At 37.2% G+C, this 121,896-nt stretch overlaps 5 protein-coding genes across 11 annotated transcripts; 2 read left to right on the forward strand and 3 right to left on the reverse strand.

The window, feature by feature from the left end:
• The first annotated feature begins 38,209 nt into the window (after nucleotides 1-38,209).
• Nucleotides 38,210-43,223, forward strand: HEMK2 (HemK methyltransferase 2, ETF1 glutamine and histone H4 lysine). Of its 2 annotated transcripts, none has more exons than XM_026664133.2 (6): nucleotides 38,210-38,516; nucleotides 39,705-39,791; nucleotides 40,474-40,564; nucleotides 41,295-41,378; nucleotides 42,401-42,542; nucleotides 43,039-43,223. In XM_026664133.2, exons 1-6 carry the CDS (start codon nucleotides 38,386-38,388, stop codon nucleotides 43,143-43,145), a joined length of 642 nt encoding a protein of 213 aa, XP_026519918.2. In that variant the 5' UTR covers nucleotides 38,210-38,385; the 3' UTR covers nucleotides 43,146-43,223. The 2 variants fall into 2 exon arrangements, with proteins under 2 accessions (XP_026519918.2, XP_026519919.2); XM_026664134.2 differs by having other exon boundaries at nucleotides 38,260-38,516; nucleotides 42,401-42,437.
• Nucleotides 43,224-44,135: 912 nt separating this feature from the next.
• Nucleotides 44,136-79,552, reverse strand: LTN1 (listerin E3 ubiquitin protein ligase 1). The gene is made up of 30 exons (XM_026664132.2): nucleotides 79,373-79,552; nucleotides 75,476-75,679; nucleotides 73,864-73,962; nucleotides 73,304-73,534; nucleotides 72,402-72,454; nucleotides 71,561-71,741; nucleotides 68,641-68,814; nucleotides 66,869-67,059; nucleotides 66,256-66,403; nucleotides 64,686-65,441; nucleotides 62,468-62,509; nucleotides 60,581-60,773; nucleotides 60,108-60,347; nucleotides 59,041-59,194; nucleotides 57,986-58,136; nucleotides 57,322-57,523; nucleotides 55,844-56,003; nucleotides 55,532-55,636; nucleotides 54,817-54,959; nucleotides 54,444-54,579; nucleotides 53,464-53,605; nucleotides 52,660-52,873; nucleotides 52,223-52,460; nucleotides 51,296-51,370; nucleotides 50,128-50,314; nucleotides 49,212-49,383; nucleotides 47,501-47,721; nucleotides 45,271-45,465; nucleotides 44,758-44,925; nucleotides 44,136-44,298 (listed from the first exon to the last, which is right to left on the reverse strand). Exons 1-30 carry the CDS (start codon nucleotides 79,412-79,414, stop codon nucleotides 44,236-44,238), a joined length of 5,280 nt encoding a protein of 1,759 aa, XP_026519917.2. The 5' UTR covers nucleotides 79,415-79,552; the 3' UTR covers nucleotides 44,136-44,235.
• Nucleotides 79,553-82,797: 3,245 nt separating this feature from the next.
• On the reverse strand, nucleotides 82,798-87,519 carry RWDD2B (RWD domain containing 2B). Of its 5 annotated transcripts, none has more exons than XM_087966677.1 (6): nucleotides 87,034-87,519; nucleotides 85,311-85,410; nucleotides 84,846-85,074; nucleotides 84,685-84,752; nucleotides 83,719-84,081; nucleotides 82,798-83,159 (listed from the first exon to the last, which is right to left on the reverse strand). In XM_087966677.1, the coding sequence occupies exons 3-6, from the start codon at nucleotides 85,050-85,052 to the stop codon at nucleotides 82,925-82,927; spliced, it is 873 nt and encodes a 290-aa protein (XP_087822803.1). In that variant the 5' UTR covers nucleotides 85,053-85,074; nucleotides 85,311-85,410; nucleotides 87,034-87,519; the 3' UTR covers nucleotides 82,798-82,924. The 5 variants fall into 5 exon arrangements, with proteins under 5 accessions (XP_087822803.1, XP_087822802.1, XP_026519927.1 ...); XM_087966676.1 differs by having other exon boundaries at nucleotides 87,013-87,079; XM_026664142.2 differs by having other exon boundaries at nucleotides 86,876-87,045.
• USP16 (ubiquitin specific peptidase 16) lies at nucleotides 87,151-106,704 on the forward strand. The gene is made up of 18 exons (XM_026664135.2): nucleotides 87,151-87,287; nucleotides 88,287-88,379; nucleotides 90,445-90,626; nucleotides 92,361-92,464; nucleotides 92,884-92,987; nucleotides 94,299-94,483; nucleotides 95,391-95,486; nucleotides 97,112-97,242; nucleotides 98,243-98,330; nucleotides 99,252-99,327; nucleotides 100,720-100,811; nucleotides 101,469-101,525; nucleotides 102,183-102,344; nucleotides 102,798-103,473; nucleotides 104,146-104,240; nucleotides 104,594-104,680; nucleotides 105,390-105,540; nucleotides 105,639-106,704. Exons 2-18 carry the CDS (start codon nucleotides 88,319-88,321, stop codon nucleotides 105,761-105,763), a joined length of 2,472 nt encoding a protein of 823 aa, XP_026519920.1. The 5' UTR covers nucleotides 87,151-87,287; nucleotides 88,287-88,318; the 3' UTR covers nucleotides 105,764-106,704.
• A 385-nt stretch (nucleotides 106,705-107,089) lies between these two features.
• CCT8 (chaperonin containing TCP1 subunit 8) lies at nucleotides 107,090-120,167 on the reverse strand. Of its 2 annotated transcripts, XM_026664139.2 has the most exons (16): nucleotides 119,963-120,167; nucleotides 118,365-118,455; nucleotides 117,987-118,066; nucleotides 117,442-117,591; nucleotides 117,116-117,296; nucleotides 116,684-116,745; nucleotides 115,992-116,129; nucleotides 112,482-112,660; nucleotides 111,817-111,883; nucleotides 111,650-111,737; nucleotides 111,093-111,208; nucleotides 110,564-110,635; nucleotides 110,320-110,484; nucleotides 108,367-108,486; nucleotides 108,028-108,126; nucleotides 107,090-107,298 (listed from the first exon to the last, which is right to left on the reverse strand). In XM_026664139.2, the coding sequence occupies exons 1-15, from the start codon at nucleotides 120,020-120,022 to the stop codon at nucleotides 108,034-108,036; spliced, it is 1,662 nt and encodes a 553-aa protein (XP_026519924.1). In that variant the 5' UTR covers nucleotides 120,023-120,167; the 3' UTR covers nucleotides 107,090-107,298; nucleotides 108,028-108,033. The 2 variants fall into 2 exon arrangements, with proteins under 2 accessions (XP_026519924.1, XP_026519925.1); XM_026664140.2 differs by lacking the exon at nucleotides 108,028-108,126.
• Nucleotides 120,168-121,896: the final 1,729 nt, after the last annotated feature.

Below are 121,896 nucleotides of genomic sequence, written 5' to 3' on the forward strand. Positions count from 1 at the left end.
TATAGCCTAGAGGCACTAATTCTTGCAGATGGAAATAATTCCCAGCCAATGCAAATAGTCCAACTTGGTTAAATTTCAGTTATACCATTAAGCTCCATTAATTGCATATATTTAGTAGCATATTGAAATGCTGGTTTTAATTATTTTTAGTTCTGAAAATACTGTAGCCACATATTTATTTATCAAAATCAGTATGTTTTCACTGACCGTAGCTTTTCATAAATAATGCCAGACCACAAATCATAATTGTTTGGCATATATTAGTCAAACCATATATAATTTTCCATGAACTACTCTTAACATTTATAAATTCCATGGGCTCTTTTGAATTTGATAGCCAAATGAAATTTTGAAAATAGCAGGACTTTCCTCCTTTGACCAAACTTTTCTACCAGCCATGCATTACTAGATCATGTGAACCTAAATTTTTATTTTATTAAAAAATGTTAAAATACAAAAGTCCAAAGGATTAAAAAACAAACAAAAAACACATAGCAAAAAAGACATTTAAAAAGTGCAGTGAGAAAAAAAACCAAACACCTATATACATATTTTCATCCAATTCAATACTGACTGATACATTACTACAATATTAATTTCCCACCCCTTGTGAAACAAGCCCAAAAGATTTTTAAACTACTAACTCTATTTGCAAACTACTAGCCTGGCACCTATATACTATATTAATGACAAAATAGTTAACAGGAAGAAAATAATTATTTTAAAAAAGAGAAAGTTAAAGTTTTAAAACCCTCTGTTAATAAACTGTTACTGTAATCAACTTGTAGAAAATTTTCCACAGCATATTATCATCACAAATCATCACAAAAGTTAATAATAATTCATTCTGGAACAAATATCCAAGTTTGGGTTTTTAATCCCATCTCAACTCAATTGTTGTCTGATTAAATATAATAAATTCAATCTCCAAAATCGGTCTATCTTCCCAACAAAGGCCAGATGAAATTGTTTCCCAATTAAGTGTGATAAATCGATTCCCCCATTTTCTTTGAACCTTATTAGGGATGGCCAATTTGTCATTTCTCCACGCAGTATAATTCAAAGAGGTATATGCAATCAACTGAGTTAATTCTAAGTCTATACTTAGAATTTATTTGCAACAGATTAACTACTCCCAAATCATATTCATCTTGTCCATCTGATTTATTTAAATCCAGATTCATCTGAATATTTTCCACAGACATTATCATTTTATCAAACTTTTTAAAAAACTTTCAAGCAAAGGTTGGATATTAGTCTTTTCAGCCAGCACAGTTTATCTTTGTAACCATTGTTACACTGTTTGAGTTAGCCAGAGAACAAAGGACACTGAAGTACAGTGAAGAAATAAATTAAAGGTGCAGGGAAGGTATGGTCTGGATATTTTTGATCCAAAGTTAAAAGAAAAGAAAAAAAAATAAGCTCCAAATATTTTACAAATTAACAAAACGCAAAAACCCTGTAGTAAAAGTCCAGTATTGATGAAAATCAAATAAAAGCTGTGCTTCCATATGGAAAAGCAAAAGTTATCCAAGACAAAGAATCAAAGAAAAAAGAAAAAAGCAGATAAAGTTCAGCAGGTGGTTAGAGTAAATCAGCATTCAGCCAGCTTTTAAAGACAAAAATCAAAATAAAACTATAAATTCAAAAGTGATATTTGATGCATAGAAAGTGAACTACTGAAAAAGAGATGGATTTGCCCAATGACTTTCCGACTGCTCCTACAGGACCTGGAATCTTCAAGAATCTCCTTCCCAGATGGGTCATTCCTAAGAGCTCCCATTCAAATCCAGGGAGAAAACAAACTTCAGCATCAAAATCAGCAGATGATTGGCAGGAAAAGGAAAATTTCTTACCATTCAGCAGCTATCTTGGGGAGGTGTCCCCCTATATATAATTTGTAATATAGAAATTCCCCTATGTGTAAGTTGTAATTTTAATGAGATGTTTCAGGCAATTTTAGGTTAATAAAAGAAATTTTGCCACATTAGTTTGGCCATCTTTGCTAGAGGGCATCACTATATTAGAACCATGACAAAACTTTACATACTTAAATTATGACAGTATAGAATAGAATAGAATACTTTATTGGCCAAGTGTGATTGGACACACAAGGGATTTGTCTTGGTGTAAATAATCTCAATATACATAAAGAAAAGGTACATTCATTAAGAATCGAGAATCATAACATACAACACTTAATGATAGTCATAGGGTACAATCAACAATAAAATCATACTAGGAAACAGTAAATATAAATCGTACGGATACAAGCAACAAAGTTACAGTCCTACAATCACAAGTGGGAGGGGATGGGTGATAAGGAGGGATGAGAAGATTAACAATAATAGTGTATACTTTGTAAATAGTTGACCAGTGTTGAGGGAATTATTTGTTTAGCAGAGTGATGGCTTTCGGGGAAAATCTGTCCTTGTGTCTAGTTGTTCTGGTGTGCAGTGCTCTATAGCATCGTTTTGAGGGGAGGAGTTGAAACAGTTTATGTCCGGGATGTGAGGGTTCTGTAAATATTTTCACAGCCCTCTTTTTGACTCGTGCAGTATACAGGTCCTCAATTGAAGGCAGGTGGGTAGTAATTGTTTTTTCTGCAATCCTAATTATCCTCTGAAGTCTGTGTCTGTCCTGTTGGGTTGCAGAACCAAACCAGACAGTTATAGAGGTGCAGATGATAGACTCAATAATTCCTCTGTAGAACTGTATCAGCAGCTCCTTGGGCAGTTTGAGCTTTCTGAGTTGGCGCAGAAAGAATATTCTTTGTTGTGCTTTTTGATGATGTTTTTTATGTTAGGTGTCCATTTTAGGTCATGTGATATAGTAGAACCTAGAAATTTGAAGGTGTCTACTGTTCATACTGTGTTGTCTAGTATTGTAAGAGATGGTAGTATGGGAGGGTTTCTTCTAAAGTCTACCACCATTTCTACAGTTTTGAGTGTGTTCAGTTCCAGATTGTTCCGGTTACACCACGAGGCAAGTTACATAACCTCCTGTCTGTATGCAGATTCATCGTTGTCTCGAATGAGACCAATCACTGTTGTGTCATCAGCAAACTTCAGTATTTTAACAGATGGATCGTTTGAGATGCAGTCATTGGTATATAGGAAGAAGAGAAGTGGAGATAGCACATAGCCTTGGGGGGCCCCTGTGCTGATTATACAGGTATCGGATGTGATTCTGCCTAGCTTCACCTGCTGCTTCCTGTCTGTTAGGAAACTTATGATCCACTTACAAGTGTGTTCAGGTACTGCTAGTTGGTTTAATTTACTTAGAAGAATGTCTGGAATGATGGTATTGAATGCTGAACCGAAGTCTACAAAGAGACTTGCGTAGGTATTTGGAGATTCAAGGTGTTGTAGGATGTAATGCAGAGCCATGTTAACAGCATCATCTGTCAATCTATTTGCTCGGTATGCAAACTGCATGGGATCTAACAGCGGATCCATGATGGTTTTCAGGTGGGACAGCACAAGCCTTTCAAAGATTTTCATAACTACAAATGTTAGAGCAACTGGTCTGTAGCCATTCAGTTCCTTGATGGAGGGTTTCTTTGGCATTGGGGTGATGGTAGAATGTGTTTGAAGCAAGAAGGAACATAGCACATCTCTAGTGATCTATTGAAAATTCGGGTGAAGATGGGGGCCAATTGGTCAGCACAGACTTTTAAGCAAGAAGGAGTTTTCTTGTCTGGCCCTGGTGCTTTTCCTGGCTTCTGTCTGTGTAATAGATCTTGCACTTCTTTTTCTGTGATCACCAGAGGTTGTGAGCCCAATGGATTGGGGCCAGCTGTAGGAGGCTTGGCTGTTGTTGGTGTGTTTGAGATGTGGGTTGTGGAGATTTGTGGCTGTAGTTTGTTTTCAAACCTGCAGTAAAACACATTCAGGTCATCTGCTAGTTGTTGATTTCCTTCTGCCTGGGAAGGAGGTTTGCTGAAGCCAGTGATGTTTTTGAGAGTTTTCCACATGTTTGCTGGTTTATTTGTTGCGAATCAATTCTTTAACTTTTCAGAGTAGCTTCTTTTTGCTGCTCTGATCTTTCTTGTTAATATGTTTCTGGCCTGGTTGTATAGCATTCTGTCACCTTTTCTATAGGCTTTCTCTTTGGAATGACGTAGCTGCTTAAGTTTAGCTGTGAACCAAGGCTTATTGTTACTATATATTTGCAGGTTCCTTGTTGGTACACATAAGTCTTCGCAGAAGCTAACATATGATGTTCCAGTATCTGTAAGCTCATCCAAGTCTGCAAAAGCATCTTCAAAAACATTCCAATCAGTGCAATCGAGGCAGGCCTCGAGTTTCAGCTTTGCCTCATCCGACCAAGTCTTCATTGATTTAATTGTTGGTTTGATGGTTTTAAGTCTTTGTCTGTAGGCAGGTACAAGGTGAATCATGCAGTGGTCAGAGTATCCCACAGCTGCTCGTGGTAAAGACCTATAAGCATCTTTTACTGTTGTGTAACAGTGGTCTAAAGTATTTTTGCCTCTGGTGGGACAATTTACATGCTCTTTTCTTAAATTTGCTTGATTGAAATCTTCTAAAATGATGGGAAGGGAACCTGGGTGTGTGGCTTCAGCCTCCATAATTTGATCAGCAAGAGTTTGTAATGCCTTGTTTATACAGGCTTGTGGAGGAACATACACAGCTATTTATCCCTATATTACATTTACACCTTTTCATAATTTTCTATTATACTCTTTAGAGACCTCCAGGAAAGATGGTGGCAGATTAGTTGCTTCCAAATTAGAACCTAAATTAGGTCTGATTTTCTCCAAATTGCCAGAAGTGAAAAATTAATAAAACTATTAAATCAAGCTCAATCTTGGAAAAATAATAATTTAAAAAACCTGAAACTGGGTCAGTTTTGACATATGTAAATATCACTCCATGGAGCTATGCAGTCATTTTCAGATATTAACTTGATCTTATAGTGTCATTACAAGGAGAAAAGAAGAAGCGGCCATCATCCCAGATGTATGCATTGCAATCTCCGCAATGGCTGAAGGCGTCAGTCATCTATGTGAAAAAAGCAAATATGCTGAAAAAAAGACAGATCTTTAATACTAAATTATAACCATTCTAGAGGTGTTGAGTATGAGTTTTGCATGTGTCTGGCTCATGACTAAATGTTCATAGAGAGACATTGCTGCAGAAGTTCAAAGCATGCTCCAAAACTGATTTTCACATGAAGATCTGCCTGCAAGAATTTGCTTTTTATTTGCTATTTATTCATTTATTTGCTATTTATTCATATAATAGAATTTGCTATTTATTCATTCATTTATTATTTTAAAAAAAGGAATGAGTGTTGAGGAAGACATGTTTACATACTAAATTGCTATTTGTGTGTGAATTAAATGGCATTTTCAGCATTCTATTTAATGGTATTCACAGCTTTAAGATTTATGGCCCTATACAATTTATTTTATCATCTGTCAAGGAAAATGAGCTCCTACCCTTCTCTTATTAATCCAGTCCTATTGGTATGTTATTCCACAATATTTAAACCATATGCAGTTTGCCATTTCATTTTTCATTCCACTGTGCTTTCCCCCAAGAGCTGCTTTCAATAAGAACTGTTGCTTCAATGTCTTGAAAGATCAAATGTCACCCTATTGCAAGGTTTCATGTTACCTAGGGCATCAGTACAGTCTGTAAGTTTGGATCATAAAGGAAGGGTACAATTATGCATGCATTATTTTTTCAAAATAAAAAATAAAAATAAAAGTAGAATAAAACTAGATGGATGATTTCGTCAAGACATGCCAAACTTTTTTTTTCAGTCATGTTCAACTCCCAGACTTCGTTTCCAAGCTCTAGCTGTTATTTATGTAAGAACAGATATACTAAATCTGTGGATTAGTTTACTAAAATATATACGTGGAAAATTCTGTGGATTTGATTTTGTCCACTGATATTTTAGGTAATATAGTTATTCAAAGAAGCATAGCAATATGCATCACATCTAAAGGGTGTTTATAACCTGAGCATCACTGCTTGCAGACAGGAAATTCTGATTCATCAAAAAAACACTCCTGGCTGTCACCATGTAACAAACATAGATTAAACTGAATAGAGCAGGGATGTCAAACTCGATTTCACTGAGGGCTGCATCAGGGTTGTGTTTGACCTTTGGGGGGTTAGGATGGGCATGGTGAAAATGGAGCTCGGGTGGGCTGCCCGTGACCCTCACGAAGACCGTTTTCAGCTGTGATGGCCTCCTGAAACCCTCTACCAATGTGGCCCACTCGAGCTCCATTTTTGCTGCAGAGGCACTGTGGATCAGTCCACTATTTCCAGGTTGGCCCCACAGGCCAAACCTAAGCAGCCTGCAGGCCAGATCCAGCCTGCAGGCCTTGAGTTTGGCACCCCTGGAATACAGCATAATAACAGGATCAGTCTATTTAGGTGCAGGGATTTACAAGAATAGACCAGCTAGGTACTGAAATCAACTCCAGTGTTTAAATAACACAGAATGACATCATCGGGTGATTTTAATGTGTTCTTTTTGGCAGTTTCCCAAGGAGGTTATATGAAGTTACGGTATTCAGGGATGAATGCAGCAATGGTCCATAATAACTCATTAACAAATTATTGGAAACCTAGTGATATGATTTATTATTTCTGAAGTTGTTTGTTGTAGACAACAAAGTTGTTTGTTGTCTTTTATATAGGATCAGTGACTGAAAGAAAACTTGATTTGACTTTGAGTACTACTTTAACTAGAATACATGTAAGGATTTAAAGATCTGTAACTCGTTGGGGCATGCTAGCTATCATTGTTATCATTGTGATCTACATTTTTCAACCAAGGAAAATATCTTTGTCTGAACTTCTTGGATTATTGGAATTTCAGGAGAAAGAAGATTTACATTTACAATTTGAGTTATGGATTTCAGTATGCTTCGTATGCTTTGTTTCCTTCCCTGCAATTACTCGCATTTTAAGTAACACCCATTGTCGTATGTATCTGATGGAAAAGAGATACTCATATATTTGAAAGCCCTGTGCTTTTGATACTGCTGATTACAAGAATGAGGCTATCATATTTCAAATGAAAAACTACTAGAGGGCAGGAAAGAGGAAATACAAAACTCTTTTTGAAGCCCATATCTAGTAGTTCTTGTAGTTTAAGAATACTTCCTGTAGCAATAGTTATCTGAGTAGAATGCAATATGTCCTCAAACCATAAAAAATAAAATATTCTAGATAAAAAGCAAAATACTGAATTTTATTTGGATACATAATATCCAAATAAAGGGACAAAAGATCCCCAAATAACACCAGTGTTGGTACCAGCCTGATACCCATTATTTTAATACATTATTTTTATCCCATGTCTTACCATATTTATTCTGTATTACTACAGAGTGTCCAAAAGCAGAAATATAACAAATTTACTGCATACCATGCCATGTTTGCTTCCTCTGGGTAATTGGAAAAAATAAGGAAATGAAAAACAATGGTTGGAACAGCTTAAAATTCATTTTATTAATGAAAACAAACATATTAGCAAATGGCAGAGAGTCTTCATTCATTTTATAATTGTTTTTCCTTCTCTGGAGAATCATTCTTCAGATTATAAGCTTTTTCTTTGCTTTCTCTAAGATGCACTTTAGGTGGAACAGTAGTATTGACTAATCAGAGGCACCTAATCTTTCTTGATACTCTCAGCCGGTGGTCTGTTTCACTTCTGTTGTTAAGAGTAATTATAATAAGATTTCCCTCAGTTCTTTTAGTCATTCTTAACCATTAATATTTTAATAGTTTTGGCTAGTTTTAAAAGAAACAGTTACTCATTGAAATCATTGTTTATTTGGGGGAAGCCTGGTATCTACCTAGTTTATTAACTCTTGGTTCCTAAACAAACTGATATTAGCTTTAATGTATATTATAAAATGAAATAATATATATTACTAAACGATACATTGTTTTCCACATTCCTTCTGATTTTGATGTAAGTTATAATAAATGTCTAGCATAAAATTAGAGCACACAGCTTAATAATTTCTATTTTATTTTATTTCATCAGTGTACTTGCTGAAGAACGTAGTTCTTGTCCTCCACTTCCAAAATAAGTTTTTATTCTAACACTTCCAAAAAAAGAGAGAAACAATCGAGGAAGATGAAAGCTCAGCTACCAACCATCTTCCTGGAGATATCTCAAAGAATAATAGGTACAATGTATATCTTGTTGATGTAAGAATTATGTTAGAAGATAGAAATATTTATTCGGGGTCTTAGTCACTATATAGTAAACAAGGTATGCGCTTAATTTAAAAGAAAAAAGAAAACTGGGCTGAATTTACTGGGATACAAAGTGGGACTTCACAATAAAAGTTAAATAGGAAAGGGATTTCCCTTAATTATGGGGAGAACTTATTGTGTGTCCTTTTAGAGGTTACACTACTTTTCATTTCTTTCCAGTATATAATGAAGGCAACTGTGCTGCAATAAGGACAAAAAAAGGGGCCGCAAAGAAGCAGCTTGTGAAACTCAGTCTGCTAACAGATAACAGATAATCAGAGTCATCTAGTCCAACATCCCCCCCAAGTGGGAGACCCTATACCATTCCTGATAAATGGCAGTCCAATCTCTTCTTGAAAGTCTCAACTGACGCGCTCCCACAACTTCCGAGGGCAGGCTGTTCCATTGGTTGATTGTTCTCACTGATAGAAAGTTTCTCCTTATTTCCAGGTTAAATCTCTCCTTGTTCAGTTTCCATCCATTATTCCTTGTCTGGCCTATAGGTGCTTTAGAAAATAGCTTGACCCCTTCCTCCCTGTGGCAGCCCCTCAAATATTGGAAGACCTCTATCATGTCTCCCCTGGTCCTTGTCTTTACTAGACTAGCCAAGCCCAGTTCCTGCAACTGTTCATTGTATGTTTTAGCCTCCAGTCCTCTAATCATCCTGGTTGCTCTTCTCTGTACTTTTTCTGGAGTCTCATCATCTTTTTTATAATGGGGTGAACAAAACTGGATGCAGTACTCTAGGTGTGGTCTTACTAAGGCTTTATAGAGTGGTATTAGTACTTCCCTTGATCTTAATTGTATCCCTCTGTTGATACAATTTAGGATTGCATTAGCTTTTTTGGCGGTGGCTGCACACCGCTGGCTCATATTTAGATGGTTGTCCACTAAGACTCCAAGATCCCTCTCACAGTTACTGCAGGGGGGGCTCCCGTGCTAATTGTACCGCTATCTGATGTGATTTTTGCCTAGCTTCACCTGCTGCTTCCTGTCTGTTAGGAAGCTTATCATCCATTTAGAAGTGTGGTCAGGTACAACTAACTGATTTAGTTTAGTTAGAAAAATATCTGGAATGATGGTATTGAATACTGAGCTGAAGTCTACAAAGAGGACCCTTGCATAGGTCTTTGGAGATTCAAGATGTTGTAGGATGTAGTGCAGAGAACACATACAAAAAAATACATACAAAGGAACAACCAGCTTTTAACTCTTTTAACTCTTCCACTATTGAATAACCTCTGTTCTTCTTCCCTAAAGAGTTTGATTTTTGAATCAAGGAGCATAGCAGCCCAGTACAAAATGGCAATCAAAGGCAAATAGTAGTGACTGGAGAACCATACTCTTCACAACACCAAGTGATGGGGATGATGCATCTTTTGGGTTCAATGTGTCAAAAGTACTGAAAATGCCTAACTCTTCCTAGTGTGTCACATTACTCTGAACAAAAGAGAACTAATTCTTTACATATTCATTTATTTTAAAAGCACAGTCCAATAATATGTGTGATCTCCAGGGTTTGGTGCATGCTACTTACTTTCAGGCAGTGTTCTTTTTCTGCTGACAGGCCCTAGGGCAGAGGTGTCAAACTCACGTCATCATGGCAACGTCACGTGACATCTGAGGACTTTTTTTCCCCTTTGCTAAACTGGGCATGGCCAGCGCGTGACACATCCAGCCCACAGGCCAGGAGTTTGACAGCCCTGCCCTAGGATCTATTTGAGGCTTTACCAGGTCATATGTGATTGTTCTTGAAGTGGCTTCAGAAATGCTCTTCATGGCCTATGCAGCCTGTGAAAACCACTCCAAAGTACCACCTTGCACAATTTTCAGAGGGTCTGGAGGCTGCATGACATCACTCCCTATTCTCACACAGTCTCCACAAATCGTACATGAATGGGGTTTGTTTTCAAGAATAGTTGCTGTCAGGTATTAAAGAACGCTGACATGTCAGCTTTGACGCACATGTCATAGCTTCACCATTAACCGTCACCATTCCTGATCCTGCCTTTCTGCCACCAAGATGGCGGCATGTTCACATGCAGCAGCCCTGAACTCCCAGTATTCGTGTTTGATGTTTGGAATGATGTGTGTATGGATGTGTGTGCACAGTGTAGAGCAAAAAGCAAAATTTGCCTACACACGCATAGAGCTGCTAAACATCAGGCTTGCAAGTCAATCTGGGATACCAGTGATTTTCAGCAATCCCACAACATACTGAACTACATAGTGAGGCTTCCAGGATCTCCATGGATTGTTGTCAGGTTGGGGAAGTGCCGACAAAAGCGAAAGCGAAAGGAGTAGAAACAAAAGCGTGGTTGTAGAGCTAGTCTGTTGACTCAGCTCTGAAAGCAGCCCCATAGACTAGTGCTGCCAAGTGTCTTTTTGAGCAACACCAGATCTCTTGTCCACAAAATTGATGAATTAGAGTTGCAGATGGCAGCAAGCAGGCTTCTCCACAAAAGCTGTGTGATTATTGTTACAGAAACCTGGCTACCCAGCTGTACCTGATGCGGCAGTGGAGTTGACAAGCTGAGTCATTTGTAGCTCTGATGGAAATGGCGACTCCGGTAAGAACAAGGGAGGAGGACTTTGTATCTATATATACAGTGACTGGTGTGTTAACAGCAGAGTAGTTTATACGTATTGCTCCCCAGATGTGGAACTGATGACTATCACATATAGGCCATTTTATCTGCCTAGAGAAATCACTGTTATAATTGTTATAGCTGTTTATATTCCACCTGATGCCAATGTCAGCATGGTGTTTTCTAAGCTATATGACGTCATCTCCAGGCAGCAGCAAACTCGCCCAGAGGGCACTCTTGTCATGGCTGGGGACTTCAATCAAGCCTGTTTAAAGACAGTTCTCCCTAAGTTTGTGCAGTATGTGCAATTTTCCACCAAAGGGAAGGACACTTTAGACCATGTGTACTCTAACCTGAAACAGGCATATTGAGTAATCCCGCTCCTACACCTGGGTACATCCAACCATCTTTCACTTCTGTCATGCCCGAAGTATATCTCTCTCAGGAAAAGAACTCAGCCAGTCATGAAAATGGTTAAAATCTGGCCAGAGGGTGCTCTCAGTCAGCTTCAGGACTGTTTTGAAACCACTGAGTGGAGTGTATTTGAACATCAAGGCCTGCATCAATACACTGATGCCATACTCTCTTAGATCAAAGTGTGCACTGACAGTGTAACAATGGACAAGTGCTTCAGAGTCCATGGGAATTGTAAACCCTGGATGACTGCCAAGGTACGGGCACTTCTGAGAACCCGGGATTCTGCCTTTAAGGCAGGGGACAGGGATATATATAGAGAGGCCAGGGCAAATCTTAGAAGAGGCATTAAGATGACCAAACAACAATACAAATATAAGGTGGAGAGCCACCTAGCAGATAAAAACCTGAAGCAAGTGTGGCAGGAACTGCAGCATCTAACTAACTATAAGGGCAGCATGAGGAACACAGTCAATGCTGACGCCTCATTGTAGAGGAGTTGAACATCTTCACCTGCTACGAGGTGAAAAGACCAGACCCCATAGCCTCTGCCTGTCAGCCTTCTGATTCCCACTCACCCTATACAAACATCAAGTGAAAACTGCACTGAAGGCTGTGAATCCCAGTAAAGCTGCAGGTCCAGATGGGGTGCTGGGGATAGTGGTAAAGACTTGTGCTGATCAATTAGCAGGGGTCCTAACAAAGATCTTTAACAACAGCCTGTGTTCCATCATGTTTGAAAACAGCCACTATTGTCCCAGTCCCCAAGAAAACAGCAATTATCTGCCTAAATGACTACAGACCTATTGCGTTAACATCAGTAGTGATGAAATGCTTTGAAAGACTGGTTCTCCAACACCTTAGGACATGCCTTCAACCAGACTTTGACAAACATCAGTTTGCCTAAAGGGGGAACAGGTCAACAGATGAAGCCATAGCTACTGCCTTACATTCTGTAGTGAGCCATCTGGAGAAACCTGGAAACTATGTCAGGAAGCTTTTCATTGACTACAGCTCAGCCTTCAATACTATCCTGCCAAGCATCCTTATCGAAAAGCTGACTGACTTGGATTTTCCCTCTTCCATCTGCGACTGGATCAAAGACCACAAACAGTGAGGGCTGGGTCTGTCACATCCACCTCCCTGAATTCAGCACTAGCTCCCCACAGTGCTAAGCTTCAGTCCCTACCTGTACTCACTGTACACACATGGCTGTGTATCGTCTGACCCATCCACTGTGATCATTAAGTTCGCAGATGATACTACCGTATTGGGTCTCATTACAGGTGGAGATGAAACAGTGTACAGGAGGAAGGTTTAAAAATTATCCTTGTGGTGCCTAGAAAACAACCTGCACCTGAACATCAGCAAGACAAAGGAGACGGTGTTAGACTTCTGGAAGAAGAGAGAGGAACCCATCCCACTTTACATCAAGGGGGGCTGTGTGGAGAGAGTTTCGTCCTTTAAATTCCTGGGAGTCTACCTCTACCTGGAAAATCAACGCAACCCAGGTTGCCAGAAAGGCCCAACAGACTCCATTTCTTTTGGGTCTTGTGAAAGAATAAAGTGGAACAATGACTGATGACCTCCTTTTACCGGTCCACAATAGAAAGCATCCTCTTATATTGCTTTACGGTGTGGTATGCTGGCTTGACAGCCATGGATAGAAAGACATTACAGAGGGTGGTGAGCAGAGCACAAAACATCATGGACTGTTCCCTGATACCACCAGATGACATCGCTAGGGCTCGCTGCCTTAGAAGAGTGAGGAAAATTCTCAGGGACGACTCACATCCCAGTCAGTACTTCTTCACTCTCCTACCATCAGGTAGGAGATATAGAAGCATAGCCAGCCACACCAACAGGCTGAAGAACAGTTTCTTCCCATGGGATGTCAGACTTCTGAATGGAAAATAACTTCATGTCAACATAGTATGATAGACTTGCAGGGCCGGCACGTTGTGCAACAAGGTCACATAGTTAATAAGATTGGGACTGGGTTAGGGACTTCTGTCCTCACTGTGAGTTGTGTTGGGGGGAGGGTGCATGAAGGGAGGCTCAGCCAATCTCATTGTACACATGTTGTACTCTGACAATAAAGGTAATAATAATAAAGTAGCACTGAGTTTGTTTCTCAGTATGCTAGTAAAAAAAGAGAAAGGGGAAATCATAATAATGGAATATGATGCAACATTTGAGTAGAAGCAACATTTGTATGTGAAAAAGAGTGAAATCGAGGTATATGATATTAGAAATATCAAATGTTGACAAAATATCAATTGCCCTGCAACAGCAAAAAAAATCCCTCTGCATCTAGCCCACATATTCATGGGAAGCCTCCAGAAAATTTATCTGCAGTACTAATCTGTGTAACATCTGCTTTAGCAGGCAGAAAAGGACCTATGCAGAATTTGGCTTACACAATTTCTGCAGGGCATGATCCCATAGTCCTCCTGCCAGTTTCCTTTCCATAAGAAGTTGGAAAACTCTTTCTCTTCCCCAATATATTCAGTCATGCATTCAATGTTGCAATTATATGCATCAGTCGGGATAAAAATTGCACATTTGTTTATTTTGTTTTAGGTAAAATTATTAAGACATCTTTCTATATATCACTTTAAAAGCAAAAACAAAATAAAAGCAGTTAAGCAAAGATCCAGTCTTGTTACTGTCCAGCAAGATACAAGGTAACTACTAACCAGAGCATACAAAACATTTGCTAGACCAATACTCGAATACAGTTCATCAGTCTGGAACCCTCATTACGTATCTGATATTAGCACAATTGAGAAAGTCCAGAAATATTTCACAAGAAGAGTTCTCCATTCTTCTACTCGTTGTAGAATACCTTATGCCACCAGACTTGAAATTCTAGAACTAGAAAACCTTGAATTACGCCGTCTTCGGTCTGACTTAAGCATGGTATATAAAATCATACATTGCAATGTCCTACCTGTCAATGAATACTTCAGCTTCAACCATAACAACACAAGAGCACACAATAGATACAAACTCAAAGTAAACCGCACCAAACTTGATTGCAGGAAATACGACTTCAGCAATAGAGTGGTCAATGTCTGGAATACTCTACCCGACTCTGTAGTCTCTTCCCCAAACCCCAAAAACTTTAACCTTAGACTGTCTACTATTGACCTCACCCCTTTCCTAAGAGGTCTGTAGGGGGCGTGCATAAGCGCACCATCGTGCCTACTGTCCCTGTCCTATTGTTTCTCTTATTCTTTTATTTTTCTTATATGTACCCATTTCATGTATTCACAACTATGTATACACTTATACTTATTATCTTGTAAACAATTGGCAAATCAAATAAATAAAAATAAATAAATAAAATAAATAATTCTCAGCAAACACTTCTTGCTTCCTTACAGCCCCTTGTGATCTGCAACTTCTCTTGCTCTTTAGCATGGATTCTCTATCTAAATGAGTGACAGACAGCCTTTGAGCCAATAATGTCATTGTTAATTTCAAGTGAATATCTTGAATACTCTTGTAAAGTGACTGCCTGGTAGGGCTTCCCTCTTCTCAGGATGGAATTCTAATGGCTGAAAGAATAACTGACAGACATCAGGAAGAGCCACAACCTAGAGAATGATATATATCTTTCGATTTGGAAATCTGAATCCAAAGCTAGAATGGATGGGGTGGAGAAAATGTCCCAGAATTGACCCTTCCTAGTTTGCTGGGGAAGAGCTTTCATACTTGCAAGATTCTACCAATGGAACCTTATAATAAAGGTAATATAAGTACCCTTGCTTTGGTTTCCTAGTCTGAGCTACTTTGAAGAGCTGACAGGAACACTATCCAGGTGAGACCTTGAAAGAAAAGAAGGAAAAGTAGCAGTTAAAACCACAGCATCCCTCTGGTAAGACATGAGGCTCAAGCACAAATCAGAGCTGGTGGATGCTTTGGGCCTACAGGTGGCAATGGCTAAGCCTGCAGTCTTTTTTAAACAACAAGCTGATTTTCTGCGTGGATAATGGAAGGCCAGAAAGAAACCCAAGTATTTGCCAATGGTAGCACAATGTGTAGAGGTGGAGTAGCAGGCAAAAGCAGGTTCAGGACAAGTGCAATAGCAGTTAGGACTAGAGGGTTCAACTTACACCTCGCCTGATCTTCCACTGAGCCTAAATTAGATAGACTTCCTCTTTTTTAGAGCAAAGGCCACTATCCCTCACTGCTAAGAGCATCACTACCACTGTGTGGAAATATAATTAACAGAGCATTGCAGGCAAGTAAAACTGAAAGACCTTGATTAAGGGGAACCAATGGAGAAGTACTACAATGGAGGTGGCTACAAGCTTGATAGCAAACCCTTCCTCCCCCTCTCTCCCTGCTTTTCCACCCACCCATCTTTTATCCTCATATCCTTTGCTGTATTCTCATTGGTTTTTTTTTTCATTATTTAATCTATAGTTCCACTATTCTGCTAATATTGTGTTTTACACTTCTTTTCATTTCTCTGTTTTTATTGTTCCAAGCCCTACAGTAAGATAGGTAGCAAATAAATTAAACAAATAAAAGAATTTAAAATCAGAACAACATTCCAAGTGACAGGAATATGAAAGTAATGGACAGAAGTTCAGCAACTCCCTGTGGCAGAGGTGGTACTCAGCATGTTCTGACCAGTTCTGGAGAACCGGTAGCGGAAATTTCAAGTGGTTTGGAGAACCGGCAAATACCACCTCTGACTGGAGATTTTACAGTATCCTTCCCCTGCCACACCTACCAAGCCACTCCCACAGAACCAGTAGTAAAAAAAAATTGAATCCCACCACTGCCCTGTGGAACAGAGTATCAGAGATTCTACTTTCTCTTAACATCTTCAGAGAGAAAGGATGTTAAAAGGTAATGTGGCAGTTATGAACGCATAACTAAAGCTCCTATTATTTTTACCTGTGAATGTTGATGCATGTAGAAAACAGCACCAATCACAAAGTCACAACCATGTTGGCTATGATATATTTGTTTGCTTTGTTTCCCAGTTGCCAAATTGTGATTGTTTTGTACAGGTAGCCCTTGGCTTATGACTGGTTGTTTAACAATTGTTTGAAATTACAACAGGCCTGGAACAAGCGCTTTATGGCCTGTAAAGCACTTCTGACCATTGTAAAATGTCATGCCACACACATAAACACAACCCTGTGGTAAGGTGACCCCATTCTGGACATTTGACAGCCAGCTTGTCTTCATAACCAGTTGCAGCCTCCCCTGGTGACATAATTGTGATTTGCAAAGTTTTTTGCCAGTTTCTGTGGTTTTTTTTTTTTGCTGGTTTCAGAAGAATAGGTTTACACTTAAGACTGTGTGTTCTGCTTAACAACCACACAAAATAAATAAATGCAGGTCCAGTCATGTGGGTTCTTCAAACTACGACTATAGTAACCTATGACTGTAAATCCAATCCCAATTGCAATAATAAATTGAGAACTCCTTGTTAAATTAATCTTTTAAAAAGACAGAATATTCTATTTCCCCAAAGGGAGAAATGGAGAAACAATTTTAGAGGCAGAAAGCAGCCCCCACTTTCCTTAATAGCCCACAGCAGGTGTTGGTTAAGAGATAAAGAGCTTATTGAAAGAAGAAGACACGTATCTAGATAGCTCTATTCATAGGCAAGTAAATACTGCAGGCAGAGATCCATTCAAGACAAGATATTTTGAAATACCCTGCAGCAAAGTCTGAACAAAGGCAGAATAGTAGGATTAGAAGCAGCCCCTCACTCAAGATCCAAAACAGGACAAAAGCCATTAAGCCACAATAGGAATTGCCCAACACCCTTTCAGAACACAAGCCCCTTCATTGCACCATCACAGACCAGTCCAAGCTTCACTTGGGAGCTCAGATAAACAGTAAGCAAGAGGCTGACCAGATTAGCTCAGACAAACATCTAGGATTTGCATTTCCTCTTTTGCCTATAGAGCCAGCTATGACCCTACATAACCCCTATAGGACTACATAGGAATCTGATAACAGCTAATAGAATACATGTTTTTGCACAGGAACAGGAAGCTCAAGTGCAAAGCCCAAGAGAATGTATAAACCCTTCCCAACTCCATTTTATCAGTTGCCCAGAACCACAAACCCATGTGGTTCTGCTTCAACAATAAATGAACCCTCTTTCCAATCTGCCTTCAGCCTCCATTTTATTTCCAGTACCTTCCTCCCAGCTTGGAACTGAACCAGATGGATATTTCTTCCCAGAATTGGAAAAGATAATCTGGACTAAAAATTGAAACAAGCAGTTTACTCTGCAGCCCATGAGAAAGTAAGCATCTAAGATGCTTGCAGTTTAAAGCCATTTCAAAGTTATTTCCAGAATATATGATGTGTCCAAACCATAGACTGAATACTTTGCGTCCTGATCATGGATTAAATATGTCAGCCTCAGTCCAGTCAGTTTTTTCCCTTGCTCTCTCTTTAGCATTATCTTAACCGTTCACAGATCTGGGATTTGGAATAGCTGATTTAAATATACACAATTTAAGATAGGCATTATCACAAAAAGGCTAATGGAAGTAGAAATCAAAAGTAGATGACAGACAAACTTCCAGGGACCAAAATGAGGTCACTATAAATAAGTAAATAAATAAATAAAAACATTTTTATTGCTGCAAGGGAAGGTAATATGACCATAGAAGCAAAGATCAGAATCTACGCAAACAAAAGCTTGATAACACAGTAATGTTTCCATACGTGATGACGATGATAAAAATAATAATAAAAATAAGGTTCCAGGAAATTTAACAATGCCAAGGAAAAATGAATAAAACTAAAACAAAAGGTTGAAATAGAATATATTTTGCCTCCTCTCTTACAGAAATGCCCTGTCTTTCAGTCTTCTACTGCCATCTTCAGTTATACAGCAGATGGACATATTATGTAAACATAGTTTAAAAAATGTTTTGCATAAAAATGGGTAATGGGTATTCTACATATACAGTAAGATTTGTTTTGAGCACTATTTACCTTTCTCAATCCCCTTTTTTGAGCCCATTGGTGATATTGGGTGGAATAAGGCCAGAAAGCTTTGAACCAGTTATCTCTCATGTTTTTGCTCTTTGGCCCTCACTTATATTCCTTAGCAAAATTATGGAAAGAAATAGAAGTCAATATTGGTTAACCAGTAGTGAAATATTTTGAGGCATAAGCTATTGTTTAAATTTATTTATTTATTTTTTATTTATATTTCACATTTCTGAACCGCCCATCTCCCTTAGAGATTGTTTGCCGGTTTGCATATTTGTATTTTTTTTTAAATGGTATATGTTTCATACTGCTGATATCAGACATGGAAACAGTTGGCCCAGCCACAAACATACCTGCTAGTTCCATTAAATTTAACTTTTTTGACTACCCTGCATGAGATCAAGCTGCCCAACTGATAGCCATGAATACCACATATAGGAGCAGAGAAGTAGGAACTTCTTGAGCCTAGTGTTTTATTATTTTGCTTCTAAATCAGAACTCTGAATAAGAGATTATATAAGAATTGCATAATGTTTGGTTAGATCAGCCAACCATTGAAATAGCTATATATCCCAAAGCGTAAAAAATACATTGCTTCTTTTAAACAAATATCCATCAGTCTTATGCATGGCTGGAATCCTGAGGACATATTTACTTTAAAGTAAATTCTACTAGAAAGATAAACATAATTTCAAGCAAGCTTGTTTACAACTGGAGTGTTAAGTATTTAAAGAGCTTTTTTAAGTCAACAAAAGTAGTCCAGATGTGGTGCTGATATTTTGATACTCAAGTGTACTGTAAAAGATCCTGTCTCCTGTCATGGAAGAGTGGCAGTGGACCTGAATCAACATACTGTGAGACAATGTCACTGCAGATGAGGTATGTGTGGGCCAGTCTTTAAAATGTGTCAGCTATCCCTTTCACAACTAGAAAAAAATTAAAATACTGAAATAAAAGTCAAGGCTAGAAAAGAGTAAAACCCATCACTGAAAGAACACGATGAATTGTAGAATCCAGAATATTATTCCCCAGAGAAATGCCTTATTACTAAGTCAGTGACATTCCAGAAAAAGATTTAATATATGATGAATATATTTCTGGTTGCTAACAGGAATTGAAAAATCTTATTAAGAAAGAGAACCCAGTATAGTTTTCCTAAGCTCTTGGCTACATATTGATCATATGCAGTAAAGAGGATGACAATGAGTGTCACTATAAATAAAGAAGTGCTTTCTGTGTCTGCCTCTTTGTCTCAATATATTATCTTTACAATGCTCATGCAAAATGTTTTATAGAATTCTACACATATGTGCTGAAATATCACTGTTATAAACTATATTTTAGTGACAACCAGTGCATTAATTTTAGTAACTTAACCAGCCATTCAGGATATTTTAAGCACAAGTTAATAGATTTCACCTTCTTCACTCAAATAATATTTTCATTCAAATATTTTCGACTAATTTTTAGTGTGCAAGTTCCACACTTGCTCAGTTCAATTTTATTTATAAAGCAGTGAAAGATGCTAAGTTTCCATAAAGTTTGACTATTTTGAACTATCAAAGTTTATGGAAACTTAGCATCCTTCCCTACTTTATACAATAATATCAAACTGAGCAAAGCTGGAACTTGCACACTATTAAAAAAAACTAAAAAATATATAAAACTACTGATTTATTGCAGATAAATGTTTGTTTATTAACTGTGATCAGCTACAATGTGAACTCAAGATTCACTTGGTATTTTTCTATATGTATTGGCCTTTATGGGAACATTTATTTTAATGGAAAAAACTCACAGAAAATTTACATTGTTAGGATATAGAATAAATTAGAGAGAATAAGAACCATTTTCTAAAGTAACTTCTTTTTAAAGAAGTTATATTATTAAATTTTAATAGAAGTATACAAAGTATATATAGCATCTGCATTAACATACAACTCTAAAAGAGTCTCTAAAAATTGTGATTATAGATAAGTTTAAACAGTCATCATAAATGGCCCAGGATGTTAAAAGACTGAAGGCTTATCTACCACAGCATCTGTGCATGTCTTTGTAAATTTGGTCTTATTGCCTCTGCAGCATTTAACGGATGCCAAATTTTGAAGCAAGTTCCCATACTTGGTTGTCTTCAGCAATAAAATAATAGTATGAATTCCGTAATGTCTAGTCTTAACACACATTTAATGTCACATAGTTCAGTGAGAACCTTAGAATTTCAATGGAACTTACTACCTTATAAGTCTGTAAAGAGTTACTGAACTAGCAGCCTGAGAGATGTTAAATACCAGCATAGTCAATGCGTAATGTGTGCTATTGTAGGCTGCAGCTAACTTTAGCCTACGCATAAATAAATTAGCCTGTAATCTTAAGCCATTTAAACACAATAACAGAGCCAATGTTTCTCAGGGACTAGATACTGAAATAAATCCAAGAAATACTTCACTTTGATAAAATTCAGTATCTTGATTGTCTCTTAACCATAAGCCAGATATGAAAGTGATTAGTTCAGATTCATGTACCAATCAGAATCCAGAGACACAATACTAACGTTTGATTTATCTCTTAAACAGTCTGCAGGAAAAATGGGATAGTTCCTCAATACCCATGTTGCAAATGCTCTTGGAATAGGTAGTCTTACAACTGGAAAGTATTAAGTTACAGAAAGCTAGTAAGTCAGAACAGTAAACAGAAAGCCTAGATATTGCTGCACTTTCAAAACCTGTGACTTATCAACTCTGTAGATGCTACTAGACAATAATTTTGACTACCAATGCTTGATAATAACCCTGTTTTGACAGCTTCAGATGTTATTGGACATCTGATCATATCCTAACAGTTAAAATCAAACTTGCTTTGAATCAAAATGTTAACATCATATTCTACATCAATGTAGTGAGACTGCCATCAAGTGGCTTGTTCAGGAAATAACAGGTTTTCTTAGAGGAAACACTATTTTGCAAAGAAAGCATTTTGTGTAACATTTTTCCCCATGCCTATCACAAAATAATATCTTTGGTTAGCATTGAAATGGCTGGATCTCTGACTTTGGATGTGGATTTGGATTTTCTACTATAGTTTATCAAATTCAACTTGAATTGAATTTCAAGTTTCAACAGAATGCACTGTTTTATTTATTTATTTATTTTTATCTTAAATCTTTCCAATATTGTGACATAAGCTTAACAATACATCCATTTGTCTACAAAAGGATTTTAAAATGTGGCATAAATTGAAACAACAATGTTGTTTGTATTTAATGTGCCACAGAACCTATTGCTGATTTTGCCTGCCCATTTTGTAGGAGCAGTATTCAAATGGAAATCAGGATCAAGTTCAATAGGGAGAAACATGCTTTGTTTCACCAAAACAGTGTAATGTTCTAATGTTTCATTCTTGTAGGGAATTTACCTCAGTTTCCTTTTGAAACCACAGAAAAATCAGCAATCCAGCTCCAAATACTTTTATTTCCCAGCCATAATAAAATCTCCATCTGAGAATTGAAACCAGCAGCAAGTGTGCCACAAACAAAAAGGGCTGTGTTTCAGTTACATTTTTACAGTTGCCATATTTATAGTTTTAAACAAAGTGAGATATATACTATATATGCTGACTATTGGAACAACCTGATATCACTGCTGTATTTAATAGGCCCCAGTCTACGTGACTGCCAATTTATCCTGTATTCCATCTGAAAAGAAATCCGCTTCAGCATATTCTCTTTCCCTCCATAGCTGTTTTTCCCTTGGATCTATTCCAACTTTTTAAAATCGTGGATCTTTTCAAATTCTTGCACATTGTACTCTAAACTTTAATTGTCCTAATAAAGGTATTGTCTTAATAAAGATTTTGGATTTATCTCTTATTTCACTAATAAATATACTGTATGATGTTATCCAGCCTCATTTATTCCATGAAGGAAGTTAACAATATTTCCTTACGTACTTATAAATGATCTTACTTTGTTTTATTCATGTTTGAATAATGAGCATATGATAAAATGATTATATGGTTTAAAAAATAGTGTGAGTTCCTATAATTCTGACTTCCATGATCAAGTTTCACTTCAGCCTACAATCTCAGGTCCATACAGAGAAAATTCTACAGATGCACAAATGATTTCTTTTTCCAGATCATCAGTGGTTGTTCTTTCTAAGCTATTTTATAATTCTTTCTTGCTTACATTTCACAGATAAAATTATGATTATTACAAACAAGTTTAGCTGTATGAAAAATTGCATCAGAATATTCCATTCCTGAGATGCTGATGCATACTTACATCTATGCTCCATAATTTAATTACTGATATTTGGTTGTAATGAAAATTTATTTAATTATGGATATTCTCACCTTGTACATACTAAGAAATTCCAAATGAGCAATTATTTCAATGATCACACACTAGCATTTCAAGCATGTGACTTGTCATAAAATACACAAGGATACACATGGCTTTATTTCATGAAGAAGATAATCCTTACATAGCCAAAGGTTCATTTAATATTTGCTTTGTCTGTTTTAATCACACAGGAATCCAAGTAAGTTGAATCTGAATACCACTACATTATATGCAGGTAGCTGGAAATCAGGATATGTAAATCCTTTGAAAGAGGGGTTTTGGAACACCCAGGGGACATATGAAGCACCTCTTCTTGAATTGTTAAAGCATCTGTTTTCTAGGCTTGTTCTAGGCTTTATCTGTATAGATATGCATGCACAGCCATTTTCAATTATTTTTCCAACAAAGCAAAGTGGCTGTGCATACACACTGATGTGGAGATGGCGGAATAGCTTTCCATACATGTTTTCGTTGTTATCAGTGGAATGTCCCTCAGTAATTTAGATTTTTGAATATCCCATTCAAGTCTAATATTGGATCTTTCATTGTACACTTGCAAAATGTTAGCTTTGGGATTGATATATTAATACTTCCAGAGTGATATTACTCAGATCTCTGAAACCAGGCAATTATATTTTCCATAAAAATAACATATAACCCTATTTAACACTGAAAATATGAAAATTAAATCATCTAAAAAATTAGAAAAGGCAAAGGCAAAAACTGATACTCTTTCTTAACTATGTTGGAAAATACTTTTCTGTTTACAAGGCACTTCAGAATTTAAGAACTTGTTTTGTAAAACCTCAATGTAATGGCAAGTTTATATTCCAATTACATCAGCATACTACAACTTGGGAATATCCAGTTTCTGGCTATATTTATTTATTAGTAAAGAAGTTTTACTACTTGATGTTCTCCATATTTTGCTCTCAAATATACACAGATATAACAAAGTTAAAGTAAGATCAAAGATGTGGGGAGGCATTTTGCATTCCTATTTGCGAAGTACTATTGTCCTCATAACACACATATTATATGGCGTTAACACCCATTTATGATAAGTATGATATGAAATATTCTATTCAGAAATACTCAGAGCCAGAAGCTCATACTCTATTTAAAGGGCTGTCATTAAAGGTTAAATAACCAGGAGATATAAAAGTATTATTAGATGTGCATTTGAAAGCACAATGCCTAATCTTCTTCCTCTTCTTCCTAACATATTCCCGCAGTTACAGGGTCCATTTTTCAGATCATTGAACACCACTTAGCATGGTCAGCTGTGCCTCCAGGAAGCAGGCCCACGGCTTGCATATCTATTCATGTCTTGCCATCTCTGCTTGGACATCCACAAGGCCATTGACTTCCAGTTAGTAGGAAGTCTTGGTTATGGTGGAAGGTACTGCTCTCTGGACATGTCCATACCAGCAGAGTCGGCCTTCTCTCATCTTCTCTATAATTGGTGCCACATCAAAATGTTATCGAATTGTGTCACTTGTGATGTGGTCAAGAAGGGAGATGCCCAATATCCAACAGAGCATTCGCATTTCCATGGCATGGAGATAGCTTTCGGTCCCTGTTGTTGCTGCCCAGCATTCAGTGCCATACAGTGCAACAGGGCAGATGGTTGTCCTGTAAATCTTAGATTTCATCTGTCACATAACACACTGGTGAATTCTTGCCAATGCATCCAGGCTGCATTCACCCTTGCTTTCATCTTAACGCTGATGTTGCCATTGCCTTGGAGATGGGATTCCAGATACCAAAAAATGTCCATCTTTTTTAGGTTTTTTCGATTGATTTGAAGCATTCCAGGAGTGGTAACAGTCTCTAAGTACTCAGTTTTCCTGATATTGAGATGGAGACCAAAATGGTTGAGGAGATCATTCTATGTTTGAACTTGCTGCTGTAGTTCACCTCTGGTGGTAGAAGCAAGCAAGCCTAATCAATGCATTGTTTTAATTTGCTTTAGGTATTATGGCAGAAGAGGGCAAGGAAGTGCAAATGCCAACATTTTGCAAATGATGCTACTTAAGTACTTGCATCAAATATCATAACAATATTGGTACAAATCACACAACCATAATGTCATGATTTTATTATGACTTGTTATGGGCACTTATATTTGTAAGTAGGCATTCCTATTTCACATGTGATGAGCTTTCATTCTTCAGACATGGGAATTATTTAAAGGAAAACAGCAGCTGACCCATCACTGGGTCTAAAAACAAAAAAATTCATTACTTCCAAATTATAATTATAGTCTAATCCAATGAGTAATCTGAAATTTATGCAATGTTGTATTTTTTAAAAATGATGATGCTTTATACTAAAATTGGGTGAACTAAAAAATTTGTAGTATTTTTCTTAAATTCTTACAAAATACAATACAAAAACTGTAGTATAAACTTAAATGTGCAGTTTTCATAATTAACTTTTTGAGCAGCAAATCTTCCTGTTCTGTTTGAAACTGTTTGCAGATTTACTTTTGTTTCAAAATGGATGTTGTTAAGCAGTTCAAAGAACTCAGCTGATGCTCCTAATGAAATTGGTGCAATTATTTAAGCAAGTCCATAAATCTTGTATGTTTTTGAATTGTAAAATAATTAAAATAGGGATTTATTCACTATTCTCAGTCATGATATATTATTTGTTAGTACTATTTATATTACCAATGGGTGGGTGAAAACAGCTCTTAGTAAACCATAATATTGTACTGTACTTTAAGAAAGTTTAGTGATAAGTTTAAGTCCCATTAAGCATGAGATAAATTTAAGTAGAAGAAGACACTGTATGTATGAACCAGTTTTATATTTAGCAGCCAAACAAAAAAGCATTTAAGTATTATCAATGGTAAAATATTTATTTGAATGCAGGAACATTTCCAAAATTAACTGCCCAATAATTTATCTTAAGAGATAAAGTATTTAAATTGTCTACATTTGTTGCCCAACTTTTTAATGCAGTTTTCACTACAGGAAGTTTTGGTCAGTGCACATACTACCTCTTAAATTATTCTTTTGATAATAACTTGGCTAGTTTAGTTCTTTTGGGAACACTTTAGAAAGCCAAGATGACAAATATATTTTATAATGTTATTATCTCTGGTTTTTTACAGATAGCAACATATAACTCTGACACATGCCTTGTTAATCTATCTAAACCAGAGACAAGTACATATATTCTGTGGCTTGTTTAAATTTGGCTTAGTTTAGTGACAGATGGTTAAATACAGAAAAACCTCAACCAAACTGAGCCAGCATTTCCAAATCAACTAGCTTCCAGTAACCCAACAAAGAATGAAGTTTATTTATTTATTTAGCATATGGCAAATACATGGACTTATAGTAGTTCAAATGTTAATGTCCAGTCCACCCAGCCATTCAAGGACAGGGTGGTCTATGTTGAAAAAAATCAGACATATAAGTCTGATCATAACAAAATCATAACAAATATAAGTATGACCATAAACAAGAACAAAGGAAGTAAATACAGATAAATGGGGCCAGTAAGACAGGGACGATAGGCATGCTGGTATGCTTATGCATGCCCCCTTTGAGGACCTCTTAAGAATGGGGTGAGGTCCACGCTAGACAGTTTGAGGTTAAGCTGTGAGGGGTTGAGGCTGAAACAACGGAGTCAGGTAGGACATTCCAGGTGTTGACCACTCTGTTGCTGAAGTCATATTTTCTGCAATCAAATTTAGAGCGGTTTACCTTGAGTTTGTATCAGTTTTTTGCCTGTGTATTTTCATGACTGAATCTGAAGAAGTCATTGACAGGCAAGATGTTATAGCAGACAATTTTGTGAACTATGCTTAGATCAGACCGCAGGAGGTGCACTTCCAGATTGTCCAGGCCCAAAATTTCCAGCCTGGAGGTATAGGGAATTCTATTGTGAATGTGTCATGCCACTGTCAGAATCTGATTCCGGGGGACGACACAAGCAGCTGACAGGGAGTGGGATTGTCGCTCCATTGGCTGTGGAAGAAACTGGGAAGCTGGGCAGAGCAGGGGAGAGGTAGAGCAAGGCAGAGGGAATTCAGAGGAAGATCCAGGCTCACCCCCTCTTCATCCTAGGGCACGCAGGGAGGAACGGAGAAGGGAGCAACATGAGTTGTGTGGCTTACGGGGGAGGAAAGGGCCCTGATTCCCTTCATTAGCTGCAGCTGGGAACACAGTGTTTAAAAAGGGAGTTTGCACATAGCAACTTGGAAACAAATTGTGTATTATCTCATTTTGTCAAGACTTATCTGGGTTCCTGGAGTCTTCCCAACTGTGTGTATTTTGTTGGCCTTTGAAGTCTGCAATTCCTTATCCTGCCCTGTCCAGTTAATTGCTGCAGCGTGGTTTGTGTGGATTTTTATTTACAGTTTATATGTACTTTGTTTTCAGACTGAATTTCCTCCACTTAAAGACTGTTCTAGGGAGAGTTTTTTTTTCAGCTGAAGGAAACTGGACATTGGAGGTATTAAAGGCACTTTTCTAACTTATGTGACTGTGATGCCTTTGTGCCACGCCCCAGGTCATCACAGAACGGAGGAGTGGAGTACTTTTCTCGAGAAATACTTCTGAACCCGCTCAATTTGTTAATGTCTTATATACAGTGTGGGCTCCAGGCGGACGAGCTATATTCAAGAATTGTCTGGCAAAGGTTTTGTATGCCCTAATTAACAATTCAATGTTGCTTCACAAAATAAGGTTAACAATTCTTAAAGCCTTTTTGGCAATGCTGTTACAATGAGCTCAGATCATTTGAGATAAGTACTCCTAGGTCCTTGACAGAGTGAGGGTCTATGAGATTTCTTCTGCCTAATGTATTTGATGTTCTGATTTTTTTTGCCAATGTGTAGGACATAACATTTTTTGTTAGTTGAAATTTGGAGTTGCCAATTGCGCGACCATTCTGACACATCGTCAAGGTCATTGCAGGGTAGCAGCATTGTCAGTGGTGTTAAATAATTTTACATCATCGGCGAAGAGGATGCAGCTGCTTTTAATGCTGTCACATAGGTCATTGATGTAAAACAGAAAGAGTGTGGGTCCTAAGACACTGCCTTGGGGGACACCACTATTAACTGGTGCTGGATTTCATAGGGCTTCCCCTATTTTGACCATTTGTTGCCTGTTTGACAGAAACATAGCTATCCACATGTGCAGGGATCCGGATATGCCGTAAGAACTAAGTTTCAGCAGTAGTTTGTCACGCACCACTGAATCAAAAGCTTTGCAGAAGTGTGGTGGATATTTTGTCAAGGAGCACCACAGTCACACTGGAGGGTAGAGACAAGATCCCACATTGCTGCAGTAAGGTCAATGAACACAGCTGTGGTTTTTAAGCCTCGCTGGAAACCAGCCTCGATATGTCCTGTTAGGCTCATCCGTTGCCATGTATTTAGAGAGCCAGGAGTTCTACAAAGATGTCTGGCTGCCAACTGTCATTAACTGCCAATTCTTCAATGTAGTCTGGCTGCCACTTGTTGCTAGTCATTTGGTTTACACTGCCGTGCTATCCAGGGTGCACCACGAGGAGGCAAACTAGCATCACACCCAAAAGAATGAAGTAATTTTTTGCTTAACACGTATTAAGTCACAGTTTCAGTCACAAATTGACTTCCGTGGACTTCATACTTAAGTGGTCAGTAGATAAGGCATGCGCTAACTATTGCCTATTGTCCCTGTCATTGTATTTTTATTCTCTTATTCTTTTTCTCATTTTTGTTTGACAAATTCCAATAAATAAATAAAAATAAATACATAAATTAAAAACCTTTGGTATTTTCTTTTATCTCTGTCATGCTGTACCAAACATATGTCCATATTCAATAAAGCATTATAACAGTAAATAGGATCTTTTGCTCTCAAATTGCAATATTTTTGCAAATGTGCTAAAACCATGATTCCATATGATTATCAAGTAAATAAGTATGGTTTCCATGTGCAAATTCAAAGAGAAATTCTGCTTTGTAGTAATTCTGACAAGCAATGAATCATAATTTAACAGAAGGTATTGATAAACTCTAGGTTTTTAAATAAAGGTTTTTACAAGACAGTGTGTGTAGCTTTTTTATCCAGATCAGTTTCTGCTAACTGCTGAAGCTTCATAATAAAAAATAATTTGTAGATGTTTTAAATTAACAAATTAATTCAAGATTTATTGAATTAATTCAATAAGAGGGAGATTAGAATCAAAAACATGAAAAATAAATTGTTATATATATATAACAACCTGATACTACTATAGATGACTAAATTTCCCTAAAACTACTAATAGCAATAGCACTTATATTTATATATCACTTCACAGTGCTTTACAGCTCTCTCTAACCCAGGGGTCTCAAACTCACGGCCCGCGAGCCAATTGCGGCCCGCAGGACGATATCCTGTGGCCCCCACCGTGATATGAAAGTATAATATTAGTGCGGCCCACAGGGGGAATGGACCTCTGAAGGAAGTCCCGCCCGCCGTTCCTCGTCATGGCTTCTTCTCCACCCTGAACTTTAACAAGTCCAAGTACAGGTCCAGATTTACTGATGATCATCTTCAAGCCATACTGAGGGTCTCAAGTGCCTCCTCTCTCAAGCCAAATGTGGCTCAGATATGTGAGAGGAAGTGTTGTCCAGTCTCTGGCAGCAAGGAGTAAGCTGGAGAAGCCATGTTCTGAGGAACTGTTCATGACCTTCATTCAATGTTCCATTCATGTGTTCAGGACAGTTCATGTATTGGAGAAATCATTAACTGTTGATGACATTTGAGGATATTTTTTTAACAACGTTTTTTGTGGAATCCCTTATGCGGCCCAGCCTGACCCAGACTCTGCCTCCAGCGGCCCCCAGGTAAATTGAGTTTGAGACCCCTGCTCTAAGCACTTTACAGAGTCAGCATATTGCCCCCAACAATCTGGGTCCTCATTATAACAATCTCGAAAGGATGGAAGTCTGACTCAACCTTGAGATAATTAGAATCTAACTTCTGGAGTGAGCAGTGAGTTAGCCTGCAGTAACTAGATTATCAGATTATGAATCGGACTAAGAAACAGTTTAACTATTTTGCTAATAATATCAATTAAATTAGAAGTTGTGACTATTCTTTCATTCCTGTAATAAGAAAATATAATGGTTAAAACATAAATTATTCTGCTAAGACATATGAACCTGGCCACAGGTTCAAAGCAAACCTATCCACAGCCATTTTTCTGTTCCTCAGTTGCCACGCAGAGGGGGAAGGGGGGAAGGACTACTACACACAACAAAGAGCTTTCTCATAAGAACCAAGGTCATCTTTACTGGCAACAGATAAGTGCCTGAAGAGCCTGTCAATTAACCCACTTGGCCAGTGTGACCTGTGACACTTGGAGATGGGGTTATTTCCTAGTTTAATTATACTGAAATCATGAAAGATTTAGAATTGGTTTTCCATTGAAGCTGTGCCGATATGATGTACTCAATAAAGAGGATTGGCTCCTTTGTGAAGGAGCCAATCCTCAGAGTTCTGATTTGCTTGAGTTCTTTAGTTGGAAACTTGACATATAATTTATATACAAACATATTGTTTAATTTTTACACAGTTCAGATTTAAGTGCCTTATATGTATAACTATATTTTATTCATTTTTTTTATCCCATCTTTACTTCAAGAGTTTAAGAAATATGTGGTTTTCTCCTAGTTCTCACATTTTCTCCTCACAATTTTGTTATCTAGGTTTAGGGTATGAATTATTGATTGCTCAGAGGCCTTCATTATGAATGGGATCTGAACCCGTTTTTTTCCTAATCCTGATCATATCATATCATATCAAATGGTTCCCAAGCCCCAAATATATATCTTAACCACAAAAAAATCTTTGAAGATATATTAGAATCAAATTGGAAAGCAAATAAGTTTACTGGTAAGTTTTATTAGCTTTTCTATCCTCTTAAGCATTTATATATAATTCTGGAATGAAGGAAAAGGGGACTTGAATTAATCATGGATTAACTCAATTAATCATGGATTTTTATTTTATGAGAATGCTTATGTTCTGAACATATAATATCCAATGTCTCCCTTTAGAAAGGAGATCATATATTTTCCTAGCAACTGAAAATTATTTACAGCAATGGAAAATTATCCAAGCATATATGAAACATATTTGAAGCTCACTTAATAGTGTCTGACTTTCATGCCAGGAATGTTGTTTATTTGGAAGTAAAAAAAAAGAAATAAAGTAGGAAAATAAATGGTACACAAAGTTTTGTAGCATTCCACAAGCAATGGAATGTGCTGACTTAATAGGTAAATATTCAATGATTTTTAAAAGATAGACTTAAGATCATATATCCCTTGCAGAAAGTTGCTGACAATGCTGCAATAAAAAGTAGTTGCAAACGTCAAAAGTAAAATATGGCCCCTATATTTAATAAGCAACATTTGCTTCTCCTTAGTATAACTGTTGATGTGTAGACTATCTAGTGCAGTGGTGGGCAACTATGGCCCTTTTATGACCTGTGGACTTCAACACCCAGAATTCCTGAGGCTGGTTCAGGAATTCCTGAGGCTGGCTCAGGAATTCTGGGAATTGAAGTCCATAACTTGTAAAGGAGCCATTGTTGCCCACCCCTGATCTAGCGCATGAAGAGTATTGTCAATATCATCACGAAAGCAGGGGTGGGATTCTACCAGTTCGGACTGGTTCTATAGAAATGGTTGTTATGATTTTTGCGCAGTTCAGAGAACCGGCAAATTGTGCCTCTGGCTGGCCCTGCCCCTCTCTGCCCGGTCAGTCCTTATCACGCATGAGCACCATTGCGTGCATGCCAGACATTGCTGACTGCGTTCTCCCTCCGCCCAGTCACTCCTTAAGGTATTTCTTTCTTTTTTTCCCTCCCATCATCAGCTGTTCCAATGATCAGCTCTGCCAGCATCCCCGTCTTACTGCTTCACTGCCTCCTGGGCCTCAGGGAAGCCTCTTGTGGGATGTTTTTGCTCCCAGGAGGCTTCCCTGAGGCCAAGAAGGCCCAAAAACGGAGCATGGGGGAGGGAGCTGCATCCCCTCCCCAGGCTCCAATTTTTGCTTTCCTGGGCCCCAGGGAAGCTTCCTGAGAGCAAAAACATCCCACAAGAGGCCTCCCTGAGGCCCATGAGGCAAAAAATGGGGCGGGGGGGTTCTGCAAAAAAAAAAGAGAAGAAGCCACACCCACCCAGTCACATGGCCACACCCACCTAGCCACACCCACAGAACCAGTTGTTAAAAAATTTGAATTCCACTTCTGCATGAAAGCATGTTGGGTTAGTCAGTCTACATGAAGTTAGAGAACCATATTCAATTCTTGGATTCCATATATACAGTACTTTTCCCACCTGTTAAATTAATAGTTTTACTGTATATTAATTATTAATTTCCTATCTTATTTACTCTATATAGTATTCCAAATGGCAAAACTACCTTGAATTTAAATTGTTCTCCCAAAAAATAAAGATTGTAGAGATAATAAATCAATCAATGATACTGACATAATCCCTATGTTTTTTTCCCCACATAAATATGTCTATATGGAATATTTATATGTATGGGGGTGTGATGGTCCACAGATGTACATGCACATTGGCCAGATGTTTCTTTCCAAAAAAGACACGCTACAAGGTCAGAATAAAATTAAGTTAATGATAATTCAATTTATGAATTAAAGCTACTTCCTGTAAAATAATCCCCATATAATTTATTTCTTGCACACACAAAACAATATACAAGCAGGGAATAAAAAAAGAATTAAAGGCCTCTTACTCCCAAGTAATTAGCCATACACTGCTACTATACTGTATTTGTGTCTTAGTTCAGTTTATGTCATGTAAATTATAATACAAACTGGGGAAGAAAGTATTTTAAAATATTAAAGGTGTTGGGTTTTTTTTCATTTCTCTTTGCAAAACTGAAATAGACCCAAAGGTCTTTTTGTTTAATCACGTGATCACAAATGAATCAATTTTATACTCTAGTAAATTCAAATGAGTTTAATATCTTTTACTTCCAGAAATTCTGGTACTGTAACTGTACTGTATAGTGTACTAGCTCATTATTCTTTACATATAAAGGATGATTGTTTACAAAAAGAACAGCTCTATTCACAGGGATCTCTAGTAAATGAAGATCGTGAGGTTGCACAATCCTCACTCACTCAGAAAGCCTCCGCAGAGTTGCAGCTTCTGTAGCTGAAGATGAAAATTAACAAGAAGGAAGGAAGGTTTTATAATTATATCATTTCCCATTCAATCACTTCATTATTTTCTGCTTTTGCACATATGCACACCTCCAACAGTATTGTTTACTATTAAATTCACAATCACTATAAAATAATCTCATCTTCCAATTCACAGCTAATAATCTAACAAAAAAAGTACTGAGTGTGAATTATTTTGCTGGTGAATATTTTTTCTTTGTTTGCAATTCATGATTTATACATTTAAAAATATTTTTCCCCACAAGTGGACCAGGATCACATAAAAGAATTTAACTCGTGAGTTAATTTAGCTATGATTTTAATCTAATTGGAATCCATTTTACGTATTTAGTCTTGGGGACAGGTGAAAATTTATTAAGTATACTTATCACCACATGTAAACTGTACCTCTATTAAAGGAACTCAAGCAAGTTTATTAAAAATGAACTGAAATAAACTGTTATATATGTTGACATTTTTAGCTGTATCCTTTAAAGTACAATGTTATGGCAACTTCACATAACATAATACAGTAGTTTATATTTAACTTTTTACTTTAAACAAAAGTATGTAGGAACTCTGGATATAATTTTAAAAACATTTGCAGATTATTTTAAGAGAGAGAACAATTGAATATATATTACCCAAAATAAGCCACTTCATCAAACCAATTATCATTAATAAATATACATTCTAGGGATACACTACATTCTTGTGGCTTTCCTGACTGAGTTTCTCAATCCCCAAAGCTCTAAAATTTCTAATGATCGCCATCTGGAATATTTTACTCAACGAAGTGAAATTGTTGGACTCTTTAAATATGCAAACTAACTGCAATAATTTGCTGAAGGGCAAAATCCATAATACAGTTATTTTTGCAAATGCAGACTTATGTGAAATCTAAAACCACACGACTGTGCATTTAACAAAAACATTTTTTATTTTTACCTAAGATCCAATTAACTATTAGGTATTCCTGAGAAAAATTACTTCCCCAAATCCTTTTCATATTCAGTTTTATGAGCACTGTTTTAGCATTCCTTACATCAGAAGCAAAACAGCATTTCCTGCTAACAAAGAATGAAATACTATAATTGCACAGTATGTTTTAATGTTATTCAGTTCCATTCTCGAGGACATTTAGGGAAAATAAATATTTGGACATTTTTAATGATATATACAGTACATAGCTGCTTCCTGATGAATAGGCAATGTAATTTAGTGAGATACCCTAGGCATTTTATCTAAGGGGAACATTTATCTAAGGGGAGCACATTCAAATCAGTCCTTCCTCGAGCTATAATATCCCAAATACATTCAAAATACCATGTTTCTCCAACAATACGGCTTCCACCAATAGGAAGGCCCAGCATGATTTCTAGGCATGAGGTGAAATTAAGCCCCTCCCCCAAAATTTAGGCCTATTCAAACCATGCTTTTCCCCGCCATTTCTCACATCGTTCGTTAGAACTACATGAGGTGAAGAGAAATGGGCAGGGGAAGGGTGGGGTGGGGGAGAAAACTTGCCTTTAGGAGTGCCCTGCGGGTAACCTAGGCTAGAATACCCTGATAGCCGATAGAAGCTCCCTTAAGGCAGAGTCCCCAGCTGCTTCGATCGGCCGGTAGAAGCGGCCTCAGGGCGAGCGCACACACACACTCCCCTCACCGCGAGGCCGCTTCTACCGGCCGATCGACGTGGCTGGTGACTGCATTTGGGGAGCTTCCATCGCCCGAAAGAGACTGCCTAAAGGAGAGGGGGCATGGGCAGCCACACCTTGCCCCGAAGCAGCTGGGGACTTTGCCTTCAAGGGAGCTTTCGTCTGCCGAAAGAAGCAGCCTCGCAGCGAGGGTAGTGTGTGTGTGTGCGCGCTTGCCCTGAGGCCGCTTCTACCGGCCGATCGAAGTGGCTGGTGACTGCATTTGGGGAGCTTCCACTGCCCGAAAGAGACTGCCTAAAGGTGAGGGGACATGGGCAGCCACGCCATGCCCTGAAGCAGCTGGGGACTTTGCCTTCAGGGAGCTTTCGTCGGCCGATAGAAGCGGCCTCGCGGCGAGGTACGTGCATATGGGCCGCTCTAGGTGGGGGAGGAAATTAAGTCACCTCCGAAAAGATGGCCTAGCCATTTTTTCAGGGGTCAAAAAAATATAAGGCCCGGCCTTATTTTGTGAGAAACACGGTAATTACCAAGACAGACTTAGAAGAAATAACAGAATATTGTTTATTATTATTAATCTCAGCTAAAATCACTAAAATCACTCAAACATATTAAGGATATTATGCTAGTTGTAGGATTCTAGGATGATGGATAGGCATTATTTATAGATAAATTCTATGGACCAGCTTCTTCCCTCCTTCAAAACAAATACAGACTCTTGAAAAGTTTGTATTTCAAAAGGAACCTTTAATTGAGAAGGGGTAAAAGCAAGTCAAAATTCAAAGCAGGCTCTGAGGTCCCTCAGGGCATACAATTAGGATATTGGAAATTAGAAACCCCTCCCAACAGTCGGATGTGGATTCCACCCACCCGCAGGTGTGAAGATGTTATTGTATCGGCATCTCTGAGAAAGCAGATAAGTTTCTCAGGTTATCTTCTGGCGTTGCAATCCACATGGCCCCTTGCTCCCCTTGCATCTCCCCAAGAGGTGAGAATTTTCCGGGCATTTGAGGCGCCAGGCAATGGTTATAAATCAGGTAAAAGCAGGGGTGGGATACAAAAGGGTTAACTACCGGTTCGGGATTTATGAGCTTCCCTGCCTGCTGTGAGCTGCGCGCCTGTAAATCGTCATAAATCATCATTAGCACGTCATTAGCACGGAAGCAGCAGCCTTTGAAACAGCCCTCTTTTCTTGTTTTTTTAACTGCAGCTACGGCTCGTTTGGCAGCTGAAGTTGAAAAATCAGGAAATAAAGATCAGGTAAGAGCCCGGGTGGGCAGGTGGGCAAAAACATCAGCAGACATAGAACCTGTTCTATCGCCAGAACAAAGCAGACTCAAGACCGGAGTTGAATTCAGCTCTTTATTAACTGTCAGTAACTTCAGGTAAACTCGAGCCGTGGCATCCTCTTTTATAGTGGCTGTTCGCGGCTCACAACCAATGGCATCATTTTAAACCTCCCGCCGTTTAGGCGGCCAATCATCGTTCGTTGTTAAACACCAATTGCTAGGCGGCAGTGATTGTCCAATCGTTGTATTACGAGTATGCAAATGGCTATATACAACAGAACCGGTTCTATGTCTGCTGCTTTTCAGAGCTACCGGTTCTACAGAGGTGGACAGAACCGGTAGAAACCCACCCCTGGGTAAAAGGTTATGCAAAAGACAAGACAAGAAATAGGATACCTAGGATACATAGAGAGGAAAAATAACTAAATGTATCAAATCAAATCCCCCCTTCATCCACTGAAGAATGGCAGATAGACAGATCTGACACAAATACAGATAGTCCTCAACTTACAAGAGTTCATTTAGTGAGCATTCAAAGTTATAACTGCAGTGAAAAATGTGACTTATGGCCTTTTTTTCAGTTACAACCTTTGCAGCATCCCTATGGTCAAGTGATCAAAATTTAGATGCTTGGCAACTGGTTCATATTTATGACAGTGGCAGTGTTCCAGGGTCATGTGATCAGCTTTTGCAAACTTCTGATAAGCAAAGTCAATGGGGAAGCCAGATTCACTCAACAACTGGGTTACTAACTTATCAACTGCAGCAATTCACTTAACAACAGAGACAAGAAAGGTTGTAAAATGGAACAAAACTCACTTAACAAATGTCTCACTAAACAACAGGAATTTTGGACTCAATTGTGGTCATAAGTTGAGGACTACCTGTACTGCTTCATTTTATTCTGCACTTCTCCTTTTTACATACTGTATATCTAGAGACATACAAAATATAGATGGCATACATTGACAGTGTTGACTGTTAGCAACTACACAGATAAACTTTCTCCAGGATGATCTGCTACTGCAACCACTACTTCGGGTCTCCCAATGGTGCACCCATCAAAAATGTAATTGGTCCATCCATCTTGCTGCTGATGGTAACTTCTCTTCTCCAGCATTATAGACTTCTCAAGGAAGATGCAATTTGATAAATGTGAACAAAATAAAATAATTTTATATTCTCAGGTGTCTTCTCCCACAACAAAATTCCAAAAGTGTCAATATTCCTTCTATCTTGCTTTTCCAAACTCAGCTTTTACTTCCATACAATTTCACAGATGACACTGTTGCTTAGAGGATTTTGATCTTTGTAAATACAGTCACATCATGGCATCTGAATAACTTTTCCAAGAAATTCACTACTATCCTGAGTGGCTCTGGGTACGTAGAGCTTTTGGATCCAGGAGTTTAACATCTTTAGTTGTGGATGGGATAGCAGTGCCCCAGACAGACCCGGTGCACAATTTGTGAGTCCTCCTAGACTCACAACTCCTGCTTGAAGAACAGTCAACAACAGTTGTGGTTAGGAGGGCTTTTGCACAACTGTAGATTGTGTGCCAGTTATGCTGTTTCCTAGATCGTGAGGTGCTCAGTCACTCATGCCCTGATCATCTTGTGCTTGGGTTACTGCAATGCACTCTACATGGGACTACCCTTGAGGAGCATTTGCAAGCTATAGCTTGCACAAAATGCAGCAGCACAAACAGTCTCAGGGCTCCTAGGGTGAGCCATGTTGCACTAACTGCACTGGTTGCTAGTTTGGAGTACAATTCAAGGTGTTGGTTATTATCTTTAAAACCTTATACAGGATGCCCCCAGGTTACCTGAGGAACTGTCTCACCCCAATGGGATTGTCTGCCCACTTATTCCGACAAAAGAGGTACTGGCTAAGAAATCGTGACTGGCAAGGTTGAGGAGAACCTTTTTTGCTGTGGCTCTGGAATATCATGCCCCATGAGGGGAGTTGTTTGGTAGAGGGACGGGCTACATAAAATAAATCTTACTAAGTACTAATCTGCAGTGAATTTCTCTCAATTATCTAGTGTGCATCAGCAATAATGTTTCATCTTTTTTTTGAACAGCTGTTGACATCTTGTTTTCTATGTGACGTTTAATTCATATTAGGGTGATCCTAAGTATTATTTTACTATCATGTGAAATGAAGGATATTGCACACTCTCCTTTATTTGGTATTGTTGTGTAGACTGCTCTAACAGTATAATAGAATTGAAATTGTGTTGTTGGTATGTTTGCCAGCTTGAGTCATTTATAAAAAATAATAAAAATGGCATATAAGTAAATAAAAACAAATAAACCTGCTACACAACAGGCAAATGACCCTCCCTCAAGGGTTAAGCCTTGAACAAGCAGATACTAATTGCACGCGACCTTTCCATCTTTAAGACCGACGAATCGGTGGCTGCTGTTCCTTGGAAGGGGCGGGCTTTAAGTGTCTCTGCCTCGACCATTGGGTATTTCTGACCAAGCGCAGGCGTGAAAGGAGCGAAGGCTTTCCTTGTTTCTCTTGCCCTTCTTTGAAAGCGAGGCGTGCGATTCGCTAAGTTGGGAATAGATCATTTTTTTTAAATTATTATTATTATTGCAGGTCTATGGCTGCTTCAGGCTCACCTTCGTGGCCGGGAGAAGGACCGCGGCGGCGATGATCCCAACCCCGCGGCACCAGCACGTGGGTCCGGAGGGTCCCTTCAGTGCTGTGTATGAGCCCGCCGAAGACACCTTCTTGCTGCTCGACGCCCTCGAGCGGGATGCCGAGGCTCTGAGAAGCGCCGGGTGAGGCGGCGATCGGCGGACGATCGGCGGACTGAGGACGGGCGGGCTTGGCAAGGGCACCGTAGGAAACATTGCTACGCATTGCAATTTACATAGTCGACTGGTACCCATCATATATGAGAGGATTAAAAGAGTAAACAGATCACCCAGTTATCATTGACTGATCTTAGTCTTGAAAAACTTAAGTAGGGTTCGTCAGAGTTAATATTTGACAGGGAAACCGACAGGAAAAGGCAGGGCTTGAAGTGGAGATGGGGAAAGACCCTTGTGGACAAAGACAGTGGCAAGAAGTATATGGAATCCAATTCACTTCAAAGGAGGTTTCATCTTTTTGTAATCTGTTAAATAACATCATACAACTCACCATAATGTATAAACTTTCTGGAAACTTAACTTGTGGCCTGTTATCTGTATCAATTTTCCAAAGCAATATGCTGCAAATACCATGTACATATTATGTTCTGTTGCAGAAGAATTGTTTGGCCATTATTGCATCCATTGCCAGAAAATATTTTTTGCTGGAAAAAGTTCAGAAAAACTTGTATAAAGAAAAGTTATGTGTGTGTATTCACCACCAACCACCACCCCCCCTCAAAAAAAACCCTGCTTGATATTACTAGAATTACACCTAGCTCCAGTGACTAAGAATAAAGCAAATAAGCATCTCTGGAATATTAATGTACAAGTAAAATCCAGACATGAATAGAATAAAATCTATAAAGCCTCTAGACTTGGGTGTAAAATAGCATTGCAAGTAGAATTTATCAGTCTGAGAAATCAGCAGAGTTGAATAATAGTAATAATAGCAATAATTTATTAAAGTTGGATGCAACCCAATACTGAACAGCTCTGGGAAGCATACAAATATAATTGATTTAAATTACAATTATGACAATGATTTTTTTTTTACAAATGAAGGCAAATATACAAGTCCCAGAATAATGTTGCAAAATCCAGTCTGGGTCAGTCACCAGGACCAGAGGTTGACTGACCCAGATTGGATCTTATTTATAGTTACAAAGTACATTTATTAAATTTATAGGCTGACATTACTCATTGACTGCTGGATCTAGTTTTTAATTTGAAAACTGATAGCTCAAAAATGTATACATTAAACCATGTACGTTTTGTATGTAACATTGTAAGGCTCATTTTAATCTCTGAACTATTATTTTTGCATTTGTTTAGCATTGATATATGCCTTGAAGTAGGATCTGGATCTGGAGTAGTTTCAAGTTTTTTAGCTTCAGTTGTTGGATCCAAAGCATTTTACATGTGAGTATTTATACACCATTTGAGTTATATAAGATAAGCAAGAAATAGGGTGTTTCTGATGCATATTTTTGTTAGTTAAATAATTCAGCATAGTCTTTGGAATGTGAATATAAACTATTATTACATGTAAATTTGGATTATGTCAATGGTATAATGCTTCACTCAGTAAAAAAAATTAGATAAAAAATAAAATTTGGTGTTAAATAGTGTATCTGACAGTTCTACAAAATGTCTCAGTTCAGAACTGCTTGTATTTTACTATTGTTTTAGAAACCAATATTTACCTGCTTTAATGTGTACATTTAAGGTACAACACATAAAAGACATTACACTGAATCAAGATTTACAAGTTTGCAGATGGCTGAAACTTTGAGAATCAGTCATAATTCCAATTTGCTTAGTGCTGTTGTAAATCAACCCCAGTCCAGCACTGGTCCGCAGCATGCCAGAAACCGGAACGCGCAAACAAGGCAACACAAAACCACGCCCCTTGATCACTGAACAAGTGGTTTTTAACCAAGGACATAAGTATTTCATGAAACCAGGGATATCTCTGGAAGGCATCAGAAAAATCAAGATGGCAGTACAATCAAATATCTGATCTAAATTACATCTGACCAATTGTTTTCTAAGGTAACCAAAGATAGCTTCTGTTTACTAAAATGTACTCTTGTGTATACAGGTGTACTGATATCAACCCTGCAGCTGGTCTATGCACTGCAGAGACAGCTAGAGAAAACAATGTTCACATTCAGCCAGTAATTACTGACCTGGTAAGACATACATTATAATTGTTTTGGTCAGCAAATTTTAAAATGTTACTAATATTCAAACATAGTTTATGTTAAATTTTAGGATAAGAATGGTTATTATAACATGAATGTCTAGAAGTAATGGAGCTCTTCTGCTTGCCTATGTACCAGTCAGCTGATTTCATGATACAGGTTGTGATCTACCCTGCTGTGATATGTTTTCAAATGATTAGTTTGACTCATGTTAGTGGTGCTTGGTACCTCAGTGTATTCTAGCTTGGGTGCAGAATGAGTGACTAGCAAAAACATAGAAGTTTTAGTGACAAATATCTTAGCTATCTAAAGCATGTGAATGATAGAGAAAAGTTGTTGCATGCAGGCTTCTTTATCCATTATATAATGTATGATAAACCGATTTTTTAGGCTGCATCATACTTTTAATTATATGAAATTTAAAGACCAGAAAGCTGGTACCGAATAGATATATTTTTAATATTGTAGTTTTCCTGGAATAAGCACTGGTAGATAAGTGATATGGGAATATTAGCTTGCATTAGATTTCATATGTTTGGAAAAAAATTATATGCTTGATAAAATCTCTCCAATACCTGCTTTTCACTTTCCTCCTTGTTTCTTCTTTGAATTAGATTATGCATCTGTAAGAAGGAACCTGTATCTTTCAATATCTTTTGTAGTAAACCTGCAAAATCATATGCATTACATAAATGCTAATGTTTTTATTTATGTTTAGGTAACAGGATTGTTGCCACGATTACATGGAAAAGTTGATTTGCTGTTATTTAACCCACCTTATGTGGTAACCCCTTCTGCTGAGGTATGATCATATGAGATTTAAGAACAATCACCAACTGTAATAATGTACAGCTTCTGTAAAGTATCACTAGTATTGTAAAGTATCACTACTGTTTCCCCAAAAATATGACCTATTCCAAAAGAAAGTCTTAGCTTGATTTCTACACACGTGTCCAATAAAGCCCTACCCCCAAAATAAGCCCTAATTAAGACTCATCCAGTCCAGGGTACACAGATAAAAATTAAACTAGGGAGGGGATGGGGGGGTGGAGCTGCCCTACTACTTACCTCGGATAGTTGCAACTAGGCCTCCCATACCTCGTCCCATTTTTTCTGTAGCTGGAAGGCTTTCCTAAAGGCCTTTGTAGCCGATAACAGTTATCTGTTATCGGCTGCAGAGGCCTTCAGGAAAGCCTGGTTTTCCTTGCTGGCTGAGGAAGTTCCTGAAGGCCTCTGATAACGCCTGCAAGTGAGGTGAGTCAGTGGAAACACCCCACCCCCCAAAAAAAAAAAAGACGTGCCTTTTTTGGTGGCAAAAAGAATATAAGACAGGGTCTTATTTTGGGGGGAAACATGGTAGTATTGTAAAGTATCACTAGTATTGAAAACAATCAATTAGTTGGAAATTGATTTTTTCATACCCCAGCTTTTGTATTTCTAAATCACTACTTATACATAGAACATTATCATCCTTCACTTATGCTTTTGCTTGTTTCTACATCTTCTCTTTATATTTGTATCTTAACCCCAATTCCATAGAAGCATAGAATATGATCATTGACTATATCTTGGAGATATACTTTGGCTCCCTGTCCATTGAAGAAATCCACTATTGCAGCATCTAACAGCTGAAGAAGAATCTACCATTTCTCAAGAAATACAGAACAAGAACTGCAGAACAATTCTTAAACATGCTTAATGTCCAATAGAAATATGCATTATTCTTCTTCCTTGCCCTGTCTTCTGAAATAACTTTGAACAAGTCTACTGTGCCTTCTATATAACAGCCTTTCAGTTCAATTTTCCATATTTTATTTGTTCTAGATACAAACTCATGGAATTGAGGCAGCCTGGGCTGGAGGTAAAAATGGCAGAGAGGTTATGGATAGACTCTTTCCACTTGTGTCAGACTTACTATCGGCAAGAGGATTGTTTTATTTAGTTACAATTAAAGAAAATAATCCAGGTAGCACATCTCAATTTCTTCTTAAATGTGGTGGTTGATTGTCTTGCAAAATACTTTTTAATAGTTATGTCAAATCTTTTGAGTCCTGGGTAAAAATTGTATTTCAAATTTGATTGTGGTAGGTGCAGGCTGAGGTTTGTTACACTAGTATCTGTATTACCATGTTGCTATTAAACACCATCAACAAAAGAATATAGATGCTCTTTCAAATGTAGAGACAAATTATAAAGAAAATGAAATGAAGCACAGGGACTGTTTTTCTGGCATTCATACATTGGGCAGATTAACTTGTTTAACCTGCACTGAATGCACAGGGTTGTAGCCATTACAAGATATTGGGATCTAAAGAAATAGACTTTCTTTTTTATTATATAGAAATAATATACATGGAAATAGCTCCAGTGCACTGTCATTTTTTTTCTCCAAGATTTAGTTAGGTTAGCAGTAAAGTAAGTTATTTCAAAACTGAATGATAATCTCTTGTTTTAAATTGCAGATGAAATTATTAAAATATTGCAGGAATGTGGTTTAAATGGCAATAAAGTAATTTCCAGACAAGCAGGAAGGGAGTATCTCTCAGTACTGAAATTCTACAAATCCTGAAGCTGGCTTCTGGAGGAATCTTTGTTTTAAAATGCTATCTTTGATTAATTAAGATTAAATTCTAACTGCTGAAAACTAGCACACATTAGTATATTATCTTAATTTTAAAAATATGCATATTTCCATATGTGTAAAATCAAAATTTTGACAAATTTATAAAAGTGGAAAGTAAAATACTGCATAAACATTGTTACAATCCTATCATACAAGTACTTAGAAGCGAGATTATGGCTGTTGTTCCAAGTTGCTTCTTTTTATTTGAATAATGAACTTAGCATGGAATTCATTCTCTTGTTTCTATTGCATATTCTGAGTTCAGGGGTTGCAAAGTTAAAGTAGCCCCGTTTCAAGCTTGAAATAGCTTTTTCAATGTTTGAGAAATGTTCCAAGTTTATAAAATACTTATTGATATTTCACATTGACTTGGTAGAAATAAGAACAAGTACCTGCAAGGCAATAGTTTAAGTAAAAACAACTGTTTCAAGTTTGAAGTCATTATTTCAATTTCATAATAACTGTTTCAGATATAGAATATTATTAGTCAAAACACTTAAAATATGGTTGGAACAGATGTTTTAAACTTGAATGCTTAAATTCAGAATCTTTTGCACACCACTAGTCCCTACTACAGTACTAGTAACTGCTATAAGCTGCACTAGCTGGCTCACAATATAGTTTGCCAATACCTCAAATCCAATATACAGTTTAAGAACCAGTACCACAGATGCATATGTGAGTATCTCAAGTGTGTGTCTACCCCTCTCATTTTAAACCTTTAATACCAATTCTAATCATGATCTCTAATTGAGCAAACAGTTAAATTGCTCTTCATGCTGCTAAAAATCTTTCAACCTTAACAGGGCTTATATAAGACAGGATATAATACGTAATAGCCAACTGGTCAAAAACTGTTACATGTCACCCATTTCTACTTTTCACATCTGAATATTATTAATGCAAAGATAGTGAGCAATACCAAGACATGATCAATCAGTTTGAACTTTTTATTGAAAGGGAAAAAATTAAGGTTTTACTGCTCAGTCCAAGGATGATGGTTTTAGGCTCGCTTGAAGCAGAAAAAGGAGGTACATCAGAAGAAAGTCTCTCGGCAAAGAGGGCAAGTGGACTTGTTGCTAGATGTAAACCATTTGTACTAGAGGGATTCAGAAAGCAAATATTAAAAATACTCCAGCATTTACTATTCCCAATTAAACACTAGCCAGTCAAGATTGAATATGGCATATTTAAATGATCTCTAAAGAGAAATATTAAGAGCCTATTTGTAATGAAGTATTTTCATGGAACAGCCTCGTAGCTAACAATACTATGAAAGAGTATACTCTTTCACAAGCCAGTTTCCTTTAAGCTCTGGTTTACATTGAAGGCATAGAAAACCCTGAAAAATAAAAACTTTTATTGCCCCCCTGAAAACAGCAAATCATTTCAGGTTAAAGATTCCCATAATTTGCTAAAGAGCTCCCTTTACAAAATTAGCAATAAAATATTTTCTTGAGCTATTTATATAAATGTTCATAGGACTATTAGTAGCATTAAAGCCATATACATTTCAAGCTTGTTTTCCTACAGAAATATGACTAGTCAAGATACTTACCAGGCAGGCTGAATGGAACTTTTTCTTGCATGTTCTGCAAGCTTTTTTGGGGAGGGAGTAGTTGGAACCATGTATGACTGAGAAACAGATCATGCAGTCTTCAACGCCCTCAAATCGTTTGTCCACATTGTTTTTCCACAATGCTAGCCCTTCCATAATGCTTCCATTCTGTTGGGAAAATAATGCATTTCAGCTTTGTGCAATATCACCATCTTTTACAATTTCCTACAAATGCATGTAATATAATGCAGTGTATAATATATACTGTAAGGTCTTTAGGTGTTGATGTGCTGAATAATCAGTTTGACCGACTATATACTTTCCTGGGATACTGTTGCAGCACTGGAGATCAGTTATGTGATCTGGGAAGAATGCTGCTGCTTTATAAACTGCCCAACAAGTACCATTATGAGTCCTAGACAATTTTTTTTACCTTTCAAGTAGTTCAGGTACCTCTTTTTAGAGCAGATCTAATTCATATGACCAAAGTCAAGACTGTATATGAAAAAGTACCTGATGAGTGAGATAAGTGCTAAGCTGTAGCATCCAATTGCGCCATTGCTGAACTGCTACACCAACCCTTTTCCCACTCTCTACAGCTATGGAGCCCAAAGGATAATTTGGGGGAAGCTGTATAATCAATTCAATGAATATATCATCAACTGAGTAAGTAGCAATGACTTCTCGAGTGGCAGATCGAGCTTTTACCTGTAAAAACAAAAATGTGATCATTTATTATAGCAACAATGTTTTGATCCTATTGTTTACTTTCAAGATATAGCATAACAAACCTAATTGGGACAGAAATTTCCATCACCTAAGCAAAGCAGTCATTAGGTGAATCATCACATGATCCTGCCATTTAGTGATGGTAGTTCCAGTTGAACTAGTTAGACAAGGATCACACATTTTTCCCGCCTGTCTGACCTCCATTTCAACTCCATCTATCTCCCGTCCCATCTCTATCCTTTTGGTTGCCCTGCACTCTACTACCCCGCTACCCCTGCCACTGACTTTTACTATTTTCCTTCTGGCCAGCTGAGGCAGTTGTTAATCTTTGTGTTGCCTTCCTGAGACCTTAACAAAGCTTCATGGAGGCCATGCAAGACCCAACACCTGCACTGACCGGCGTGCCTTGTCAGCAGTGGGAGGCAAAGGTGACAGGACAGGTGGGAGTGCAGCACCACTAAAAGGCCAGAGATAGAAGGGAGGGGAGTTTAAATATACACTGCGGTCATAAAGTGTGCTGCCAAGTGACCAAAAATTGATCATATGACCGCAAGGCCATGCAATGGCTGTAATTCCAAGGAATAGTCATATTTACCATTCATTCAATGTTGTAACTTTGAAGAGTTCCTGGATAAATGGTTATTAAATGAGGATAAACTACGTGATTTTTGTTTTCAAATTTTATGTTTAAGCAACAATGAAAAACAACTGTTTTCTGAGTTGATTGGAAGCACTGGCACGGAGGTGATCTTAGGGCTGCTCTCAAAACAATGCAGATCGATCTGCAAGCTAAGCATTCTTCCATGAAGCATTTCTGTTCCAATAAGTTCCTAAGTTGTTTACATTACTAAATTAAAAATGCCTTAGAACAGCAGTCCCCAATCTTGTTGGGACCAGTTTTGTGGAAGACAATTTTTCAGGGGGGGGAGGGGGCAACCTAGATCCATGCAGTTTTGCTTGCCTGCCACTCACCTCCAGCTGTGCGGCCATTTTCCTAACAGGTCACAGACAGATACTGATCTGCAGCCCACAGGTTGGGGGATCCCTGCCTTAGAATATATGCAAAAACCTAGTTATTGTTGGGTAGTGCCTCTTCCTCAAATAATGGCTTTTCTTGTAGAAATAAATTCAAGGTGACAATTCCACATGTACCTACAGTATTTGGGATTATTTCATATGTATTCTATTAAATCTTTAGATGCAATTAAAATAAAGCAAAAAAGTTGATTAGTTTACTTGTAAGAAATGTAAGTTATGATTACCAAGCATATGAATTATGCTGATTTTTCTTCACAGAAAAATTAAGCTCATTCATAACAACACAGAATCCATTCTGTTTTTAAAAGCTCTTCAATATAAGTATCTAAGCATCTTCTATCTTGTGAATGTAAGATTAATATGTTAGACTTGATCATTTGTATAGATTTGTATTCTAAGCAGCCTAATGGTAGACTTAGATTATTAATTAAAATATTGAATAGTGGATACAAGTAGTCCACGACATATGACCACAATTGAGCCCAAAATTTTTGTTACTAAGTGAAACATTTGTTAAGTGAATTTTCCCCCATTTATGCCTTTTCATGCCACAGTTGTTAAGTGAATCACTGCAGTTAAGTTAGTAACACCATTGTTAAATGAATCTGGCTTTGCTTGTCAGAAGTTACAAAGGGGGATCAATGTAACCCAGCTGCCATTTTGATCATGTGACCATGAAGAGGGTGCAACGATATTAAGTGTGAAAAATGATCACAAGTCACTTTTTTCAGTGCTGTTGTAACTGAATGGTCACTAAATGAACTGTTGTAAGTTGAAGACTATCTGTATTGTGGAATGGAAAGTAACATCTGACTATTAATATTAATTCAGCCTTACTTAACCCAGTTTGAACATCTTTAGGTGGAAAGATGTTCACTATGCTATACTATTATAAACATGCATTACTGTATTTAATAAAGTACACCATGAAATGCACATACAGACAGTGAGATAATAAAAAGATAATGATACAAACCGTCATGCCATTAAACAACTGGGTACTGCTCTGTACAGAAGATATTTCTTGGGAGGACAGTATGCCACTAACATATTTGCTTGTAAATTTATCTACAATGTTGAAGACTCGTTTCTCACAGCTGTTCCACCAAAGACGAACCATAGCTGGCAGATCTTTTAAGGTCATGCAATAGACAGTGCAAGCCAAATGTGGAATATGTGAGGACATTGCTAGTGTATCTATAGAAAAAATGGAAAAAATATAGAAATAAAGCCAGTTTAAAAAGTGTTGGAGTTTCATGCTTTCAATTATAGTATTTCCATTTCTTAGTAATGTGAGTAAAATAGTATACATTCTTACTTGAATTACTCAATTGGCTAGGGCTTATTCTAAGCCTGTGATGGTGAACCTATGGCACACGTGCCACAGGTGGCACGCAGAGCCATTTGTGCGGGCATGCGAGCCCCGGCCAAACTTACCTGTGCATGGACGCGCCTCCCAGCTGATTTTCGGCCTCTTTGAGGTTGTTTTCGCTTTTCCAGAGGCTCGAGGAAAGCCTCTGCAGCCTTGGGTGGCCGAAAAATGGGCCTTCTGGAAATAACGGAAGTGCCTGTTTTCAGCCTCTGGAGCTCAGGAAAGGCTGTTTTTGCCCTTCTGGAGGCTCGAGGGAAGTCTCTGCAGCCTCTGGAGGCCAAAAAACTGGACTTCTGGAAATACCGGAAGTGCCCAAACGGCCCATTTTTGGCCTCCTGAGGCTGCAGAGGCTTCCCTTGGGCCTCTGGAAGGGCGAAAACAGCCTTCCTCGGGCTCCAGAGGCCTTCCAGAGGCTGCAAATGGGCATTTCCGGTACCTTGAGCCTCCGGGAAGACGAAAATGGCCTCAAATGGGCCAAAACTCAGCTAGGAGATGTGCACATGCACAGCGCAAGGGGGCGGGGGTGTTGCGTGCACATGCAGGGGCAACATTGCATTGTGGGTGCCGGCGCGCGCATGATTTCAGCACACCACAACAAAAAGGTTCGCCATCACTGTTCTAAACTAAGGATAGCTTTCAAAATTATTCCAATTCCAAGCTGCCTATATGTCAAATCTATTACATGAGAGAAAACTCTTGCTCTTTTCTCAAAATGGTATTCCCATCCCCACCCCATGGCCATGCTGACCAGGAATTCTGGGAACTCCAACAGGTTTAGAGGCATTACCCTGTTACTGCACAAATTTAAGAACTCTGGCTTCTTCCTACGTTAGAGACAGTGAAATGCCTCACAATCATTCACTGATAGTTTTGGCTACTTGTTTATCTTATTTTTCCTCTCCATTGGCCACTAAAAGGAAAAAACTTGTGGGCAATCATCCCAGATTTCTATTAACATGGGATGGTGACCATATAGAAGCATGCAAATTCTTTTGGCTTGGAATTTCAAAGGGGAAAAAAATCTATGAGAACACTGCAAGGATTGGCAAGTCGGAGAGAACGCACATTTTGAATTAACCAAAATTTCTTGAGCTTTAACTGGGACCTATTCAGCAAAGAGTGCCATCCATTTTGCGCTGATTGTACATGTATTACTGCAATATAACAAGGATATTTAGGAGACATTTGTTCTGCCATTAAACCACCTGAAAATAGGGCAATATTTTAGAGGACAATGACTACCCTAGAGGAGTCCTAACCAAAAAAAATCTCTTAAATAATGAAATGCAGAAAAATTAAGGATATTTTGACTTGCCTTTGATGTCTAAATCAAGCTCTTCAGTAAAATATGTTTTTATATCTTTATTTGAAAGTTCTGATGTTGATCCAGGAAAAGTTGGGTTTTCTGGCATAAGCCTGAACAAGTGATATAATAGTTTATTCAAACTCTTAGTTCTTCGAAGGTACTGTGAATAAAGAGCTCGAAGCTGGAGGAAAAGTAACATGTAAAATAATTCCCATGAATTATGAAACGTTATAATAAAATAAGAACTCTTTCTGTAAAATGCCCCTAAAGCATCTGCATCAACAGACCATGAAGTAAATGGAATAGAGAAAGGTTCATTTAAAAGTATGTTTTCATTTTCTTTGATTTCTACTCTCAGCATCTAGTGAGCCCTTGTGGCCCCTGTGGAAAGGCCCATACAAAAAGCACCACTGGTACTAGAGACCATTGGTAGCAGGGATAAAATTGTCAGGTAATAGCATGAGAACAGATGATGGATAAACGGTACATCCACGTAATATTATACCAACATATCCTTATATCCTCTAAGCAACCTGAGATTATGCATCATGTTTACAGGCAAAGACCGAATGACTATCAAATCTTACTTTAAAATTTGCCTAACAAAATTTATTTTTATTTCATCTTATTTGTCAACCAAACAGTTTACATTTCATTATTAACAACAATAATAAAAATAGCCCCAGCAGCTCAATATTGCTTTCCTATTGCTAGGTGTGGAATATTTTTTTCCGTGTTCTTATAGGCAGATGAGAATACTTTCGATTTTAAGTTCCTAGTTCCTAATTCCTGATCAAACAACCTGCAATGAATTTATTTCTATTGCTAATAGTAAAATGCTTATGTACACAGATCAGCACTTTAACTGAACTGACTTGTTACCTGAAGGGTTCATAGGGTGGTGGATGGAAAATAAATAATTTACCTGGGAAGAAGCTCCTTTGAAGAAAGACAGAATTAATTTCCAGGTAAGAAGATACCCTAAAATAATGCAAAACTCAATACTCATTGGCTGAATTTCTGCAAATTCTCCAACTGGGATGCATTCTAGGATCTTTTCTAGTAAATCTTCCTGAGTGGTAAGAACAGTCATAAGTGCTGCTGGTGGGGACCTAAAATAAAAGGATGAAATACTGTGTGTAGAAAAAGAGCAATCTATTTTCTACACACACATACACACACACACACACACACACCACACACACACACCTTAAGAGAGCCTTATTGCTTAAAATAGATTAAGCAATAGTATGAGTAACTTTCATAATATAGTATTCTTTTCAATTCTTGGTCATCCATGGCATCCATAATTATATAATTATCACGCATAGTTTTTCATTTATGAGTTTAAAAGCTCATATCTCTTCCTCCATAGCACAGTGTGCAAATATCCAACAGGAAGCTCCAAAATGCATTAGTTTGAGGAAGACTTTTTCTATCTGATACCTCTTTCCAACTAAAATAGATTTTTTTTTTCTCTTGTCTCTAGTGACCATGAGTAACGGCCATAATTTCCTCCAACCTAAAGAAAAAGAGAGCTAGGACTCTTAAAACTTAAGTAATCAAACTCTTCATTATTGCATACCTTTTTAATACATAAACTAAGTAGAGTTAATCTTCAAAAAATCTCAATTTAATTTAAATTCATGTTCAGAAACTTAAGTTCATGGTCAATACTGGAATTTGGTAACACAAATTTAACATATTTACACAAAAATCTTCATTTACAAAATGTTTAATGTTATGGTTTTTCCTATATATAAATCTCAACATTGCTAAAATACTATTTGTTTTACCCTACTACATTGATTTCTAACCTCTGATATTAAAAAAAAACTATCCTACTTTTGTTTCTTCAAAAAAAGCACTGTTACACTGTGGCAAAAATAGCAAATGGTTGAAACTAAGTATGTCTCATTTTTATTATTTTGACAAATAACTCAAGGTAGTGAACATATCCAACACACCTTCCTTCTCCTATTTTCCCCACAACAATAACCCTATGAGTGGGTTGGGCTGAGAGAGAGTAACTGGCCCAAAGTCACGCAGACAAGCAAGTCTACAAATCATTGTAAATATAAAATGAAACATACAGTAATAGTTCCTCTTCTTCATCACCATAGGACCTGAGATCCACATTGTCAAATTTAGGTAAATCAGACATTAACCTAGAATATCAAATAAAGAAATGAGAAGAACCTATTTATATTTTTATAGCATAAATATTTATGACTTTGAGAAGTAATCATAATAAAATGACATCATATTAAAACATTAATTTTTAGTATATGATAGACCCAGTCATTAAAACGCTACAGTAACAGACTTGGTTTTTTATTAAATAGCTGCCTTGGTGGACATGGCCAGTCACAAACTACCAATTCACCAGTCATTTTAGATACTATTTACATTCCGGGGTATGGGGATTTCTATGAGAGAGAAAGATATATCCACTGGTACATATTAGATTAGATGCTTATGTTTGGCTTGGAAGAACGCCAGATTCTTATTGAATGAAAAGTAAGTCATGCAGGTCAAGGAACCCAATGGCCAAGATGATTAACTGAGTCACACTGGTGCCTAAAAGATTCATATTGTACATATCTGGAATACAGCAATGAATCAGAGTACTTTTGCAATACAATGAACTAGAAGTTTATTTTCATTTTGCTCCCTCCTCCAGGAGATTCTTATACATGCCATATCCATGAAGAAATTATTAAAGGAAGCTCTAAAGAATACATTAATAAATATCTCTTTACTGTACTGCCCTATCCAGCTCATAAAAATCTGAACTATATGGGCCTGAGGCTATAATCACTACTTCTGTTATCTTCCACTGGAAACAAAGCTTGGGTTGATTAAGAAATTATTAGTATATAGAAAATGTATCATATTTTTGTATTATGGTAAAGAATAGTGTTTCTATATTCCCTAGCTTTAAAGTATTTCCTAATACTGATAAAATTAAAAATGGAACTAGATCACAGCATGCTCTGAGGAAATTGGAAATAACTTACTTGTTTAGCATGTGGTACACTGTAATTTGAACAGGTCTAGCTCTGAAGATTAATAATGGAGAAAAAGTATTTAACAAAGTCTGTAGATTGTCAGGGAGATTTGTTTTCTGGCCAGCAACAAATTTGGCAGGAAGCCTGTGGTTCAGTAACTGATCCTTTGATATATACGTTAAAGCTTTACCCAAGGATTTTAACATGGAATTCTGAAATGATGTTTCCATTACATCTTGTTCTTTTCCTGTATAAAAGGTAATTCACAGCCTGAAATTATTATAACAAATATTCAAGTAGCAATTATAAAGAATGATTTCCATCTAAATTGCCATAAATAATATCCAGTCGTACTTTCCTGGAGTGTTAAATAGCCTTTCAAAGTATTTTTATGTTATGGCTCTACATTGCCTGTCTTGTATATTTACCGTCCATCATAGACTTACTGGTGATTTTTGCCAAGAGAGGCAGAAGCAAGCTATGAATGCCTTCCGAAAAGAAGTCCTGCCATTCAGACATGAGGTTTTTTGGAAATTTTTCAACAATTTCAGGAGTTGCTGCCTGGAAGTAGGCACTCAGAGAACCACTCAGGTCACAGCTAACAGAAGCAAAGACTTGTACCTGTGCGGCAGGAAAAACTTCTGGGTTTTCACAGGTTGTCTGCAAACAATTAAATTAAATTATTCTTTTTCATAGCAAATTTCAAAACATGTCACATCAAGTAATATTTGTTATATAACTTTTTAGCTATACATTAAAAAAATCTACCATTTTATAACAAATCAAAATGATTTCCAAATTCCTCCAAAGTAGATTCTAGCAGTTAATAGATAACTCTTTAAACAATATACACAAATACGCTTTTAGCCACTTATATTTTAATAATTACTATTCCATATTTTAATCCATACTTTAATTTAGTATAGACAGGACTAACACACCTTAATTAAGGACATGAATATATTGATACAATGAATGGTTCTGTTTGCAGAGTACATGCCGAAACAGAAGCATACAGAAACAAGACTGAGTCCACATTATTTTCAATACTGAGTTAATTTAGTTGCATAAAAACCTTAAACATTTTATAGCCAGAATCATAGAATACTGATCATGTAATAAACTTACTGATTTACATTGGCTTTTTCATTATATTTTACATTTTCAAACAATGAGATGTTTTTCCCACAAGAAATGTGAAATTCTTTAAATGCAGAAACCATATCATTATTTTTATGTTTTTTACTTACTTCTAACCATGCTAGCATGGAGCACATCACAAAATCCCATTCATTCTCCAATAAGGAGACAGGCTTCTTCAGCAACAGAGAAATGAAACGGATCATTTCTATATTTAAACCAAGCAGCTGTGGATTTGTTTCTTGTAAATTGCTGGGGCAAAATATTAAGAAAATGTTTAGAAGCTAAACTAAAATGAAAGGGCAAGACAAGTGTTTGTATTACAATTAAACCAACACCTCCAATTTTTCTTCTGTCAGGATTCTGTTTACTAAAGAAAACATTCAGGTGAGAAAGTTCAAAATAAACAACTGTTTGTTGAATGCAAAAAACAAGAACATATTTCCAATAGAAAAAAGTATATGCAGCTCAGCACTACACTGTGGAATTCTTGATGCTCTCTGAGCTGAGTTGTTTGCTTGCAGGATGTTTCAATACCCAAGCCAAGAAAACCATGAAGTTGGGTAATGAAATATCTACAAGCAAACAATCAAGCTTAGAGAGCACCAAGAACTCCACACGTATTTGATTTATGGACAGCTCAGCTTGTCTTATGGAGTATGTTAAGCTATTTCTCTTTGGTGAAAGCCAACATTCTCAAAGCACAAAAGTATATATTGAAATTAAGTTCCTTTGTATCGCAATGGCAGCTTTCAATAAAAAAAGAAACTGAATACATTATTTAATGAAATAATTGATTCTAGAAGTTTTTTTAAAAGTGTAACATTCATTATAATCTGTGAACAATAAGATTGTATTAAGATGCACTCTTATTCCTGTTACACACATGATGTCTCTTCTAAAACAAAATGCATTTAAATGCTAGAACATCTATAGAGGACCAGTTTGACAAAGCTGATAAAAAAGACAAGCTTGCAATTATTGGACTAAAATCATAGATTGAAATAAACAAAATTTGACTATTATAATGCAAGCAAACCTATTTTAGTTATTCTATGAATTGTTTTGAAAAATAAGATAAATAATTCACCAGCTGAAAAGAAAACTATCTTCATAATCACTGCCCCAAGATATGATGACCTTCAATATTCCAGCCATTACTTCTCCGTAATCAGTATTTTTAGTATTCAAGCAGGAATTTAAAATGCCAAGATATCCAAATGCTCCTGAATAGTGTGAAATATAAATTTAATAAAAGTTAATAAATGTCCTTGAGTATATTAAGAAAACAAAAAGAAATGTGTTTAGTGATCAACTCAATACTGACAATTCTAGTAAAGTAACAAGATCCATTAAAATAGTTTTCTTATTATCAATTGCAAATAATAATGTGATTGTATGCACTAAACATCCTTCCTCTTCCAACTCAATGTAGCATTGGAGAAATTATTTAAGACACTGACCCTCAGTACCGAAGAGATCAGTTCCATTACATGTCATCAGTTTAGCTGTGAACCTAATCACAAGTTCTTCCTTATATTCCTCAGGTAAAACTGGAGACAGACTCTGAAGTGTATGCAGGTTTCCTTCAGTTAATGGGAAAAAGCTGTTCATGGGAAAAAGAAAATAAGAGAATCAATATAAAATTGTTTTTGTATTGATAAAAAAATTACAAAAATTAGGATGACAGAGAGTGTTATATGCAGAACTCTACGAGTAACAAAACATATCTAACTTCAAAAAAGTAAGACATTTTGGACAGCTGCACCATTTATTTGAAACAGTCATGGATCTAGGGTTAGAAATTTTTAATAATATAGGATATATTAAAGGCCATTAGAGAATTGAAGGTTTGTGTGTGTGTGTGTGTGTGTGTGTGTGTGTGTGTGTGTGTTACTGTTAGCTATTAGTTAATATAAGATTCAGATGCAAGAGAAAACTATTACTATCCTATGTATGTGTGTGTGTGTGTGTATAAAAACACACATATACACAAGTACAGCCCTACCGAAAAGGACAAAGGTTCTTCTGATTGAGACCAATAATGATAATGGCAACAACATCTCTGTTTGCAATTGAAGACATTCTGTACAGCTTTTCCTGTCTTGATTTAATCACTGTAATAGTGGGACAAGAAATTGTAGTTCCCACGCCGTCCCAATTTACTATCTATCATACCTGTCAGGTGAATCAAAAAGTGCTTTAATCTCACAGGGTTCAAAATTTTTTGTATTTATCAATTTAGCCATTGTTAAAGCCCAAAGTCGTCCATTCTCTTTTGATCTACAAAGAATACAAAATTTCTGTTTAACATGGCTTGTATATGAGTACAATAAAATCATTTGCATTTATTTTAGGTGAGAATTGTTTATATAAAGGATAGATAGATAGATAGATAGATAGATAGAGATATATAGATATATTGAAAAAATCAAGATAATTTCTAACAGAAGCCTTATGAGAAATACATATTTTTCTTTCAATACTTACCTATTGAACAATATTTGTAAAAGATGGGAAATATTATTGAGTAGATAGATATTTTCATGTGAAATTTTCATTACTTCAGTATTATGAAGAAATTCAAGTAGCAGACCAGATGGGGTTGCTAATTCTTCAATCCACTGTAAGGCATATAGCTGTTCTACAACTAGAAAAACACAAAATATTTTTCATTTCTATAATTTAACAGTTACTAGTTAAATGTATACACTTATTTAACTCTTTAGAGATTTATTAAATCAGGGATCCCCAACCTTTTCGACGCCGCGGCCCGGTTCCGGCGTCAGCTGGGCGCCGCGGCCCGGTTCCGGCGTCAGCTGGGCCCGCCATCTTTTTGACGAAAATCACTTCCGGTGACGTCACGAAGTGATTTTTCGTCAAAAATGGCGGCGCAGCGCTCCCGTGAGCTTTTTCGGGTAGAAATGGCTTTCTACCCGAAAAGCTCACGAAGCGCTCGCCATCTTTTTGACGAAAAATTGCTTTTTTACCAAAAAGATGGCGGCGCCCAGCAACCAGCGGCCCGGTAAGGCTTGTTCCGCGGCCCGGTACCGGTCCGCGGACCGGCGGTTGGGGACCCCTGTATTAAATAACAAAACACTATGTCTATAGTGTGTATATTTATATAGTATGATTTACATTTGGTTTACTAATTTACTAAATAAAAATTATGTATAATAGTGCATTAAAAAACTTACAAGAAAGTTTATTTTAATTATTTATAAAACAGTTTATAGTTCATCTATAATAATTTTATAATAATGTTATAATAATTAAATTATTTATAATTTTAATGTTCAATAAAGAATTGAAAATGAGAGGCAACAATGAGAGCTAACAGTGGTATTTCAACTAATATAAATAGTTTATGGCATAGAGTAGCCTTTCTCAACCTTTTTAGAAAGATTGGAGAAAGCCTTAAAAATATTAAAACTGCGCTAAACTATTCACTTCTAATCTATGCAATTCAGGTTGTAAATATTTTGAATTGTGTAAGTTAGAAGTGAACTGTTGTCATGTCCCAAAAGCAAAGCAATAGGCCCACAGCTGAGTCACAGGGTGGAAAATTCCACTGCCACAAGCAAGAGCATTACATGGCATAGATAATTTAAAAAGTTTTTTTTTTCTAATAGTGTTCTCTTGGTGAACCCATAGTGACTCTTAGCAGAATCCTCAGGTTTCACAAAACTCCAGTTGAGAAATGCTGGCCTAGAACCTGGAAATATGATTGTGGGTGGCACCTATTAATTATGCAAAACAGTGATCTCCTATCATAAGATGTGGTTGTGACATTCAAATATTTATCCCAATAGGTCATTATTAACCCCTGAAGTTTACATAGAATTTTATTATATATTCAGTGTAACATATGCCACATTTCTATTTGGCAAAATGGCAATAACAGGAAAAAAAGAATATAATATGATTGTTATACACAGGTTTAATTTTTTTTTTTTACTATCACTTACTGATATTATCTATTTTTCTTCTTTCTACTTCAGGATTTTCAAAGACAACCTCCTTTTCCAGTATCAATAATGCCATTCTACTAAGCAGAGCTGCAGTACAAAGATGACTGGGAAGTTTAGCTGGGATAGAAAATGTATGGTCTGTTCCAGGTAATTCACAATTAATACTTAGTCTTCCTTCCAGAAGTGGCTTCCTCAACCACTGTAATAACATATTAAAAACATATATTAGATATAAAAGTATCATATCTTTCTTTCAGAAAAGCAAAATTTCAAATATTTAATTCCATACTAATATAAAATTTCATGAAGATTTAACATTTAATTGATGATAATAATTAAAGCTAGGTATGGCACTAATTGTCAAGGGATATATTTACATTACACATAAATAAAATGTACATTATAATATAATGTATAATTATATATGTAAATTATATATGTAAAATTATATATGTATTTTATCCATGGAGAAATTATTGCTATACTTAAAATACGTTTCAAATGAGTATGTTGAAATTGTTATAATGTATATTTTATAGCAGCAATATCTTTCTTACACCTTTCATTTAGGATCCTTAGATGAAAAAATAATCTAAGTAGGTAAATATATGAACACTGAAGATTACTCCACCATGTATCAATTTTGCTTTAGCTTACATACCTCATTGGACAGAGACTCGCGCATCTTTTCCCATTCAGTCTGAGTCGGAGTAAGCCATTCAACATAATCTTTCAGAACACAAGCAGAAACATCTTCAGCTTCTAGCAATGTAGTCAACAAATCATTGACCACAGAGATCAAAACCTGCAAACTGAAAATAAACAAACTTTTTGCTTGATACAGAATTCAAATAATAGCAAAATATCTGTTTGTACAAAAAACACGTATATAATAAAATAGACACAATCTGACTAAGATTAACAATGAAACCATCATTTAGTGTAATGAGCCTCAGCAAACCTCAGGCTCATACAATGAGCATAAAATAATTTCTGTAATGATTTTGGAAGGTAAAGCTGGATGATTTGGCAGCCTACACAACAACAACACAACAGAACAATCCAGAATATCCATGGACGATAAGGCAGTGTGGTAAACAAAAGTTGACAATGGTAAAGTTTATTAATTATTGATTACTAGTCAATAATTAATTACTAGTCATTTAATCTCAATAAAACTTACTTTATAAGAAAAGGAACAAGAACCAAAACTGGATGGGGAAAATGAAGTTCAGATAGCATTCATTTAGTCTGAAGTTATGAAGCTGCTAAAAAAGATGACATACGACCAGTCCTTGCACTTATGACCAATGAAGCATCTCCACAGTCACATGATCATAATTCCAGCACTTGGCAACCAATATACATTTACAAAGGTTGCAGCATCCTGGGGTCATGAGATCTCCATTTATGATCTTCGCAGCCATCTTTCGACAAGCAAAATCAATGGGGAAATCCAGATTCACTTAGCAACTAAATGAGTTAACAACCCTAGCAAAAAAGATCATAAAACTGTGCACAGTCAAGTGATGATTCACTTAAAGACTGCATCGTTTAGTGATGGAAGTCCAGTCCCAATCATGGTCATGCTTTTAAACAAAATAAATATTGATCTCAGGATGAAATATGAAATCCTATTTACAGGACATTTTAAAATTATTATTAGTCTGAGTGATGGCTAGCTTTGAGCAAATTATCCAGTGTATTCTAAACTACCTTTTTATATCCAATACTAATGTCTGAAGCTGGTTCTTGACCCAGAATGCAGATTTTTGTAGGAAGCTGCTCTCCTTATGCAGAATACTACGCTGACGCACAAGTGAAGTGATGCCACACATCCAAGTATGCTTCAATTTATTTACAAGAAAATCTACATGAAGAAAAAATAGATCAGAATTGTAACTATTAAACAGAATGATACACATTAATCATGCTGTAAAACAGAAAGCTTATGAGCAGAATCATGTTTTCATCACTTAAGAAAGCGATGTCCTTATTTTCTAATGAAACTATTTTATCGATAAATGATAAAAAGATTTAAACTTATACTTCTTAAAAGTTAATATGCATTCAATTACGGATTACATGTCTTAACCATGAAAAACACACTGCTATATCTGCTTGCTGTATAGTACCAGGACTGATCCATCCTTATTCTGTTTTACAGAAGCAAATTGTTTGTGTTTCTGCCAAGATTGTTCTTTTTAAGAAACTGCACATTTCTCAATTTTAAAAGGTGCAATTCTAATTCCTGTTTAAACAATTTATTATGTACATTCAAAAATATGCTTAAATGCAGAAATTCTGTTTTCTCAATATTTCTACCTGAAAACATTATCACCATTTTTGTAATATTTGGTTCTGTATGTGTGTATATATGTGTATGTATACTTAAATATATAGTGTGTGTATATATAAATGTATATATGTAGGTCTAGGTGTGTTCAGGTCTTTTCCCATGTAAGATTAAGAGTATCTTGGCGATGTTTCGGCGAGGTCCCACTCGCCATCCTCAGGATGGCGAGTGGGACCTCACCGAAACGTCACCAAGATACTCTGAATCTTACACGGGAAAAGACCCGAACACACCTAGACCTACATACCTTTACCCATGAAAATCTACGAAAACAAATGTATATGTGTAAATGAATGTATGTATGTATGTATGTATGTATGTATGTAAGGAATTAAAGAACTTGCAATTTTTAGTTACAAATAAGGAGGTAAGAAATATACCCAAAAAATCGATATGGAAATACATAGAAATACATAGGCAACCGTACCTGATAAACGTGTTATATCCTGGGTCTGTGCACATAACTGGAAAATAGTTAATAATAAATCTTCAGAAGATGGCATCATTAAACATCCTTTAACAGAAGTGAAAAAACTGGAGGCTATATCACAGATGAAAGACACTGATAGTTCTGTGTTTCCAGCTTCTGAAAGATCCTTAGCTTTTGACAGAGCGGCTTGAAGTTTGTCAATTATTCTTTTAACATAAACTTCACCAATTAAGGACTCTATGGATTAAAAGAGACATTTTATTACATAATCATAAAACCACCAGCTCTACTACTGAGTTCTCATTTTTAATGTCCTGAAAAAACACTCTGGCTTTTTATTAGCATACATGATAAATACTATATTGCCTAACTTACCTACACCAGTACCTCAAATTATCTATCCGTGGCAAGGCTAGCCTTCTAATTCTTCTAGAAGTTTATTATTTATTAAAAAAGTTTAAATCACTTACCATTTTTAATTAACTGAGATAATACCAAGCTTAGGAGAGTCCATTGTTCTGAATGAAATGATTCAGCTGAAGTCACTGTCATCTTCAAGCTGATGTTACACAGATCATGGGCCAGAGTCACAAGCTTCTCACCTAACACATCTCCTTTTAGCCATGTAGAACTTAAGGAATGTTTCTCAGAGTTTGAGCACGCCTAAGGTTTAGAAAGTACACAAATATTTTTCAAAGTAGTTGTTTACTCTTTTAATCTCAAAATAAACCTCTTAGTTTGTTATAAAAAAAATCTGCATAAAAAAAAAGTACTTTATGATTTTTAAATGTATTCTTCAAAGTACCAGATCAGTAAGATCTATAAAAGATTATCTCAAGATACATACATGAGCATGTGCATACATGCCTGCCCCCCCCAACACACAGAGAGAGAATACTTCTAATCAAAAATACTATTCAGTTTAAAGACTTAGTTAAATCACAGATAATTAAAATGTTCCCTCTTGAAAGGAATCTTGAAAAAGAGGCAATTAATCAATTTCTAAGAAAGGGCACATTTTGTGAAATGCTCCTTCAAACATTCTGCAGGGCCATATTTATTTGAAAGACTTTGGCACAGAAAGTCATGCTGTATGTCTTTGTTCAGCTAAAAGTCATACTGTATCTGTTTCATTTATTTATTCATTCATTTCCCTGCCTTTATAAGTAATGCAAGGCAGTTTCAGACATTATACTCCTTCTTCCTGTTATGGTCTGCCAACAGCCTGCGGAACTGGCAGCAGAGTCGGACAGTGGGGAGGAACATGGGCCAGTCCTGGAGTCTGGGGAGGACTCGGACCAGGGATCTGCATGCAACACAGAGATGGGGCCAGGGCCATCTGAGAGTTATGTGTTGACTCTGGAGCCTTCAGAATCTGGCATCAGCGAGGCAGAGGAACAGGGGGAGCCTGTTCCCAATGCACATTTGCGCAGAGCTGCCAGAAGGCAAGAACAGTTAAGACAACAGGGGCGACTCAGGAGTAAGGCTTGGAGATGATTGGCCCCTCCCATAAGACATAAAGGAGAAGCAAAGGGATATGAGCCTTTGCAGGAAGCAACTTTGTTCATTCTGGTTGGTTTAAAATCTGAAGCTCCGTGTTGACTTTGTGCTCCATTTGGCCTTGTACAATTGGCAAATTAGTCGTTGGCAGCATTTTAAGGGAGATAAAGGTGGGTGCTTATCAAGACTATTCATAAACTGTTTGGGGCTCATATAATTTACAGCCGTTGAAATAATAAAAACAAGGTTTTTGGGAACAGCGCGTGATTGTTACTGTCTCAGGAAGCCTTGGTCAGATTATTCTAGCCAATCTTCCCCACAGCAACAACCCTGTGAGGTGGGTTGACTCAGTATCACTGTCAGCTATTTTCCCTCAGTCGTCTTGAAGGTTAAATGGAAAAGATAATATTTTGCACTTTCTTATTTTTTTAACTGATCTGCTCCCTTTCCAAAGCATTTCTCTATTCTCAGAGGTTCAGCAGAAAAGGAAAATCAAGCAATATCCTCTTGGCTCTTCTCATCTAATTCTTCTTACACGTTTATTTCTAAATCACCTACCTATATAATATGTAACCAAAACAGTCATTTTAATATAATAAGATGGATATATATTGTAGTCAGAAACATTTATGCAATGAAAAATTACCCACAAACAGGCCAAAGAGGGGGAATAGCTGGTTTTGCTGCCAAGCAACATGAACTCATTCATTCCAACGGAACAGTGACCAAGTGAGCCATAAACTGGAAAGAACAACTAAAATGCCTGTGTATTCCGAAGCAATTTAGTGCTTTTCTGGATCCCAGACTAATATGAATGAAATTTTGGCAGGGGAGAGGGGCAGGGGATTTGAACATACCTTTTGGATTATTTGAAGAAGAATATTCCATTTTAGATCCATCTTGGAAAGAAAAATAAATAGCGTTAAAACATGACAATAAATTTCCCAGAGTAATGTAATATTAGACAGGGATATGGATTCAAAGGAAAAAAGGTAAATCTGGGAATAAATGGCCATGGATGTTATACCTATTGGCCACTCTTTTAAAAAACTCTGCTCTTTCCTGAGCTTTCGAAATTAGCTGCACAATCACGGAAAAATAATTATTTGATCTAAGGAGGTACTACCATGTGGAACATTTTCATCTACAAACTCTCCGAATCACCTTTGCTGTACAAATTAGACAGCTGCATAGCTCTACTTAATATTGTATTTAACACAATCTTGAGCAGTACTTCTTTTCTGAAGAAACTTGTATATACATATGGCCTATGCATAACATGTTTTATTTAACATAAAAACTAAACTAGATCTGCAGGAGATCTACTTTCATTGAGTATGCATCACCAGAGACTCTCTAGTCATAGAATGTGTACTTGAAGAAAACTTAATCTTCCGCCTTAAGCAAAGTACTTTATTTGTCTTATCATCAGAAAGTATGGCTAGTGAAAATATAGACAACTGAATGTTCACAATACCTAGAGTGTGAAACTATGTCTCAGAAGACAGATTTGGCTCTCTCTTAATTGATTTGCAGCTTCTCTGATTAACAAGATGGTATGAAGTAGCAGCTGAGTTTATATTGTTTATGATATGTTTATTGCTCTTTATTATAGTTTAAAAAATATTGTTTAAAATCAGTTTATAACTGATTTCCTATTCCAGGAAATGAATAAATAAGCAAAATTAATAAATAAAAATAGATACCGTATTTGCCGGCGTATAAGACGACTTTTTTGCCCTGAAAAACATGCCTCCAAGTGGGGGGTCGTCTTATACGCCGGTAAATACGTTGTCACTCGGTGCAAGAGCGACGGGGCGGAGCTCCGCAACTTGCGAAGCCCCTTCAAGCCCAGCCAGAGTCTCTCTTCTTCCTCCTCCCACCCACCCACCCACCCTCCGCCCGGCTGGGGCGCTTGCGAGGCCAATCTGGAGGTGGGGTGGGGGTGGAGCAGGAGGGTCTCTGGCGGGGCCGCTTGCCCAGCCAGCCCCGAGCCGTAATGGCCCGGGGAGTGGGGGGAGAAGGTGGTGGGGGTGGACTGTGGCGCCCCTCCTTCTGGGCAGCGGGGCGGGGGCGGCAATTTGCTCCTCCGCTTCTCCCTCCCTCTTTGAAAGACCGGGAGGGCTGTGCTTAGGGCGGGGAGGGTGTCCTCGGGAAGTTCCTGATGGGACCCCGCTGGGCAGGGCCACCCGGCTCCCGAGCTGCTTTCCAGGGTCCCCTTGGGAAGAAAAGGGTCCGTGGGCGGTGGAAGAAGGCGAGAGACCTCCTCCCGCCCCTGTCCCATCCCTCCTCTTGTCCCCTCCTCCCCTCCCCGCTTAAGAGAGAAAGATCCGCCTCCCCTGCACCGAGCTTCCACCCGCCGCCGCGTCTCCGGCCAGCGCGCGCTTGCGACTTGGGAACCGGCCAAGCAACTTTAAAACCGGCGGAGGCCAGAGATAGCGAATTACCCTCCACACCACACACACACACACACACACACACAGAGAGAGAGAGAGAGAGAGAGAGAGAGAGAGAGAGAGAGTTGGCAGCTGTCCATCCCCACCCTTGGAGTCCCGATGGCACGCACGCGGGGCTGTCACAAAGAAAGGGAGAGGAATTGAGTGCCAGCCTGAGAAAGGCGAAGCTGCCTCTCTAAAGCATTTTGGTGGCTTTGTAAGTTTGGGGAAAGGGGCGGGGTGTCAATCAAGAATTATATCCAGAATACCCCAAGTGTTACAACTTACCTTATTTGCCGGCGTATGAGATGACTTTTTGCCCTGAAAAGCATGCCTCCAAGTGGGGGGTCGTCTTATACGGCGAGTATATAATAAAAACTATATTTTGAGTGGAAATGTTGGGGCTCGTCTTATACGCCCAGTCGTCTTATACGCCGGCAAATACGGTATTTTTAAAGGATAATTAAAAGTATTTTATAACTGTCCTAATGCAATTCTAATTCCAAATATTAAGAAATTTATGCATATTACTTGATAAGCCACAGCTACCAAGGTGCAAGTACAAATGTTACTATTCCAAACTCTAATTAGTCTAACAGAATGCATTAAAACAAATTGAATGAAATCAATTTAGCTGTACCTTTGTTAAATCATTGAGAATATTTTCCCTCTCTATGGGACTGCTGCAGCAATGGAGAATGCTATATAAAATATCAACCAGGAAGTCTGTCTCTTTTCTCCAATCTTCTTTCAGCCAAACAATTAACTTTTCGTGCAGAAACTGAATAGATGGATTTTCATACTGAACATCATCGCTTTCTTCTTTAAGCACCTGGAAAACTTTATGAGAAGCAAAGTTGCTGAGTAGGGCAGAGAGGAACTTTAAGTGTTGGTCAGATGTCTGTTGACTGGTGTACCCTATACTTAGTTTTGCAAGTTTACAAACTAAACCTTCTAAAGATTCATTCTGTAGAGGAAAAGTATGTTTCCCATGAATTTCATGAATAACATTACTGGATTCATTCATTCTCATGTCAACAAAATTCTCATGTTCGGCGTTAATTTCAACTTTTCTGTCTTCTGCAAATCTTACATTTACAGCTTTTTTTCTATTTGTTTTCATCTTGTTTTCTGGGTTCTGAAGAATTTGCAACAAAGAAGACACAGCAGCCAATGATTTCTCATCTGCATCCATTACAGCAACATGTCCCACACATATATTTGAAAGGCCATCCCAAAAGTTACATAACATTCTCTGAAAAGTGAGGGATGTTCTATCATCATTAGGTATTTCTGCTTTTGTTTTCCAAACATTCAGCATGCCTGCTATCTCATAAAACAAAGGTCCATTTTGTAACTTGGGCTCTTTAATTACTGTATCAATGAGAGGTATTAACTGTAAAGAAAAAAAAAACATGCATTTTAATCTCAACATGACTTGATACCATTTCTGAAAACTGTTTCAACCTATGCAGCATATTCTTTTTATCTTTAGTTATTGTTTTTCAAGCCCATATGGATAAAGTTCATCTCATGAGCAGAAGTGGGACAGACGGAATAGGTATGTGAAGGTAGTCCTTGACTTATGACCATATTGGAGTCCCAAATTTCCATTGCTAAGCAAGACAGTTGTTAAGTACATTTTGGTCCATTTTACGACCTTTCTTGCCAAAGTTAAGTTAATTGCTGCAGTTGTTAAATAAGAAACATGTTTGTTAAGTGAATCTGGCTTCCACACTGACTTTGCTTGCCAGAAGATCATAACGGGATCATATGACTCCAGGACACTTCAACTGTCATAAATACATGCCAATTGTTAAGCATCTGAATTGTGAACATGTAACTGTGGGAAAAACAGTCATAAGTCACTTCTTTCAGTGCCATTGTAACTTCAAACAGTCACTAAACAAATGGTTCTAAGTCGAGGACTACCTGTATCCAAGTTGACTGTGTACAATCCAACAATATAATTAGAGAAAATAGAAGCCTTGTTGCTGTGCTAAAGGGAAATTTTTAATAGGGGGAGCAAACAGAAGCAGATCTTATGAAAAACATGTTTTTTCAGATAACCTTTTTGTGTTTCATAACAGTATATTTTAACTAGAAACTGTTCAAACTATTAATATTTGGTGCAAACTAAACTCACCAATCTAGTATTAATCAATTAAAACCTTTGAAGATAATCCAATATTTTACTTTTGCTAACATACCTGGATATTTATAAGCATTTCTTGTATTTTAACTTGTTCTTCTTCTTCACCAATATTCTGCAGGACTGTAAATTGTAAACACTCCATAAAAGTTGATATGATTGCTGAAGATTCTGATCGACAAACCATTGCTCTTTCAGTGAATAGCCTAAGCAAACAGAAGATCAAGGATCAGAATGAACACTGCCTTGAGTTATTTGTAAAAATAATAAAGGCAGGAATTAACTAACTAATTAAAGTTAATTTCCATATCCACATTGGATTAAATAATGCTATAATCAATAGATTTATATGGTGTTTTTAGTGAAGCAACTGAAAAATTAGCACCAGAAACTTAACTTTAAGTTAAGAAACTTAACTTAAAAACATAACAAAACAAAAAAATGCTACATGGAGGAAAGTTTACGAATTTCATCATCAAAATATTATTTCAACAGTTTCATTATAATTCTCAGAAGAACTGGTATTTGCAGCTTTCAAATTCAACTATTTGTTTTTCATCTTCAAATAAAACACAAATACTATCAACACATACACATATACTTAAAACATAGTTATTTTTTTAAACACATAAACATTATTTGATTAAAAAAGCATGAACTAATTATCGTACCCTTTAATTATAGAAGTAAAGAATGTTGTTGAATAATTCAACTTTGGATCTGCAACATTATGAGGCACCTTGCTAATAAATGGCAAGATATTAGGATATATAATAGTAGCAAGTCCTCTTCCTCCTTCTCGAAGCACTGTCCATAATTTTGGTAGAACTCCTTTTTTTGCATTCACATGGCTCCAACAATCCTGCAAAGTAATAAATATAAAACAGTAAATTAAAGAATACTTAAGTTTCTTGATACTGAAAATGAAGCATCTTACTTCCTTATCTTGATATTAAATAAATTATCTGGAGAAAGAGATATTAAGGTATCCATAACTAATTAAGTTATTTATACTGGTTCATAAGGGGAAAAAATGTAAAATGTTGATCTGAAAAGATGATGCCTACCCATTTAAATTTTCTGCCAAATTATCAGTGAAAAGTCACTTTATGTTGGCTCTATAAGATAAAAACATAATCAAATTGAGGTATGCTTATTCATTAAGTAGCCTCAATATATATTTTTTTCAGATGATTCTTTGGCAGTAGGGTTCCCAAATTTGAATGGGAGTTACTAAGAACAGTCAGAAATTGTGTTTCCATCTTTTCTTTCCGCTGCCTGCTGTTTTAAGAATGCCTGGGTTTTAATTTTGGATGGAAATTTTTTGCTGGGAAATCTCTTTTCAATGTTTTTTGAGGCTATATTTGCTATGGTGTTTTTCATGTCTTTGAGAGGAGCTGTTTACAAATGTAAAAGCTCCAACTGTAGAAGTTTAACTACTGAAACACAGTATTTTGAACTGTATCAAAATACAGTCAAAATTCAGGCAATACTATATTAAGACAAGGCTTTCTAACTTAGAAGTTCAACTTGAACATTTGGATAAAAAGTTTGATAAAGTAACCACGATTTTAAATCAACTCGAAGATGCAAGTTATAGTACTACAAGGTTTACAACTAGACACATTGGAAGGTAATTTGCTGCTGGTAGACCTGAAATATGACGTTGACTTGGAAAATACAAGTTGGTTAGACAACTCCAAAAAAGGTATGGATTTTAAAGACTCAAATTTGATAGAAATGAAGTGATGAACTCAACTTTTTCAGCATTCAAAAAAGATCAAAGGAGTTTGGGGAATGGATTTATTATACTTAATCAGAAAGCATATGTTAACAGGTGCTGTTACAATTTACAGAAGACAAATGCTATGAAAATATAGACAATAGAGACTTTATGACTTTAGGCAATAAAATTCAATTGTTATCTTAAGGATAAGCACTATTATTAATAACCATTTGAGGATATTTGATCCTGAACAGATCAGAGGCAATGATTGTAATAACTTATGGTAGACCAGAAGCCATTGTGGACTTTCTGCAAGTGAAATGCAATAAACAGATATTAAGAGAGGGTTTTGAAGTTTAATTTAACTGTTGGTTTTACCTGTCAACTATGTATCCAGATAGCAGATAGATGTCAAACTAATTGGGTCAGGCAAACAGTGTGGTAGAAATTTATAAATTGTGGGGTGCCTGCTTCGCAAGGGGCGGAGGAATTATTTTTGAAGTTTTGCTGTTGTTTTTTCTTTTTATGTACTTTTTGGTGGTTTGTCAAATTTTGTTTTGTTTTTGTATTTTTTTTCTTTTTTTGGAGTTTGTATTTTAATAGTTTGAATAAAATAAAAAAATGATTAAAAAAAGATATGTAATCTGAAAGGTGCCTATGAGTTAAGTAATGGTTTCAATGTATAATGACTTAAAGACATAATGACTTCCAGATTACCTCAATAGTAGCAATGACATGAAGTACAGCTTCCCAAAGAGTAAGGCATACAACAGCATCACTATCATCAATGCTAAGAAGAACAGCTGGACAAACTCGTGATGCTTCTGCATTCATGGATTCAGGAATATGCTGACAAAAAGTAGTAATTACTTCAAAGAAAGCTGAACGAACCTAAAACAGAAACAAGAGGAAACCTGAATATTTTCATGTTGATATGATTACAGTACAAGTAAACCTCACTTAATGACTGTCCTGTTAAGCAAACATTCAAGGTTATGACAATGCTGAAAAACTTTATGATTGTTGAGCGGAGCTGGCAGCAGATTTGGACAGTGAGGAGGTTGGGGAGGAACATGGGCCAGTCCTGGAGTCTGGGGAAGGCTCTGAGTGCTCTGCGTCAGAGGCAGAGATGGGGCCAGGGCCGTCTGACAATTATCAGCTGCCTTCCGAGTGGGACATCAGTGAAGCAGAAGAACAGCTGGAGCCTGTTCCCAGTGTGCGCATGTGCAGAGCTGCCAAAAGAAGGGAATAGCTAAGGAACAAGGGTTGACTTGGGAGTAAAGCCACAGGTGGATGGTGAATGGCCCCTCCCAGAGGGCATAAAAGAGGAGCGAAAGGGGAGTGGGGTGTTGCAGGAGACAATTAGTTCATTTGGGTGAAGATCTGTTCCTGCATTCTTGCCATGTATTGTCTGCTACAGTGTGGCATCTGAAAGATATCGGCCTGGCAACTCTCCAAGCCTGATAAAGGTCTGTAATTGTGAAATATCTTGAAAGACTGTTAGCTGGGACTTTGCTGGAAAGGAATTCACTGTAAACTAAATAAAAGGGGCTTATCGGGACGAGGAGTTGGCTTCGTGCTGTTGTGGAAGCCAAGGTCACAACAATGATCAGTCCTTGCATTTATGACTGTTGCAGTATCATCATAACCACATAATTGACATGCAGGTGGTTCACAACCAAAGGACATTTATGATTGTTGCAGCATCCTTCTGTGTCCTTCACAACCAACTTCCAACAGATCAATTGAGAAAGTAGCAATAAAATTACAAATCGCAGTCATATGATGTCTCATTAACCCACAGCGACTTGCTTAATGATTGAATGGGAAGTAATGTCATACATCCATTGTGGCCTCATTTCACTTAGCAACTGCTTGCTTAGTGACAGAGTTGCTGGTCCCAATTCTGGTTGTTAAGTAAAGACTACCTGTACTATCTCTATAACCATACAATCACTTAAAATTATTATGGAAAACCAACTAACAACCCTGATTCTATGAGCCATTTTCTAAGATCCATGACCCTAATCAGTTTCATACTAAAGGCCTTTGTTTGCCTCCTAAGCAAGGAGCAGAAAAATGCCAATGCTAGAGCACTCCTTTTGAAATATATTCATTATATATGTGCCTACTTACTCCCTTTCAACCCTTTCCTCTACAATGATTGTAAATACAAAAAAATAATTTTATTTTTGTCAATTATCGCAGCACCAAGTGAGCATTCCAAGAGGCGGGGTGGGGGAAGGGCTATACAATCTGCCCTTTTGCCCAGTTTCTTCCTTCTTTTTGAGTTCCAGAAACTTTCTCTATTGTTTGGGCTCACCCGATTGTTTGGGATCGTATCTTTCTGTCAGCCTGCAAAGTAGACCAGACAGGAAATATAGCTAGATGAACTAATTCTACTTTACTCTGAAGTTACATTAACAAAATCTTGCAAGTCCAACAAGTTAACATCTCTCCCACATCCTTTGTAGCCGAAGAAACTAGGAAGAGTTTATGAGCTGCTTACCCTGCTCATATTATTCCACTCCTCCAGTCACAATAGAATTCCCTATGCCTCCAGGCTCAAAATTTTGCACCTGGACAATCTGGAACTGCGCCACCTGTGGTCCGATCTAGGCATAGTTCACAAAATTGTCTGCTATGACATCTTGCCTGTCAACTTCTTCAGCTTCAACCACAATAAGTGGTTGGGCAAACAATCGATACAAACTCAAGGTAAATCACTTCAAACTCGATTGCAGAAAATATGACTTCAGCAACAGAGTGGTCAATGCCTGGAATGCTCTACCTGACTCCCTTGTTACAGCCTCAAACCCTTGCAGTTTCAATCTCAAACTGTCCGTAAAAGGGGCATGTATAAGCACACCAGCGAGCCTACCGTCCCTGTCTTACTGTCCCCATTTATCTGTATTTACTTCCTTTATGTTTATGTTCATACTTATACTTATCTTGTACATGTTTGACAAATAAATAAATAAAAATAAATAAATATTCCTGCTGCTGGATAAATTGCCTTTTATCTGATTGTTCCCTTTGCCCTGCTTCCCAAGGTCATTCCCACATACCATTATATCTTCTGACATTGTAAAGCAAAGCAAAGCTGAAGTAAAGTCATAAGAGTTCTTACAATCAGATAATTCTAACTTAGTAATCACTTCACTTAAGCACCAAATCTGCAGTCTTCCTGCAGATGGACTCATCTCCCCCTCCTCAAATTTCATGATTTATTTAAAATAAAGCTTGAATTTTAAAATACAAAATAGCATACAGTAGAAAAATACAAAACTATGTTAATAATTATAATAGTTGTAATTTCATTTGAACTAATACTTCAAAACTTCTTCACATAAATAATTCTTATCCAGGACTAATATTTGAGAAGTTGGGATACAAGATATTACTTAGTCATTAGGAAATTGGAATGCAATCTTTTTCACCATTGTTAAAATGATTTTAAACAATATTGCCAGCTCAAAAATTGTAATAATGCTAGATGTTATTTTAATGAGATTATTTTCAGCTAAATATGTTTTGTGTTTAAAACAATAGTCTTCATGCCTACAATAAAAATTCTTATTTTATCTTTGTTATATTTCAGAATAATTTTTTGAGGAAAGCAAAATGATAAAGGTACCTGTGCTATGTTATGTTTCCCATATTTCCAAAATTTGTTTTGAGAGAGAAGTGTCTTAAGCCTCTCTTCCAATGATTTAATCTCATTATTGGGCATCATACAAAGCAATTTCTTTAAAGATAATAAAGAAGAGGTTATAATTCGATGAAACTTGGCTTCTCTTTCTTCTTCTGGAACTGCTCTGAATAAAAAACATAAGAACATGGTTTACAAATTCAAATTTCCCTATATTTTTTCATATTTGATTTTAAATCCCAATAAAGACATCACACCCATATCCTGAAAACCAAATCTTAATTGTATGTATGCATTAACTACACAGATCTCTTATTACTGCAAATAGGAAACTTCCAAAATTTCCCTAATTTGTCAGGTTTAATTTCCCCTTGAAAGTCACAGCATTGAGTGCAAATAAGTGGCAATCGGAGTTCCATACCTCCCTAATACATATTATTTCTCGTTAACAAATTTAAAGAATCTGCACATTCCAAGAAGTCATAATATGGGAGAGTCAACCTTCTTGTTAACAAGTTTTTTTGCTGTGCAGAAACAACACAGTTCTTGTTAATGTGAAAAGGCAACGACCTTCATTTTGAAGTGCGACTTGAGCTCTGACCAGCAGTACCAATGGCCAGAAGAAGTTTCTCTGCAAAGAAACCTCTTCCATCTATTAAAACTACTAGAGGTCGTCTCCAAAAAGAAAACTTAATTAGGAGAATATTTCATGTCACCTGACATGATAGACCTTGAACATCTTTCATTTCCTTTATTTCAAGAATATCTTTATAAATACTTAAACTCAATTTATTTTTCCAAAGAAATAAAAATATACTGTACATACTGTGGATCACTTAGTGTATCAGGAGTTTCTTTCAAAAGATTATCTTGTAGTACCTGGATAAAAATAGTCAGATATCCTTAAATGGAAAAATACTCAATTTATAGATAAAAAGTAATTTTTTTAAAAAAATATAATAATGAAGTATTACACTACCAAATGTATATTTCTTTAATTTAAAATTATTATGGTATGAATCCAAATAAGTGGAACTTTGCATATTTATTCTGCTTAAAAGGATTGTCTAATCTTCAGACAAAAAAGCCAAATAAATGAACATGTTGGGAAATATATAACATACACACATATACATGGAACATAAAGAAGATAAAATATTATTTCTAAATTTCAGTTTCACATATAGTAAATTCAAAATAATTTCAGAAAGAATGGTTTTTTTAATTGTATATGTGAATTGTAATACATCTTAACTGACATTATACTCAAAAATTATTGTAGTCTCAGAAAAGGTTAATTAAGCAGATACATTTATCATTTTATGTATTGATTATGATGTAAATAATATTTAAAGTAGTAGTCTACAGCATCATACAACACACTGGGAGACTGTGAGTGGTAGTCTTGCCTCAGACCTGAAACCACCTGGATGTTTTTGAGCCAATCTCAGATGTAGGAAGAAGGTAAGAGCAACACTGTTGACAGGAAAACTGCATAGACTCATCCAGGGAGTCCCAGGCCATAAAGCCAACTCAAAGGTACAAAGCATCATTATTTTAAAAAGTGGCAATGACTAGACACTTGATAACTACAAAAACATCTAGCAAGTATAAAAGCAAAAGCTGTTTCAGTCGGACTTCTTTAGGTAGTCACTGTGTATCCTTTTCTGTTAATTTTTAATTATATATTTAACAAAAATTAAAAAGCATACAAATGTGAAAACTTACATTTAAAATTTCATCTTTACAAAACATTAAGGCTTCAGATTGTTTGCTTGGTGGAAAGGCCTTTTCAAATGCCTCTTTTGCTGCTGATGCTGCTGGAGAGTAAATATCACACTGAGCTATAAGCCAATATCCCATAATGTTTTTTAAATGAGGAGCTAAATGTTTTCTGACTTTTAGAATAAGCTGTTCAAAAGCTTGCTGTGTTGCTTCCCGGACTCGGCGATCATGATCCTACCATAAACATTGGCAAATACAAAAATAATTATATAATTTCACTATACATATGAACAATTTTAGATTACCTATTTTTCTAAAGAAAATTTTACTGTCATAACTTACAGATAAACATATATATAACATTAATGCCCGATTTTCTGCATGGCTTTCCACAGCACACTAGAGCTCTATCACTGCTTTATCTGATTCTAAGCTTTCTGCAGAACAAATCAGCCTTCCAAGAGGTATAACAGAACTTTGCATTCATCTCTGACCACTACAGCAGCTAATTAAAAGCAGGCTTGGTTCAAACTCTTCCCATAAATATAAATTTCAATACTTACAAGAGAAATCTTACAATAAATTCTAGGCCAGTAAGGTAGAACTCCTTTAACAATCTCCGTATCTCTCTCTTTGCACATTACTCCAAATTCTTGCATAGCCTAAAATTAAAAATAATTAAGTTTTTTTTAAAAAAACAAAACACAGCTGATGATTACCCCCTGTTCTGTTACGGTGGTTATTAAAAGAAAGTTCATATTTACCAAATGATACTGGGTGCACAAGACAGTGTTGATTTTTTTTAAAAAAATCTATTCGTTTACTAGATTTCTTTGGCCACCAATTTTAAGAAACACAACTTTTGGCAGCTTTAAAATTACAGAAAAACCTGGCATCTCAGGCACTTTCCTCCAATACAGTACAGCACCCCCCGGTCCCCGCCTCGCGGAACCCACCATACGCCGCTAGCGCCGCTTTCTTGACAAGTGCTTCCGTAGAAGCCACCGGCTTTCATCAAAAGGGCGGCCCTTTCCAGGTGAAGCCTTGGAAAACCCCCCCATTCGCTTATTCTGCACATGCTCGTGGGTCACCGAAGCATCCCCCCCCCCTTGCCCCCCCCCCGCGCAAACCCCCCCCCCCCCGTTGGGGATCACTGAGTACAATCTTCTCCAGGCTAAAACTCAATTTCTTATTCTGCACAATGCTACTAGTGTGAAATGTGCAGCTATATAAACATAAATATATATATATATATATATATATATATATATATATATATATATATATATAAATATAATAGTATCTATATCAATTATATTGATTTAATACATATAACACACTGCATTTTTATGTCAACATTTACTGAGTTTATACAATGATTTTATTGCTTTTTAAGTTAATCAAATTCTAACAGGAAGTTCCTTGCCCCATTGTCATGGTTTAATATCCATAAGTTTATTAAAATGATATGACAAAAATTAATGTTGTAAAAAATGTAACGTAATACTGAATTTTATATCTAAAATCTGGGACTTATTACGGTAAGTGAAAAATGAGGAATTATAGATTAACATGGGAAAGAGCAAAAAAGGTTAATTAATTCAGTTTTAAAATCTTGAAATATTGCTAAATATTCACTTTGTTTTTCAACTGCTCTCTACTGATGTAATGGAAGAGTAGAAAGATATTCCATGCAATCAAGTGTGTTTTAAAACTTGGCTGAATGACTTTTATCTGCAATGTATGCTTGTGTTATTTTTCTGCTTTTGTTTTTCGATATTTTATTTTTACATATTATAATTTTTTAAAAAAAATACAAATTACAAATAAATTATAAGATCAAAAATGTTATAATTGAGAGCCAATTTGGTCTAGTGATTAAGCACCGGGCTAGAAACCAGGAAACTGTGAATTCTAGCCCCACTTTAACCTTAAAAGTTGGCTGGGTGACTTTGGGTCAGTCACTCTCTCTCTTAAGTCCATGTCAGGCTCGGATGACAAGCCAGTCGGTCAATTCCTGATGCAACCAATGGATCAACACTCAACTGATATGAAAAAAGAGATCCCCGCATTTGCAGGAAAATGTTAGGAAAAAAACAAACAAAACGTCAAAAATATTACAGCAATTATTAATCTTTAAATATATAATGACCCTCTAAATATAACATAACCTACTTTTAACTTGGTTGTGACATCTCTTTTAGAAAGTTTTCTTAGCACCATACGGAAATCAGCATCTATAAGGCTGTCTATTTCTTCAGCTCCCTGAACTGCAGGAACATATCCCAGGTCACTTGAAGAGGTGCCAAAGCCAACAAATCCAGGAACAGTTCCTTGTTCTTTAGCTAGAAGTTCAGCTGTTCTTCCACTACTAGAAGGCTATATTTGAAAGAGAGAGAAAAAAGAACTGCTGTTTGAAAATTATTACAATACCCTAAACAAACTTCCTTGGGAATCACTGTTATGTTTGAAGCTGCAATTTTTATTTTAATTATTTATATCCCATCTTTGTTTTTTATAAACTCAAGGTGGCCTCCATATCAAATTGTTAACTTTATGGTTTGCTTCTTGATTCCTTACATTGTTAAAGCAAATAATACTGTTTGATCTCACCCCCCCCCAAAAAAAAAATCCAAACTCAAGCTAAAGTTTACAAAATATTTTAAAAAACTATTTACAATAAAGTAAAATAGTAATTGGACAATTTATAAATTAAGTTACAGATTAATTATTTATTAAGAAAGCTCATTGCTCATTGACAAAATATAAGACAACATCTGGTGAGAATTTCACAATTGAACTATAACTAATATGCTGTCACCAAATTTTCCCATGCTGTCAACACCTATATTTCTTTTTTTATAAAGTTTTTATTTTTTACAACAAACATACAAACAAAACATAAAAACATAAAACCATCTTTCAATTATATACACAGTTTGTCAGTTAAAATCTTTTGTGCTATCCTTTTTTTGCCATTACTCACAAGATGTATAAATTCCCACCTTATCAATCTAACATATGCTTGTGTAATATCAATCATTAATCATTCATTTGGCTAAACTACACTGCTCAAAAAAATAAAGGGAACACAAAAATAAGACATCCTAGATCTGAATGAATGAAATATTCTTATTAAATACTTTGTTGATTACATAGTTGAATGTGCTGACGACAAAATCACACAAAAATTATCAATGGAAATCAAATTTAGCAACCCATGGAGGTCTGGATTTGGAGTTACATTCAAAATTAAAGTGGAAAAAAAACACTATAGGCTGATCCAACTTTGATGTAATGTCCTTAAAAGAAGGCAAAATGAGGCTCAGTAGTGTGTGTGGCCTCCATGTGCCTGTATAACCTCCCTACAACGCCTGGGCACGCTCCTGATGAGGTGGCGGATGATCTCCTGAGGGATCTCCTCCCACACCTGGACTAAAGCATCCCCCAACTCCTGGACAGTCTGTGGTGCAATGTGGCGTTGATGGATGGAGCGAGACATGTCCCAGATGTGCTCAATTGGATTCAGGTCTGGGGAACGGACGGGCCAGTCCATAGCATCAATTCCTTTGTCTTGCAGGAACTGCTGACACACTCCAGCCACATGAGGTCTAGCATTGTCTTGCATTAGGAGGAATCCAGGGCCAACCGCACCAGCATATGGTCTTACAAGGGGTCTGAGGATCTCATCTCGGTACCTAATGGAGTCAGGCTACCTCTGGCGGAGCACATGGAGGGCTGTGCAGCCCCCTAAAGAAATGCCACCCCACATCATTACTGACCCACTGCCAAACTGGTCATGCTGGAGGATGTTGCAGGCAGCAGAACGTTTTTCACGGCATCTCCAGACCCTGTCACGTCTGTCACATGTGCTCAGTGTGAACCTGCTTTCATTTATGAAGAGCACAGGGCGCCAATGGCGAATTTGCCAATCTTGTTGTTCTCTGGCAAATGCCAAACATCCTGCATCTTGTTGGGCTGTAAGCACAACTCCCACCTGTGGACGTCGGGCCCTCATACCACCCTCATGGAGTCTGTTTCTGACCGTTTGAGCAGCCACATGCACATTTGTGGCCAGCTGGAGGTCATTTTGCAGGGCTCTGGCAGTGCTCCTCCTGTCCCTCCTTGCACAAAGGTGGAGGTAGCGGTCCTGATGCTGGGATGTTGCCCTCCTATGGCCTCCTCCACGTCTCCTGATGTACTGGCCTGTCTCCTAGTAGTGCCTCCATGCTCTGGACACTATGCTGACAGACACAGCAAACCTTCTTGCCACAGCTCGCATTGATGTACCATCCTGAATGAGCTGCACTATCTGAGCCACTTGTGTGGGTTGTAGACTCCGTCTCATGCTACCGCTAGAGTGAAAGCACTGCCAGCATTCAAAAGTGACCAAACCATCAGCCAGAAAGCATAGGACCTGAGAAGTGGTCTGTAGTCACCACCTGCAGAACTACTCCTTTATTGGGGATGTCTTGCTAACTGCCTATGCTTTCCACTCTTGTCTATTCCATTTGCACAACAGCACGTGAAATTGATTGTCAATCAGTGTTGCTACCTAAGTGGACAGTTTGATTTAACAGAAATGTGATTTATTTGTTGTTTAAGTGTTCCCTTTATTTTTTTAAGCAGTGTATTTTTCCATCATTCTATATGAGATATTCTAAATTCTAAAGAATGGGAGCATTCCTGGCACATCCGGTATTGCTGACCCTGAGCTGTCAGCTGAACATGCCTTGGCTGGAGAGAGTTTGCAGGCCAATGAAGAGGGGGAAGAGCTGCCGTCCTTGATAGATGCTGGAGCATGCAAGGCACAGAGGCAGAGATCTGCCAGATTGATGGGGAAAAGACCCCACCCCTCTTAATGGGTTGCACTGGGAGGGATATTTAGCATGGCTGGCAGAGGGAGGAGTTGCTGGAAGCAACATGTGTGGGTCGTGGTCAGATGGTTGTTTGTGTTTCTGGAACTCTGCAGCTCATGGATTTAACTCAGTTGCAAAGAGCATTCATGTTTGGAGAGGCCAGTTATCTGTCAGGTGGAGTAACGGACCAATGCCTCGAAAGTTAGCCTGGAGTTCGTTCGTGGCTGGCTTCGCTGAAAAGAAACCCCCTACAATCCTGGCTTGGACTATTCCTGTGACTTCTCCTTGCAAGCCCTGACACTCAGAGCACTGGATTTGTTGACAAACCTCAGCTGGAGGCTCCTCATCTCTGAGGGGATTTTTAGCTGTTTGTTTACCTATCCAGGCAAAACCTTTATTTGAAAAGACTGTTTTGGTTTGGCCATAAGTTTGTTTCGCTTTTGGTTATAAATTTGGTCAGGAGCCAATTACTGTGCTAAGCTTGCAGCTGGGGGTGAGCTGAAAACCTGACATGGAACTTTTGAGGGAAATGACACCAACCCTGACGTGTGAGTGGGGGCAGCACACATATTCACAGCATCTGCCACTGAAAACATGGAATCAGTAAGGGTGCATTAAGTTTTGAGAAGATAGCTACTAAGTATTTAACAATTTTCACACATAATATTAAGAGACAGCAAGATTCACTAACTGCAAGGATGTAACCTTAAATATTTTAAACAGAAAGGGGCATAAATGTCTACAGCATTTAAAATGTGCATATGACACTGTCTACAACCAAGAAAGCCAACGCGATATGGGAATAATTTCTGAATTCCTTTTTTTGACATTTCAAACACTTCCGAGCCATGTACATTTTAGAAGCCGAAATATTACTGGTTCTTCTCCCCTCTTGAAAGTTTAGGCACACTCACCAATTCGTATCCCTTAAAAGGAGAGAATCGCCATACGGGAAAATAAGGTTGGCAAGGAGAGCCCCGCGAAGTCTTGTTAGGGAAGTCATTAACCTTCTTTCCAGCGACAAATAAAGCAACACCTTTAAAACTAGTGCCTAGATTTAGCGTCCCTTTAGGTGAGGAATAAGCTGGTTTTTTATTTAGCCAAAAGTTACCCAAGGTGTCGTCTCCCAAGTTCGAAACCTCTGAAAAGGCAACCCAATCTGGCCCCTCTCCAGAAATACCGAATTCCCAACCGGCGGCATCAACTCCCTTACCCGTACGTTGCCTTTAGTTCGCTGCTTGTTCTTGCCTCCCATGATAGTGCCTGCACCGCCGTCAGAAACTTGAAGGGGAAAAAAAAAAAAGGAAGGGAAAACAGAGGGCGGGGGATATAGTTGGTCCCACGGCCAGGAAGGGGGGAAAAGGCTGTTTCCGGGTTAAACGGAAGTAAAGATAATGGCGGAAGGGACGCCAAGGTCTGGAAGCTCCTCCCCTTTAGTGCTCCTCCCTCAGTCTGAGGAAGGATAACAAAAAGTATTGCACGTGGTTGGGATTTGCGCGGGGCAGCTGGGGAACGGTTGTTGGTGGACTAGTTCCTGAATTGACTGAAAGAAGTCCGACGGAAACCTTTTTGCTTTTATGCTTGCTAGATGTTTTCTCAACTATTCTAAATTAATTGCCCCTTTTAAGATGATGGTTTTGTCAGCTCTTGTTTTTGGTAACTACTTGTCCTCGCGCGCGCGCACACATACACTCAAATTCCTGAGTGATTGCGCTTGTACACCAATCTACCAATTACGTTTTACACTGCTGAAGACGGTGGTCACTTGCATCTGCAGTATGTCGTGGTAACGACAGAATTTATGCTCTATGAGAAAGCTCAAAAGGCGTCGTTCTTCAGGTGGCTAAATCATGACTCTACAGATTTAAAAAAAAACCTGCAGCCTAAACATTTATTGGTATATGCCTGGGTTTATTTAAGCACAAGGGTCTTCAAACTTGGCAAGTTTAAGATTTGTGGACTTCAACTCCCAGAATTCCTGAGCTAAGACTGGAGGAGGAATTGAAGTCCACAAGTCTTAAAGCTGTCAAATTTGAAGACCCCTGATTTAGCATAACTTTTTTTATTCATTTAATATTTTTAACATGACAGAAACAAACAACCCCTCCCCAGAAAAACAACAACCCCACAGTGATAAAAAATATATTGGGCAAAGTTTTTTTGTGTGTAAAATTACTTTGAACAGAAAAAGGTGTATCATTTTAATTGTAAATAGTTGCAATTAGGTAGGTAGCTAGGCAGGCAGATAAGATTGTAAAAGATGGGGGGGAAGGAGGGAGGGAACAAGGAGTGGAGGGGGTGAGATGGGATCTGTTATTAGTCCATTAACCACTTCCAGCATGACAGCGCCAACCCAACTGGCAAAGCCAGGTTTATCAGGCCCTTACTGAAGCTCATGAGGGCTTCCGTAAGGGCCTGTGGGCAAAGATGGGGAGGGCAGGAGCTATGGAGAGGCTCTTCTCCTGGACCGGGTGTCGGCAACCTGTGATTCCAGAGCTGCATGTGGCTCTTTGACCCCTCCTTGTGCAGTTCCCTGTTGACCAGGTCATGTGACCTGCTCTCTGCCCCAAGACACTGGCCCAGCCTGGCCATGGCCAACACCAACCTTGGTAACAGGAGGGATGGGGTGGGGATGGAATCTGGGAGAAGGGTACAACGGAAAGGGGAACAGGCCTGCAGCTGAGGAGTGAGCACAAGCTGCAGTGGCAGTTTCCCTGAAGACAACTCTCCTCCTCCTCATGCGACCCCTTGGCCTGCTGTTGCAGGGGCGAGAGGGCACACCTCAAGCGAGCGGCTGGGCTTGGCCAAAGCACAGGTTGACTGGTTAATGGACAAGTGTCTTTGGAGAGGGTGCTCCAGCTTTTTCTGAGCCTGATCCCCAGGGTGGTTGTGCAAGGTTCGGCAGAGCCAGCCCTCTTTTCCTGCTGTCCTGAGCTTCTTTACTCCTCCAGTTGAGCGGTACTGCTGGCGGTGTTAATTGAAAAGCATCAATCAACACCGTTGGCAGCTCTGCTCACTTGTGGAGAGTATCCCTGCTTGTATGCGTGCAGGAGAGAGAGATGAGAGAGAAAAGGGGAGAAAGAGAAATGAGAAAATGATGGAGAGAACGAGAGGAAAGAGAAACAAATGAGAGACACAAAAGGGGGAGAGAGAGGGAGAGAGAAATGAGAGCTGGAGGGAGAGAATGTGAGAGGGAAAAGGGAAACAAATGAGAGAAGGGAAAAAGAAAAAGGGAGAGGAAAAATAAAAAACAGGAAAACAAATGAGGGAGAGAGAAATGAGAAAAGGGGAGAAAAAGAGGAATGAGATGGAAAAGAAACAAAAGAGAGAAGGGGAGAGAGAAATGAGAGAACGGACAGAGAATGAGAGAGAAAAGAGGGAAACAAATGAAAGAGAAGGAAAGAAAGAGAGAGAGAAAAGAACATGAGGGAGAGAGAGAGAAATGAGAAAAGGGGAGAAAAAGAGAGAAATGAGAAAATGATGGAGAGAATGAGAAGAAGAAAAAATGAGAAAAAGGAAGAAAGAAAAAGGGAGAGGAAAAACAAATGAGAGAGAGACCCATTTCCCACAGAAAAATACCGGGAGCCACAAAACCTGGGTGGGTGTGGCACGGGAGCATCATGTGACTGGGTGGAAGTGATGTTGAATTGGCCACGCCCACTCAGGTTTTGTGGTGGCCAGTCTTTTCTGTAGGAAATAGATCCAAATGGTTCTTTGAGTGTTTAAGGTTGCAGACCCTGTCCTGGACACTGCCAGCTGAAATTCTTTGAATGACAGGATCCACAGCATTGCTGGCACAGATGGAATGGGCCTGTCCCATTGGGATGAGACAGTTGTTCAGGTAACCTGGACCCATGCCATGCAGCGTTTTATAGGTAATTTATAGGCACCTTAAATTGCGCCCCAAAGCAAACTAATTCCAGTGTAACATGGGCAATTCTAGGGGCCTCAGAAGCTGCCCATGCTGCCGCACTCTGCATCTGTTGGAGCTTCCAAATGCTCTTCAAGGGTAGCCCCACACAGAGCACCTTGCAGTAGTCAGATATGAGATGACCAGGGTTTGAACAACTGAGCACAGGGACTCCTGATCCAGGAAAGCCCAGAATATGTTAGAAATTCCTCTTCTTCAATCAATCAGAAGTTAGTATCCCAACTGCCATCCTATTTTTCCATATCTTTTCCCCAATATGCAATGTAGATTTGGAAGTAATTTTTCAGTTTAGATTTATGTATATACCCGTGAACCATGGAGTTCTTTGCAAATGTATTACCTGCTGTTCAGTAGAATCCTAATCAACTGCAAGATAATTGAAAGGAGTTGCACCTCTTGGTTCAAGACAGAATTAAGGCCTAAAACATCTGGTCAGTGTTCCAGAGAACAATATGTTCAAGCATCTTGCAATGTAAACAAATTTCATAGCAAACTGAACTATTTATCCACATACTAAAATATTTTTAATGGAAAAAGGCTTAATTTTAGCCGAGGTCAGATACTGTACATAGTCATTTCTTCTGTCCCTGAGTAATATAAGCACAGAACTTTGCTATTTCTGAAGTAGAAACAGTAATGAAGTATTGATAATATATCCAGGAACTTTGCTTGAATTACCAAAGCAAATAATATTTTCTGGCATCCAGTTTCAATTCCATTGATTTATGTTTCAAGTATAAAATAATACAACTTTTAGAATTCTATGCTTTCAATAAAAGAAAAAGAAAAAAAACCTACATCCTTTAGATTCTTAATGCTTGACCCCATCTTAACTTATTGTCCTTCAACTCCAAAATAGAGTTGAAATATTTCACCACATCTCTTGTCAGTTAAAAAATGATACAATTGTCCCAAATCCATGTGATTCCCTCTAGCACCATGTGCATCAAATATTTTTTCTTCAAAAGTCAAAAACTTCTTTTCTTTCTCCATTTCAGCTTCAGTCCCTTCTATGGAAATGTCTTCTCTGTGACGGATTAAAATTCGATGCCATGATAATCTTCTTACTCTAAACAATGAGAATATTATAAATTCTTGAAGCATAGGAAGTATAGGTTAGAGTTACCATAGTAATGATTTCCCATTGAAATCAATAGATGTTCACTGGGATAACAGTTCATAGGAGAAAATATTATTCCCACTATCATAAGCTTTATGTACACAAGGAAACATGTCTTCTATTACACTCCCACACATCTGAAAACTGCTCTCCTTCATAAATGCTTTAAAAACCCCAATATCTCTGCTTTTGGAAAAATATTCAAGAATTTTAGAATTAATTTCATGTTGACTGTTACGTTTGTATTCTGTATTACTATAATTGCCTTAAGTTAGGCAACTTACAAATTTAATGAATGAATAAATAAAAAAGTAAACATCCATTAATTTGCACAGAAAAAAATATATTTCCAATCCATTCTCTTATCTTGGTAAGGAAATGTACCACCCTGCTAAACAGAATCTTCTCTCCAATGCAAATAAAGATATTGTTTCCAAGTCAATCAAGCAAAAAATAGAAACCCATATCTTTGTTACTTATAGAACAAGAAACTTGAGGAAAATGTTACCTTGCCCAAAATTCTTCACACATCTTTTGTGGTCCTTCTACGCAAATGATGCCTGGTTTTCCAGGCATGCTGAATCCAGAAAGAGAGAGCTCCTTAGACCAATCAATTATATTTTTTCTTTTTTGTTTGTTATAAATATGATGACTGTAAATCCAGAGTCTAGTGAAAATACATTCTGATTTCTGAAAATCTGATTTCTCAACAGTAGACGGTAAGGGTCCTTTGTTGATATACATGGCAGCATGGTCTTTAACCCATTCTCTTGCATTTAATATGCAAACATCACCAGCACAATGTTTCTTCAAGTAAGTAATGAGATCTGCATTCATCTGAACTTGCTGTGATCGGCTTAACAATGGGGATCTAAAAAAGGACATCATTTCAAGTACAGATAAAAGTAAAAAAAATGTTTTGATGTAAAGCAAGACTTGTTCTTAATTATACTTAACTGTTTTATGTTGTAACAGGTTGGATGTAGACTAAAAGTGTTCATAACAAATGCAGCAAAAGATGTTATAGCCAAAGAGGAAAGAATGATCCAATTGCCCACTGGTATCCACTAATTAAAAGGCACTTTGCCAATTGAAGGTGAAATCCATGCAAAACTTAACTATATTCCACAGTACCTCAGACAACAGGAACAAATATATTAAATGCCTAATCAAAAAACATGATGAAAATATGACTCAATTCAGAAAGGTCCAAAATAAGTCAATCAAAATCAACTGGGGTCTATCTCATAACATTTGCTTCTTTGTTAACTTATATGCTGCCCGCTCACACGTGTGTGTGTGCGTAATAGATTTATAGCGTACTTTTCAGATCATATGAACTTAAGATAATATATTTTTCTTCTTGACATTTTATTATGTAACTAAGATCACTCTATTACCAATATGAGAATTATGGTATCCTATTAAAATTATACTGCATTTCATCTTTCATTCCGTATGTATCAAAATGTACCTTATGGTGATTTCTGGAAGAATAGTTGGATATTTTAATGGGAAAGCACAGCACAAAGTAAGTGGTACCTAGAAAGAAGTTTTTTTAAAGTAAAAATAAATTCTTCAAATTTTACTAGCAATCAATTTGTGATATTTTCTTTTGATATAAGAATACATTACCTTTTCTTCATCAGGAGTTTCTACATCTAAATATAAGCTGAATTGTATTTTCGAAGATGGCACTTCTAAAGTATATTTTCCAACATAATCTTTCAGTTCTGCTAAAGCCAACTGATCAGTCAGCTTAAAGTCATCTTCATTAGGAAACATACTAGAAAGTAAGTCTAATTCAGAAAGTTGTAGTTCAGCTTCTTCCAAATTGCTCATTTTTGGTATTTTAATATCATTCCTATAAAAAATGGAGAAAATGTTATTGGGTACACTTTTAAATTCTTAAAAACTACTAAGGAGTTAAACATTTTCAGTTCCTAAATGGTATACTAATTAATTATATAGCTTCAAGATATGACACAACCTATTGCAAACAAATATTTGCAGTATTCTTAATAATGAACATTTAGCTTTCCTGTTTCTGCAATGTTAGAATGCAATTCACTGTATAAAACAAGTTCTGGATATGCATACCTTGTAACTGGTCGAGAGCAACAGTATGGCTTTCAAGATAGCCTCTAGATTAGAGTTCCCAACTTGCAAAGAATAGTGACCCTGTTTGTTTGGGCTTTTCCTACATGAATCAATAGAAACATTACATAAGTCCCGATATTGTTGTGGAAAATTGATGAATACATGCCAAGAAGAAAAGATATAGGATACATGAAAGGTCTAGAATTTATGCCCAAAACAATAGCTGCTAACATTATATGGTGAATGAACATTGCAAGTAGTTTACAAATTATAATTTATTCATGTTTACTTTTATCCCACCTTTATTATTTTTAGAAATAATTCAAGGCAGTGAATATAACTAATTCTCCTTTCTCCTATTTTTCCAACAATAATAACTAGGTGGTAGGTTGCGCTGAGTGTGTGTGACTGGCCCAAAGTCACCCACTGGAACACAGTGTCATTAGTTGCCAGGTGCCTTAGTTACTGGACCAAACAAGTAACTGCACATTCAATCTTGGAGTGATAATAGAATGACTGGGGGAAAATTATGTAGCATTCTACTATAATGATAGACAGAGATATAAGTGAATAGTGTTGAATCACTGAACTGTTACTTTATTGCTGTTTTCTTTTTATCTTTTGTCTTAATTTCTTTAGCTTGCTGTTTTAACAACTTAATGTTGTAATGTTTAATAAAATTAAATTTCTTTTCCCAAAAGGAAATAGAACTATTGTTATGTGTATAGATAGAAACAAACCCATTTGTTTTTAGCAGTATTAAATTCCAGATCAGGATGTACAATCTCATTCTGGGCTTCACTTACTGCTTAGAACATGTTTAAGTATGCTTTGAAAGTTAACCTCTTTCCATATTACATCAACAGTGGAGGCAGGAAAAAAGTGAGAAATTGATAAATATGACCAAATATGAGCACATGTTCTCCTGAAGGTTGGACTTTAGAACTGGTCATAGATAAAATGTGAAATCACAATGTCTGCAAAAAAACTTGGTCAAAATATATTTTCTCTTCCTATGCCAACAGAGAAACACAGCAGAACTGTGATTAATTAGTATGTAGGTCGATCAAGCAATCAGCAGTAGCAAAAACAAGGTATTCTTTTTCTGAACACTATTAACTCTGGTGAAGATATTTTTTACAAGTTAACCTTTTAAGTCTTTTTACAATTATTTTATATAACAAATATATAACACATTAAACGATGAAAAATTCGATAGAGCTTATTTCCTAAATACAGTAAGAGTGACGATGAAGCTCTGTAATACAGTAATTGTTAATATAGAAAGCTGGAATGAGAATCAGCCCAATTTGGATTGCAAGCCAAATTCCTATTAAAAAACCCACCAACTTCTACCTACACAGCCCAAATGTAAACATAAAAGTGCTTGCAAACTATTGTGTCTGCTAGTTGCATGGGAACACACTGCTTTTCTAAAAACACAGAAATCCCAATTTTAATGAAATGTCACTGTTCTGGTTCCAGATGTCCTTTTTTATATTTAAAGACAGAGACGGGGGAGCCTATTTTGCTTCCACTGGAAAACGAAAAACGCCACACACTACCGCTCTATCGCAAGCCACCGCGTTTAAAACCCTGCTTGTTGTCGCGTTGTTCTCATTTTTCGCTACGCCGCGTCACCAGCTGTAGAGCGACGACTCCCCGCTGACTACCGACTTCCGCCCCCGCCGCCTTGCCTCACATTTTCGTAGAGACTTCTTACCCAACAGCCAATGGACCGGAAGTTTCTGCTGAGTAAAGGAACCTCTGCGGAGCCAGTGCTCTATATGTCACTAATTGAACAGGATTGCCCGAGAGTCGTAAATCTCCACTGGCGTCGCAGGCATGTGTCGTAAAGCATTTAAATTCGGGAGGTTTGTTCTCGAGGCGCAGTGACAGCAAATCTTTCCTTAGCTCGCTGCATGGAGCTTTTTTTCTTCTCTCAATTAGAGAACTTCTGCCTCTGATTCGTAGAAGGTAAGAAATGCTTCACTGTTGGTTTCGGCTGTTGCCAGTAAAGGTCGAATAGGCGGGCTGCGAAAAAGTTGAAGGGAGCAATCAAGGGGCGGCTGGATTGCTTCACATGGGACTATGCGGCGTTGTTCGGGAAGAAATGGCTGAAGCCGGTCGCCCGCGGCGTTTCTGTGCCATTCCTGTTTTCCTGCCAGAATTTGTGCTGGCATTTGGCATTTCCAGCTGTTCTTCTGTCTCCCCCCTTTGGCTGAGGCGTTAGTCCTCTCGGCAGGTGGTGGGTGAGAAAAAGAAAAGTTGCCAACCAACTCCCACGTCCGCCAGGAAATTGGACGGCCTTTTTGCTGTGCAAAAGGTTGGACGTTATATTTTGAATGTATAGCAGTTCATTAAATTTACTTGTCAGTCCAAGAACTGAAATTTTGGTTGGACGTGCCCTTTTAAGTGTTAGCAACTGATTCTTGATCTTTTTGATTATTGCTCAACAGGCAAATGCTAGATTTTCCTGGCATGGAGTAATTAATTGAATGTGCCAGGTTGCTCTTAAAAGCGCAGAAAATTAGCCCATTTAAAGAGCTATTGCCCCTGTTTTAAAAGAATGGAGTTTGGGTGTTTTTTTTTACCTTTCTATTTTGCAAGTATAAGGAAAATGAAGTATGTAGATACTTCATGAGATATCCAAATTGCTGTGTTTAATGTTATGTTTTCACTTTAAAGTGTTTTAAGTCAAAAGCTTTTGACTCATCTTGATATTAGTCAAATATGAGAAACAAAACTGAATTTCACTAGTAAAAAAGCTGCCATTTTATTTTCTACGCTATTACACATGATTGTTACTATGAATTGTCACAATTTGCTTTGAACAGATATATGTAATATGTTTAGTTCCCTTGATAAACAATAGAAAGGAAGCAGAAATGTAAATTTCATCCTTTCTTGTATATAATAAATTAGTTGCTATTTACAGGTTTTAAAATTTTATTGGAAATCTGTTTTCTTTTATAGTTTGGTGTGAAATTAAAGCCTGTATTTCTATAATGGGAAAGAAGCGAACAAAAGGAAAAAATATTCCTGCAGATGTCTCACCAGATGTACTGGGTATGTATAACATATACACTGCTCAAAAAAATAAAGGGAACACTTAAACAACACAATGTAACTCCAAGTCAATCACACTTCTGTGAAATCAAACTGTCCACTTAGGTAGCAACACTGATTGACAATCAATTTCACATGCTGTTGTGCAAATGGCATAGACAACAGGTGGAAAGCATAGGCAGTTAGCAAGACATCGCCAATAAAGGAGTGGTTCTGCAGGTGGTAACCACAGACCACTTCTCAGTTCCTATGCTTTCTGGCTGATGGTTTGGTCACTTTTGAATGCTGGCGGTGCTTTCACTCTAGCGGTAGCATGAGACGGAGTCTACAACCCACACAAGTGGCTCAGGTAGTGCAGCTTATCCAGGATGGCACATCAATGCGAGCTGTGGCAAGAAGGTTTGCTGTGTCTATCAGCGTAGTGCCCAGAGCATGGAGGCGCTACCAGGAGACAGGCCAGTACATCAGGAGATGTGGAGGAGGCCGTAGGAGGGCAACAACCCAGCATCAGGAACGCTACACCTTGGTGCAAGGAGAGACAGGAGGAGCACTGCCAGAGCCCTGCAAAATGACCTCCAGCGGGCCACAAATGTGCATGTGGCTGCTCAAACGGTCAGAAACAGACTCCATGAGTGTGGTATGAGGGCCCGACGTCCACAGGTAGGGGTTGTGCTTACAGCCCAACACCGTGCAGGATGTTTGGCATTTGCCAGAGAATACCAAGACTGGCAAATTCGCCACTGGCTCCCTGTGCTCTTCGCAGATGAAAGCAGGTTCACACTGAGCACATGTGACAGACGTGACAGGGTCTGGAGATGCAGTAGAAAACGTTCTGCTGCCTGCAACATCCTCCAGCATGACCGGTTTGGCAGTGGGTCAGTAATGGTGTGGGGTGGCATTTCTTTAGGGGGCCGCACAGCCCTCTATGTGCTCGCCAGAGGTAGCCTGACTGCCATTAGGTACCGAGATGAGATCCTCAGACCTCTTGTGAGACCATATGCTAGTGCGGTTGGCCCTGGGTTCCTCCTAATGCAAGACAATGCTAGACCTCATGTGGCTGGAATGTGTCAGCAGTTCCTGCAAAGATGAAGGCATTGATGCTATGGACTGGCCCGCCCGTTCTCCAGACCTGAATCCAATTGAGCACATCTGGGACATCATATCTCGCTCCATCTACCAACACCACATTGCACCACAGACTGTCCAGGAGTTGGGGGATGCTTTAGTCCAGGTGTGGGAGGAGATCCCTCAGGAGACCATCCGCCACCTCATCAGGAGCATGCCCAGGCGTTGTAGGGAGGTTATACAGGCACATGGAGGCCACACACACTACTGAGCCTCATTTTGACTTGTTTTAAGGACATTACATCAAAGTTGGGTCAGCCTATAATGTTTTCTTTCCACTTTAATTTTGAGTGTAACTCCAAATCCAGACCTCCATGGGTTGCTAAATTTGATTTCTATTGATCATTTTTGTGTGATTTTGTTGTCAGCACATTCAACTATGTAATCAACAAAGTATTTAATAAGAATATTTCATTCATTCAGATCTAGGATGTCTTATTTTTGTGTTCCCTTTATTTTTTTTGAGCAGTGTACAGATAATTTGTTTACATTGCACTGCTATGGAGAACAGTAAGATTTTACTCCTTAGCAAAATGCTTAATGTGGGCTTGAAGATGTTTATCCAATTAAGGTTCAGTCTCTATAGAGTAAAACAATATGGGTAAACATGTTTATCTTAGTCCATATTTAAGGCATAAACCCATATGTTTTGTAATCTAGTTTTCAGGTAATTAGCATCAAATTAAATCCAGGAGCTATTTTTCAGATAAGTGTTGTAGCTAAGAGCCATTGACAAACACAACACAAAATGAATAAATCAGATTTCTGAAGGGGATTTGTTACTTTTTCTTCTCTGTATGTATCTGAATTGGGTAGCCTGTTTCTTAGAAGTTTGGTACTGACAGCCAACTGATCTTTGGCCATATCTTATGGACTGTAAATAATATATATTTAAAGCCCCTTTAATGATTATTATTATTCTGGGTAAAATTTCTCACAGGACCAACATGCATGCACCTTCGCAAAGGATTGGAACAAGGTCTTCTAAAAAAAGTGTTGCAGACTGTGGACTTGAATTCCTGCCAGGATTGCCAGATAGATGACAATAAGACAGATGAAAAATCTGATAAGAGTGCAGAAGACAAACCATCAGTATGGTTATGTTTAAAATGTGGCCACAGGGTATGTCCCAGTTGTTATTACTAACAATGGAAAATATATTGCAGATGTTCTAAATTAGGATTTCATTTTATTCCTGCTGAGGAAAATAATAGAACCATTTTTTTTGTGTCACTCAGTACCATCTGAGCATCACAACACATCCTCTACATCAGGGATCCCCAACCTTTTCGGCCTTGGCCCGGTTTCGGCGTCAGCTGGCGCCGCGGCCCGGTTCCAGCGTCAGCTGGCGCCGCCATCTTTTTTGCGAAAAATCACTTCCGGTGGCGTCACGGAAGTGATTTTCATCAAAAATGGCGGCGCCAGCCTTCTGGTGAGCTTTTCGGGTAGAAATGGCTTTCTACCGGAAAAGCTCACTCAGCGCTGCGCGCATCTTTTTGACGAAAAATTGCTTTTTACCAAAAAGATGGCGGCGCCAGCAACCAGCGCCCGGTAAGGCTTGTTCCAGGCCCGGTACCGGTCCGCGGACCGGCGGTTGGGGACCCCTGCTCTACATGGTAGAAAATTTAAGCATAGCTTCTTTCTGTAAATTTGAATGTACAATTATTTCCAGATTCAAAACAAGAAAACAGTAAATGAACAAATGCATTTCAGCCACCCTCTTTCAGCCAATATTTTATGACACCTCTTAGGGTAGATACAATTATTTCTGAATGTTTCCCATAGCTTTCCAAATCTTTTGCTTCTAGTTCAGAAATATTACACTTTCTTTTGAAACTGCATATATGAGTATTCCCCCAAATGGCCAATCATTTTAAAATCTGCACTGTGATGGCCATTCTAGAACCCCCTTCCCTTTTTAAAATATATTTCTTGTAAATACTTCATGGTTGATTTGGAATTATTCAATAAAATTACCATCTTACTAAAGTATCTAACTTGTACTGAACTTTTCAGCAATAATCTTAGCTTCTGTTTGCAACATTTACATTTTGAAAAATTCTAACAGAGATTGTTCATGGCCTTCCAGATCTTTTTGCTTCAAATTCAGTAATTCCATGTACCCTCCATTTGTCACTGTTGAAATTGCTAGCTTGAAAAGCTTGTTAGCATGCATCCTTTCTCTACTTTGCAAGAGTGAATTGCCATTTATTTAGGAAATTTACTGGCACCTTATCTTGCCATAGGACAACTCTGGGCGACTTACAATCACACACACACACACAAAATAAATATAAACAAGCCAAACATTATGATCCAATTAAAGATGGGGAGGAGGCAAGATGTTGTGAAGGTGGGATCTGTTGTTAGTCAATCAACTACCTCCGCTGGGATGGTCCCCCTTTGGAGCCACAAGCTAGCTGGCAGACCCAGGTGTTTAGCTTTTTATAGAAAATCAGAAGGGTTGGGGCCAAACTCACACTGGGGAGCAAGATGTTCCAGAGGCATTTTCAAATGCTCAAGCAACTGCTTGGAAAATGTTGATAGAATCACAGTCAAAAGTTATTGTTGTGGAATTGTCCTCATTCAGTTAATAGAAGGCCTAACAAATCAATCTGTTTTTAGGGACATATAAACAGCTGATCACTGAACAAACTGGCAGGGTGCCCAAACTTGTCATACAGGCTTTTAATTAATTTTGAATCTATCAAAGATTGCATGTAAATAATAACTATGCAGTTAAATTGCAGGAGTCATTTTTAACTGTAAACTAAAACATTTTTTATTTCACCTTAACAAAATAATTTACATTGTATGTGAATGTTAAAGTTCCATACTTGTGATATTACATTACAGGGTTGTGGCAGAAATTGTCAAGAGCAACATGCCTTAAAACACTATGAAACGCCAAGATCAGAACCTCACTGTTTGGTTCTTAATGTGGAAAACTGGTGTGTCTGGTAAGTTTTATCAATATAAAAAATGAAATTTTATTTTTATTATTTATTTGTGTCCCACTTTTACTATTTTTGCAAATAACTCAAGGCAGCAACATGTCCACAATACCTTCCTATTCTTGTTTTCAACTCCTGTTTTCACAACAATAACCCTGTGGGCTGAGAGAGAGTGACTAGCCCAAAATCACTCAGTTAAGTTTCATGATTAAGGCAGAACTTGAATTCACAGTTTTTTGCTTTCTAGCCTGATGCCTTAACCACTAGACTAATGGTAAATGTTTAGTCCAAATTGATATTTTTCTAAGGACTGTTAATATATTTGCATTTCAAAAATGTGTGAATTATGTTCTACTGCATACTGTTCTAGTTTGATGTAAACCAAATTATTAATTGTGCATTTCTGGATTTCTTAATCAAACTAGGTGCTACTTATGTGATGATGAAATACAATATAATTCATCTGCTCGACTGGGCCAGCTTGTGGATTTTATTAGAAAACAAACTTGTGTGAACATTCCAAATACAGGTCAGCTCCTTTTAAAGTGTACTAGTTGCATTATTCTCAAGAGAAACTATGTTATCATCAAAAGTCAACACAAACTTGATAAGACATAATCATTCACTTACATTAAATAATATTTGAAGTACTAAAAATTTTAATGTATTATAACTAACTGATTTTAAAAATGTAACTATTTTAACTGTTAGAGCAAATCAGGAATACTGTAGTCAAGTGACTGGAGGGAAAGAAATTAGTGAAAATTTGAATTAATACTTGCATTTAAATTTGTAGCAACTACTTTTAGGTTGAAATTGAATTGTAAGTACTAAAATCCTTTATATATTCTACATTTGAAAGCCCATTTCTTGCCTTCATAAATTATATTTATTGATTCAAAGACAAATTTGATTTTGTTTTGTTTTTTGCCTTTGAAATACTGTTGACTCCAAGCAATTGCCTAGACTAGTCTGCAGTTTTCTTGGCAAGATTTTGGAAGTGGTTTGGCATTGTTTCCTTTTTTGGGGCTGAGCAGGAGTGATTAGCTCCAGGTCACCCAAATAGCTTCTTGCCAAAAGCATCATTAGAACTCACAGTCTTCCAGTTTCTAGCCTTGTACCTATATCACTACACCAAATTGTAATATTGGGTTATGTATATTATTTTCCCTCTCGTGGTCTTGTTTTAATATATGTTTATGTTTTGTAGAATGTTTCAATTGTTGGTTTTATTCTTCACCATCCATAGTCACTTTGTGTGAGATACGCAGTTATATAGATTTGACAAATGGTTACTATAAATACTACAATTCTCTTCTTCCACATTTCATTCTCTGACCCAGATTCTTAAAATAATGGGACAGGCTATAAGTGTTTGATGTGTTTTCTTTTTAAATAGCATTATTGACATGTCAGATTGTTTTTACTAGCATGCAAGAAATGTGCATCTTTACTGTTGCTTATTCATAATGCTATAGGGCACAATCTGTAGTATGAAAGTATACAGTATTACGGTAATATACTAAAGATTTTTAAATGACTATAATGTCTTAGGATGCTACTGCTAATTGAAACTTAATGGTCTTATTTAAAGATCCTGTTTTTTCTGTGTTAGCTATAAGGCTGAAAGTTAAATATATCAGCTTTGATTAGCTATCTATGAATCCAACTATCTAGCCTATTTTACAAATAAATCAATTGAGGGTTATCTTGGTGAAATCATATGTTTTATAGTACTTGTTTTTGCTTTAAATAACATTTACAATTGCTCTACTTTATCCTTGAGATGCTGAACAATTTTCATTGCTTTTTATTGTATTTTTAAAAACATATTTTTTAGCTTCTAAAAATGAAGAAAAACCTTTGGAAAACAAAAAACTTAAAGACCACAAAAATGAGGAAGAGAAGGAGAAGAAGGAAATCTTGTTCAAAGACAATAAAAGGCAATTAAATGACAATTCAGAAATGACGGTGAAAGGTCTTAGCAACCTAGGAAATACATGTTTTTTTAATGCGGTTTTGCAGGTGTGATATACATTAATCAACTTCTCAGAACTTTGTTGTGTCATGTCTTATGATTGTATTGGAAAAAATACAATCATAAGATATTGCTACTTACTAGCTTTGTTTTTTGCTAATTTTGATGTGGAAATCCTTATCATTTTGGATTCTTTTCCATTTTAATTTTGGAAACCCTTTTAATATTAGCACTTAGGAGAGCTTTATTTGTGTGTGTTAGAGTGATGGGTGTCCATAAATTTATAGAGGTTTGAGAAACAACGTGTAATGTTTACTGGGTCATCTTTCATTTAATTCTACTCTAAATGTGTATCCATTTTATATATAAAACCTGCTAATTTGTAGGTCTCATTAACTCTTGTCACAAAATGTTATTTCAATCTTTGTTTAAATGTTATTACAGGTACATTAAATTACATTAAAATCTGGTCATAAGTTGTTATGATTGTAAGTTAAGGCACCCCTACGTCCAGAATTAATTTTTCACCTTTTTTGCTGGGGTCATTAAGTAAATACCATGGACATTAAGCCACCTCTTTCAATGGGTATGGGGTTTTTTGCAGGAAGCCAGCTAAAAACATGGAAAATTGCAGTCATGTGTCCCCAGAACACTGCAACAGGTCATAAAGCTGACCCAATTAACATGCAGTCATGCTTAGGATATTTATGATATTTACCATAAAGTACCCATTCTGTAACTGCTGTAATTTTCAATAGTCATAAAGCAATCTTTGAAAGTCATAAGTCAAGGTTTATCAGTAGAAAAGCAATGTGAAAAAACTATGGTGAGCAAGACATTTTTACAGCCAATTCTATTAAATTTATATAATATGTCATAGCCTTTTGAACTTAAATAAAAGATATATAACTTTTGAGTTTTTAAATTTGCAAACAATTCACTTTTTTCTCATAGAATCTATCACAAACATCAGTTCTGAGAGAGTTGCTGAAAGAAGTAAAAATGCCTGATTCAACAATTATACTTAAGCCACCAGAATTCTCAATAACGGTATGTAAGTTGGTGTTTGAAATGTATTAAAAGTAATTATTGATAGATTTAAAGTCACTAAGCAAATGTTGCTATTATTTCATAGATAGTTTTTAATGACAGAAAATAATCAGGGCATTGATTCTTACTCAAGTACAGTACTGAATTGCATTGTTTATGTGAATAAAGACTTATGTCTCTCACTCACTCCTTGAAATGGCTGAAGAAAAGACTAAAAATGTTGAATAACAGGATCTTTTTATTATGCCTAAGTCCAAAGAAAGGGTCCTGAATTTGGTTTTTGAAGTTTGAAGCTGGTTTTCCTTTTTAGGCAAAGTTAACTATAATTTATCTTTTTGTGTATCAATAACATTCAGTTCTTAGTGGTCGGAAGAGAAATGGTACAAGGCTATATAACACGTGTAACTGCATATGCTTTATTTTTTTCTGACACAAAGTTGTAAGCCAGTACAGTACTTTTAATTGTACCAGAAAGTAACATTAAACTGAGTTAACTTAAACATTAAAATACTTGATGATCATGAAGAGAATTCAGTGGAAATGAGGAGAGAGCTTGGAATTTTTTTAATCCTTTTTGTTGTCCAGCCCATTATTCCTACAAAAATGTATGCCTCTTTTGCTTTGGAGAGTCAGATTGGCTTTTTTCAGAAGAAACAACAACAATGTATCAAACTTATACCCACACAATTCCCAATAACTTTGGGAGGCTCATAATAATCAAAGGAATCTGACAAAATTAGTAAAAGATGGTAAGTGGACACATCAGATGGAATGAAGCAAGTGTTCTCATTCTCTCTCACCAAAGTCCTAGGTTAAAAGCCAGCTCTTCTGAACTGTAGGGGCGGGGGGCATCTAGTTCTCAGAGAACTCATTCCAGAGGGCAGGAGCTGCTACAGAGAAGGTGCAATTTCAGGAGATCAATAGATAACATTGTTTAATCGAAGGAACGTCTATGGGAGATAGAAATCTCTCAAGTAATCAGGCCCCATACCATTTCCAGTATTTATGGATAACAGCATTTTGAATTGCACCCAGAAGCAAACTGACAAAGGAGAGATGTTACATGGGCATACCAAAGCACGTCCATTACTGCTCATACTACTGAATTCTGGACCAGAAGTTTGTGGGTAGTGGTCAAGGACAACCCCATGTTGAGCATACTGAAGTAGTCAAGCTGAGAGATGTCCAGGACATGAATCATGCTGGAAGGCTCTCTGATTTTAGAAACAATGCAACTGATATACCTAACATTGTGCAAAGTCCTTCCTGTCCACAGTTGCCACCTACTCTGCAAGTCCAGGAAAAAAAAACCAGATTGCATACCAATTTTGAAGACGGACGTGCTACCCTCCAACAGCAAAGGTGGAATATTCCCAGATGTGGGTGGCCCAAATACCCAGTCTTGTTAGGACTCAATTGGAGACAGTGATCCCCTGTCCAAATCCATACATTGTTGTCCAATCGACAAACTTGATAGCCTTAGATGGCTAGACCAGGCTCAGTATCATCAGCATATGGATGATACCAAACCCTAAATATAAACACATAAAACCCAAACAAAAGCAGCATAAATGAATGCATAAAACATGCATGAATTTATAATAGTCTCTTTATATGGTCTTTAGGAACCTTTGGTGGTAATGCTTGATCCTCCAAGACCTCTAACGCTAGCAATGTGCCAGTTTCTGGCAGACATGCAAGAGACAAAAAAAGGATCTGTGACCCCTAGAGAACTTTTCTCTCAGATTTGTAAAAAGTGAGTATTTTATTTATAAAATTGTAAAACAACTATTTAAGCAGATATATTTTGTGTAATTTTGGATCTATTTAATTTTAAACTGATCAGAATATGTAACTAATATTTACATTTTTAATTATATATTTATACATTTATCATTTGTTAGAGCAGATCCAAACTAGAGAGAAATATTTGGATAAGATCAAAAGTGGTAGCAGATTGTTGTTGTTTTATTTATTTTTTTACAAAAAATATTTGAGTCTAATTCAACATCAGCTTCTTACCCAATCACAAGAATGGACTGGGACCTTAAATTTTGGAACAGTATTATATATTAAGCTAGCATGTCCATTTAAGAGAGATATCTGCATGTAGAATTTTTTTAGTTTACATTATACTCAATGTCTTCGTAATATTATTATTTTGATAATATGCTGATTTAGTTAAATTGTTATAAATAACTGATCAGCTAAACATTAAAGTGAAGTTATCAATTGCTATATATATATCAAACCTTTTTCAGAATTTCAAGATGACAATTTACTTATAAATATATAAAGACTTCTATAGTATGCATTTAATAAGGAATTAATGCAGCATTTAAGAAAGATACGCACCAAATTACAATGTGAATCTCTTTTTAAACAATATTTTTCTAACTGTCAGATTATATCAGGAATAGTACAAGGATACAATTTGTTTCATAATTTCAACAGTATTTGTTCTTATAACACCTTCTGAGTTACAATCCTACCCTCCATTGTCTGGAAATATTAAGTTAGGGAAATACTAAGTTAGGGTTAGGGGACTTCTATCCTCACTGTGAGTTGTGTTGTGGGGGAGTGCACGAAAGGAGGCTCAGCCAATCTCATTGTACACATGTTGTACTCTGACAATAAAGGTAATAATTAAAAAAAAAGTTCATGTGCGATTTTTCTGTACCATTTTTTGTTTTTTTTGTAATATTTATACAGCATTGCACTTTCCTTAATCTGTATTTGTGCATATTTCACAATAGAGCAACACGATTCAAAGGATATCAGCAGCAGGACAGCCAAGAGTTGCTTAGATATCTATTGGATGGGATGAGAACTGAAGAAATCCAAGTAAGTATTTCATGATGAATCATTATTGTAATTTTATCCTGAAAGTCACATTCTTCTTTGTTTACAAAAAAGATTAATGAGAATGAAACTGTCAATTATTTCTGAAAATCAACTGACAAAATCTATATATTAAGTAACTGAAGTCTTCTTTAAAAAATCGATATGAGCTAGGCTTCAATCTCGTACATATTTAGTGGACAGTAGATTTGTGAATCATGTTGACTAAACATGCACATTTTTGTCATTCTAATTAAGAAAAATGCTTATTGAACATTTATGTACAATATGAGTAGTACTCTAAATTTAATGGAATATTCCCTTCATCATTCTCAGGAAGTACTACCATAAGTCACTGGGCCTCTAATGATAAAATACTTACTTAATCCACCAAAATCTGGTTTGTACAAAAATATGAGAAATTATTTTGATGACTTTTTATTTGTGCTATCTCATTTTCATTCCCCATCCAGCTCCTTTAAATCTTCCTCAAAGTATTGGGGAACCCTTTAAACTTGTTACAAGTACAGAGCAGAAAATGTGGAATATCATTTTTGTTCACAGTAGAACCTCTGGTCACAAACGCTTCTGACCATGATCAAACCGGTTTCCGATAAAAAAAAATATTCACTTTTCTTTTTGTTTGTTTTCATGGCTGATTTCCCCTTCTGCACCAATTTTTTTGTAAGTGCCAAATTTCCAAAATTAGGTCCGGGTCACGACCAAATCGGATTGCGACCAAAGTTATGGAACAAATTTGGTCATTACCAGAGGTTCTACTGTATTTATTTTGCAGAGTTGCAGATGCACACTAATACTAAAGCTAATATTTTCTATTGAGTAATAAACTTATCTATGAATAGTATTTCTCTTTGATATAGTACAGTTGTTGAACTAAAAATATTTCATTATATTTATTTCTAGAGAACGAGTGCTGCAATTTTTAAGGCATTGAATAATTCTGACAAAGGAAATGAAGAGTTGAAAAAAGAGGTTAAAGGTAACATGTTTTTTGTTTGTTTCATTTGATTAAATGGCAACTGAAACTTGTATATATGTATAAAGGTAGACTTTTAGCCCCATAGTTGGCACTGGCAAGTCTTGTCACTAAGCAAAGTGGTCAGTCACTAAGTGACTATGACTATGCTTTCCTTTTCATACTCCACTGCCTTTTGGAATGTTCACCCCAGGAATATTGAGGGTGAAACTCACAAGACTAATCAGTTTCATACCTTCAGCTTTGTTGGCTACCTAATCACTTCCCTGGCCTTCCAGTGTGGAAGGGATTATGAGAGAGGACGCAGGCATAGAAAATGCGGGACACACATCAAAAGCAGTGCACTAGCATTGGCAGCCATGAGCCTGCTAGGTTTATTCTCCATTTTATGCCTCTCTGTTCTGCAAGGAGAAGGCAAGAAAAAAACAGGCAGTGTGTACTGACTATAATGGTGATCACATGACAGGGACAGCACTGTGGTAACTTCAAAAATCGTTGAATGAGGCAATTGGTAAATGAGCACTACCTGTATTTGATTATCTTAAGATATCAAATCTCTAGATTTCTTCACACTGTATTTCTAGGTTTTTTTTTTCTTTAAACAGCCTCAATATCACATAAAACATTGAAAAGATTTTCAAAAGTAGCTACTCTGCTTTTGAAAAAAATAATTCTTTGGATATAACCAAATTGTTGGACTCTCTGAAGTATCAGATAACAGATAATCAGAGTTGGAAGGGACCTTGTAGGTCATCTAGTCCAACCCCCACCCAAGCGGGAGACCCTACATCATTTCTGACAAATGGCAGTCCAATCTCTTCTTGAAAGTGATGCTTCCACAACTTCCGAGGGCAAACTGTTCCATTGGTTAATTATTCTCACTGTCAGAAAGTGTCTCCTTATTTCCGGGTTAAATCTCTCCTTGTTAGGTTTCCATCCATTATTCTTGTCTGGCCTACAGGTGCTTTAGAAAATAGCTTGACCCCTTCCTCTCTGTGGCAGCCCCTCAAATATTGGAACACTGCTATCATGGGGAGCCTGGTCCTTCTCTTCACTAGACTAGCCATGCCCAGTTCCTGTAACCGTTCTTCATATGTCTGGAGACTGGGAAAACAAAGGAATTAGGGACATCCTACAGATATGTTGGACTATAGGCTTTTATGACTTGGCAATATTGCAAAAATATTGTAAACCAATACATTTTAGGGCACAAATTGAGAAGAAAATGTTATTAGAAGCTATTTACTCTGTTCATTTTTCAGATATAAAATTCTTACATTCTGTTTTCTATATAGATACACATCTATACTGAAATACACATTTTTCCTACCAGTGTAATCATTGCTTAAATGAAGATTAAAACATATATAGTTGGTATCTTGTTCTTTATTTTAGAATATGAAAAGAAAAAGCTAATGCATAGTTTTGTGGACCGCATTTTTGGTGGAGAATTAACAAGTACAATCATGTGTGAAGAGTGCCAAACAGTAAGTGATATATATGTATCAACGTATGCATGCATGCATTTGTATGTATATAAATTTGGGGGCAGTACTACTAGGGCTACCAGGGATGGTCTCAAATTTTCTTCTTCTGACAGGGTTCCACATTGGGCTACATTATCAAGTGATGTGGAGTGATTGTTTTAATAAATCTAAACAATGTTTATATGAATCTAGGAAATCATGGCATTATTCAACAAAATAATGCAAATCATAAATATATCAGTGTCGTAAAGTTCTGCCCAGGGCACAATTTTAAAAAGTTTAGAAGCTATAGTAGTTTCTATGCTGGACTTTCCCATGACTAACAGGAGCAAAACAAAGTAAGATAAAACATACAAATGTAGTATGTTTTCTTTAAAAAGACTTTAAGTGCTTATTTTCATATTATTAAAGTATATGTAAAGTGAAATGTTTTTATATATCCCGTTTTGTGTGTGTGTGTGTGTGTATGTATGTATGTATGGTATTCAGCTTTGTTCAGGTATTTTCCCACGTCATTACAGTTGTGCTTTTAAAGTTGTAGCGTTTCGGCAGAATCTCATCTGCCATCATCAGGCTTCTGTATATATATATATTCTAGTCTCTGGAGGCATTATACACGTTTTTTTCCTTTTGTAAAGGGTAAAATGTTCGTTTCAGGTTTCTTTGGTACATGAACCATTTCTCGATTTGTCACTCCCCGTCTTAAATGATCAGGTAAGTAAAAAGTAGTTTACTTTTAGATGATAAAATTTAGGATTTGTTACCAAGATACTGAAAGCATGGGGAAATGACCAATTTTCTGCATATAAAATAGTCAAGTGCAGTATTTAAAGTATTTTTGTCTGTTTTGTGAGTAGCCAACATATTATAAATGAACTCCTTGAGAAAAACGTATGGCAACAAATATTTTAAGATTTCATTGGTTTGAAGAATATTCTGCAATTCTTGAAGTTCTAAAAGAGTAGCTGCTGGCTTTTTCTTTCCCCAAAAGAAAAAGCTTTGTGCCTCAAGTAACTTGAGAATCTTTAATCTTCAGAAGTTATTTTCTGAAATTGTTTTCTGTTGTTTTGTTTTCTCCTGCTACAGTAACTGCTGTAAGAGGAATTCCCAAACTTTCATATTCAATGCATATTTTCATTAATAGATTAGAAGTATTTGTAAAACTGGTAAAAAAAAAAAAAAGTAGGCATGTCTTTTGTGTGTAGATTTTGATGCATCAAAGAAAACTCAAGCCACACTGAGCAATAATCAAAAGAATATTGGCTATTTTTTCCATGTTCCTTGTGATAACAGCCAGAAATCTATAATAAAATATATAGTAGAATTGGCTTTGTATCCTCTCTAACCTATCTATAATTATCTTTTTTTAAGAATGGCAAGAAAAATAATGTTAAAAAATTACAGAAAAAAGAAATTGACAGTTGTGAAGAAAATATAGAAAATGAATGTTATGTGAAAGAAAGAAATGAAATTCCTGTTACAAGTAAGCATCTACAGAAAAAGGAAAAGAAAATAGCCAGGAAGCAAGCAAAGGTTAGTGATCATGAGAATAGGAAAGTATAAAATCATCCAGAACACACATGCCTTAAAAATGGTTTGTAAGTGGAAATGAAATGTTGCTTAACATTTTCCTCAGCTATATTCTAATTGGATGTTCACTAAACAAATGACAAATTCATATTTGAATGTCATTTATATACAGTATATGTTATAGCTTTGCTGAGAAATTTGAAGTCCATTTGAAATACCACGCAAATAGAAAAGTGATATGTGAGGATCCAAAGCGTCATGTTAACATCAGACTGTGTTAAGCTTTAAATTTGGATGTAACCATATTGTTTGTAACTCATGTTAATTCTGTTTATAACTCATACATTAGCTCAATTTATTTCAATTTTAAAGACAATAATAGTGCTTATAAATCTTCAGCATACATAACATTTAATTATTCTTTTGATATGCTTTTGTATGTATTTTATTTGGCAGAACCAACGCCATCAGCAGAAATTTCAGGAGAAAGTTATTCATCTAACAGATAGTGATGTCACTGACAAAACTGAAGCTGATCAGGATTGCAATAAACAAATAATAGAAAGTAACTCTGACATAAGATGTCTGAAACCAGGAGAGAAAGAATCATTAAACACATGTGAAGAGCACTGTGTGGATAAAAATTGTGTAGATGAACCAGAAAGTACAATTCAAGTACAGATCACAGAAAAACATGATGAAAATGCAGACAGTTGTGATCAAGAGGCGAATAATGAAGTAAATTTGGATGTTTCTATAAAAGATTTTGTTCCCGCTGTAGAGTGTGTCAATAAGTTTGATGATTTGCATCTTAAGGAAGATAAGGATGAGGAAGATGATATTATCAGTGACTTCAGCAAATTATTCCTGGAGGAAGAAGAGCCGAGTGATGATACAGATAGTTTGCAGGAATTTTATGGTTTTGAAACACAAACATATGAAGTAGTAAATGAAGATCCAGAAACAGCATTTTGTACTCTTGCAGACAGGGATACTGTCAACATAGAAGAAAATTCAATTCTTCATTGCTTGAATCAGTTTACTCATATTGAGAAACTTTGTGAGAACAACAAATTACTTTGTGAAGTGTGCACACGGAATCAACTTTGTGGAATCAAAACTAATAAAATAAGTATGTTAAAATTGTTTTTAATCAATTTATTGAATTATTCAAAATTCAATACTGAATTTATTTTTCTTATCAAGACATTCAGTAAGAGCAATTTCTTGTTTTAATGGGACTAGATAGGAAATAGTAAAGAAAAACAAATTGCCAGTTTGTAGTGAATATATGTTAAATATGATTTGAATAAAACTTTGAAAACTCCAAGATAGTATATGTCAAGACTGAGAGGAATTTATTGTTTAAATATTTATGACAATGTTTCATTCATTAGTTGGAATATGTGGACTCCCAGCAGTACAGGTAGAATTGCTAATACTTTCAGATCTATGTCTGATGATTTTTATTTATTTATTGTAAGATATGCAAATGTTTACATATTATTTTGAACCTACCAGCAAAATTCTAAATAACCATAAAGGTCAACAAAAACAGCATAAATACTGTTTCCAGAAACTTAGCAAATGATTCAGTCTTGGTAAGTTTTGTCTGGGTTTTCTAAAACATGAGAATTTGCCTTTTCCTTCCCATAGAAATCATTGAGTCTGAATGTGCAGGTGTATTATGCTGGAAATTCAAAATTGTGAGATCTAATATACATAGTGAACCTAAACAATGCATAAGAGGTAATATTACTCAATGTCTATTAAGTCATGATTTGTTTTTCCTTTTTTTCTCCAGATGCCAAGAAATATGTATACACTAATGCCAAAAAACAAATGCTTATTTCTCTTGCTCCTCCAATTTTAACCCTTCATTTAAAAAGATTTCAACAGGTATAATTAATGATTAAGTTCAATTATCTTAGTTTAATACCACTTGTACAAAGTGATCAATGTAGTGGACATTCTTGTTCATTGCCATATGATTTTTGAGCCATAAAATACATGTATTATTAGACCTTTTGCCTTTAAGAATAGGGTGGGTTTTTTTCCTTAATTTTCTAGGATATTTGCTTCTGTAATTTTATGTTGGGTAGGCAGTTGAGTGATCTCCAGGTGCTTTGGATTACAAATTCCAGAGCGCCTTGACATCAATGCAGGCTGGAAAAATTGGGAGTTACCCTCTGGACTGCTTAAGTTTACTGCTGAGCTTTGGTCTTACTTTGTACTTTCTGGTTCTTTCCAAGGCTGGATATAATCTCCAAAAAGTAAACAAGCATATAATGTTTCCTGAAGTTATGGATTTGGCTCCTTTCTGTTCAATTAAGTGCAAGGTAAATAATAAAGTACTCATGTTATTTACTGTCTCATCCTAACCCACCTGAATTGTTTTGGTGAAAGTAGGAAGGAGTGCGACCTTGAGTTATTTATAAAAAAAATAAAAAGGTGGTGAATACCTAAATGTTTTTAATTGTTTCTGTTTAAGATGAAGTCCTTTTTTCCCTTTCCTCCCTCTGTTCAGGTAATCTTATACTGTACGTATTTTTCTGAGCTCCTTATCTGTTAATTCTTCACTAAAACTTTGTTCTAAATCTGGTATCTTAAATGTCAACCACTGAGATTTCTCAAATTTAGGTACCCTCATCTCACTGAAGAATCTCATTGTCATGTCCATTATATTATTCACCTTTGTATCTTACCTAGCCATAATTGTTACTTTAGTGATGTGATTTTACCTTATCTCAAAATGAATATGCTTTCCATTCTTTCATACTCAGCCATACCAGGCTTGCTTTTATGTTGTTTTGTTTACTTTACCTTTTAAAGAAAATAAAATGCAAATGTCTGTGGAGATTCTCAGTCATCCAGGTCATGGTTGTCCAAAGGTGCTTTTTCAAGAGGCAACTGGACTTCTTCAAAGAAAAAAATAGGAAGTCCAGTTGCTTCTTGAAAAAGAACCTTTGGACAAACTAAAGTGCAACTTTTTATTTTTTGCTAGCAAGCAACAAGGCTACTTCAATACTCTTGATGTTCCTTTTACAGAATGTAAGAGAGGGGACTTCAGAAGTATTGTACTCATTGTATGGTATTGTGGAACATAGTGGCACTATGAGATCTGGTCATTATACTGCTTATGTGAAGACAAGTACCACCAGTCAACTTTCTGATCTTGTCAACGACAAAATTCAACAAAGTAAGTAGAAGGAATTTACCCCTGGAAATTATTTTGAAATTAAATTCCTATGATCTAGTTGAAAACTAATAAGAAAATTTTTTTAAAAAAAAATTCAGGTTCAGATTCTGAGTCACCCAGAAAACAGTGGTTTCATGTAAGTGACACTCATGTGCAAGCAGTATCCATATCCAAGGTCCTGAAGTCACAAGCATATCTTCTCTTCTATGAAAGAATATTGTAAACTGGAAAAATTCCAACCTAGAAAAACTTCACCAAACTTTTATCATGTTCAGTTTATTTTCTCTTCTTAAATCTGAATTTAAACATAACTTCCTTTTGTATGTATGTATGTATGTATGTATGTATGTATGTATGTATGTATGTATGTATATGTATATATGTTTGGTTCATATCTGATGCATTGTATGATAAGAGGGCATGTTCCTTGATCCATAAACTCATATCATTCTCAATTTTAAAAAAATCTAAAATATGCAATAACTTTGAAATCTGTGAGATAAATTGGATAAATTAGTGAGATAAATTGGACTAACAAAGAGTTTGAAAGTTTACTGTCAATTTATTTTCACAAGTAATGATAGATGAGGTGACCTGCAGAACACAATTCAGGAGTGTCAAATTATATTTGACTACTCTATTTAGAAAGCTAAAACACAGTTCACTCCTATATAATCTTTTGCAATATTCTTTCTCAGAGGCAAAGATGGTTCGAGTCTACCAGTCTTTCAAAAATGTCTATAAAGACCTAAACTCTGCCATCTCCCTTGGGCTTGACAGAGCAGTAGCTGTGGCTGATTAGTGCCCTGAAGGTCCTCCACCCACCTTTTGATTAACTTTTCATCTTTGCCTCTATTAATTTTTATACTCAGTTTTTTAACATTTTATTTGTACACCATCAAGAGTGCCTCTGTGACGGAAATGGTGGTTTTTAAATTGGATGAGAAAATGTTATCGTGTGTGTGTGTGTGTGTGTGTATCACACGTTTCTTGTAATATAATGGGAATCATTTCTTCATATTTAATTTAAATTTAATTAATTAAAAATGCAGTTTAAATCTTCCTGATCTCCTTTAATAATGTAATCAACTGTTTCCAAAAGTCTTGTACATGACAAAAGCTTCATTAATTATTCTGTATTTAATAAAAGATTTAAGTATTAAAGCTATGCAAAACAATATTTGACTACAAATACGTACAAAGCACCTATTTTCAAACTGTTAAGGCAGTCACATTTTTTACAGCTTTGTGTACTTGTTTAAGATGTACCTGGATCACATGCACATATTTCTCGTAAAAGATTAATCTGCTTCTATAGGTGAAAAATAGGTTCTTATGGTCCTATGCACTGAAAAACATCTATTTTGAACACTTTGAACAGTTATATTCTTTAATGGTCTGGCTGTAGAGTACTGAAATAAGTAGCAAAATTATCATGGTTTGGCCATGATAATCTACAAAAGAAAGGTAAGACTTTAGTAGCAGTACTAAAGTTCTACACAAGATACACTTGTATACCTGGCAACCCTTTAAATAACCATCTTCTAAATCAGACAAAAAGACAGTTGTTTTTATTGAAATGCTTCAAGGTAACTTCTATTACAGATTAGTTTCATAATTTAAAGGTAATTTGAACACATTTGGCAAGATACACAACGTCTATATGTGTGCTTAACTATTTCAATCACTTTGGTCATCATCCAATTCCTTTTTCCCTGATGGCGGTTTAGGGCCACCAGCTGGTTTGGCCATGATAATCTACAAAAGAAATTAAGATTTAAGATATTTAAAATTGTCGATACTGTTTAATATTTCAAATTGTCAATTTATAAATAGATGAAATAGGCAAGTGTATTAATACTTTAATTACAAGTTTTTATGCCATGATTGACAAATTTTGATAACACAAAAATTAAGTATTTGGTTTTGCAGGCATACTAATGTCTTTTTGGAGCACAGTTAAGGGTTATTCAATTTTCTCAGGTTTCTTGAAAGAAATAGTAAGGTAAAAGCTAGTTCTTTGTGGCCAATTGTGGCTGAAACCTGATGTTTCCAACCAATCTGTTTTAAAATGCAATATTTGATACAAAACAATTATATCCATACAGACAGGAAATTAACTTCAATAATAAGTGTATTTACAGATTTAAATACCAAGGGTACTCTTTCAGGCATATTTAAGTAGATTGATATAATATTGCCAGTCAGTCAATCAGGCTATAATTATAACTTCTTTCACAAAGTGAATACTCACCCTTTGGTCACTTTTGGCAATCAACTCATATGCTTTTAGTGATATCAATTCAATATTCTTAAAAGAGGGTTTTAATGCAAGATGCTGTACTTTAACATTTCAAGCAAATTATTAGTGCTATGGCCTAAACAAATGTGAGTGTGGGAGCAAACCATACCCATTTCAGGCAGAGTGTAAAAAGCATTCATGCACTTTCCACTCTGGTCAACATTACACACAAGGCCATATCTTACTGTACACTATTGTTCAGGGGCATCTTTCCAGTCATCCTTGTCCCAGTGATCTGATGCTTGAGGGGCTTTTGGACCACCTGCTGTTTTGGCCACAATAATCTATAGAAATTTTATATCACATGCACATTTTGATATTTCATTAAAAAAGTCATTCTTACGACCTAAGAATTTGATTATTTTATTTGTATAAATAAACCTATAGTCCAAACAGGCATCTGCAGACTGTAAAAACACGACTCCAAATATAAACATGTTTGTAAATTTATCTAATGTTAAATTGACTTGTGGAATAGTATTCCTATATTGTACAAAACTGAAAACAATATAATGCGAACTCACCTGATCAACTCTCAATACTGTTACTGCAGCATTTGTAGCCAACTTGATACCCCAGTATTTTCCAAGATGCGTATCTAATACCCCTGCTTCCAACATATCTTTCACAGCTGCAGCTTCAGCCTGTTAAAATTAAGATAGAATGATTGTCTTTGTTTCAAATTACAAACGATTACTTCTCCCACCTTAATTTTACAGGCCCTAAATCTGTTATGTCACCCAAATGGTGAAGTAGCACTACAGATTTGTATGCTTAATTGCATCTGTATATTAAACAATGACATTATAGCATGATCATAGAAACATACAGCTATGTGAAAAAGTCCTGCACGCTTTACGGTTTACGACATTTTTTGGACAGGCAATTGATGTTATGATATTTTATGCTAATTGCTATGCAAATATTGTTATATATAAATAAGTACTGGTGGTTTTTAAGTGAAAAGCATAAACTTTTTGCAGTTTGGTACTGTTTGGATGGGGATTGTGAATTTTCTTGCATGCTTACAATGACTATGGAAACAGATTAACTGATGCATACCCAATGGCATACGTGTTGCGATTACTAAGGCCGATGCCAGTGTTTTGTTAACATTTTTATTATTTGTGGCCCTGAAAAGGACCATTTAGGTAACTAAACATGGTTACTAATATGAAATTGGCCAGCCCTTATTGCTTATCACAAGGCAGCATCGCTTCGGCATAGACTGTATAAGCCTTTGCACGTGATCTTTGGTGACAATGTGGTGCCAGACTGCAACAGTGGATTCAAAAAGCTCCTGCTTGATCTTCGGATGCTTCTTGCTTATTTCATAACCAATCTTGGCCCACAAGTTCTCAATTGGGTTCAAATCCAAGCTCTGAGCTGTCCAATCCAGGAGTCGAACACCATGCTTCTTCATCCACTGCTGGACGGACTTGGCTTAATGTCAAGGAGCGTTGTCATCCTGGAAGTAAAAATCCTTACCTACAAGTTGCTGAGCTGAACGAAGCACAGTCTTTTCCAGGACTTCAACATACTGCTTGGAATTCATGATTCCCTGCACAATTTGTTTCCGACCAAATACCAGAAGCAGCAATACAGCCCCAGATCATCAAGTGCAATGGATGCTTCACAGATAGATTCAGGCAGTACAGCCTAAATTCTTCAGCTGGAAATCTTTTGACATACTTATTGCACTGATTCCCAGTCAAGTAGAAATTGGTCTAATCACTGAAGATGACTTTGGCCCACTGTTCGTTGGTCCACTTGGCATACTATACTATGCCAAAGCGATACCGCCTGGTGATAAGCAATAAGGGCTGGCTAATTTCATGCTAGTAACCATGTTTGGTTACCTAAACGGTCCTTTTCAGGGCCACAAACAATAAAAATGTTATCGGCCTTAGAAATTGCAACACGTATCCCATCAGTTAATCTGTTTTCATAGTCATTGTAAGCATGCAAGAAAATTCACAATCCCCATCCAAACAGTACCAAATTGCTTATACTTTTCATTTAAAAACCACCAGTATTTATTTAAATGTAACAATATTTGCAAGCAGTTAGCATAAAATATAAAATCAATGGCCTATCCAAAAAATGTTGTAAACCGTAAAGCGTGCAGGACTTTTTCATACAGCTGTAACTAGTCTGCCTCTGATCTATATAGGGTGCCTCAAAATTGCTAGGATATACTATTACTGATGCCAAGAAAAATAATGGGTGATTACAGGCACTGGCTCTCATTTTAATTATAAAATATTAATAATTAGATATCACTTTTTTTGTTCATTCAACATGTACATACCTAATGCTCCCATTCCCTATACATTTCCCTACTCATGAAAAATGCTATAGTTTATTAAACATATTGTTAATGTTAATAGCACCACTTTTTACTATGTTTAGAAAAATAGTGAAATCAATTTAAGGTTTTCTACTTTAAATTATGGTAAATTTGTAGCTAGTCTTACCTCAATATCAAATCCAACATTTTTACTGCCTTCTTGATGTACTGCATATAGCTTTGAAATAAGCTCATTTCCTTTAATTCCAGAATTTTCTGCCAGAGCTCGGGGAATAGCTTCAAATGCCTCAGCAAATTTCTTGATTGCATACTGATCAAGACCTGGGCAAGTCTGAACAGAAGTGGGGGTTGCTGTTAAGTTATACTGAATTACAAAAGAAATCTGACTGAAAAATATGTTCGTAACATACCTCTCCATATGACGTTATCTGTTTTGCCAATTCAATCTCAGTTGCACCACCCCCTGGGACAAGGCGCTTATCCTACAAAAAAGTAAAATGAAATGTAAAACACTTCGCATGAAATGCCAAGTAAAAAAACTGAAACACGAAAATTTCAACACTCATTTCTAAAGACATCTTAAAAATACAATGAATGCATTATTTTAATAAAACAGTATATAAAGTTGTGTGAATGCCAATCATAATATGCCAATTAGATCCTTGTTGTCAGCCATTCAGTTGTGTCTCTCGGACACTATGTATTAGCACTCTCCATGCCCCTGGTCTTGCACCACCTCCTTCAGATCCACTGTGGTCATCCCAGTGTCATCCTTCGTAAAATGTCCCACCAACTTCTCCTTTTTCCATTGATCACTCCCAGCATGACTGACTTTTTGAGTGAGTCAACCAATTATATACAACATAGCAAAAATGTTAACTTCTGTAAATGCACATTATATAATAACCCCAAATTACAGATCCCCAAGACTTTACTCACCCGAGTGAGTACTTTGAAAGTATTTACACCATCATCAACTGCTCTTTCTACATCATCCATTAGGTTGTCTGTGGAACCACGAATTACTATTGTTGAAATAGCTCCATCTTCCTTTACTGTGAAAAAAAAAGATTCAAGAAACATTATTTTACAAATGTAAATATTACAGGTAGCCCTCAAATTACAAACATTCATTTAGTGACCAAAGTTACAACAGCACTAAAAATAGTGACTTAAGACCAGTCCCCACATTAAGTTGATCAAAATTCAGATACTCTGTAACTGTCATGTATTCCCAATGGTTGCTATTTGTGACCTTCCCAGCTAACTTCTGAGAAGCAAAGTCAATTGGGGAAGCCAAATTCACTTAATAACTGCAGTGATTTGTTTAAAAACGGTAGCAAAAAAAAAAAAAATCGAGCAAAACTCATTTAACAATTACCTTGCTTAGTAATGTAAATTATAGCCCTATTTATGGTCATAAATAGATGACTACATGTAGTTCTAAGGAAAAAAAAATCTGGTATACTAAAAAAGAAAAGAAAAGAAAAATATACCATGTTTAAACACAACAACTTGTGTTTCCCCAACTTCTGATAAATACACACTATCGCAGTGGCCCATTTCTTCTAAATTAGGTGGAGTCTGCGAGAGTAAAGAAAAATTACGGTTAAGTCAAGAATTATTATCACAATAGAAATAGACATTAGTGCTGATTACATACCAGTCTAGGCAGAGCTGTAGCACCAACTGTTTTACATAGTCTCCTGAGGTCCCATTTGGAATTCAGCCTTTAAAATATATAAATATTTCAAGAAAGAAAACATTTTATAATTTAAACATTTTTATTACAAAATAAAACTTTTCAGGGACATTTATTTTCATTTTATTTTCATTTATGTTCAAACTGGATTCTCATGAAATACAGAAATACTTTTTCTACACTATTTGTAGTTGTAATGTTAATCAAAAAGTTTTCCAAATGTACATGACTCAAAAGAAAGAAAACTAAGCACAGAATAAGTATCTCATAACATTGTTCATTTTGCAAGGGCGTGTGTATTTTATAATCTGTATTTCAATTATTTAAGAAACTTATATCAAGTTAATTGAAAATAGACATCAAACTTTAATTCCTGAATAGGAAAGACCATTTTAAGAAGGAAAATAAAGTGGTACAGAAGAAAGCATGATTCTTCCAAGTCATGACCCTCTACTTTGATTTTGTATTAATTTATGTTATAAAATAATTTAAAAAAATAAACCTTAGCATTTAAAATTAAATCATATCTGTATTGTAACTTGAAATCATAAGGCAATGAGATTTTTTTTAAGTGTGCCATTTTAATTCAATGGAAAATTGAGATTTTTCATTTTAGTAAACCTTACCGGATTAACATAAGATTGTATTTGTTTGCATAATGTAGGGCCATGTCTGCCACTTTTCCACCTGAAACTACCACATTTGCACCGGTGTCAGCAATAGCTTTGACCTGTAGCTCCATTAAGTTCTCTTCTCCTTTGCTGAAATTCATCAGTTCTTCAGCATTTTTTATCAGTACTGTGCCCTGCAAGAATAAAGCACTCATAAAACTTGTACTGAATGTTTGCCTTACCAAAAACAATCAAATTTATTTCCTGTCCTTGGATAGAATTCCTTAGAGGTAGTCATCATTCATTTAATGACAATTCAAAGTTAAAATGCCCATTCAAAGTTAAAATGCCCTTAGAAAAAGTGATTTAATCTCTTGCACTACCCCCATGGTTTTGCCATTTGGGCCCTTGGAAGCAGGTTCACATTTACAACTGCTTGCAGCTTTCTGTGGTCATAATTTGCAACCTTTCCAGCCAGTTTCCAACAAGTAACATCAGCCAGGGAATCCAGATTCACTTAACAACTGTGAAATTTATTTAACAAACATGGTAAAAATGATAATAAAATTTACAATTGCACTAAGCTATGACAAATTCTGGTCCCAATTATGGCCATAAATTAAGGACTAGCTTTCAATGTTTTAGTTATTGCAAAAGAGAACTAAGAAATAAGATATTCCAGAAATCCTAGACGAATAGCAGCTGTAGTAATATGCAATAACCCTAAAGTCTTTAATCAATTCCTTTGCTAATATAACTTAGAGATGGAATTATCAAAATACCGTATATACTCGAGTATAAGCCGAGTTTTTCAGCCCATTTTTTGTGCTGAAAAAATCCCCCTCGGCTTATACTCGAGTCAGATTCCCCTCTGAAAAAAAAAAATGGTGTGGAGCTCCGGAGCTGGGCAGGCGCTTCCCTGCTTCCGTGTTTCCTTTGCAACTTTTAAGCATGGGGGTAATCGGAAGCAGAAAAGTTCTTGCATGAGGATATATTTTTTCTTTTTTTAACTGTTTTTAGGGGGGGGGAAGACCCACCGTCATGTGAGAATGCTGACATGAAATCTATCCGCCCGAAAATAAGTGTGTGTGTGTGGGGGGATTTTAACAGAGGGAAGATGTAGGGAGAAGGCAAAAGCGACGGAAGATCCTTCAGGGGAAACAGGGGAGACTCACCCTTGGTCCAGATGAGCCCCCTTCCCCGCCCCTAAGGAAGCAGAGGCAGCCAGCAAGGGCAGGCAAGCCCCACTTCACAGACTCTGTCCGTCCTCGCTCCCACCCAAAGCCACGAAGTCCCCCAATCGCGCAGCCCAGAATCGCCCTCCCCTCAGGGGGCAGCAACGACGCCCGGTTTTTCCCAAGACAAGAAGCTCCACCGTGCAATGAAAGCGCCCTGGCTCTAGGCTCGCGGGCTCAGAAAACAACGCGAGCCGAGGTCGCTTCGGCTCAGCTCGGCTTCTCCAACATCCGGCACCGCCCTGTTCTATGTGCCGGGCCGGACAAGTCCGAGCAGCCAGCGCGTGGAGCAGGACGGCGCCGGAGATAGTTGGCTGCCTCTTTCGCAGCACGGGAGGCCTCCCGGCTGGCCAGCTGCTCTCCTCCTTCTCTGCCTGTTTGTTCTGTGTGACCGAGGAGGAGGAGACCGGCCGGCTGGTTGGGGGAGGCTTTCTGCGCCGAGGGAGGCGGCTGTTGGTGTCTGGCTTTGCTCCACTTCTCCGGCGCAGCCCTGTTCTTTACTTGGGCAGCCGGGCGCCCGCAACGGCGCCCACGGCGGCAACAGGCAGTTCCGCCCGGGCTCCGCTCAGGTTTCCGGCTGGGGCTGTCGGGAGTTGCTGCCGCCACTGCGGCCCCAGTCCCGCGTCGCCAACAGCCGCCTCCTCGGTGCAGAAAGCCTCCCCCAACCAGCCGGCCGGTCTCCTCCTCCTCGGTCACACAGAACAAACAGGCAGAGGAGGAGGAGAGCAGCTGGCCAGCCGGGGGAGGTCTCCCATGCTGCGAAAGAGGCAGCCAACTATCTCCGGCGCCGTCCTGCTCCACGCGCTGGCTGCTCGGACTTGCCTGGCCTGGCACATAGAACAGGGCGGTGCCGGATGTTGGAGAAGCCAAGCGGAGCCGAAGCGACCTCGGCTCGCGTTGTTTTCTGAGCCCGCGAGCCTAGAGCCAGGGCGCTTTCATTGCACGGCGGAGCTTCTTGTCTCGGGAAAAACCGGGCGTCGTTGCTGCCCCCTGAGGGAGGGCGATTCTGGGCTGCGCGATTGGGGGACTTCGTGGCTTTGGGTGGGTGGGTGGGAGTGAGGACGGACGGAGTCTGTGAAGCGGGGCTTGCCTGCCCTTGCTGGCTGCCTCTGCTTCCTTAGGGGCGGGAGGGGGCTCATCTGGACCAAGGGTGAGTCTCCCCCTCAGTTTCCCCTGAAGGATCTTCCATCGCTTTTGCCTTCTCCCTACATCTCCGCTCAGGTGTCCGGCTGGGGCTGTCGGGAGTTGCTGCCGCCAGTGCAGCTCCGGTCCCGTGTTGCCTTGGGAAGGGTGGGGCAAAACCAGGAGCCGCTGAGCCTGAGCCTCCGGTGCCGCTGCTGCTGTTGCAAAGCGCTGCCGCGGCTCTTCCTTTTTGCCTTTCCCTTCCCGAGGCGACGCAGGACTGGGGCCGTGCCGGCGGTAGCGACTTCTGACTCAGGGGGCCTCCGAGGGAGGGGAAGAGAGTGACTCCTGCCTCCCGCTGTCATCATCATCTTCTTCTTTTGGGTTAGTTAATCAATTAAACCTTTCATGATAGTGAGATCGTTTCCCAAATTAATTATTTTTATTTTTGAAATTTACCAGTAGCTGCTGCATTTCCCACCCTCGGCTTATACTTGAGTCAATAAGTTTTCCCAGGTTTTTTTGTGTAAAATTAGGTGCCTCGGCTTATATTCGGGTTGACTTATACTCGAGTATATACGGTAATTAAATAGCAGGCACAAGGATACAGACAGATTAGCATGATTTGTTACTTAAATTAAGAATGGTCAACTTTTGTTTGGTCAGTGCTGAATTTAACATTTTATAAGAGAAAGGGCACACAGAAAATGTAGCAATGATATAAAATAGTCAAGCTGCCTAACACATCTGGGAATGGTCACACCGTGAATCATAAATGTTGGCATTGGTCTTAACGTTAGTTTATCAACACTGTCCCAATGGTTTTTGATTACTACCATCAATCAGTCACTGAATGAGGCACTTTCAAAATCTGTAGGTTGCTTTCAGCTCTTTAGTCTATAGAAATATTTCTACTCCAGTTGATAATAAACAAAGGCCAATTACTTCTGGCACCACATGAGCACATAATAGAGTAATAATTTCTTTAGGTAACTTTATTATATAAATCTCAGAACTTAAATTATTACTTGAATTTTCTTGCTTTCCTCTTTTCTTTTAGTAAACATGAGATCCTGAAATGTTGTCTGTTACTAACTGTAAACTATTACGGAAACTTTTCCTATCAAGCTCAAAAATTAATTACTACCCAAAGTTAATCATAACATACCTTAGTTTCTGTTATCATGCCATCAAAAGGACAGGAGTAGACAGCTATTTTAGCATCTTTAACAGAAGTAACGTCACCCTCAGTTTCTTTCTTAAATACCATGCCATGCAATACAGTGGATGCATTAATACCAGAACCCTGAAAATACAAATAACAATAACATCAATTAAATTATTAAAACAATGCTTTAATGCTAACAGTTTGAACAAATGTTATTTATTTAGGAATACACACTCAAACAGGACCATTTCATGTGTTCCTTTTTCCAAATTAGGCTCATTTCACCATACAAAATATAGACTGCTGATTTAGAACTGTCATTTTCTGTCATGAATGTATCATTCATTCAATATACAATTTGTCACCATTTCAAAAATTTGATACCCAATATTTTAAAGATCAGGGCAGTAACTCTTGAAGATCTGTAAGAAACAGTTTTTCCACATTCTATCCTATTCAATATCACAATTTATAAATAAAACAACACTAGATAACGTAATATTCTTCTTAAAATTAGAATTTTAGGATTAAAACTTTTCCTCAAGGATATTTTAAATTTGGACCTATTAAATAAACAGAGCCATTATTTCTTTTAGCCTATGAAGACTGTGATTACTTTCAGACACTAAGGATCTCAAGAAAGTTTGGAGCATCTCCATTATGTATTACCAAAAAGAAATATCACAACTTACTAAAATTTTGCATACTCTGATGTTATCAACATTGAAGTGACCCGATTCAGGAAAAATGGATACTGTGAAAGAATTAAAAACACAGCTTTAGGAAAGTTTATTAACTTTCAGATCTCTATTTTTCTATCTTAAATTATATACTAATTTGGAATAAATGTATGGAAATAGATTAATTGAAAATGTTTTATTTAATATAAAAAGTATATCATTTTCCTATTACATGGAGGATTGCAGATCTAATGATGCAGAGGTAGACATCTTATCTGAAAACCAAACATTCGCAAACCAGAATTCCTAAATTTTAGACGAGATTGGAAATAATTTTCTATTTGTGGTTTACGGTAAAAAAAATATTTGGTCCATACCAGTAATATGAATATTAAATGAATAACAAAATATATATTAAGTAGACCACTACTAAAAATTACTTACCACATGCTTGAGCAATAAGCTGCGTTAGAAAACTTTCACTACCACACTGTTTACTCATTACAGAAGTTTGTAACAAGGATGCCACTTCTCCAACATCCCGAAGATTTTTTGCAGAGCAGCACACAAGATCAGGCAGAATTTCCAAAGCTTTCCTGCAAGCTTTTTCATAGCCTTCAATCACCTATAATTAAACATAGGCAAATGCCTGTACTGTAATACATAAATATTAATAAAAGCTTGATGAATGTATGTGATACTCTACTTTATATGGGGAAGCATTACTAGAAAATAAGCTATAATGCAATTATCTAACAAAATGCCTATACCTCTGAAACAGAAAGTCCCATTCTTAGAAGTTCTTCAGCATGTTCAAGAAGAGCACCAGCAAAAACAAGAACAAAATTTGTCCCATCACCAACTTCTTGTTCTTGCATATGAGAAGCCATGACAATCATTTTTGCTGCAGGATGCTGAACCTATCCAATATTTTGTATTAGAAGAAACAATTGAACAAATATTAAAATTCGATTAAAAATAAATCAAAAAGCATATTTAATAATATACATTCAAGATATTAGTTACTATTCCTTAATCTTTTATAGGACAAAAATGCTATGTAATTTGGCTTTTGCAGACCACCAGCATATATCTGTAGTATTGTTTAATTACTTCAGATCTTCATTGAGAGTAATTTCAGACTGTCTCACAGGCTACCAGCCCACTTCTCTAGCATGAAATTACTTCAGAATCTTTCACAGAAAAATGTACCTTCCCCCCAAAAGCCTTCATTAGCAAACTAAGTCATAAAGAAATAATGTGCAATTAAATGTATTAAAATGGAATCATAATTTGAGTATCAATAAAAAGTTACCTCCAATTCTCTTAAAATGGTAGCAGCATCATTAGTAACAAAAAGCTTTTCCAAATGATTAATAACCATTTTGTTCATCCCTAAAACAAGCAAAAATCAAAACATATAAAACAGTACTTAAGGACAATTTGATAACAAATTGATAAAGGAATTAACAAAATAGACAAGTTAACTTCTAGATTTGTTTCAGGTTTTTATGTGAGCTGTCCAATATATTAATATATTGAATGCACTGAATATTATCCATGTAATAAAATAAAGTGCAGTTGAGAAATAAGAAAGCAATTTTAAACAGAATCCAAGTTAATTTTTAATACTAGTAATGGAATTATTTAAATAAATAGAAAATTAAACGTATTTTTTAAAAATTGATCTTACCATTTGGGCCATAGGCTGTGCGAGTTGTCTGAGCAAGTTCTTTACATGCTTGAATGTTTCGAAACACAGCTTCTTCCAATCCAGAATAATGCTAGACATGCAAAATTTAACTCATAATTAGATATGATTATATGAAATATAATACTTATAAAAACTCTGAAAATTACGTATTTAAGCTTTAGTTCCTCTTCATTTTCCATTCTTCTACCACTCGTGTTTTTATCTTAAGACAAAAAGCAAGCACTGTCAGGTTTTTTTTTTAAAGAAAACTAAGAGGGGAATATCTTAAAACAAAACAGAGAAAGCAGGATTTCTGATATTCTTGCAGCTCCATTTTTCAGCAACCATGGTAGGTTTCTGTATTTTATTCTGTTCAATGAAGTAACATGTTGTGTCTCTAAAAGAATGTCTAACGAGAACGTATCATTTTCTGTGCTCATGAAAGTCTTATTTAGGTATTACTTCTGGGTGCATATTCACATTAAATGTGCCAGGTAAAGAACATATCACTTCTATCATCATCACCATCATCATCCTCTATTATTTCAAAACATATCACTTCTGCTTATTTTTGTTCTTCCTTTGTATTGCCTGTGTGAAGATTTGTGTATCTGTGCATCTCTGTATGTGACCAGAAAAAATGGGACTTGGTGTTGCAAGACTTTCAAGAGACAATTTAACTGCCATACATCTGAAGAGATGTTTAATGGACAGTTTCTTTCCTAGTTCTCAGCTGATTTTCACATTTCAAAACTCATTTTCTTCTGCTACTTTCCCCCATAATCAAATATAACTAAGTTGTCCCTTTTTCAAGAGTTATTCTGCCAATAGACAGGAATTCCAATTTCCTTTTGCATAATTTCCAATATTGTTGGAAATATTAAAACTATAATGTCTCTATCATAGAGTTTCCAGCTAAATTTACAGAAGCAGAGAAAAGCTATGTATCACCCATTGTTTCTCAAGAGTTTTATACTGTCTATTCATCCAACAAATATCAGACTGGCTGTTTTCCAGTAATTTGGGTTCTAAACAAGAGTCTAAGAAACATGGAGATGTTGTATTATATATTCACGTGGTCCTCGACTTACAATCATTCGTTTAGTGACCACTCGAAATTACAACCTCCCTGCAATTTTCACCGCAATTCCTTAACTCTTAATAATAAACTCTTAAAAAGCGTCGGGGGGGGGTGTGGAAACAGCTAGAAAGATTGGCAGAAGTCGCATGGCCTCTTTTTGAGATTCCTCCGATCTGCTACTGTCAGCAAGCGCTCAAGTCCAGAATTCCCGGCATGGCGGCGGACAGCAGCAGCAGGCCGGGAAAGGCCGCCCTTGGCCGTTGCTGTTGTAGTTTCGGAGCTGAGAAGGGAGTCGAGAACAATCCCCCCAAGAGGGAGTGAGCTCCATGTTAATTCGACAGACCACGACGGCCCCCAGCGCGAGCCGTAGTAACGGCGAGGAGGCCCAATAGCTCCGCCTCTTTGATCGGCGCGTGGTGCCGGTGCTTTAGAACGCAGGCTGCGATTTCTCTTCTGGAACCTTCCCTCTTTTCCAGCACCGCCCGCCTGCCTTTCCCCCGTGACTATCTCCGCTCACCTTCGCTCCTTCCTTCAGCATCTGGGCAAAGCCAGGAGCCTTCGGAACGTGCAACGCCATCTTCCCGTTCAGGCCACGAGCAGAGGTAACTACACGCCCGTGGATCCGGTGGCTGAGGCGATGCGCGCAACTCGCCCACGGTTGGTCGCGTCTTTCTTTACACGCAAGCGCAGAAGGAGGCGCGCCTAACCAAAATGGCTGACACAAAAGGAGGGGAGGGGTGCGGAGCATGTGGGACGGGCCAGACTTGAAAAACTGCTGTCCGCCTGGCGGGCGGGAAGCGGCGCTATAAGACTACTGAGAAACGGGCTGCCCTCGTCCTCTCGTTACCCATCCTCATCATTTAACTATCGTATTATTTGAATTACTGTAGTTTCGATATCCAGTTCAAAACTATATCGCATTATTTAATTAAACGTTTATTCAATTATAATTATACCGAAACAGTTTCCAAAGAAATACAAGCAGTGGTTTTTTTATCATGAAGAGATAGGTAAATGTTTATTTAGTGAGGAAGTTGAGTAGCTTTTTTTCCCTTACATTCTTTTCTGTCCTATGGAAATACAGGTAGTCCTCACAATCAAAATCACAATCGAGCCCAAAATTTCTGTCCCTGAGGCGTTTGTTGTGAGTTCTTTGTTCTTGCAACAGTTGTTAAGTGAATCATTGCAGTTGTTGGAAGAAAATATACTCCTGGGTTCAGTTCCAACTGGAGAAAAAGACATTGGAAACATGGAGGCTGTTTGGAAAGATGGTTTAATGGTAGACAGGAGACACCATGCTTGGGAGCTCCTGAACGAAAAAGGGAGGAGATGCTGAGTCCCTGGGTTTTATGCCCTCTGTTGGGATTTGAATTTGAGCTTGTATTCTGATTGGTTGTCAGACTCCCATGGGGCCATGCAGGGGCAACTCTGTAGGCTGTCCTGAGTCCCAGGCTTGGTTGAGCCTTGCTGGATGATGATGTAATGAAAGGGCTTTGGGATTCCTGTTAAGTATGGTGTTATGTTCGCCGTAGGAAGGAAGGCTCGGGAGTCAGTGACCGTTTTCAGCTCTTTATTTGGTCCCGAGATCGACTCGGTGCGGCTAGGGCAGACGGCGGCTTTTATAGAACTTGCCGGCCAAGCCGCGGCCAATGACACCGCTTTGAATCTCCCGCGATCGGTTTCTTCCAATTGCGGGGATTCGCGGCGGGCCAATCAGTGCGGCTCGCTCGACCAATCGGGTTGCCGCGCGTCTTAGCCAATCAGAACAGTTATTTACAAGAATGCTAATGTACAGTACAGAACACCCCTCCCCTCTTGGTATGGTCCTACGTGACGTGGTCCCGTAAGTAGGCGGGGCTCCGTACTTGTCTACTGCAGTGATCCCCAACCTTTTTATGCGCGCCCGGTACCGGCATCAGCTGGGTGCCGCGCCGGTACCGGCATCAGCTGGGCGCCGCCATCTTTTGATGAAAAGTGCTTCCGGTGACCTCACGGAAGCACTTTTCATCAAAAATGGCGGCATGTAGAAAATGGCTTTCTGCAGAAAAGCTCACGGCACGCCTCTTTTTGATGAAAAAGTGCTTCCGGTGAGCTTTCTACCGGAAAAGCTCACCGGAAGCACTTTTTCATCAAAAGATGGCGTGCAGCAACCAGCGCCGGTAGGACTTGTTCTGGACCGGTCCCGGTCCGCGGACCGGTGGTTGGGGACCCCTGGTCTACTGGACCTGCACAGGTTAGTTGGTGTCTGGTCTTGAACGGTTCGGTCGGGTTCTGTGTCACTCCTTGCCTCATCGATGGAACCGCTGGAAGGGTGAGCCGGGCCTTTCGCTGTCGCTTCCTCCCGGTCTACTCGGGCTGGTTGAGTTGCTGGCTTTGTTTCTCCCGCCCGGTCTTTCCGGGTTGGTTGAGCTGGCTTGGCTGTTCCTTCCAGGCGAGGCTTCGAGTTGTTCA

The sequence above is a fragment of the Notechis scutatus genome, chromosome 5 (assembly GCF_049901735.1).
Source record: "Notechis scutatus isolate UNSWTSFEM ecotype Mainland chromosome 5, rNotScu1.2, whole genome shotgun sequence".
In the NCBI taxonomy this organism is placed as follows: Eukaryota; Metazoa; Chordata; class Lepidosauria; order Squamata; family Elapidae; genus Notechis; species Notechis scutatus.

Coding starts and splice junctions, on each gene's coding strand:
- USP16 (XM_026664135.2), top strand. CDS start 88,319: ATGGGAAAGAAGCGAACAAAAGGAAAAAATATTCCTGCAGATGTCTCA. Junction 92,465..92,883: donor GTGGAAAACTGGTGTGTCTG/GTAAGTTTTATC, acceptor TAATCAAACTAG/GTGCTACTTATGTGATGATG. Junction 102,345..102,797: donor TAGCCAGGAAGCAAGCAAAG/GTTAGTGATCAT, acceptor TTTATTTGGCAG/AACCAACGCCATCAGCAGAA.
- LTN1 (XM_026664132.2), bottom strand. CDS start 79,414: ATGGGAGGCAAGAACAAGCAGCGAACTAAAGGCAACGTACGG. Junction 65,442..66,255: donor AAATGCTTATAAATATCCAG/GTATGTTAGCAA, acceptor TTTTCTTTACAG/TTAATACCTCTCATTGATAC. Junction 54,960..55,531: donor CTTTTTGATTCACCTGACAG/GTATGATAGATA, acceptor TCCCATGAACAG/CTTTTTCCCATTAACTGAAG.
- HEMK2 (XM_026664133.2), top strand. CDS start 38,386: ATGATCCCAACCCCGCGGCACCAGCACGTGGGTCCGGAGGGTCCCTTC. Junction 40,565..41,294: donor AGCCAGTAATTACTGACCTG/GTAAGACATACA, acceptor ATTTATGTTTAG/GTAACAGGATTGTTGCCACG. Junction 41,379..42,400: donor TGGTAACCCCTTCTGCTGAG/GTATGATCATAT, acceptor TATTTGTTCTAG/ATACAAACTCATGGAATTGA.
- RWDD2B (XM_087966677.1), bottom strand. CDS start 85,052: ATGAGCAATTTGGAAGAAGCTGAACTACAACTTTCTGAATTAGACTTA. Junction 84,082..84,684: donor CTTCCAGAAATCACCATAAG/GTACATTTTGAT, acceptor GTCCTTTTTTAG/ATCCCCATTGTTAAGCCGAT. Junction 83,160..83,718: donor TGTGAAGAATTTTGGGCAAG/GTAACATTTTCC, acceptor CTCATTGTTTAG/AGTAAGAAGATTATCATGGC.
- CCT8 (XM_026664139.2), bottom strand. CDS start 120,022: ATGGCGTTGCACGTTCCGAAGGCTCCTGGCTTTGCCCAGATGCTGAAG. Junction 116,746..117,115: donor GCTTATTGCTCAAGCATGTG/GTAAGTAATTTT, acceptor ATTCTTTCACAG/TATCCATTTTTCCTGAATCG. Junction 116,130..116,683: donor TCAGAGTATGCAAAATTTTA/GTAAGTTGTGAT, acceptor TTGTATTTTCAG/GGTTCTGGTATTAATGCATC.